General features: G+C 41.5%; 2 protein-coding genes across 5 annotated transcripts; one reads left to right on the forward strand and one right to left on the reverse strand.

Annotated features, from left to right (window-relative positions):
- Positions 1–16,068: 16,068 nt before the first annotated feature.
- LOC114061555 (histone H2B 5-like) lies at positions 16,069–35,322 on the reverse strand. 4 transcript variants are annotated; one of them, XM_027892138.1, is made up of 2 exons: positions 35,207–35,322; positions 16,069–20,969 (listed from the first exon to the last, which is right to left on the reverse strand). In XM_027892138.1, the coding sequence occupies exon 2, from the start codon at positions 20,938–20,940 to the stop codon at positions 20,560–20,562; it is 381 nt and encodes a 126-aa protein (XP_027747939.1). In that variant the 5' UTR covers positions 20,941–20,969; positions 35,207–35,322; the 3' UTR covers positions 16,069–20,559. The 4 variants fall into 4 exon arrangements, with proteins under 4 accessions (XP_027747939.1, XP_027747941.1, XP_027747940.1 ...); XM_027892140.1 differs by lacking the exon at positions 35,207–35,322 and adding an exon at positions 33,231–34,630; XM_027892139.1 differs by lacking the exon at positions 35,207–35,322 and adding an exon at positions 31,771–31,979.
- A 389-nt stretch (positions 35,323–35,711) lies between these two features.
- GRAMD4 (GRAM domain containing 4) lies at positions 35,712–110,751 on the forward strand. The gene is made up of 19 exons (XM_027892146.1): positions 35,712–35,830; positions 60,574–60,784; positions 68,646–68,766; positions 81,708–81,828; positions 88,094–88,155; positions 89,604–89,736; positions 90,201–90,226; positions 92,406–92,497; positions 94,007–94,098; positions 95,071–95,119; positions 95,917–95,988; positions 97,299–97,342; positions 97,440–97,549; positions 98,778–98,932; positions 102,713–102,860; positions 103,312–103,405; positions 104,615–104,699; positions 105,799–105,867; positions 106,839–110,751. Exons 1-19 carry the CDS (start codon positions 35,802–35,804, stop codon positions 106,938–106,940), a joined length of 1,815 nt encoding a protein of 604 aa, XP_027747947.1. The 5' UTR covers positions 35,712–35,801; the 3' UTR covers positions 106,941–110,751.
- The last annotated feature ends 33,428 nt before the right edge of the window (positions 110,752–144,179 follow it).

Consider the following 144,179-nt stretch of genomic DNA (forward strand, 5'->3'; position numbering starts at 1 on the left):
CAGTCACCAGGGGGTGCTGTTCAATCACTGAACACGCAGAGCCTGCAGTTCTCGATGCTGGTCGGCAGGGGGCGCTGTGGAATCACTGCTTGTTGCCACGTGGGGGTATGTCGTGGTTTTGCTCTGGGTCAATTTTGCCTTCCACTCCCTACATAATTACCACTAGTTGAGAGAAGGTATTTGCAGACAAAAGAGAGACAGGACTTGGGGAAAACAGTATAAACATTTATTACTAGTAAAATAAAAACTACTAATAAGTTAAAAACTAAAGAACTATATCTACAGTAATTTTCTACTTAAGTTGAAGTGTTATATATTTACAGAAATACTTCTTCCCTTTTTATACTAGTCCAAGGAGAAGAAGTAGTCTCATTCTGTATCTTTGGAGTTTCAGGTTTTTCCTTCTAATAGCAGATTCTCAGTAGCAGCACACTTTCATTGCAGTTGGAATTTCTTCTCTTTTCCTTTCGTTCTATGTTGGCTTCCAGGGCTGGGCTTACCCCCCTCCTGGGCTATGACTGAAGGATGGAGATTACTCAGGTCCCGAAGGGTTTTTCTTCCATAGGCTTGCAAGGGGACACTTGCTTACTATGGATCTTCTTCCACAGGGTTACAGGGGATAATGGTTTAAGAGTTCACCCCTGTTTCCTTATGGAGGTCCCTCCCCATGGGAGAACAGTCCTTGATAGACTTCTCGGCATGGGTCTGGCACGAATCCACACACGCACGGATTCTAGCATCTCACATGGGCCGTCTTGCTCCAGCATGAGATTTCTCAGAGTTACAAAATCTTCAACAGCAGTATAGATCCACACACGCACGGATCTTGGTGTCTCACTTGAGTCGTCACTGCTTCAGCACAGGTTTCCCTTAGGGTCACAAATCTCCACCAGGACTCTGCCTCACTTCAGTCCTCTTTATGAAGTTTCGGTTCTCTTTGGTACATCTACAGATTCTTTTATCAGTTGCATGGGGGGTCTTCTTACTCCAGCAAATTTTTACAAGTAGCAGGGTTTACTTTTCAGTCTTTTCCCTGCTAAGGAGAGAGAGCAGAAAGGCAGGGGGGAAACAAGCCTCCCCCCTTTCGCACTTTACTTTTCTTTGCTGCAGTTTCGCTGCCAGCTTCGACCTTGGAAGCTCCGTTATCTTTCGGCTGGAATTCTTCCACAGCAGTTTCTGTCCAAGCAGTCCGTCTTTTAAACTTTTTTTTTTTTCACTCTCTTACAAGAGAGAAGGGAGGACTTCAGTGCTGCACCTGCTCCCCCCACCCCGGCCCAAGCCGGGGGAGGAGGGAGTTTGGCCCTGCTTCGGGCCCGCTACTCTCCCCTACATGGCTGCTACTCTAATTCCAACTGCGCCAACAACCTTCTCTTCCGTTTTCTTGAAGATGTAATTAACAAAGGCGTTCCTGGACTTCTGATTGGCCTTTTTGTCCGGAAATTACCTGGACAAAACCATCCTCAGCCCCATGGATGGGCTGAGGGGCAAAACCACGACAGGGTAACACCCTCCGGGGTGTGTTGGAGAAAACTGAAAATGGGTTTCCCTCCCCCCCACACACACTGGGAAAGGGGAGAGAGAGAGGAGGGAGAGAAACAACAACAAAAAAGTCTTCCCCAATGGGTAAAAAGACTCACTTTTTCTGCTGGCTAAATTGTGCAGTATAGTTTTCCTTCTCCCTTTGATGTGCACAAGAACCACTGCTAAGGAAGAAACAAACAGGAACAGGGAAGAGAATAGAAAAAAAAAAGAACTCCTGAAACAGTTCCTTTCTGATGAAAAATCTAAGCAGAATCCACAGCTGGCAACCAGGCTGAGAACAAAACCCCACAGAGCTTCCGCTCTGACCTTGTTCCAGCCTGTGCAGCAAGCCTGAACTCCTCCCCGCATTTCCCAGGAGATGAGATTCTGAGACCATTAATTAGAAGGCAGCTTATTTTTGTGCTCCTTAACTGCTCACTTAACAGTCCTGCACACAGTGGGCAGGGGGAAGGGAAAAATTCCTGCTTGGTTTCTAAGAACCAGCAAAACCATGACACTAATGGGCCCAAATTCATTCTGATCCAGAAAATTCTCTTAAGTAATGGGAATAGCTGAAAGTGGAATTTGGCCTCCTGTGCGCAGGATCTACCTCAGGGACAGGACTACCAAGCCAGTGATGTGCCCTCACTGCAAAGCAAGCTCTTAGTGTCCTCCTGGGCTGCGCTAGGCAATGTATTGTCAGGAAGTGGCTGGAGGGGATCCTTCCCCTCTGTTCATCACCACAGAGCACACACCTGGAGTGCTGGGTCCAGTTCTGTATTCCCCAGTATAAGAGAGTTATGGACATGCTAAAGACAGCACAGTGAAGGGCCACGGAGATGATGAAAGGGCTGAAACATCACTCCTATGAAGAAAGGCTGAGTGAGCTGGGACTGTGCATCCTGGAGAAGAGAAGATCTGGGGGATCTCATCAGTGTATACAGATGCCTGAAGGGAGGGAGCAGAGAGGATGGAGCCAGGCTCTTCTCATGGTGCCTAGTGAAAGGACCAGAGGCAATGGGCACAAAATGAAACAGGAGGTTCCCTCTGAACATCAAAAAAAAAACCTTTTCACTGTGAGAGTGAATGAGCACTGGCACAGACTGCCCGGGGAGGTTGTGAAGTCTCCATCGCTGGAGATACTTAAAAGCTGTCTGGCCATGGGCTTTACTGTCTTTGCAAAGTCAAGCTCCCGAGAGTATGTCAGAATTAAGGTGAACTATGCATGTTATACAGACTTCTTAAGCACATATATTTGGGAGTTTGTTGCAGTTTTTCAGTGGAGCACCTATTGTACACTATGGACATAATAATGGAAAATATTTTAGCCTTCTTTCACATTTAGTTAAGGCTTTTCTGGCTAGCTGTCTCCATTCCTGTTATAGAGCCTGTAGATAAACAACTTCTCAGGTTTGAAATGTCATCTAGTGGGAGATAATATGTGCTTCAGTAAATGCCTAGTACCTTTGATGTTTTTCCTCAAATGTGGTAGGTGCTGGATATGACTGATACATAAAACCCAAGAATAGACAGAGCAAAGGGCTTCCTGACTGGTTTCCCTGTCCCTGGCGGTGGGCAGCGACAGGCCCTGCAGGCAGAGTGAAAGGAGAGGACATGCAGGTGCTGCTGCTTCATGAAAGTGCTCGCAGACTGCAACTATTTGTGGTCCAAAGACTTCCTGACCAGAAATAGCACCTTTGTTTTTCGTAGTGCTAAATGGATTTTTCTTCCGTAAATTTGGCTGATTGTTTTCTGAACTGTGTAAACTTTGGCATCCTCCCACAAACTGCTGTGAAGCTTCAGCACATGTTGTGTGAAAAACCCTCCCCTTCCCTCCCTGCAGAGTCTGCCACCTGCTTGGGATCTCAAACACCCTCAGACAATGCGCTCTGCTCCCTTTCTTCACCCTGCTCAAGACTTCATGCACAGCCATCACAGTCCCTTCTCAGTTATTTACTTTCAGGTTTAATGGCTGCAAATTTTTTTTTGTAAATGATTTTCACATTATACTTGCCTCGAAATGGGGGCTCAGAAATGTGCATCATGTTTTGATTTGCAATAGCTTATTCAGGTTTTATCTCTGCATGTTGGAAGTTAGAATTGGGCTTGCTAAGAGGTTTGACTTAAACTTCTCTATCTTTTATCTGCAAATTTCACCATTCATTTTACTGTCCAATTTCTGTGTATTCTGAAACCCTTCTGCAACTGCTGAACTAACTTTCATCCTTATTACTTTAGACAGCTGCGTACAGCTGAAGACTTTACCCGTTATCCCAGAAGGTCTATTATTCACCTTCTTTTGCAGATTTTATAGAAACTCATTGCTCAGAGCAGTTGCAGCATATGTCAGTGTAGGACTCCAGCTGGGACTCCTCTTCCCTGTGAATAATGCTGGTGTATTCCTGGTTTTTGCCAATTGCTTGCTCACATGAAGATATTCTCTCTTAATCCATGGCAGCTACTTTACAAGCTGCTGTTGAAGGATTTCTCCCATGCCTTTTGAAAATCAAATTGACTGTATCTGCTGGATTTTGCTCATCCATTGACAACAGTTTGCTGATGCTTTTGAAGAAATCATACAGATATGTGAGTCATGACTGTTGACGCTGTGATGAATATATCATATTCACATATCCACATGACCAATCTTTCCAATAGTTTCTTGACCCGACTGTGGAATGGGGAAAAAAAGTGGAGTTCCTGGGTAGGAACAGCTTAGAGTGCTTTTCATGTTTATACATATATTCTTACCCCAAAATACTGTCTGCCTCCCACCAAATTAAAACTGGGAATCATGCAATTCATCTTTCAGCCACCAGGTAGAGGCAAAAGCCATTGCAACACAGCTGCCCTGGTGATAATACAGCTATTTCCAAAATAGTGATCTGATTGACATCAGAAGAAAGCTTCTGACTAATCTGCCTTCATGGTTCTTAAAACAGGTCTGGCCAAATTCAAATATAAAAAATAACTGTGAATCTTCGTAGCTCTGTAGTCAATTAGTTAATTAGAAAGCTGTTGCAGACAATCAGTATGAAGCACACTAATTATTCCTTTCTACCTAACACATGAAAAATTAGTCATGGTAGAGTTGCTATACTTTCTAAGACAGTGGTAACCACAGGTCTCTCAAAGAGCATTCAATGAAGGTTTTTTTTGTGTTTTTGTTGTTGTTGTTGTTGTTTTGTTGTTTGTGTTTTTTTTTTATTTTGGTGTGTGTGTGTAGGAAAATGTAATAAATTTACATGTTAAGTGTTTTTTAAATTGCAGATTTTTCAAGTCTGGCCTTACAAAAAGAGTCATTAAAAAGGGGGCCAAATACTAGTGCCAGTACTCAAAGGTATTAAACATTAAATATGCACAACAGTATCTATGTTATATTCATGGTGTTTTCATGAGTTTTGATCAGTTTTACTTTCACAGAGCAGAAGCATAAACATGAACAACTGAGGACAAAATTTATATGTATCTTTTATTCTCTGTACAGGAGCAGCATCAGTCCTGATCTTTCAAAGACATAAATCTTTTCTGAACCTTATATAGCAGCTGTGACTATTACCATTCACATTGTAGCAGTTCACTGAAGCCCCTCATGTGGATCAGGACCCCATTACACCACAGGCTATGCAAGTATAACCCTGAAAGAGACATAATCCATGTCTGTCTTGGGAGAGCACGTCTGTAGATATTCAGGTCTCCCCAATAGTTATAGCATAAAGAACTGCTCATTCACCAGTCAAAAAAACCCCCAAACAAACAACAACAACAACCAGCCAACCAACCAAACAAAAACAAACAAAAACCCCCCAACCACAACCAAAAAGAAGAAAGAAAAAAAAAACCTCAAACCACAAAAAAACTCCCAAACCTAAAGGGTGTAAATGACAAGCCCAGTCCCGCGTCTGAAGGGTGATGTGGGTCATGGAGATGTGCCTACACCAGCCAGGTACTGCTGTGGGTGGTTCCAGCGTGGCTACACAGCACCCTCCCTGCCAGCCCAGCCCAGCAGGCAGCACAGGGAAATGCACAAGGCTCGATAACACGCTGGTGGCACTCAGCAGGATGACACTGCTATTGAAAAGCAGTTTCTGGGTTTCTTTTCACACCATTTCCCTGCCACCACAGATCCTTGAGAGCCAGCTGTCTGGCACTTACTGATGTCTGGTCACCTGTCCGGACCACGGTGTTCAGGTCGGAAGCCCCGGGGCTGTGCCTTTAAATGCATCTTATTCCATTTGCAGATGCTCATTCTGACCATGTCTTGTAGGGTGAGACCAGCTGGCCAGTCAGTCCTCCAGTGTCCACACTGTGGTGTATTACAATAGTGATTTACTGAGATGAAACTGTTTTTTCATCATCTGAGATCTACACAAGAAGAGCAGAAACTTCTTTTTTGTCTGATTACTTAACAGGAGCAAACCAGAGAAGGGTAGGATGATCCAGTACTTTTAGGCTTTGATCAAAGAAGATACAGGCTTAATCTGTCTTCACAGATGAAGGAGAGGGGTGAACACATGATGATGAGGAGGAGGACAAGGAGCAAGAGCTGCTGATGAGTAGAAGCCATTTTTGGGAGAGCCTGGGAGGCAGAGAAGAGTTCTCAAGGTCCTTGACAGCTCAGGAGTGAGGTGAAGTAGTAGGAGCAATGAGGTTTGTGAGGGATGGGATCCTGGAATAAGGGTGGTAGAGTAAGTGAGGTACAGAAATGGCAGCCTGGAGGAAGGACCAGAATTTTTTTTTTTTTTTAGCTTTTCTGAAACTTTGAAATCTCAGCTAAGTGATAAAAAAGATTGATTGTGCATATAATCCTTTAGATATAAATCATTGACCAAGTCTGGGACTAAGTCTGGATCCAGCCACATGAAAACTCCCCTCGAAATAGAAGCTTAGAGGACAAGAGGGTCCTTTTTGAACCTCATGACTCAACAGGAGAGTCTGACTGTTTTGTCTGACTCTGTCCTCTATGCTGCAAATAATCAAGTGTACCTTGCCATCAAATCTTACTAAACAACTGTCACATTTACTATCAAACTTTGTTAAATTGCTGATTTATATCAATAAAAATTTATATCAACAAAACTTCTTTGTTAAAAGTGAAGTGCATCACTCCATCTGCAACAAGGTGTGCCCAAGTTCCTCACTGGTACTTATAAATAGAGTGCATGTTCTCCCATTACAAGCCTCTGTTGCCTGATCCAAAAATCAGCATGGATTTTATTTCTGTGCCCACTTTGCTGTAAGAGCAGGTGGTGTTGGAGCTGTCAGAGTGATGGAGGAGGAAAGCTGGAGGAAGCTGGGCTCTTCTCCCTTGGTACACACAATTCAAGAGAACAAATATTTGTCATTAACTTGTGACTCTCCCAACCTGTTTATAAGGAAGATTTATACTTCTTGAAGAACTGTGTAATTAAGTGCTACTAATCCTCCAAACTCCTACTATATCATGTTAGGATCATGTTAGTTTTGGGGAGAGATGCAGCATGTCAGATTCTGTTCCCACAAGTACCTTATGAAATAAGTTGCAAAGTATTTCATATGACTGGCAAGAAGAATCAGAGGAACCCAGATCCCTGGAATTTAAATGCAGCCTGCTCTGCTGCCTGAGAAAAACACTGTGTTCTGCTAGCTAGATCCAAACTCCTTCAGCATCAGGAGAACTGACACAGGCTTCAAATAACTGTTCCTAATCCTCCTGTTGCCTCTGAGTGCCCAGGTCTGCCTGCCTCAGGACATCTCCACAGCATGGGTAGAGGAGAGAACCTGTGGTTCCACCTTCAAAATTATGGCACCAGGTGAAGCTAATACCCACCTCACAATGGAATTAAAACTGCTGCAGAATATGCCCCTGGGAGATATGAGCATGCTGGGTTTGACCAATGCTGCTAGGCAGAAGAGACACTGGAGGGAGAGCAGGGATGGCTGAATACAATATTCATCAGTCTGTTATGATATTTAACCACTCTCCATAAGCTTCAGGGATCTGTGCTCTTCTTAACCCTTTTCTTACTGGAGGCAGGGTGAGAGGAAGGATAATTTTCTAACCAAAAGATGAAAGGATGTGTGTAGGCCATTCCATGACCACTGACATTAGGTATGAGCCGAGTCTGTGAGAAGATGCTGGCCCAGCTTCTGTGCTGTTCCTGCCATGGCTCAGTGCAAGAGAAACCCAGCCAGGTGGCTTAGTGATTTCCTTGCAGTGCCAGCCCTATGCAGTAAGCAGGTAAAGTTCCTGAAGTCCAAGACTGTTCTCAAGCTCCTGCCCATACCCACATTCACCAGACAGCAGAGAGACAACCTCTTCCAGGACAGATGCGGGAATGGCAAAAAACTTCTGGCAGCAGTTGCAGGCACAACAGACTTGTACAACAGCAAAAGCTGTCTGCAAAAGTTGCATACTCTATTTCTTCTTCCTCCCCCACCCTGCCCCCAATGGTTTTATCTTGCTCTCTGTTGGATTCAGAAACAAGTCCTGAGTTTTTCCTTTCAGTAGAAAGGCTTCCTATGGGAAAGGCAAGGCAGCTGTGCCAGCTGAGTGAGTAAGAGCAGAGCCACAGGCATGATCTTCTCAAGAGGCTCTCCACTTGCCCAAGAGGGCATGATCCGAGTCCCTGACATCCTGTTGGCAGATAAATCCTGCTGTGAGGTGACTCAGGTAGAGTTTCTGCCTTAAAACACACAAAGATTATAAATGGAAGCCTGGAAGGGCTGTAGCTCTGGAAGGGCTGTAGCTCTGGAAGGGCTTTTGGCTGGGCTATGTACCTGTGAGTATTGGATCTGTGGAAACAACGTCTACGCCAGCCTCCAGCATGCTGAGCTGGATCAGATACTGCTCAGCATCAATCAGCCCAGCAGCTTACCATGGCAAACAGTTAATAGCGTACATATGACTGCTGGTGGGAGGGTCAGGAATGTGACATCCTGGGGGATTCACAGCCACCAGACACTGCTGGATGGGCCCTTTTTGGATCTATATTTCCCCTCTGCCACATCTTATCTACTATAGCCTTGCCTAACTTCAGATATTGGTCTTCAAGGAAGGTTTTAAGGCTCATTCCATTGTAAAATAAGGAAAGTGTGCACTCCTGGTCACCTCATTCTAGTGCAGGTCAGCTGGCTTGCAGAATGGAAATTGCTCTTAACTCCAGTGAGGACAGATGCCAGCACATCAGATACCAGTCATCAGGCAGAGCTGAGTAAAGCAAAATTATGTTACTTCAGCTGTGCTGGGTTTTTGCAGCTGCCAGCATGTGTGGGGACTACAAATCCTCCCTCAACTCCACCAAAAACACTTACCTCCTCCATTGTGGTGGCATGATGATTTGAGGCCTTTTCACCTGCACTTTGTGATGGGGGAGCTTTGAGATGGACAAAACTCTCATTTCTTCAACTTTAATCTTTTCTGGAGATAGGAGCTCAGAGGGAGAGGAAATGGTACCTCTTTGCCTGTTAGGGAAGAGCTAGCCAAAGCCATCTGCAGTGAGGAGCAGAAGAAAGATGAAACTTTTCAGAAAGGATTTTGAGCCTGACATAGACCCAAATGAGGACAGTCTTGTCTGTAGAAGCTGGAAAACTGTGGGATACAGGTAGGACCTAAGCAGATATTGGCACTGAACAGACTGCAACAAGGAATGCCATGCCCGTGTCTGGAAGCAATTATAGACATGCAGAGAACAAATTGGAGGCTGTCACCTGGGTCTTCTCTGAAAACTTCCATGGCATGATGGGATTGTCAATGTTAAATCAGAGAGGACCATCTGTAAAGGCTAAGCTAGAGATGGGCAGGCTTAGTCCCATGCTCTCTCTGGCTTTCTTGGTGGAGAGAAACAGTCATCACCTGCTGGGTCTTCCTTGCAGCCTGCTGGTGTGGAAGGCTGTGAAATATGGGAGCAAAAGTCTTGGATAACACCCTGTAGGGCTACTTTGGCCTGGAAAACTGCCATTTTCTATGCCAAGCAAGCCAAAGCATTGGGCATAAATGTCCCACTATCCAAAGTCATCTACAAATGGCTGCACACAGTGGTGTCACAGCCTCTCCCCATGAGCTCGGTGCACATGTCCAATGGTGCACTGCTGGGACCTGCTGAAGACTGAGCAGATTGCAAAGTGTTGGTGAGGAGCAGGGCAGGGCAGCAGAGCTAGGGACAGGCCCTCGCCTGCTGCTCCCCTGGTGCCTGGCAGGGTCCCTTGGCGCTCCTCCTTGCTGTTCCTTGCCATCCTGCCAGTCTGTCCTGTGCCTGTGAGCAATTTCCCTCGAATAAAATCTGTTTTCTTTGCTGTCGAGACCTACTCTCATTTGAATTATTTTAGCATTGCTGGAATAAAAATAAAATAATTGGGATGGAAGACTTAATCTTTTCAGTTTTATTTCAGCCCTGACACAAGCTGGCTGAGTTTCAGTGAACTGATTTATACCAAATACTGCTCTGTCATATCCACAGTTTATCTACAAGAATGAAAATAACTGTCAGCAGGCAGGTTTAAGATCACACAGGAGCTGCTGGAAGGAGCTCTGTCTGTGTTGCCCTTCAGGGTCAGGGCTTCGGACTGGATTGCAGGAGAGTGTGTTTGCTGTCCAAGACCTCTCTTCCTGTGGCTGTCTCAGTGACTCAGCTTGCCAGTATGTCACAGGCACTGTTTCCATTCAGGGTTCAAAACGCAGATTATATCACATCCATTTCTGCAAGGACAAGGTGGTACCATCTTCAGCTGTGTGACTCAGCACCCTGGTGGAAGTGCCTTATCTGGCTGACTCGAAGGAGAGAACTAAATCTCAGATAATGATGGAAAAGGACTTTCTCCACCTTGTTAAAAAAGAATTTAAATTCTTAACGAACTCTCAGTTAATTATAACCTGAAAATCCAAGTAGCATCTCTCACTGGAGCTTACTGAGCACAGCAACTGAGCCTCTAGCAAGGCACATAGTATATAACACATACCGTGGTTTAGACTGTGCATGTCCACATCTTAAATCTCAATTGTGAGGGCTCAGTGGCAGAGCCAGGGAGATGCCAGCACAGGAGAATAGCAGCCCTGCACAGTGAAACACAACCTGACACGTGCTGTGCCATGAAATCCCACAAGTGATCAGAGATGTCAGCTCAGCCACGTCTTCCAATAAATCTTTTATAGTACCCAGTCAAACCTCATACCTGGCTGACTCTAGGGGACTGAGAAGACTGATATGACTGCTACCTCTTTTGGGTCATCATCTGACAAGTGCAGGTACGTGACATAACCAAGAAATGGAGACAACACCATTTTTAGGGCTGGAAACTGTTTCACTGCTAAACTGCCTTCAAGGACAGGCAAAAGACCTTTTATGAAGGTTGATAACAACAACAGATGCTACTATTACTAGTGCTTGGATTGTTAGACCCAGCTCAGAAGACCTGTTTTGAAACTAGAATGAGAAACAGAGGTTGGATTTTCACCTATGTGCAGTCATTTAGCTGTGTTAAAGAGATGTGTGTGTGGGAGACTTAAAAAATAGTACTGCTGTGTCTAATTTTCAAGGAGTCCTCACCCTCAACCCTGTCCTAAGCTGACCCCTTGTCCAAAAGACCAGAAATATTCGAAAGTGAAAGTGCACTTGATGTCCAGGTGAGCCTGGAGGAGATGACATTCACTGGGGAATGGATTCCTGCTCCAACTTACCTGCACTTTCTCATTAATCATTTAGGTTATAAAAGCAAACATTTTCTAGGGTACTGATCTGTTACCCTTTGCTTCAGAAATGCTTGTTTTTTCCTTCATGTATGTTCCCTGATTTCTTTTTTCCAATAGCAGTCCAGCCTCAGCAGCAGGGGTAGAAAGGCATGCCCCAGGTTAGGAATAGGAGTAATGGCAGGGCTAGGGGTCGTGCTAGGAAGCAGTTGGCTGCAGTCAGCATTTCTTCTGCTTCTCTGAAGAGGTAAGTGTCTTGTTTAAAGTCTCCTTTCCCACTCATCCAAACAGATGGAGGAAAGAAATCAGAGTACTTTTTCTTAATTTTTTTTCCCCCTGAGCTGTAGCATTAAGTCAGCAAGCAGAGGCTCCATGCTCTTGCACTTCCTAAGACAGCTTGATAGAGACAAACTGGAAAAATATCAGGGTTAAGAATCAGTACAAAGTTTTTAAGCCCCGTATAGGCACAGATTCATTGGCATCTTTGTGCCCAGAGGCAAAACTGCCAATATTTAGGTTGCCTTCATATTTTTCCAAGTCACTTTCAGAGCTGTTGCCTGCTCACGCCTTGACGGGTCTGTAGCTGAGTGTCAAAGTTATCCATAGCCAGGTTAAGCCCTGAATAAAACCTGAATAATGTGATCCAAATGGTAAATTAGCAAAACAAAATAAATCAAACAAACAAAACCCACCACCACCAAAACCAAAATCAAATAAACAAAAGGAAGAAAAACTTCCAAAATTTGAGAATTCCTTCTGAAAAGTCTGAACTGACCATTCATGTGAATAGGGCACTGAAGGCATGATTTCTGTTCTACCTTCAACCTCAGGGAGGCTCCTTGCCTGGACCAGCAGATACAAGCTGTTTCTGAGGATGCTGCAAGCCCCACAGCAGCTGGCAGGGTAGGATAAGACTTCTTCCTGCTGTTCCTTTGTATCTGGTATAACTTTCCTATAAAGCAGAGAGCAACTGTAGCTTGCATCTATTTAGTCTTTTGTTATTAAAATTCTCCCTGCCATTTATGTACTTCTAATCCCTTTAAAATATGGCTGAGTTTTTGGTTGCTGTGATACTTACCCTTTGGCATGGATGACCTCCTTCTCATCCTCATGGCACGCAGCTGTTTGCACCGAGCTCCCTGCTGCTGCTGCTCTGTGGTGTTCAGTGTCCTGCCCTAGTAACACAGGGTGTCACAAGTGGTGATTACCTGATTAACTTATGCTAGGGAAGATGCTGGCTCTGAACGGGAGATGGTGAACGCAACATCCCGTGATTCCTAAGAGCTCTATATTTTCCATTTAAAGATACTTAAATGCCAGAAAGAGCATTACAGGCATATGTTCGGGGAATTGACAGAAGCAGGGGTTTGTAAGAACTTTTGTCCCCTTGTATTTAAAACCTGAGAAGAGGCGTGATGAGAAGAGGCGCGAGATGCCTGCTGCTGAGCTATAAAGGCTTCTTTGTGCTGAATCATCTGGCCTAAAAAGAGCTCTGGCTCTCTCCTGCTAAGTGGCCAGTGGTGCTGGTAGACCCCACGGAAACAGTTTTTGTTAGCCAAGATTAGCTGCAGGGAGAGGTGTCTCAGTCCTTTTGCTATAAAACAGGCTGCAAAAGGCACTAAGGGGTGAATTTGAATTTTCTTCTTTTGCTCTACCATGGAGTTTTCCACTTAAAGCTGCAATTGTTTGGCTCCAGACCTGGGACAGAGCGCAAGTCGGTATGGGAGCAGCATGGACTTAATGTGAGTTCATGTGGATGTGGCATTGTAGGGTGCTTGTGGAATCAAGGGGAGGATGCTGCATTTCTGAAGTCTATACTCAGATACAACTTTTTATTACCTTGATGACAGGATAAATTAGCTGTGGGATAAATGTTCATCCGAAAAAAGTAACCTCCCAACAAAAGCAGCCATCTTCCTTTCAACATGCTCAGGCAGTCCTTGCTGTCATAGGCTTCCCACTTTTCTAGAACTTAGTCATGCCTCAGAAAGCTTCATTCAAGGGCAGGTTTTATTGGAATGGACCAGTTCAATAGCATTTTTCTATCAGTGCCTGTAAGACCAGGCTTCCTGGGAGCCCTTGAATATTGCAGCACTCCAAAGAAACTAAAAGCCTAGAAAAAAAAGGTGGTAAATTGCAGTACCCTCACATTTCCTTCACTTTAGTGAAATTCATTGTGTGCACTTACATTCACTCCTTTTTTGTTTTTTCCAGGCAGTCTTAGACAAAGATTGGAGACTGAGTGCTTATCAACTGCACTCCTGGCTCTCCCATCTGGAGTTATATTTTTCAGAGGCAGGACTGGTATTCACCAGGATATGTCCTAGCTCATGGGGCAGGTTAGGTCAGAAACACCTCGTTTATTTAAAAAGTTGTGCTGGACATTTTTCTGAATCTTGGCAAATATGGATGTATTTGTATAAAGAATGTTTTCCACACCTGCTCAGAAGGAGGTTCAATGGCCCATAAATGGGAGTGGTGACCAGAAGATGAGAGACTTCTTGCCCCAAGGCTGGAGGCACCCGAAGGATTGATGAGCAGCCACAATGTAGTAAATTCAGTGAAAGTCCCTCTAGGAAGGTGACTTTGTCCCCTCATAGGCAGGCAACTTCATTTTAAACCAAGACTGATTTGACTCAGTCACGCTCATATCTACACCTATATACTCACGAGATAGATGTATCCAAGCTGTCTGACCAACGTGCACTAAGATGTATATGTCCATCTTTGCAATGACTCTGAGAATGAGAGATAGTGCCCTCATGTCCACATCAAATACCCTGTGTTGTTCTTAGATTGGTGACCTGTGCTGGCTCCGTATGGGCCGTTTGTATCCTTTAGCTTCTGGCAGATACTGCACTGTCCATCCTGCTCCACCTCTGGGAGTTACCAGGATTTACTCCCTGCCCTTCATTTGCTGTGTTCAGAGCAGCAGCATGCTCTGTGTGTGCTGGCATCTTGGTGTGCTTCTCATCAAGGTCCTATCAACACCTGTCACTCTTGTATCATCCACTTACAGTCTCCTGCCTTCTGGTGCCTCATACGCAGCCATTGCCATTCCTTCCCCACTCCTACCAGTCTTCTCATTGCTATTACTATTAAGGATGTTCTTCTCTCATTAGAAGACAGTCAAATCTGTAAGATGTTTTTTTCTGAATGAATTTCTGTAACAGTTTTTTTTTTTGAGGGGGGAATTAGCATTATGGACATTAAAATGCAGGAAATTGTGTACACTTTTTTTAAAATCAGCTGCTTCAAGGGAGAAAATGAGAAATGTTTTTGAGAACAGCTTTCCGTTATATGAGAAAGCAGAAGCTCCATTCCTCATTCTCACACCATCTGTGTTTATTAACCCTAACTATTTTAGCAACAAAACATCTCTCACATCTTTTGTGTAAGCCAGGCTAACAGCATCCACACAACCATCAATGCTAATGCAGAAGCCACATAGAAAAGCGAGGTAAAAAGGGTTTTTTTATGCTTTATTCTAAGCTCCAGAGGCCTAAGAAAACCACCTGAAACTCTTCACAGTTCATGCATAGCACAAGGTAGACTTTATGTAAGTGTATGCATACAACCTGGACCAGCCCTTCGTTGCATCGAACCCAAAATCTTATTTCTAGCAGTGGCCTTGACAGAATAGGCAAGAAAGACCATAGGAATAAGGCAAGACACATACAGTAACTTCCTCTTAGTACTCTCTCAGTCTATAATAATTTTCAGTGTAGCTTGTATGTGTTTAGCAACTCTTAAAGGATTTTTCTCCCAGTAGTTTGTCCTTGAAACAAATTTTAGCATCTCCAACATCCATTGGCAAAGGCTCAGTAGTGGACTGCTTGTCCAGGAGAAGCATGATCATAGGTTATGCTCTACCTTTTGTACTCTGGTTTGGGTCTTCCTGAGACCCAGGAGACAACTCTGTTATGAAAGTGCATTGTGGATGTCTGCAAAGGGGTATCGAAATGAAAATCAGTATTTGAGGCAGCATAATTTATTTCTTTGGAAATAAATACTTCAGATGAGTTAGTTATGTTTTTTTTTCACCAAATACTGATTTTCCCAATTATGCTAAGCCTGTGAGTCTGTTTTTAGAGAGATCACAAACATTTTTAGCTCAAATTTCTGTCATATGGCATATCTCAAGTCTTAGCTTGTTTCTCCAGCAAACAGTGTCTAGCACAGCATATTCATTTCCCACTCCACTGAGTGCATTATGATGCTGAAGTCCAGCAGGTGAGTGTTTCACTGGAGCATATTTACCAATCAGTCTTTAAAGGGAAGATATTTTTCTTCCTGTAATATTCAGATACTACATCTTATTCCACGTTTGTTGCCTATAAACTTCTCATGGTCCAAGGAAAGAGGTTTCTGGGGGAGCAATTGTTGATTAGGATGAACAGAAATTCTGAATGTGCATAAAACACTTCTCCAACCACAGTGTTCAGTCTATGCAAGTCAAAACTGTTCTCACCTGGGGGTTAAGTGATGGGTGCCATGGAGAGCACTCCCCAAGCACCCAAGCAGGAGTGTGGCAAGGACAGGTTGCAGGCTCAGCTCTGCCTGGGGGCAAGCTCACTGGAAGGGCTTGAGAAAAAAAAAAAAAAAGATGTTTATGTTGCACCCATGTTTGGGGTGAGTGATGGGGGCTCATGAGGACTCACAGTGGCAGCCTGGGACATCCCTTCAGTGCGGGGCTCTTCTGGTTTTTGAATGACCCTCTGCCAGGACCAGCTGGGCTCCATCTCTGTTGGAAGGGTGGTTGCTGTCACCCCAGGGCTGAAGGAAATACCATGGAGAAGGAGAAATGCAAGACTTGGGGGGACCTTGGTAATAAGGTAGCAAAGGTAATAAGAAAGCAAAGACACCCTGACAGCTGGGTCTCATTGATTTCCAACAGGTTGGCATTTACATTTTATTTATACATTTAACAGAAAACAGGTAATTAGCACTAAGATAGGTAATAAACCAGCAGCAACATGAATCATACTTGATGTAACATTTACTGTCAGAAAAACTGTGTACATAAGCCCACGAGATATGATGCATGAAGTAAGCATGAAAGATTGCTCCCCAGGTGCCAGTCCCAGGAAGCTCTCAAAACTCTGCCAGCAAATAATTTTTATGTTGTAGTTCACATTCTTCCTTTCCCTGTAAACAATTTGATCTGGATGTAAACCATCAGGAAATGCTACGATGGGAAAAATGCTCAGGACTGTGCAGAGGCCATGCCAAGCTCTGCTCTAGGGGTGGTCAGGACTTGGAGCTATCTGCATGGCTGCCTGTCACCAGAACAGAAGGCTGCACAGCCACACAGCTCTGCTGGGCAGTCCTCTGTAGTGTCCCTCCCTAGGACATGCAGTGGTGTTCAGGACAAGCACTTTCCTCCACACTTGTTTCTACCCTTGTTTTCACCATGCTGTCTGTCCTGAGCAGGAGCAACCCTTCATGCAGGTGGCCACTCAATTCCTCTGTAGGTTGAGCTCTGCTGTGAAGGGCAGATGGGCTTTAAGCCCTTCTAGGGAAGCAGGGTGGAAAATCAGAAGTAGATCTACATAGCAGCTTGTTTTATCTCTTTTGTACATGAAAACAAATAACTCAATGCTGTGATGTCCTTGGGGTTAATATGAGGTAAATAGGAAGGTTGTATTACATTTTTCATCTTCCTTTCCAACTTTTAATCTGTAGTTGATTTACTTTTTTAATGGACAAAACACAGGAGTGGCCCAGAGATGCTCCTGGGACTGTAGTAGGAATCAGATAGGGACAGTGGTGCTTGGTATATTATCTTCAGTTTTAAAATGTTTTATCAATTCCAGATCTGGAAATATGTATTATTTTAAAAGCACAGGTGTGCAGAACCCCTCTTCTGCAGCAAATCTCCTTATCAGGGAACTGTGAAGTATGTCACACCTCAGATTAGTGAACAATTGATCCTTGAACTTTTAGACCACCTTCTATTTCCTCTAATATTAAAGCTCAGTCCAAGCTCATCACATTCAAAATAATTCCTGTTAAACTGCTGTGAGTGTGCTCCTGTACAGCAGCAGGCAGACGTAGGAAGGGCAGGCTGCCTTTCAGATTTGCCTGAACAAGGATCCTCCAACTGCTACAGCTGGGTGGCTGCATGGGAGCGGAGTCCCCTTCCCAACCTGCTCTCTTGCACTTGTGAAACACTTGAGTCCTCTGGGATCTGCAGAAATGGGATTTACCTGATTTACAGCATCAGGACTGCCAGAGAAACTGCTTGTGGGACACTGCAAGGGTAACACCCACAGTGGCATATTTAAAAGCCCCATCTTTGCTGCTAACTGGACCCCTGTGGGAGACTCAGATTTCCTTTCCTCATTTTTTCTTGACACTGGGGCCATTAACTTCTCAACTGCTTTTTGTGTCAGTCCTAGCTTGTACCAGCCTTGCCCTTCCTGGATCATCCCTTCCTTACGCTGGCAAAAGTATCTGTACAACAGTGACAAGAACAGAGCAGCCACCAAAACTGGGTTAAAACAAAGCTTTCAAGGAAGGGGAAAAAAATGTTTCGTTTTAACACAGATCAGTTCCTCAGTCCTGTGGTTCACAATGTCAGGGGAGAGTAAAAAAAAATACAAAGGGAGACTGAAGAGCAAATGATGTGTGAAAGGACAACCTAGACTATAAATGGATGGATGTGATCAGTCTCAGTCACTTGGCTTTAGGCAATATAAAAATCCTGTTTAAGTGTTCAGGTATTTTTGTAGCCTTAAATCACTGTCTCTCTTCTCTCTGAAACAACCTCCAAAAATGGAGAGTGGCAACAGTGGCAGAAGCAAATGGGACTGGTACTCTTGAGTAGGTGTATGGGGGAGCAGCTCTTGCCCAAGTGACCAGCCTCATTCCTGAGCTGCCCAGGAGACCCTGGAGGACTGACATCTCATTTTGTTTTCCTGATTTCCTGCAGCTTGTGGAGACTGAAGTAGGACTCTGGTCTGCTCAAAAGAGTGAGGGTTTAGAGGCTGTGCCAAGTAATATTAGGAGATGTGTGTCCTGGCCTACACACACTGCTTGGACTGGAGTGGGTTTATTCTACTTTGGATTCCTACCTTCAAGATGACTTCCCAAGAGGATGAATTCTGACCTGCAGCTCAAAGGGACAGAAGAAGAAAGCTCCAGCAATGCCAACCAGCCCTTCACTCCCTATATTCCCCTTATGCATCATTCAGTGTTTGGATTTCTGATGGCTCTAGGCCCACTGCAGGTACATTTTAATCTTTGGTATCTGATTTAGACTATTTGACTGGAAAACAAATGTAAGGAGTAAGCTGTCACCTCCAAAGTGTCCTGGCCAAGTGGCCCAGGTTACCAATACTGCTAAGTACAGGTGCTGTTCCTGGGAGCAGATCCTTGTGGGTCCTGGCAGCCAACTAACCAGGTGTTGCTCTTTCTGAGAGATATCACCAGAGATTCCTGCTGGCATTAGGCTATGAAACACAGCTGTGTGTTATCACTGAGCAGAGTGGAGTAGGAAAGTCCCTTTTCAAGTGTGGGATGTTCAAACCAATGCAGGGGGCTGGGAGCAGCCCATAAACAATTTGACCTTCACTCCTGCACAGAGATCACACACCCAGCCTGCTCTTCGTTTCTGAGGTGCTCTTGGTTGAGCAGGTCTATGCAGTCCTCTCCTCAGACCAACTGGAAAATGACTGCAATGCTGTTATAAAACCAAGGAATAACTGAATCTTCTGGAGATGCAGAGTCCTACAGCTCCAAAAGCAATGTAAATTTTTTAAAGGTTCCAATCACTCTCAAAGCATAAGGAAACATGATAGAGATAAATGCAGGGGAAAGTTAGACATGTACTGCAAGGCTGCTATTTTGGAGTATGAATTTACTTTTCAATTAAAAACAAGGTCCTGGAGTTTAGGGAGAATCTGCACTTAGTTCTGGATCCTGTGCCTTTGCTGTTCCTTTTATTTACAGAATAAGTTGCAGAAAGCTGTTGTTATTTTAGACATGCACATTTTTTATCTGAGCATTACTGCCTACCAGAGACTTTGATTTTTTAAAAAATGTTGGCTAATTTTGTGTTTTGAGTAGGAAGTTTCAACTTCACACCAGTGCTACACATGCTCTTCTGCTATCCAGCAGTCTGGGCAAGATAAACCTGTAACCAAGATATTCCTCCACTAATCTCTATGGCTTTTAACAAGATCCTATTATTGCTCACCTTACTGTGGACTTTGAGAAGTTGTGGGGAGTAATCTTCAAAATATCTGGGATGCAGGCAAGTGTCCCTGTATATCCACCCAGCCCCAGTTTTTGGTTTTGCTTTCTAACTGCTGAACAAAGCAGGGAAGGCAGGGCCAGGTGAGCTGCCCGCAGCGATCTCTGCAGCGAGCCGGCCTCTTTCCCCCCAAAACACACTAGCCACCTCTGCTCCCATACAAGATGCCTTCCCAAATCCTCAGTCCCCTCCCAACACTTCTGTAATGTTTGTCCTGTACCAGCCTGGAGCTCGCAGGAGAGGGGACCCTCATGGGCCCCACCCCTTCTCACCCACACTTACAGTGGAAGGGAGTGCCCAGGCAGCGTCAAGGCAGGAAAAGTCTGTGAAAAGCAGCAGAACTAGCAAAGTCTGGCACATCAAAGCAAGTCCTAAAGCAGGCAAAGCAGTAGCTAGGAAAGGTAGTGACCCAGTCCCAACATCCCGCCTTGTCCGTCTCTCCACCTTGGCACAAGGTGGAGGCAGTGGGCAGCGCCAGCACCCTCAGCCTGCTCCACGGCTCATTCATCGGGAGCAATGAGGAGGATTAGCACTTGGTATCAACTTGAGCATCTGCCCGCCTGCCAGGCTTGCTCTTTAAAACAGGCTGTCAAGCCCAGATAGCTGTTGAATCAATATGTGCCTGGTAGCTGTTGATTCTGCCAGCACAGGGTGGGCTGAGCCACTGCACACCAGGAGGGATCCAGGCTATGAGAGAGAGGATGCCAGTGCTGACTCCTCAGTGCCCATATCAGATGACTGTGACAAAGCAGTCAAACGGGAAGACTTCAGGGATTGTGCCTCTGCCAGTCTCCCCTGCCAGTGCCAAACAGGCATGTTTGCCAAGCACAGAGGAGACTGGATACAGTAGGGTTGGTCAGTTCTTTGAATGAGATGTGAAAGCAAGAGCCTCCTCCACCAGCCTTGACAAATCCTTTCCACGTCCTGAACAGACTACGAAAATCAGCTGACATCCAGATCACTGTCTCCTCTTCCACTGGGCAGCTTTTCATGCCCATCCCAAGGCTGCAAATTGCTGTGGATAATAGCTGTGACGTTTATCCAGACCATGGCTGCTTACCCGTGCTTGCATGGAGGGCCTGGTGCTTGATGATCCCGTTGCAGAGGTGATGTCCGGCTACTTGGAGCTCGTGTACTTGGTGACAGCCTTGGTGCCCTCAGAGACAGCATGCTTGGCCAGCTCTCCTGGGAGCAGCAGGCGCACGGCTGTCTGGATCTCCCGGGAGGTGATGGTAGAGCGCTTGTTGTAATGGGCCAGGCGGGAGGCTTCTCCAGCAATGCGCTCAAAGATATCATTGACGAAAGAGTTCATGATGCCCATGGCCTTGGAGGAGATGCCAGTGTCAGGATGAACCTGCTTCAGCACCTTGTAGACATAGATGGAGTAGCTCTCCTTCCTGCTTTTGTGCCGCTTCTTATCACCCTTCTTCTGGGTCTTTGTCACAGCTTTCTTGGAGCCCTTTTTAGGGGCTGAGGTTGACTTCGCTGGCTCTGGCATCCTGAGAAATCTTTCGCTGGGTGTTGGAGCTGCTTGGAGAAAACATGAAAAAAAATCTGATTCTTTTTTGGTCTTCTACAGAGTAATTGTATTGAAAGATGAGAGAGTCTGAGTCAGAGACAAGGAATAACTCTGAATCTGAGATAAATACCCCATGACCCTGTGCAAGCATTTTTGAACTGCCAGCAAGAACTGCTCTGTTTTGTGTATGGCTTTCTGTTGTTTTCTGTTTAAATCTCTATAACACTGGACTTGTCAATATCGCTGAACACAGGCCTAGTTGGCATCTGCTTAGTAAATGTAAGATGGAGGGTGAACAGCTTTCTGAGAAAAATGTTCTAGTTCCAAAGAAAATATTGACTGCAGTATGGATTAAATGAAATCTTGCTGGAATGGGCCAAAGACTGTTGCAAAGTATCACTGAAGCCACCTTATATGAAACTGGTCAAAATAATTTTATGTGGTTATTACAATCTCCAATAAAAACTTTTTTCTTTGCATGTAGGTAGAATTTTATTTTGAGGGTACTTGCATTTCTGTGGCTATTGTTTGACACCATGTATTCCAGTGGAATACAAAAAAAATACACTTTTAAGCTAGCTAGCTGAGCTATAGAAATCTCTCAGTATTCACATTAGCTAGCAAAAAATATCAGAGAGTAAAAAAGCTTAGAGGAGGTGTCAGGAATCACCTGGAAAAGAAACAGAAATGTGAATAGGAGTCAAACATCAAAGTGATTTTGGGCTACATGTTGACGGAAAGAACTGTTTTCTGCTATTTGGTTCTTTCTGCTTTTGACGAGTAAGTCTTCACTGGACAATTTACACCAAACATGCCTGATCCTCCCTCTGAGTTTTTCTTCATTAGGCTACAACCTGCAGAGCCATGATCTGCTGACTGCTGAAAGCAGCTGACTGCTTTCATCCAGAAGTGCAGTAACAAAAAGGCAGTATGTAAACCATCAAAAAACTCTATGCCTCTGCTACACTACAAATTTACATGTGCTTTACTACATGGGTCAAGGGAATAACTGTATTGCAACCTGGTAAGTGGTTTTGTGTTTTAGAGGGCACTTGGAATGCTCTTGAAAGACAAGGCTTCTCTGGAGGATAAGCTTCCAGCATTACTCCAGAGCTTGGGTTTTACTGCTCTGTGTCTCTTTTGAAGATGACCTCAGAATTACAGTCTGCTGGACAAGAGAGACCAGTAGAGAAAAAAGAGCTTCAGAGTTGATGGCACATGGGAAAATGGATAGAAGTAAACAGGAAAGAGAAAGCTGGGACGTGACATTAGGGGCATACTCAAGAGTATCAGAGAGGGACCTAAATGGTGCCTGTGCCAAAGCAATGGCTGCATGCTCAACCCTGCCTCTCCTCCTTGGGAAGGAGCCTGGTTTCTCCACTGCTGCCTGCATTTGCATTTAAAACCAGATGCAGCAGCACTGTTGCAACCAAGTCTATGCAAAGTTCCTGGTTGCTCCATGTGAGAGCAGACATCTTTGATACCAAGGCTGGATTCACATGCCTACATCTCAGTGGATACCAGCTTCTGCTTCCAAACCATGCAACAACCCTCCAATGGCTCCAAATCAGTATGTGAGATGATGCCTCCTGCACTGCTGGCTGCTCTGTGTCATGAGGCACCAGTGCTGGGCTCTGGCAGCCTCATGGTCTGGCAGGCACTGGGCAAGGGGCAATGCTGAGCACTTGAAGTGGGGGATACACCCAGCTGCAAGGGCAGAGTGGCGTTGCTCGGGGTGCCAGGGAGCAGGGAGGCAAGGTCTTCACCGCAGCCCTCCAAAACACCCTCCAGTCTAGAAGGCAAAGTTGGCATCAGTGCCCTCAGCGCTGAGTTTCTGCTCCAGCAAAGCAGTTTCTTCTCCAAAGACATGATTTTCATGTGCTAAGTGTTTCACTCTGCCCCCTCATCCCCTTTCTTAATTTCCCCATGCATTCTTCTCAGAGGTGGCATTTGGAACGGCTAGTGCTAGACTGTCCCGAAAGTCCTGGACAGCCTTCAAAACTCTGACACCTGCCCCCTTAAATACCACATTTTCTTCCTCTAGTGAAATCACAAATTTTCTTCCTTTTTTCCTCTATTTGGGAAGCAGCACTGGGAAAAGAAATCCCCTGCTGCTCTGTTTGTAGACTCAAAAATATGTCTTTTCAATGGAAAGGCATTTTTCCAAGAGAAGGAATAACTGTGCACATGCGTCTTTTTCTCTTAAGCTCATTTCCTGACAAAACCACAACAACTGAAAAATGCAAATGACTACTTCTTAGGCTTTTTAAAAAGTATATCCCTCTAAAATATGCATTCATTCTTAAGTGCACTTGTACTGCAGCTTATAAAAAATGAATATAGTGCCCAAGACAGCAGAGTAATTTCATATGACTCCAGGAAAGGTCACACCTACAGGACACCTCTGCCCATGTGACTGGCTAACACCCACTCTTGGGCAGCACAGCCAGGATCTCGCTCTTCTCCCATATGTGGCCACAGTGATGCTGAAGTTCAGAAATTAGCACAACAGTTTCGGTGTCCTTGCTTCTCTCTACCCACTTCTTTGCAGCTGACTGTTAAACAGCTAAATAACACCTGCTTTGAAAACAGATTGTATTCCTTTTGATTTGTTTGAGCAGTGCCTACCACAAAAAGCTTGAGTGCACTTGCCAGGTAATAAATAAATAATGTTACTAATGATCAGTGGTGTCACCAACTCTTCTGTCAACACTGTATAATGCAACCCAGAGGAAGATGTTGCTCTAGTATGAAGACAGAAGTAGTGGGATTATCCCCAGAGTCTCCATGTGGAGACTCTATTGAGGGAAACACTAAGTAATCTTTAAAAAAAATGGCTTCTTTTTATGAAAATAGTTGCATCTCTTTCTTCTCCCTTAAAAAAACCCCTCAAAAACCCAAAAGAACAAAGAGAGAGAGAGAGAGAGAGAGAAAGAACCTGGGGTTATTAGGTTTTGTGGTAGGAAGTGCCACCATCATGATTGACTTCTCTACTATGAGGTTGACCCAGCACTGGCACAGGTTACTCAGAAAGGTTGCAGAATATCAGTCTTTGGAGATACTCAAAATCCAACTGGATGTGGCTCTGAGCAACTCACAGTCACTGACCCTGCTGGGAGCATGGACTGTGCAAGATGTTTGCCTGAGGCACCCTCAACCTCGTAATTTCTGTGACTTGCAGACTGGAGATGGGTAGAACACGCTTTATGGGTTGTGTTCTCTTGATGGGCATTTCCCATGGGATACTGCAGCCAGAAACTTCCACAAGGACCCTAAGGAGGGGAGGTGATGCTCATCTCCAAGTCCAAGCCACTGAAGTCCCTGGGACACAGGGTATGGCCATGTAAGAGAAGGCATTTTGAAGCGTCATGGTGACATTTGGAAGGTTTCAGGTTTTTGAGGAAAATTTTTGGGTGCATTTTTACTTTATGTCTTTGTACGCTCTGAGTCAATCAGTTATCAGTTCTGGCATTTTTTTCTTTCCTCAGAAAACCAACAACAAAACCAGTGACAGTAATTTTTCCAGCCAGTACTGCTGCAGAAACCAGAGCAGTGTGGAGTGACAGATACATCTTCCTTTGTGTTGACACTCCTTTCTTCAGCATCATTAAAAGGAAAACGAACAGAAAAACATATTTGAAGATACAAATCACCACAGTCTCAGATCTGAAATGGAAAGGAGCCCTGCTGAGAAATCCCATGCTGTCTCTGTTTTCCTCAGACCTGACATAAAGTTGGAGAGAGACAGGCAGGGAAGCTCCTGCAGAATTTTTGTTCATTTTTGCCTTGCTGCTGAGTCTGTAGGACCAATGCCAAGCTGGTCACTGTGGTGTGCGTGGGTGACTATGGGTGGACTATTAGATGGCCTTCTGGACCTGTCCTCATGCAGGGGTAGAAACGGCACTTGGATTTTTTTTTCTTTCTTTGTCCTTTTGAAAGCTGTCCTTGCTGTGATGAGCTCTGGGGCATCCACGGTAAATTCCCATGCCCAACAGGCTGTTCCCTTTCTGTAATTTCCTAATCAACCATAAAAGATACATTTCTAGAGTGAACACTTTGTTCTTACATTTTAGTGAAAAATTAAACATTTGTAGGAAAACCTCAAGCTCTTTTGGACATCCCATGTTCTGGTATTTGCTAATCTTCTGATGTTCTATTTTAATCCTTGCTAGAGTAAATGAGAGCCAGTGGGCACCTGCTGTTTATTCTGTCCCTTCAGTAGAAATGTCCTGTTATGTTCAATTATTGTCCTTTTCCTTAGTTTCTCCTATCATATAAAAGAAAGAATACTTGGCTTTATTCCTATATGCTGAGAAATGTAAAGTGAAATTGGCTGATGCTTTTTGTTTTACTCTCTGAAACACAAAGAAGGGCAATTAATTAGGAAATGTTTCCAACAAAAGGAAAAGGCTTTCCAACAGATTCATTTGCTCTGAAATGCTCGTAAGACCTGGTAAATACAGTTTACAAATTACCAGGTGTCAACAAATGACTGTTATTGGAACAGCATATTTCTGCAAACTGCAAATCCCCTCCCTTATATAAGCCATCTACCTGGAAGTTATTAAACAAGAATTTGCTCATCTGGCAGGTATAATTATGTAGTAATAGTTGAGAAAACAAGCAATATTTTGTGATTATTTGGTACCAAGCTCTGCCTTAGGTACTGAAGCAGATCAGAAGAGTGATGAGTCACCGTGAGACTTTAGGGATGTTGCCTCCTGTGCAAAACCTGATAGTCATATTTTGGACCAGAAAGAATTTTTCTCTTGGTATGTTGCCTGGCATGTGATCATGAGGTAATACTTGCTTTGAAGTAAAGAGGAGGAGAATTTCCTAAAATAAGGTAAACTGTTCTGAAATGCCCAATTCCAATGATGGAGAGGCACAGAGAACAGTTTTGGGATCCTGGGTCTCCTCCCAGGTAATCCAGTACCAATAATAAGGCCCTATCCCAACTTCCACATGCTCTGCTGCACCGCATATGATATGAATGATAAAGTTATCATTTAAATGGCTTTTAACCTGGGATACACATATGCAGTGTTCTAGCAAAGAGATTCCTGCTTCCATATAAGACTATGAAAAGAGGTTAAAACTAAAGATGTCCCTTACTCCTTTACATAGAAAGAAATGCTACAAATTCAGTCTCTGACACAGACACACTGTGTTCAAAGAGATCTTTAAATTTCTTCAGAACAAATGCAGTGGTGTCCTAACTCTTTGACTGATCCTTATCTTTCCTGTTTTAACCCATTGCCTGGGAGTTCAGTACAGAGTACTCCCTACAATAATATTTTCTCTTCTGTTCTATAATTCCCATTTATTATTTTTAGAAAACACACTTTTAATCACCAGAAAGAGCTGTCATTTCTTGTGCTACTTCTGCCCAAGTTGCAAGTACTTCTCAGGGCTGTGGGGGTATCAATCACAGATGCTTATGTACAAAGTAAGGAGCAGGACCCTAGATTCGAGCTCTCTGCAGAGAAGATATATTGAATTCTTAAGGAAAATAAAATCTTACCTATGAGTCAAGCAGAGAGACAGTGTTGCAAGAAGAATGTTTGTCAGAAGGCTAAATATTGCAGTCATTAGGCTGATTAAAAGAGTGTCTGAAGTCAATGGGGATTTAACCTGTGTCTGAAACCACAAATACAAGGTTTAGAGATGCTTATCACCAACAGCCAACATTGATTTCCATTGGAGTCCAGAAGGCTCAGTACTTTATAAAAATCAGACTTCATATTTTATCAAGGTTTTGTTACTGTTAATAAGTTCTTAAAAAAGCTTTATTATCTGCTCTTTTTAAGAGCACTCATTATCTACCTGCTTTGGGATATCTCTGATCTACACACTTGACCAACAGCATCTAATAAATGCAAAATTATGTTTTCTCTAGATCAATACCTGTTAAACGTTTATGAGAGTTCACCCAGTACAGCATCTGCTACAATTACACTCCAGGCAACTTTCACTCAGAGTGCCAGGGTTTCAGAGAAACCTGTAGGAGCTGGACTTTGATGATTCTTGTGGGTCCCTTCCAACTCAGAAGATTCTGTGATTCTGTATTACCAAAAATATCCTCAGAAAGTCTTCGGCACTAACACAGTCCAACAGAGAACACAAACAGGCTTATTCCTTCCTAGGGTTTTATCAGTAAGTCAGAACCTTATACAACACAAACTTCAGCACAAGCTTCCTCTCCAAGTTTCTGAGTCATTAGGATTTGTTGCTCCTGCCACAAATTCTTTTCTGAAGTAAAAGGCTTCTGTTCCATTCACATAGCACTTCAACTCAACGGGACCCACAGGGGATCAACCTGTCAGCAACAACTCTGTGTCTGGGTGCAGGGTTTAGCTCCTGTCCCTAGACTAACTCAGCAAAGTCACTCTGAAGGCAGGGAGAGGTCAGGGCCTGCCAACCATGTACAGGCAGCTGAGCTACAAACGACCTGGACCAATCCTGCTGGGCAGAAGCAGCAAGACATCATGGCAGCTCCACTACTCAGAAGCATCACAAGTTCTATGTAATTTCTTGGTGGTTTGCAAAGTACAGACAATTGGAGATGGGTGTGAGAACAAAAATCATAGGTGACTAACAAAAGAAAGGTGCTTTACTTATTCCATTACACCCTATGCTACTGAAAATAAAAAGTGTAGATTTTAAATAAATTGCTCTGTGCCATATAAAAAATGAAAATCATGTGATCTTTAACCACATCATTTCAATTTCTCTGGAAAAGCAGAAGAGCATAAACTCACTTAGTCTGCTATATCTAAAGAACTGCTTTTAAAATGGAACCATCGTCTCTAAACTAGTAATGATAATAAGCCTAAAGAACTACTATGGCCTTTAAGCAAACTATTTTTATGCATTTTATGGAGTAATGGAGAATTAGCAAAATTCTAGACCATTTTCATCAGTGCTGAAAAAGGTATCCATTAAAAATGTGCTAATTCAGCCATTCAGCCAAAAACATGAGAGAAGCTACAGCCCAGCACCTGTAGGCCATAAGAGGAGAGTGGGTGGGAGAGGGAGAAGAAGCCGCCCCAGATGATAGCTGCTTCCAAGTTAAAGTAGGAGTTGTGTTGGAACCAATGCAGATGTGTGGCACCTCTTCCTCCTACACAACCCATATCCAGGTTTTAGTAGGTTTCTGTGACCTTTTCCAGTGCCACAGATCATTTATATAGCAAAAAGAAACAAAAGCTGAGGTAGTTCCCCAAAATCTGTACTTTGGCCAAACTATGTTGACAGGGAATAATATGTTCAGATATAAACCCTTGCCAAAGTAGAAAGCTATGTGCCCAAATTGGACTGAAGATCAGACTAACATCATTAAGGCTTTTGAGTGATGTAGTAGGTACATCACAATGTAGGTTTTACCACCTATTCTCAATGGCATGGGTGAGACAAACCCAACAAAGCTTTTTAACAACCTTCATGGGATATATTCGGGTCTAATGCATGTCTGCTCAAAAGACAGGGGCAATATCACCAAATCTCCCCTTACATGGGGAGGAAGCACCACGTGAGGACATGATGTGTGCAGCTGTAATCAATCACGACCTCTAACATTCCCTCTAAAAGAGTCTCTCACTTCAATCATCACTTCCCAGTTACATTGCTCATATTTCAGCAAGTCCAGAAAATTATTTAAGAAAAAATAGCAGAAATCATGCAATTACCAAAAAAGTCAGGAATATGTGAAAGCTGCTTTATCATGGCTATAAAGCCTGGGTGCCTCAGAACACATACAGGTACATCCAAAAGGACTGTATGGCATGCCAAAAGCCAAAAGGCAGCAAGTGGCACAGCATCTGATTTCATTGCTACAGGATACTGAAAATATTGTAATGTGTGCATTAATAATTAATTTTGCATTGTAAAAGCAATTTTACTGTAAAACAGAGATGTGTGACTATTACTGGAGCCTGCAGGGAAACAAATATAAGTGTCCTTCCCCAGACCTCTCATCATCCAAAGACTGGATTGGGAACATGATCCAGGACTGCTGACACCTTTTTCTGCTGCTGTCACTAGATCACATTACCACAAGCAGAAAGTCCTCTGAGTGTTAGAGGTCATCTTCTGTAGAAGCAGGAAAATGGAGAGCCTGCTAGATGCAAGGAGAGGAGTGAAGCGTGGCTAGGACAGCACAGCAAAGCTTCCCTGAAAAGGCAAGCTGACTTCTCTCCAGAAATAGACACGGTGAGCACGAAGGACACAAGAGTTATTGAAGGTAAAAGTAAACTCTGGAACAAGAACTGACAATAAGCCATTTTAAAATGTTCATGAATAAATTTACACTGGCAATGAGAGGGAACATCATTTACATCCTTATTTGGAAGTGGGAGGATAAAGACAAGGGAGGAGGGGAGAAAGATGAAGAAACCCATACCTTTCATGATTCAAAGACAAAACTTAAAAAAAGAAAAATATTTCTAGGAGATGGCTCTGGCTTAGCAAATAACTGCTCTACATTAACCAGACAATGTATTTCTGTTCTATGTTGCTGTGCTGTTGAAGAATTATTATCAAAATGCAGAGATGTCCTTCACTTTCTACTTCTCTTTTCTTTATTCCTTTATTTATTGTTCCTTCCTATGTTTTCTCACACCCATTACAAGTGCCAGGAGGTTCAAAGCCCTGGCAGGTTTGCTGCCACTTGGTCCCATCTCACATGTTATTTGTACAGAGACTAATGCATTACTTGGAACAGCCATAGGCTTGAAAAGCTGGCAGTTGTTCAGAAACACCAAAAAAAAAAAGGCTTTCAGGTCCGAATCAACCCAGGCCCAAATTCCACATTGTACAAATGCTTGTGAATGGTGCTTTAATTTACCTCTAATTTGTGATAGCATCATTATCACATGGAGTTAGTGTGCTAATCACAAACGCCATCCCCCTTTCAGAGAAATCAAAACATAACTGGGTATATATCCATGTTTACATCGGTTGGGGTACAAAGAGCAATCTGCTGTAGAATTGGTTGTAACCACTAGACCAGCAGTGCAGAAAATGGGGGTTGCTGGACAAAATGACAGGCTCAAAATGCCAGTGGTCCTGGATGGTCAGTACCAATTAGAACAATTAAATTTAAGGTTTGCTTTTCAAAACTCAGATGGGTTTTCAAAGGCAGCAGGTTTAAAATACCAGTGGAGTGCCATATTATCTGTACCATACTGTTATTTTTAACCATCCATGGCTCCATCCTCCCACATTCACCTTCCTCCTGAGGCATCCATGCCTGTAGTCTCCCCACTGTAGTAATCCTAGAGTCTCCTATGATCTCCTAAGTCTGTTTTTTCTCAGATAAAGTGCTCTCTTTTTGCTCTTCTTTTGCCCTGCTGGTGCCTCTCCCAGCATGCTTCCTTCCCAGAGCTTATTAGTACCTCTGCTTTGAGAAACACATCTTTGTAGGTGACTGCTAAGTCCTCATCTGGAGTTGTGCCCCAGTCATGAAGCAGGTGCAATCAATAAGAAGGATGACTGGAGCTAGGCTGAGGACCCACAGTGCAGGAGAGGAGATAAAACGGGGTTAGTTCTGGCATGTGAGAAAGAGGAGGGGGTTACAGGAAGATTGAGCCAACTATAGCTTCTATATCTTCAAGGCACAACCACTGTTATCTGTGGTGCATTTTAAGACTTAAACATATCAAGAATAATACAAATAGGAAATAACCTATATTTATATTATACATGGTCAGACAGCTCATTCCTGACAGGATGCTCCCTGTCTCCTGTCTTGTAGCACCCCACTTGTTACTCTCAATTTCCAGGTTGCACAGAGGACCCAAAGAGGACTTCCCCATTTCTGCCAACATGGCAGCAGCTTCCTTTTATCTACCCTTCCTTAACTGACATCTGCCAATGGTTAACTTCAGTCCTTTTGGTTTTCCCCTTTCCTTCCCATTCCTTGATTCTACTTGCCTTTGTAACAGAGAAATGAGGAAACTCTTACCAAATGATTTCCCTGGCTCTCCTTCACACTAGGTGTTCTCCTGAAGTACTGAGCTCCACAGTAGTTCCTTCCTCTCCGCCCTTCCTCTAACTCATTTCAAGAATTTCTTCTGCAAAAAGTCCCATGCTTTTCTGCCTAAGCTTCCTTACACTTTGCAGGAGGAAGGGTAACTCATGTCCTCTTTGTAACTCCCAACAGCCTTTCAGGAGGTGCACTTTTTGTTCCTCCTATCCCTTCCTCCACTGCCTTCTATACATACTGTACCCATTATATTGCCATCTCTGTGTTTTTTTCTCATTCCTACCTTCCAGTCTTCTTTCACGTAATTTTTTCTGCTTGACAAATATCAGTCTACTACAGATGATCTTTCTGCCCACAAGAGACAGAGTCACACAGATTATACAAACAGGTTATAAGGAGAGATTTTATGTGCCCAAAGCATGTCTAGTTTTTCTGACTATGTCTAATATAAGCAAAACTTTACCCTCTTCATGGCTAAATCCTGATCATGGCTAAAACCCCACAGTTTGCTCCTCAACACACACCATCTGAAATGATTACCTGGGGGATAGTCCTCTACCTTCAGGCTGAGGATCTCAACTCTCCAGGTGCCACACCTCCTGTCAGAGATGTGTTCTCTGCAAATGGAAACTCTTTCCTGAGAGTGGGGGTAAAGGCTATTTTTAAACAAATAACACAGAGAACCTTACTGCAATGGACCACCTATATACTCTAGTAAATTCAGGAAAAAACTTCACCCTATGTTTTAAGGCTGGTTTGAAAGGTAAAGAATCCTGACTTCAATAGGCTGAAATAATATGACAAGGGTGGTGATTAACTCTCACCACAAAGGAAAATGTTGAGTTGATGTAGGTGGCATATAAAACTCCCCACTCTCTTTATGAGTCAGGTAAGCTGCTAGAAAGCAGAGGTGGAGTCTGTGGGATAGAGCTGTTTTCATTCCAGGCAGTCAGTAGTATGCTCTTTGAATGACAAAAAAAAAAAAGAAAAAAAGTTTAATTATTAAATGATTTATTTAAAAGGAAGACTCTTATTTAAATAGCAAAATTTAACATTTGCCCTTGATCCCCAATGATGGTGTTTGTTGTCAGTGATAGTCAAGGGTAATAATTACTAAACTACTCCACCCCCCGCCCTCTGAGGTTAATGTAGTATTTTTGGTTTATGCATCTATTCTTCCATCTCCCACCCAATGCATATGATCCTGCAGTCACAGCTCTCTCCTCTCCTCTCCCTTTGGCTCCAAAGAAAGGGGAAGCTTGACAAGCCAAGATCCCAGTCTCACCCCATACAGAGCCCTTTTCAGAGACAAAACTTAGAACTGATAAGGAGAAAGCATTTCTCTCCAATAACTGCAGAAAAGTGGCTTAACGACTGTATAAACCTAAACAATTAGGTAAAAAAAAAAAACCACATTTAGTGAGGTCTTATTTTGTGTCAGTCCAGGATCTAAGGGATAATTCAAAGAGATGGTAGTGTCCCTTATCTAATATTATAATCTTTTCATTAAAAAAAACCTGAAATTGAGAAATGTAAAGAAAATGTCATTAGGTCCTTGAATTCAAAGGACTTGTAGTCCTCCTCTGGTATTGTCAGTCAGAGCACAACAACTGCTCTGTTCACAGTGCAGCCTGAGCAAGATGCTTTCCTAAGTACACTTCTGAATTTAGGAACATTTCCCACAGACTTAATTCTTCAGTCTACTCAATATATATGTTGGTGATGGGCAGGAGCAGTGTATTTCAGGTACTGAGGACAGGATGCAACAGGATCAAACCATCAGCATGAGTAATTCCTTTGTTTCAGCTGGAGAATGGAAGACATGGAATAGAGTACAGGTATATGTGTACACATATATATGTAATATATTACTATAAATATTTATTACATTATTTTTTTACATATATATGTAAATCTAAGGGATGAAAAGGACAATAACAAAAGGAACAGCTTGGAGAGAAAAATGTCAAGAGGAAGGTAGAGTAAGAGTGGATGGAAGTGGGATGTCAGAAAGGAGACAGCAGGAGAGGATATAAAAAGAAAGACAGAAAGAGGGGGGGGGGGAAAGATGTAAGAAGGAGAAGATATACGAAAGAGGAAAAAAATGAGAGAAAAGCCAGAGTGGACAAAAGCAGAGAGAGGGGGAAGGTAAAGTAACCAGTGCAATGTTTGGCAAGGCAGAAATATTGAAGCATATAAGGCAGAGAAACTCGGAGGGTCATAAGAAGAAAAAAAAGGCTGCACAGTAGAGAAGATGTGAAATAAGCAGTAGAAAAAACATCACCTGCTGGTACAGCACTTCTGAGAGTCACGGGTGAGAAGTGCTGCTGTCCCAACAAGGGACAGAGCCAAACCCTAGGAAGTGACAGGCTAAACCCAAGGAGAACAAAGGATGAGGCTGGGAGAAGACAAATGATACCCTTGTACTAGGTTGCTGCCTTTTGTCTGAAATAGAAATCACAAAGGTCATTGAAATGGCTGCTTAAGTCTTACATCTGATACTTTTAAGACTCTTATTTTTTCCCGAATACAACAATTCTTCCCCCTTTTCTCTCGACATTGAATTAAATTAATTACTATACACTCCACAGTTACACCTCCCAGCCAGAGAAGAAAACCTCAGTCACCATCATGCTTAAAGCAGACTTGCTCTCTGGCTCCCTTTGCCTATAAAGGTTTCTGTAGAAATCTTTCAGTAGACAAAGCTAGATTTCCAGCAGCTCCAAAATCACCATGATGGAGTCGGCTATCATTAGCAAGATGAGGAAAGAAAGAGGAAGCAAACAGGGGTGTGCACTCAGGGAAAAAGCTTTTTTGTTTTTATAATTAGGAAATCTTACCAGAATAGAGGGAAACAAATTGCTGCTGGTATATAATCTGTCACTCCTTTGCACATCAAATAATAGGAACAACAGGGATTGTGTGGGAAGTACATTCATATTATCAAATTCTTTCTGATATTAACATGTTCAATGTAATGAAAAGGTAATTAGGAAAATAATATACTGTAACACAAATACTGTAGAGGCTATAAAGTAAAAAACCCATGAAAATCAGTGTTTCCAGGGCAGCTCCAGTCTGAGAAACCAGAGCTTTATTAGTAGTAACAGGAGCAACATATGGAGATGAATGAATGAAACTATGTTTGTAAATGTGATAAGCAATTGCACACTCTCACTTGGCTTTCCTTTTTCACAATCTGACTCAGCCTCCCCACTCCCCCATCTTTTGATTCATGAATTCTTGATCTCAAAAAATAAAGATTTACAAAGGCAGCACACAAAGGGCATGAGATGATGTGAAATATGAGGACACTGGTGAGCACAAAATGTCACCACCCTGCAAATAGACGAATCTGCTAGAGGTAAGCAGCAGAGTCAGGGCCACCCTCTCCAGGGGCTCACTGGAGGATGCCATGCAGCAAACCACAGCTCATCTCCATTGCGCTAGAGGAGCACGCTGAGGTAGACAAATATATTACAAAATTGTATATTGTATAATATTGCTTATGCTGCTCAGCAGCCACTCCGTGAGGCAGCCCCTCCAGCACTGAACCCAGAAGACTGGACGTGAGAGGAATGAGAAATAAAAGGGTTTCTTACGGCATATACTCCCTGTATTTCTTAAGCTATAAAAAAGAGATCAAGGGTTAATGACAAGCAGTACAAAACACAACAAACAGTGCATGAGCAGTGGTGTACAGCCCTATATGCTTACTAAATAATTAACAAGCACACGTAGTGTTGACCCAGGAGGGTCTGTACATAGGATGATCCCTTCCTTCCCTGGGGGCCAGAGCTCCTCAGCGTGTGTGCATTCAAGCCGCAGACGGCCAGCCCAGACCGTGGGCACCACTGGCTCACTGTAACCGGTGCCAGAGCGGCCCAGGGTTGGTGCCCGGGCTGGGCTGGGCTGGGCTGCAGCCCCAGCCCTGCCACCGCCGTGCCCCGGCTCGGGAACGGGCTTCGCCTTCAGACCCTGTTTCACCGGAGCGCAGCGAGCTCCGGCCATACGATTCCTAGGCTCGCAGCAAAGCAGCGGTAAGGCTGACACCTTGTCCGTGCACTTGCTAAGTGCGGAGCACGACGGAGCCCCTGACCCTGCGGTACTCAGGGTCCGGCACACGGCGGGGCAGCGCTGTCCGCACACCGCATCGCAGCACAGCAGCTCGCATGCTCGGGCAGCACAGCCCCGCTGCGGTCACTGCGGTGCCCGCTGCTGCCGCACCGCAGGCGGCCAGCGCAGTGGGGAGGGTCTTGCCTGCTGGGCGTCTGGACTCCTCCGCAGGCGAGCTCCGGGCAGGTGCGCACCGGGCGCGGCGCGGGGCTGCGGGACCGCTCGCTGCCGCTCCGCGCAGAGCCGGCGGGCGCCGCGCCGGGCGGGCCGCGGCACCGGGGACCCGCCTCCACCGCCGGTCTCCACCAGGCTGCGACCGGGTAGACGCCTCGCTCTGCGCTGCCGCTGCTGCGGGCCGGGCCGGGCCGCGCCGCACCGCCCCCTGCCCGCCCGCCCGCGGCCCCGCCCGCCCCCGCCTCTGCGGGCTCCCGCCGCGAGGCCGCCGGGGGCGGGGCGGGCGCGCGGCGCGGCCCCGGCGAGCGGCTCGGGCGCTGCGGCGTCGGCTGCGCGGGCGCTCGGAACGGCGGCGGCGGCGCGGACCGGCACCTGCTGCTGCCGCCTCCCCGCAGCGGCGCCGCGCTTTGTTCGGGCGGAGCGGAGCGGGGGCGTCCGGCTCCGGCCCCGGCCCCGGCCCCAGCCCCGGCGGTGCGCGGCCCGGCCCGGGCCGGCCCGGATCAGCGACCGGCGGCTCTCGGGGCGTCGCCTGGCTCCGGCGGCCTGGGCACGGCGGGGAGCGTGAATGAGAGTTTGCTCCGATTTCCGAGCAGGGTGAGTGCCGCACCGGCCGTCTCGGGGGAATAACAATAATTATAAAAAAATTAATAATAACGGTAATAGTAATTTTTTTTTTTTTTTGCTTGTTCGTTCCTTTCTGTACCAGCCGGGCACAGGTCCCCGGGTGGGCAGCGGGACCTGCTGGGGGGCGGACGCTCCCCCTCGCTCCGAGGCAGGGCTGCTGCGGGTCGCAGTGCCTCTGGTGGCTCCCGGACCCGGTCCCTCGGGAGGGGTTGCTGTTCGTTGGTCTTTCGTTTGCCTTTTGTTCGGCTCTCCCGGGTCCGGCGGGGAAGGGGCGGACCGGGGCGCTGCGGGGGAGCCACCAGAGGTGTCGGCCGGTGGCCCAGCTCTCCGGGCCTTTGCGGGAGACAGGAGATTGTCCCCGTGCGCACAGGGAGCGTCCGGCTGCCCCTCTCCCTGTTTCCTGGGCGGAGGAGGGGCCCTGCTCTCCTCCCCGCGCCCCTCCGGCGCGGAGCAGCTGCCCTGGGCTGCGGGGACAGGCGGTGGCATCGCCGCCACCGGCTGGGAGCCACTGGCTGTAGTAAACACAGCGCATGGGGCGGCGGAGAACCTGGTAAAGGTCACATCCCTGTGTGCACGCGCAGCCCGTCCCAGCTGGCCTCGTAGTTGTTGTCTTGGGGACCGTGTGGTGGCTGCTAGTCCCTGTCCCCGCCGTGCCTCGCCGCTGGCTCTGGGCACGGCGGTGTTTCCTATGGCTGCGTGCGGGGATCTCCCTTGGCGAGGGGGAAGCGGTGCAAGCTGTGTCGTCCCCTCCTGTACCTTCTGCCGCTCCCGGCCAGGTTGGCGCTGAGTGGCATCCTATTTGGCATCCCATTTGGCAGTAAGAGCTGGGAACGCAGGTTATGTTGTGGGGTTTGCTTCATGAGTGGTAGCTGAGCCTAGCTGAGTTAGGGGCTAGCCACATGTTAAATAGCAGCCGGGTATGTACTGATCCCTTAGAGCATGCAGTATCTGGATGCATCTTAATGTGGAGCAAATGAGGCACGGGAGTGTTGGATGAGTAGGACCAGAGAAATGCAGCTGGAGAGTTTACTTTCAAGGAGACTGAGAGGATGGCAGAGCCGTGGTAAACGGCTGTTAGACAGTTAGGTCGATAGGTGTGCACTTATTTTGTGGACCTCCTCCATGCTTCTATGGCTCGTTGCTGAGCTTAAAAGCACGTATGGGGCGAATGGGAAATGACAACTTCTTGTCACGTTTTTGTGTTGTGCTTCATTGCTGCAGCGTTTCAGATTGAATAGATGTGGTACTGTTAAGCTTGTGTGGATGTGGAATGAATGATGGACAAGTTCTTGGGTATCACATTTCCAGTGGCGGTTGAGATGTGGGTGAGGAGAGGAAATATTTAATAAAGTAGGGCTCCCAGGTCCCTGTGCTCTGGCAGCATCCTGTCAGCTTTTAACATATGATAAATAGTTTCATTCCTCAGAATTAGAAACGTTGTTTAACTTTTAATTTTTTTAATGCCATATTTAGTTATCAAATACCATATCTAGTTATTCAGAAAGGGAGGGCTTTTTTTAGTCCTAGTCTGTGTTCTGCTGAAGCTGACATTTAAGGTATTAGCTTTGAAATGGATAAAGTATAAAATTGGTTGTCTTATGACACCAAATTGTGCAAAGTTCCAAGAAAGTCCAAGTTATGTTTCACTGTTTTTCTTGTGGTGGCCACAAGAATTTTTGGTTCATCCCTCTGCCCTAATAAAGGCAATTTTGGACTGAGATGCCAGACTGAAGATGAACCATGTCATGCTTCCTGGTCTGCAGGTTAGCACTTGGAGCTGGTTTTGTCCTGTAGCTGGTTTTGTCCAGTAGTAGGTGGGACTAACCTGTGCTACAGTATCAGATTGATGGGTTTAGTTTATTTTTTTCTCGTTTAACTGTGGCACTGATGAGACCTGATCTGCTCAGCATGTCCTTGGTCAGGAGTTGGCTGTCAAGCGGCGTGGGGTAGCCTGCTGTTGTTTGGCTGTGTATGTGCCACTCCTTGGCATGGTATGGCTTCTGCTCCGGGTGAAGGCATCAGTCAGGCTTTGACCTCCTGCCTGATGCCTTGCGAGCATCATCGCTGTGGCCTGGTGACCTGACGTCAGTGCCTGCAGGGGCGGGAGGAATTAAGGGCAGCAGCTGGGAAAAGCCTGTCCTGGCTTTGCTTTTCTGTGGGACGTGGTTTCAGAGAGATTGGTAGAAGGGAGTTCACAATTGAGGAGGCAAAATCAGGGGGCTGACTGGCAGCCCTGCTGTCTTCCTGGCTGGAAACTGCTTCCTGGTGGTAGCAGATAACGGATGCAGAAGGTATTCCCTGGTCCTATGCCTTCTCTTCCTGGTATGTGATATTCAAAGCTTATAGGAACAGAAGTTCATTATTAGAGTGAATGGCTGAGGCAATATTGCATACCAAAGAAATTCAATATTGTTTGAAACTTGGGAAGAAAACCTCAACTGGATTATTTTATTTTGGTAACGGAACCTTTGCAGTTCTGTTTGCAGTGTCTGAGAAGTGATCAGTGCTGCTGTTGAAGGTGGGGTATACGTCTGGGGTATGAAACATTGTGGATACATGTGATACTGCATAGTCTTCAGCATCATTCTGATACTGGAGTATTCAATCTTTAATAAGGTGACTTCAAATCTAGGGAGAAGCATTGACTGTTTAACCCAGAAAGCAATGACAGATCTGTTGGAAGAATAACAAGGACTCCTTTTCTCCTCATTTTGTCTGCTGAAAAGTCATGTTTTGTATTTTGGCTGCATTACCACCAAATCCATAGGGATTCTTGAAGATAAGAGTCTGTGTTTTGTGTAACATATGGTCCCATTAACAGTTTTACAGGGAATTTTTTTTTTTTTATTAAAAGAGTAATAGATCACATTTCCTGATGTTTTGTTTTTTATTCACAGGTCTGGATAATAAATACTGTTCAGAAATGCTTGAGTCAAGGGCCGCATACCTCACTGAATTTTTTGGGTTGAAGCTATTTAGCTGTTCAGTGGCTGGTCACGGTCTCTTCTTCCCTCTCCTTACCCCCAGTATTTATCAGGCTTAGCAGTGATACCCTCTAATTTTGAAGTCTCCAAAGCCCTAGCTATTACCAAAATACTCCAGTATTATGTGCAGAGGATTCTGCCATCTCAAATTGAAACTCTCTTGTCCAAACCTGACTGTGTCAGGCCCAAATAAAGTACACAATTTTCTACCTTTATGCTGTACACTGTTTCTATTTCTTTCCTACATAGACTTTTCTCAGCTAAGTAATATCTGCATGGCAGCATCCATGCTGGGAGGAGAGATCACTTTCTCTAATGGGTTATTTTTATGACACAGAGTTTGATCAGAGGGAAAGCTTTTGACAGCAAGTGCTTAATCAGGGTCTTTCAAAACAGATTCTCTCTCTGCCCTCTGCCCTTAACCTGGCTGGCTAGTCCATGAATTAATGTGTGCACAGAAATATAGATGTCAGATGTAGTGGATCAGCTGTAGTGTTGGGTGCTTTGTGGTTTTATGTGTTTTGGTCTTTCAAGTTTCTGAACAAATGCAGGTTTTCTCTTTGCATCTTTTGGCCGTTTGCATTGCTATGGGGAACACACACAAAACAAAGAAGTTAGGCATTTTCCTTGGAGCTCAGGGTTTACTAAAACAGTTCATTGGTGAACTCATCTTGAAATTTAATGAATTAGTGTTGCTTTTTGTTATGACATAAGAAAATGAAGGAGTCTTTGAAGCTACTTCAGACTTCATAAATATTAACAGGCTTTGCAGTCTTCTCAGAGAGTAAGTTCTGGATGTTTTTTCTTCACCTTAGTAGTACGTTTTTGTTTGCACAGTAAATCTTCTTGCCTTGACTAAACTGAAAGAGCAGTTATCAGATGCAAACCCAGAAATACTGCATTTGTGGCTGCGAGTGCTCTTGCTGGTTTTACCCTTTTCTCTTTACCACCCAATCCTTTCTCCTGGTGAATGCACTGATAGCCATAAATTTAATTCCGTGGCTTATAAAACCAGACTGTCAGAGGTGCTTCAGTGATTGAAAATGCAGGTTTTTTGCTTCTGAGAATCATGGAAGGTAAAGATTCCCAACTTCTTCAGTTGCATTTGAAAAATCCTTTCTATTTGCTTCTTGGGTCTCCATATGTGTTTAATATTTGCCTGTGTTAATGAGGGAAAAAACCTCACTGGTAGTATTTTCTAAGGGAGCCCCCGGTGGTCTAGGGGAAATGACACTGCACTGTCACTGCAGAGACCCGGGTTCGATTCCCGGTCGGGGCCACTCCCCGGGCAGATGGAGCTCGTCAGCCCTGTAAGGCAATCCATCTACGTCCTGAGGACCTCGCTGCCACCGTCCAAGCTCGCTTGGCCCCGGCAGATGAACCTCAGGATTAAAGGGTGGGCTCAGTTCTGCGCACACTGTGTCTCACCTAAAAAATCCAATGCGCAGGCTGGAAGGTGGAAAGACCTTCCCCGGTTCTTCGTTCGTGAAGAGACTGGCCATTATCATTATACATTAGTATTTTCTAAACATGTCTTGAGAATACCTAAAGTTGTCTCTAAGTTTAAAAGCTATATCTGCATCTTTGTAGAAACTGAAATTCCATTTAGTTGCAAATCCCATGTTAATGCAGAAAGTTTTTTGTGGCAGTCCGTGAAGAACACTTGACCTGTTCTGGATACATATTAGGACAGGAAGTTTGATGCATTTTTTTTTTTTTTTAAAACTTGTTCTAGGTCTCTCATCAGTAGCTGAAGAGAACTGAAGTTTATCTCACAGAATCACAGAATGGTTGAGGTTGGAAGGGACCTTTGAAGGTACCTGTCCATGCCCCTGCTTAAGCTGGGCCACCTAAAGCAGGTTGCCTGGGGAGAAGTCCAGATGGCTTTTGAGTATCTCCAAGGATGGAGACTCCACAACCTCCCTGGGCAGCCTTTGCCAGTCTCAGTCACCTCTACAGTGAAAAAGTGTTTCCTGATGTTCATAGAGAACTTCCCGTGCTTCACTTTGTGCCTGTTACCTCTGCTACTGAAACTGGGCATCACTGAGAAGAGCCCGACTCTGTCCTTTCTGCACCCTCCCTTCAGGCATTTACATACGGTTATAAGATTCTCCCCTTTAGCCTTCTGTTCTCCAGGCTGAACTGCCCCAGTTCTCTCAGCCTCTCCTCACAGGAGAGATGCTCTGACCCCTTTGCTAGATTGTCTCCAGTATGTCCATGTATGTCTTGTAGTGGGGGCCCCAGAATTGGACACATTACTCCAGCTGTGGCATTGCATTTCTCAGTATGCTTTAAAAGTAAGAAACTTCTAAAGTAAATTGTATGTATGTTTTTTTAGGATGCAGGTCCAAGAGGTCGCTTTGGTGCTGTAAATCACCGATGCAGCTTCTCTGAGTACTTTTGCTCTTCCACAGGAGCTGATGTTCCTTGTTTAAAAGCCACAAACACTTCAGTGTTTTCCTGATCCCATCAGTACAGGCTTTGACAACTCTTTTGACCTGTGATTAAGGGATTTGTGACTAGGTTTTCTGGCTGTACATGCCTAATAAGCGTAATCATTGGATGCTGAGTCACATGGGATGTTTCTGCTGTGTGTTGACACAGACTGCTGTCTGAAACAGAGCTCCTTGCAGCTTACAATGAATGCTTGCTTACATTTGTGAGGGCACATTCTTGCTGTGGGCTGGTTTGGTTTCTCCAGCAGCCTTCCACTGGGGCCGACCATTGGATCCTGTGCACTCCATTGGGGCCGACCAGCCTGCTCCGTGGGCACTTTATGCGTTACTGTGTTTCCCTTGTGACGTCCCTGAAGGTGAGCATCTGTCTGTAGACTAAACTGAGTGACGTTTCGATGCTTCCTTGTTTTTAGCACATCTGTGTCATATGCATATATGGGTAATTCTGTAGTTAATTTACGAATTCTGTAGTAGAATTCGTAAACAGGGGTTTTACTTTTAGTTCAACATTTTCACATGCAGAATAAAGCTGTTAGTGTAATGCTGCTAACACTGGTCATGGGAGGAAGGGAGGAGAAAAAGGAGAAAAAGAAAAAGGTATAAAGCACAAAATGTCACTTTATCCTTGGGTTTTGCATCAAACTGCGTGGCAGAGGACACTCTCATTTCTTGACCTTTGAGTGTCCCCTCCTGCACATGTAGGTATGTGTAATTGATTAGGACGTTTTTTGGAGGTTCTTAATGAAAATGGCAAAATTACGTGAAAAAAGCAGTTGGCAGTTGCTTGCCTTATCTATGTCCAAATACAGTGGTTAATAGACGCTTTTCAAATTTTCACAGTACCCCACAAGAGTAACTGCATAACATGAGAGGTCTATACTTACCTTAATTAGAAAGAACAAAACCATACACTCCATGCTGGCCTGATGTATGCAATTAGTGACTGAGTGCAATTAATTTCCAGCTGCTAAAACTGTTTTATCAGACCTCTCGACAGGACTATCAGCAGTTTGTATTAGTATCTGGCATTACTAATGCTTGGCATTTTACCATGTTGTAAAAGCCACTTGTTCCTTCAATATTCATTTCAGGTATCAGGTTACTTATGTACAGAACACATCAAATTCACTGGTTTGGAAATCAACTGATTCTCAGAGACTGAAAATTAGTACCAGGTTTTTCAATGAAGGATACACAAGCATATTTAGATGCTCAAAGGGCTTAATTCATAATGTGAAGTTTATTATTAGCTTAAATTTTGAAAAGTGGCTTCTTCAAGTTAGAAATGTGTTTAAAAAAGGGGACTCCTGAAGGGAATTTAAGCTTTAGAGGTATACTCAGAAAGAAGTCCTCCAGCCTTTCACCATGTATTTTACAACGTAAGGCTCCACATTCCTTTTGCGCTTGGGAAGTGATTTGCGTGTTTTGCTTTCCTTCTCTCTGGATCTCTTCTTTGCATTCCCAGGTGTGCACAGTAACTGTGCCCTAAAATAACTTGCTGCACTTCTCAAGGTTAACGGCATGTTGTAATTCCTGGGGAAGTGTAACAGGGCTGCAGAGAAGTGTGTGGATTTTTAACCATCAGCAGTTTTTAAATAGTGTCACAACCATAGGGATGGGGAAACATGAAACATCTGGAGAAGGATCTCTTAAAAAAAGTGGTTTGAAGGCCATGCATAGTCCGTACTGCTGCCTTATAAGCCTGATGAGGTTGAGATATCCTTTTTTCCATCTTGGTTTCGGTAGAGCCAGGTGATGTCTGTAGTTGTACAGCTTCAGGGCCCTGCCTAGTTATGTTAGTACTGATAAGGGTTTCTAAACCCTGTAATTTACTGTAATTTGCTCCATATCAGAGCCCAGGGAGCTGTATAGTTGTGTGCTTTGGGTACATACTGCTTCCCTAGACTCTTTTGTAGTAGTAGGACCACTCTTAGTAGTAGCTTTTGGACACTACCATTAATTACCAGGTTTTGGTCCAGGAGTAACATGTTTCCAGAAACTGGATGAGTTTATCCTTTCTGGGTTGTCTGGAGAGAGTGGCGTGTCCAGTTCAAGTCTTGGAGATCTGAGCAGTAGAGAAGAGACCAGTCTGAAAATATCTATGACTCCATTTTGGGAGTGAAGGTACTAGTAGCCTGGGCTCTGAGCATTTTGTAAGATGCACAACTATTGCAATAAGGTAAGATATTGCAACAGGAAAAAAATAGCACATTAAGCACCCAAAGATGAAATGCTCTCTGAAGTTCCTTGCAGTTACATGACCCTCAATGAATGTGACTTTGGCTACCTGATTCAGATCAAGCTGCAAGATGGTCTATAATCCATGATCCTATCTCTGAACTCATTTTTGTGTTAGAGGCTTACTTCATCTTTCCTCTTGATCACCTTTTCCCTTGTGAGACAGGGAGTAATGCTGAAGGAGTTGCCTGAATATATTATCCTTGAAGATCCTGGCTGCTTCCTCTTGCTGCATGCAGCTGAGAGGTTTGATTCCTAGCAGCTGCCATCCATCCTGTTTGTGTGGAGCAAAGGTAGCTGTGAAGTGTGGAACCTGAGAGAGCAAAATGTCCAAAGTATCCTCATGGAACTAATATTAGGGTGACTTTGGACATTGATCATCAGATAGTGAAAACTAGCTTTGTAGAGTACTAAATCTTGCATCACCCTGCAAGGATCATGTCACTGGAAGGAGTAGGAAAAGGTAGCATCTATATAAATACACTCTTAATGTGGTCAGACTTTTCAAAGCATTAAACCACTGGTAGGTGTTATTCCAGTTAGATTAACTTTATATGGTTTTGTACTTCTGCAATGCTTTTATTCAGGATCTTTACACTCCAAAAGGTATCTGCAGGTGTCTGAGATCACTTTTTGTATGAAAATGTAGTGTGGTTTGTTTTTTGTATAAAATCCTGCATGGTCTCAGCAGTTCTGTGAGATCATGTGAGATTGTGCAGTGAGAAATGTCCTTTCCAACAAGCCGTAAAAGTGTGGCTGGATATGTTGATCTTTAAGAGAACTGCCAGCTGCTAGAGTGTGCTGTGCTTGCAAGGTTTTCTTCAGATGTAAGAGCTTCCTGGAAACTTGCAGTAATTAAAACTAACGTCAAGAGTTTGGAAAACAGAAGTGAGGACTATGGTCTGTTCCAGATTATCTGGAGCTAGCTCTGTCCTGTTTAAGAGAGATGTTCTGAATACAAAAGCTTTTGATGCTAATGAAAGGGTGTCTTGGCCTTCCCTTCTGGGAGGAGTTGCTTATGGGGTTGCATTCAACAGCTCTTCTTTTTACTTTCAGTAATGGGAATAACCAGCCAAAAGTAGGATAGTTCTGACTTCTCCAGAAAACTGTAGTAGCAAAAATTTTTACAGCAAATACACTTTTTGTAAAGATACTTCTCTGTCTTTCCTGTTTCTTCCAGTGGCAACCATTCCCCAATTTGAGGGCTCTGCCAGCAAAGATTTCCGATAACGCTGGATCACTTATCCCTTTATGACAACACACTGAAATCAAATGAAGCACAAATACCATTTCTTGGAATATTTTACAGGAGGAATGTGGAGCTCACTTTGCTTAGCAGTTTGAATTTGCCCAGTGAAGCTCTCTGGCCTTCGCAGTCCTCTGTTTAAGCAGAGCAGGGACAGTAAATGCTTTTTGAACAAAAAACAATGTCCAGCAATTTTCAGCTCAGTTTTCCTGGTGGAATGCAAGCCTGGCTGTGTCCAGTGTCTGCTTCTGATTTCTCTTGAATGCATAAGGCTATCCTGGTTTGAGACTATGGGGTGTATTCAAAACTCATTGTATGTTTTGTTATCAATACTTTGAAATTGCATAAGTATTCTTTTGTTAAGCAATAAGCTTTAAGTATTAAGCTATTGCCTGTGACTCATTAGTCTGCTGTTGGTGACAATTTACTGTCTTTGTTAAATCATGGAAAATCTTTCCATGCAGTTTGTATTCCTGATTGTCTTAAGTAAAGTACATCTGTTTATTTTACCCTGAAGAAGGCTTTCTTCTCAGCTGGCCGAAAGTTCATCATATCTGAGAGCTAATATGAAAATACAGCAGACCTCACTCATTGAGCAAAGATGTCATATGTGTATTTAACTGCTGAACAATTGTGTTTGGTGAGTTTTTTGTAACACTACACGGACTGACAGAAAAAAGTGTCTGTTTGCTTTGTTTACTTTTTCTTCTCTTTTCTAAGGCTCCTGGAGAACCAAATGTTGGTAGTTATACAGACTGGGTGTTTTCCAGGGCTTTTTTAAAATTCATTTATTTAATTGCTATAAAGCTAATACTGCATTCTTGTAAAAGAAGAAAAGGCAGTTAAAGACATACATACTTAGAGGAAACACTGTGAAGCAGTTGGACCTTGAAGATGACTGTCTGACCACAGATTGCTCATTATCGGAAATGAGAGATGAGAAACTGTGTTTAGGAAGCAGATGCATGTCTGATGTTTTTGAATTGTGGAGGAACCACCAGACATTAGCTCTTGATGTAGATTAGCTACAGGCATGTAGATTTTCTTTCTTACAAGTTAATAATACTTTGAAATAACTTTTTTCTTTTTAAATAAAGACTAACTAGTAGATTCAACTTCTAAAGTAAAAGTTCTTTTGCAAAATGCAGTCATAACTAGCAGTTTGAATATTATAAAGTATGCATCCTTGTGTAAGAATGCCAGTATGAAGTGGTCTGACTTCTTCTGTAGCCTTGTTAACTATATACCAAATCCAAACCCTTTTTTTCCCATACATATGTGAGCTCATGGTCAATTTCCTTTGTGCTGATTATACACAAATCAGATCCAGCTTTCTGATCCCACTGTGATTGTGATTCCTCGGCACTCAGAAACCTTCCCACTTACTGGAAAACAGTCTTCTAGTTCAGAAAAACATGTTTTCGTGTCTCTAGGTTGTGTGGCTGCCTCTTCTGAAGGGAGAGGTTTTAGTAGGGAGTGGTTTTTATTCTGCTTGTTGCAATACATCTGTTCAAAAGCCTGATGCCCTTGTTATGCTGTGGTGCATCAGGGCTGAGTGTGGCAATTAGAAGCCAGTACAGTCCTTGATTAACTGCTGTTTAGTTTCTGAAGCTTTTGTATTGTCCAATAAATAGAAGGGCTTGGCAGGAATATCATTAGGAGAGGAACTGTCCCTTCATTGTGTATTTACAGCTTTTCTTGTCACCCAAAAGACAGCCTGTCCCTGCTTCTTGTCAACTTCCATGACTTCGGTCTTGCTTAGAACAGACTCCCATTTACAGCCATCCAAGTCCCTGCTCAACTTTAGTCAGCCTGCCTAGATCTGCAGCTGGGTGGAGGCCCCAGATGCCTACAACAGAGAAATCCAAAGATGTCCTCTTTCTTTTTTTTTTTTTTTTCCCTTCACCAAATTCGATGCTTTGTAGTTTGCTGTTGGGCACTTTTTGCTCTTGAAATCTCTGAAATATCACGGTATAATTTTTTCCTTTTTTTTTTTTTACCTTCTACACCAATTATGTAGACAAATCACAGGTTAGTGGGAGTTCAGTGCTAGTTGGTGGTTCCATCATATTCTACTGTCTTCAGTATGCTTCTGACATTAATGCAAGAGGTCTTGGAATTCCCAGTCTCCATGACTTTGAGAGACTTTATCTGTTAAAACATTTGTGTAGTGTAAACAAAAGGCTTGATATCCCAAACCAGAATTCGAGCCTGACTGGTAATTAACTTTTAGAATCGTTCTTGAAAAGTGAAATCTATGGTTTAGGTTTTAAAATTCTGAGATTTAAATATGTGAATATTATTGAAGTAATTGGGAATAAGTTAGAGCTGGAAGAAATCCTTGTTAACAAACTGACAGAAGTGCCAAAAATGTCACGCTCTGCCTTCATTTAGGGAGTTTTCAAGAGGTCTTTTGGATGCCTGTGAGTGGTCTCTGGGCTTCAGCTCGTGACGTGGCCCTCTCAGTGTTTCCATGAGGCACCACTGCCTTCTCTCTGGCTTTGACTTGGAAAAACACACCATTTATTAGGAGTGATTGGATGAAGAAAGGTGGGGTCTCTCCAGAAATCTCCTTTATGAACTTAGGAAGCTTTGAAATGGGCACAGCTGAAGTGGTTTTATGGTGGCAGGTGGGTGTGTGCAAGGACTAATGCTCCCTTCTCCTTCCTTCCCCATCTCAACCGTAACTGCTTGGAAAGATACACTGAGTGTACGTGGCTCTCTGCCTTAAAGTACTTTGACCTTTGGACCTTTACGGTTGCCAGCTGAAGTGTCAGCATGGCATAAATAAGTCAGCTCAAGTAGTGTAATTGTGGCACTCATCCCAGCCTTAGAGGCAGACGTAAATGCCATCCTGTAGCTGGCTCTTAAGATGTTTGGTCTGATTGAAATCATGACTGATACAATTTTCTTTCTTCTCCCTTGGTTTCTTCGCTTTGTTACTAAACTCTCTCCTGATATCTTTGTGCTAATTTAAATTTTGAGTCTGAATTCTCAGCTGTGTGCCAGGTTGCTATTTGCTGTCATTGGATTTGGATCATCTTAGCAGCCTGACAGGCTTCACGGTGTATTTATGACATTTTGAGACAAGAAAATACTTTTTTTGTTGTTATACAGCAGGCAAAAAAATATGGTAAATCAGAGTGCTTGTACAGGTTTAGTTAGTAAACCAAAGAGTTGATCCATGAAGTGCAAATACCATTGGATTCAGAGGTTACCCCATGTTTGAGGTAAAAAAAATCAAACTGGTAGAGTTGTGGTTGCTTTTTTTTTTTCCAAGTGTCCAGTACATTTTGTGTTGAAACATGGTGGAAACCTTAGTAATGTGGCTCTATCAAGAGCGTTGACTTTTCTTAGGAGAAATGCCACTTAAAACATGTCTGTACTCTGGTGATGATGACAACAGCAGGCTCCCCCTTGGCAGAGGACAGGAGCTGGGTTAGTTAATACCTCCTGCTTTCTGTAAAGAGTTGCTCTAAGATAATCTTGATCCAGTTGTTTCAAGCAGCTTCAGAAATGTAGTTGTTAACTTCTGTGTATAACTTTTGGTCATCTGCAATTATGAGGCAATGGGATATAACAAGCATTATTAAAATGTTAATTTTTCACAAATATGATCAAATTAATAAGAACTGGGCAAGCTTATGGTAATAGCCTCAGCTGTCTGGTTTACTTGTTAGGAAGAGGCTTTGTATCTTCCCTACAGATTTATGTAATGCATAATTTCTGTGTTTTCTTGAAATGATGGAATTTTTTCTTTAGTTTTCCTCAACTCTGTTCGTTCTCTAAGAAGACTCAAAATTGCTCATAGAACATGGATGCAAATCTCCGTGTCTCCTTCCCATTCCTCCATCAGCCATCCGTGCAGCCACATGTACTGAGCTGCTGAAGGTGGAGAGCTGAGTTGCCCTGTGTGTGTGTGATGAGTGGGTTACAATTCCTGGCCGGAGCTCACTTGCAGCAGTGTTCAGTATCTTGAGTCATGAGTTACTTTGATTTTGTTTACAAAATAAAATAGGTTTAGTAAACTAATAAAATATGGGAGAAAATACAAGAATGCATGGGAAACTTAACTAATGTTTCTTTGTTGGTTGTGTTTTTTTTTTTTAAATTGCCCTCCAAGTGTCTGACTCACAGGCTCCATCGTTCTTTCTGTGGTTATTCTGCTTCCTGACATGCAGTTGTCCCTGACTGTATCGGCTGGTGGGGTGAGGGGATGCACTCTGCTCAGCCTCACCTTCATACTTCTCCACCAGCTGCCTATTTTAACTGTAACTACTGCAAACCATGTACCGTGACCTTCTCCTGGACTGAACTAGTGTCTGTCTTCAGTTCTCTACTTAGAGCAGTTAGCAGTGTCACCAAAAGTGGCTTTTTTTACAGCAGTTGATGTACAGAGGTTATTGGGAAAGAGTGTGGAGGAGATGCCCACACTACACATGCTTCTTGGGAGAATCAGATTTAATAGCAAAGATTTCCACTGAGTTTTGCTCCAAAACATGTTAAAATCAACATGAGAGAGGAAAGATTTGCAGTTATGGAAGAATATCCAAGCAGTTTACTGAACAAGAGTTAATTTGCAGGATTGTGATTATATTCCTGAGGGCTTCTCCAGTTTCTCACAGGATTGTATCCTGTACTGCCTAATTGTATCCTCTACTGCCTAGTGTGGCTATATCAGCTTGAGAATTTTTTTGTTTTTATCTAGGATTACTATTGTAAGCATGGTGACAAAGAGCAGATATTCTGCCTACTGTGGGAATGATGCAGTTTGAAATGTGACAGTGTAGAGGTTTGCTCCTGTAAAGGAGATTACCTTGAACAGCAGGGCCTTTCAGTCCAGAGCCTGCCATTTCACTATGTTAATTATTCAAACAAGTAATTGCAGTTCAGATATCCAAACTGTCTTTCGGGTACAGTGATTTACTTCTCTTTATAGCAAATGTACCAACAGTGCAGTTGAACTTATGCAAAGGGATGCACTCTCAAGAAATGGAGGAGGGGTCTGCGATACTTGAAGGCCAAGTTTGGTGCTTGCCTGTGTCACGCAACTTCTGCTATTTCCAAACTCTTCTACGTGGAGTAAAATATCTCATCTTTTGACAGGCTGTGTGGGTGGGATGAAGGAGGCTTTTCCAGAGTGCTGCTTTCCGGCAGAGTTGCTGTTCATGTTTCTGTCAGTCTGGTGGGAACTTGACCTTGAGTTTTTTACTCTGTGATAAGATTTCAAGGAATAGTTTACATGGCTTTTACAAGCGGCTGTGTAGAACAGACAGTGCCAGAAATTAAGCTGATGCCTGAAGCCAGACTTACTATATGGAACTCTCTGTTTCTCTGTTACTCCTTCATTTAACTTACTCATATAACTCCCTCCTTTGTGTATAGTGTAGTGTCCTTTTATGCAGTATTTATGCAAGTTTTTACACAATATTTCGTGCCCCTTCATTTAGAAGTTGACATGATGAGTAATTATAACACTGTAAAATTGCATAATCCTCAGAGTGGCTTTTTTTTTCCCCTACCCTCTCTTCTGTGCCTGTAGCACCAACTTCAGAAGTATTTTCAGGTTTTTGTTGGGAGAAAGGGAGAAGGAACACAACGAGTAGCAGCTCTGCTTCTTGGATGGAAGTGTATGTGATTTGGGGATTATACACATTCTTTGTAAGCTCAAGGCCAGCGTATAGGAATTGTAATGGTGGCTGTAATTGGCATGTGATAGCTGTAACTTTGTAGTTCTTCACAGAACAGCAATGTTCAACTTATTTACCCATGAGGGGAGAAGTTAAAAACCTTTAATTGGTTAAAGTTATTTTTATAACTGCATGATAATTGGAGAGCTACTAGTGTTTGGTGAAATACTCAGTTCCTTCCCTCAGCCATGTCTGTCTTTGATTTTTGTAGTCAGTGTATCAGAAACACGTTTTTTTTGCAATATAGATATTTCATTACAATGCATATATAGCACAGGAGTTGTAGGTCTGTGGTCTTTGTCTGTTTGTAATTCCTGCTGTATGGTCTAGCCATAAGTGCAACTGTAATGCACAGGGAGCTTGGCACTGTGGCACATGGGAAGTGTTACTCAAATGTGCAAGGTTGCCTGTGTGAGGTCCAGATGTTGGTGAGGGCTTGGACAGGCTTCTCTTCAGCACTGGGTTGCGTGCTCTCAGCTGTGCTCAGTGGAGGTGCATGCACAGCAGAGATTTGTCAGGCTGCAGTCATTAATTGTGGCCCGTGTCCTGCTTCAAATGGATACCTCTTTGTTTATAAACACAACAAAAAGGAATTCATAGTCATTCTTCAAAACTGGGCCATGCAATATACCTTTATTCTGTTTTCAAAGGTTGCTGAGTGAGGTACAATCAGAGACCCTGAGCAGATGCCTGCTTCTGGGAGTCTTCTCACTGAAACGCCTGCTAGGTCCAAGCTATTCTTTATAGACCTTAGAAGGTTGTTCTCAAAGTGACTTTTTTCTAAACCTGAATTATGGCTCATCTCCACAGTGTCACTTTATCTTAGCAGTATGTCCATTCTCTGATTTATCTGTAGTTACCATTGGAAGATGATGAACGTGCAGTTGAAGTCATGAAAAACTCAGCATCAAACAGGTCTCAATAACTTGCCCTTTTTTTACTTGAAGGGATAGAATTAAAACTCTCTTGGGCTGGCAGGGCTCACACTTTCTAAACAGTTAGTGATTATCTTCTGTAATAAACCTATTAGTCTGAATAAGATGTTCCATGCCAGTATATGTTCTTCTGACTTTAAATATTTATTTTAAAGTAGGTTGTAAAAGGCCATTTTTATTCTGAGTGCTTTGTCAAGCTAGGCTTCCTGCATTTTCTATTTGAACAGTGGAAGACAGATAAATACAACGATAGCCTAATTTTCACAGAATCAACTAGGTCGGAAAAGACCTCTGAGATCATCTCACCCTCTGTTAGTTGTGTCCTGTCCTTCTCTCCCATCTGTCACACCTTTGTCTCTGTTTTTATAGAATTGTGGTGTTTGCTTAGGGCAGCACTTCCTCTGTGCCCTGGCTTTTTACCTGTTTGAAGCCCATCCAGACCTGAGATGCCCGAACCTTTTTGCGTGTGGAGGCTCTTGCTGAGCTAGCGATGTTCATCTTCCTGTCTTCATCCTCAGCTCTACCCTGACTAGTAGACAAAGTTCAGAGCAAGGAAACAAAAAAAAAACCTTTTGTCAATGACAAACTGTGACAAACTCTTCCCCTGTCCTTCAGAGTAGGGACTGAAGTTGTGGTGTCCAGTGTCTGAAATGTCCCTTATAGTAGCTATATAAACAATGTCTTTATGGTGAGACTTTGGAGTCGTTTAACCTCATGTAAGCGCAGGTGGCTGCTGTAAAAGGATGCTTTCTCCCTCTGCCCACCACCACAAATATTTGCTGTGTGGGAGTCACAACAGCTCTAATAGTTTGTGCCACCCAAGTGAGACTGCATCGTTGTCTGCTCTGATTAGACTGACCTTGCCAGAAAACAAACACAAAAATTAGTTGCATCAGCAGTGAGCTGATAAACTGCATGAGTGGTCAAGTGACATAAAGGCTGTGGCAGAAGTGAATGGGGTTACTCCCTTTGGTGTCAGCCTGTGATGAAGTCAGTTTCAGGGTTGGCTGGGCTCCTCTGGAATCAGGAAGGGTACACAGCAGGAAGGATGAGGGCAGCAAAGGAGGACCCAGTGGGTGACTAGGAAGGGAGGAGTTCACCTCCACTGCAATAGGCTTTTATTACTATTATTACATGCTACCCCTTTTACAGAATATCTGCCATGGCTTGAACTGGTGGCTCCTCCCTCCTCTGCAGGCAGTCTTTTTCATGCAGGGTTTTTGGTGTGACTCTTCTGATGACATAGTCAATGGTTTGCTTTAATTTTCTCCCACACGTATGTCTTGAGGAAAAATTAGCTTTATCTTCCTTCTTCGGGAGTTAAAATTTCCAATTTACAGACAAATTAATTTAACAAAGCTTGCTAATTTTAGGTTTCATGATGACAGACAGATGAGAGACAAAGCTGTGTAGGGTGGCTATGAGTTTGCGGAAGAGGTGTTACCTTAAGTAGAGAGTTAAGTGTGAAGTACAACTCCCACAGCTCTGCAATGGAAACAGTTACTGCTCTTTGTTTCTGTGCTGATGTGTGACCTGAATAGGTACATGTGTGTGGTTTGGGATTTTTTTGTGAGCCCCTCCACCCACAATTTTCCAGTGGTGGTCAAGGCAAGGCCTCCAGTTTCGGCTGGGTTGGGCACTGAGCAGCAAATCCCCTTTCCTTCTCCATCCTTCTGTGGAGGGTCAGTTGTGCCACTGCCTGTGTCTGACTGGAGGGCTGGTCCTCAGGTTCTTGAAGGATTAAGGCTCATGCTTTGCACAGGTCTGCAACTTTGCAGGGACAAAACAGCTCATTTTGGGAATGTTTTCCTTGAAATGTTTGCCAAATATGTCTGAGGTGCCTTCTATCTGAGGCAGGTACCGAAGAGAGCCCTACAGCCCCATGCCACCATGTTCTGTGCCTCCCCTCTTCCCCCAACCCTCTGTTTGCAGCAGCCGAGCTGAAGGGTGTGAAGGCAAGTCACTTTTATTGTGCAACCCCGATTTGTCTCCCAGGCAGCATCATGTTGTGAGCTGAATGACACGTTAGTCTCTTTTGGGAAAAAAAATAGATTTTAGTGTAATGCATATTCATGAAGCTGTATTATGGTTGCTGTGACAACCTCACCAGTGGCAGTTGAGATCAGTATGTTGAACTTCTGTCTCCAGTCCCTGGGTTGAACCTTAGCTCATGCTACATAGCTTTCCACTTTTTTCTTCCTCCCCTCCTCCCCTGTCAGTGGACAATTTAAATTGTTTCAGAGTTGATGCTTAATTAATAGCTTCATCTAATTAGGGCTGCAACACCAAAGCACAACTTCCTGCTAGTTCCCAACCCATGTTAAATGAGTGTTGCTTCTGCCAGCAGAGGAATGCAGCAGAAGTGATTCTGGTGGGATTTTTTTTTCTTTTGTTTAACTCCCTTTAACTTTAAAGGAAAAATAAACCTGAATTACTAAGCATAATGTTTCTTTATAGGTAGCTTAACTAATAACTTCATCTCTCATGAGAAAAAACCGAATCTATCCCGTTAGTCTATCTCTTGTCTTGTCTAGCCTAAGGACTCCTGACCCTGAAAGGAGCTCTTAGTAGGTGTTCCTCAAAACGAGAAAGCAGTCTGTTTTGGGTATATTACGGCCCTGGAGCCAAAAGTGTATGTAACTGGAAGAAGACATTACCAGACTGTGACTCTGAGGTAGTGACTAGTATTTCAGGATGAACCTGTTGAGTTCAGTGTGGGGAGAGCTCAGCTCTGAAGTTTTGTTTGTGTGTCTTGTTGATGTCAGATATTGAGGGCACTTTTGCAATGCTTGTAACCTTCACAGAGTGTTTGTAAGCTGCTCTTGGCCAGTCCATCTGGATGTTTGGCCCAAAATATCTTGATTTCCAATGAGAAATGATGACATCATTCTATACAGAGGATTTAAAATATTGGATTGTCCTGAGTGATCTCAGTCTCATGTGGGTGCTGTTCGTGAATGAGCTGCGTTCAGCGAGGTTTGTGACCCATCTGGGTTAAACAACTTGTTGAGTTGAGCTTAATGTAAAGTTTTCTTGAAAGGTGCCAACTTCACCTTTATGAAACCACTTCCTGTTGTTCAAGGAGAGATACTGTGTGAAAGGTTTAGCATTCTTCACAGATGTGAGTCTTCTGGAGAGCAGTTTGGGAGAAGTGTATGCACACAGGGGAAAATAGTGTGCTTTTCTTCTTTTATCCTGTGCTCTAGGATAACCTTGCTTGAGTAGGGAGTTTGGCCCAGATGACCCACTGTGATCCCTTCCAACCTGACCCATTTTGTGATTCTCTGAAAAACTGAGCAGGCAAGGAGCTCTCAAGTGCAGTCAGTTGATCTTTCTCTGGTGAGTTTCTTAAATATTAATAGGGACAGAATGTTCAGACAGTGACTTGAAATGAGATTCTGTTCATTAAAATGAGAAATTGGGGGAAAAAATCATGTATCAAGAGGGACCTTTTTGCCCAGAGGAGTATATAGATCTGGACTGTGAATCTGTTGTAGGCTTAGATGTACTTACTGTGGCTTCCAGTTTTAGTAAGACGTCCATTAAAAAACACACCAAGCTTTGTTTTCAGTATCAGTTGATATGTGGATGGATTGGGTGTGTCTTGCTGGTTTCCGGCTCTCCTGTCAAGTGCTGGGATAATATGCAGGAGCATTTCAGTATAGAAGTAATGAATACCTAATGTAATCCTGATACTTTCCACTCCCTCGATTTGCACATCCTTCCCTCATGATAAGACAAATAACATCCCTGTGTTGACAACTATGTCTGTATTTGTTTGTCCACACACAGCCTGACTTTTCTTGAATACCAGGGATCTTACCTTGGACTTCTGCAGAAACATATTTTCACACTGAAAGGAGGATATGAAGGAGATGGGATGTACAGATGAGAACTAGGGATATGTTAGATTTGCAGCGTCATCTTCAGCTTTCTGAAAAGCTGTTTTTCTAGCAAAAAGAACATGGGTGCTTTGAAGGTTGCTGTACTGTCTTGTAGTATTGTAGGGTCTTTTTGACCTGGAATGAAATTAATCCATGATGTTTTGGTGGGTTTTTTGTTGTTTGTTTTTCCACCAGGCTTCACACTAACACTTGCTGGGGCAATGCTGTTTGACTTTGTGTAGCAGGTTTGTGTTTTGTTAACAGCTAAGGAAAACTTAACCCCGTATTGCGAAGCAGAGCGTTTTATCCAACAAACTTCACATAAAAATTTAGCTGTTCAATCTCTGCCTGGTCTACCAGACCACGTGCTCTGATTCAGTGTATTCATGTGTGAAAACTAAATGCAACAACAGAAACCCAAAACCCACAAGCCATTAGGTTTTGAGAGTAGGAGACTCTGGGATGAGTTAAGGCATATTTTAGACATTGTGGTACACTGGGTGCTGCCCTTGCCTGAGTTCCCTTTTCCCTTCTGCATCCCAACCTCTTCCATGTTCATGCAAGAGCAGAGCATGGGGGAGCAGTGGATTGAAGGGGTGGGGAGGTTGTCCATAGGAAAAAGCCTCTTAACCAAGTCCCTCCAGACTGCACAGGCAGGATGACTCTTGGTATTCCTTGGACAACCAGTAAGGTTGTCTCCTTACTGAAGCCTCTGTGTAAATGTAGGCACAAAAAGCTGTTGTAGATCTCCGTATGATTTTTAGGTGAAAGTTTGGGAAAACTTGATTTTTCTGTTTTTAGAATAAATTTGGAATGTGTTGGTTTGGGTCTTTGGGTTTCATTTCATTTAAAATGAACATCTGACAGTTATTTGGGAGTTAATTGAGGGTTCACATATTAGGTCCAAATAAAGTCATCTCTTCCTTGGCCCTCTGTAAAAGGAATAGAACTTCAGGCTTGAAGGATTTGCTTTAACAACTAGATTTAATGGCAAATAAAAAAATACCTTTAAACATTATTTTAGTTTGGGGGTTTTTAGAGTGTGGAAAATATAGACTTATAGGGCTAATCAAGCCCTGTATACATAATCTGTTTTCTAGGGGGTTTTTTATGGTTTAGGACTTTGAGATAATTTTTACAGGCTGCTGCCTAATTTTGCTGGTGTGACATCTATTAGTAAAACAAGAGAAAAGCAAGCTGCTTTCTTGAAAATCTGAGTGCCTGAATAGCCTGGTTTGTAAGCATGCTAATGTAAGATATCCTTACTATATTATGATTGAGGACCTACCACTATTATTAGATCTGAGTGAGTTGCAACAAAATTGGCTGTAAATCACTCTTGCAGGGTTAGTGCCCGCCTTACTGTGCTCTGCAGCACTTTCTGTTGTGGCATTGAGTGTGGGGAACGTCTTTTGTTGCTTGCATTAATGGTAGGGTGTTTGTATGCAGAAATAAGCTTGATTGGGGAGCGTGGATTGCATTTTATTTTGTTCAAGTTGATTTGCAGGCATGATACCAGTCTTAATTCTCATTTATAGCTTGTTTATTGTATAGTAGTGAGAACAATTATTGTCACATGTATGAAAGTGTTGGGAAGTGACAATGTTTACAACACATGGAGTTAAAATACCTGTATTTTTATTAGAATTTTGTAATATTTATTAGTGGTTAGTTTGAAAGCAGAGGGAGATGTGGGTCTGCCTTCACACTCTGAGCTCTACATGTGCAAAACTACACGGTGGTTTGGATGCTGTGGGTATGGGGGGCTACTAGAAGCAACCTGAAACAGCTGAACTGGCTGAGTCCAGAAGGGGTGTTTGCGTAGGGATGGAGAGATGGGAGAAGGTGAGGGATGAATAGCTATGATGGTGAAGCAAGTGTTTTGATATTTAGTTATTATATTTTACAATAAATCTAATTCTAGATCAGATTCTGGTCTTTCATTTTATAAAAGCTTCCTCAAGCTTATCTAAATTTGACTCAAGTTCACTTGGAATGCAGAATCCTCAAGAATCATTTTACCTAGGGAGTCTGAAACTGCTGAAATGTCGCCAGATTTATTGATCTTTATCTAAAAAAAAGTTGCAGGTTGCAAGAACAGGCTGCTGACATAAAAAGCCTGTTTTAGATCCAGCATTTGGCTGGAGGCCAGATAATGAGTTTCTATAGGAGCTTGTTGGCAAGCTTACTTTTTTGCTTAGGTTCATGTAATGTAACTGTAAGTAATTTGGGAGCCTGGTACATACAAACCAATTTTTAGACAAAATGATCGTATTATTTTTAAATTTTAACAGAGAAGATATTTTTATATAACAGCTTTGTTATATAAAATGCCTTGGAATGTGATTCTTTACTATTTCCTCTTTTAATAGTCAACCTACTGAATAATCCTTTAAAAATACTGACCCTCATGACATCTCTGTTTTGCTAGCCTCAGAATTTAGCTGACTCCATTCTGTGGAGTGATTTAAAGAAAGGTTTGCATTTTTAAAAGGCTAGGTGGTAACACACATAAGGGTAAGCACCCCAGTTTTGTGAGTAAAAAAATGCCGTAAACGTGTTCATGGGTAATCTGTTGACCAGGTTATTCTGTGACCTAGGGCTGAAATGTGTCAACTATCCTAGGATGAGACTGGAGCTTAGGATTTTAATTTCCCAAATGGTGTCCATTCCAGGCAGTTACTCGATGGGCCTTTTCACTGACCTTGTGGGTTTTTCATTCTTCATTCAAAACTTGATGGGAAGGATTGGAGATTGCTCTGTCTCAAGATGTTTTTGACATTTCTCATTTCTTTTGTGTGATAAGTGAATGTGAATCTGTGCTTAGGGGAAAGAAAACTGAATTTGGATCTTGAAACATCCATTGAAGTGCTGTATATGCCAGGCTATAAAAATATGTCCAGATCCAGCTCCTGTCTTTGGGGAGTGATAGATAAATGCGGTTTTAACAGGACAAGGCCAAGAACTCCTGATTCTGTCCAGGGCAGCAATGCTCATCTGCAGCCTTGAGTAATGGCTCCATCCTTAAGAGGGATAAAGAAGGCATGGGATGCATACTTATCCTCCATGTTGATATGGGCTGATGGGTGCCAACCAGAAAAAGAATTACACTGTACCATGCTTTATTATTTCTTTGTGTGGCTGTATCGTTAGCAGTGGCAGTGTGGATGATGAACAGGCGAGGTTTGGTTTACAGCTGCTTTGCTGTAGGTCTCTTACATGGTGTGTGAAACCGGTTGAACGTAGATGGAGATCATTGCAAAGGGAGGGAGAGCAATACAGTTGTGCCGGTGCTTATCAGAGGTTTGAACTTCCCTCATACGATTTGTTCCCTAGTTGCTATTAATAGAAGGGCCTAGAGATATTTCTGGATGTGATAGCTGACAAGTTTCTTCATCAAATAGTCAATGAATGAGCAAGAAGTGTTTCTATTCTAAACTCAGCTTTGACAAGCAAAAGAACTTCAAAGAAAAGCTGTTCATAGAAAATAACCTTGGTGTGAGTTACCACAAGTGATTCTCTTTAAGTGGTAGATTAAACGCAGGGCTGCAGCTTTAAGCATCTCTGGTAAAGGAAGAATTTTATGGGATTTTTTTTTGCCAGCTATACTGTAGAAGATTTGTATTAGTTTAAAACTTCTGTATTTAATTGAAGGATGCTATAAACCTTGACAGAGGTACAAACTCAGGTAGATTTTGAAGGGAGCGATCCAGTTTGAACTTGACGTGAATAGTCATTGCCAAAGTGTTAGGTTAAGCAGAGAATTCATAGGGAAAGTTGAAGAACTCTGTTGAGAAGAGGTTTGTGTTAGGAGGCAAGAATTGCCTCAGGTGCAAAGGCTGTGGTAGCAAAAGGCTCTTCTGTTTTGCTCTTTGTACTCCTGAAGTGAGGTGTGTCTGAATCTGCCTTTGCTTTTTCATCTCACACCAGGGCTTGGGATGATGTGCCATGAAGCTAAACATGGCTCTTAATGAAGATGATGGTAGTGTTGACCACAGAGGACAAAAGGGTAGTAACAGATGCCTCAGAATTTTTAAAAATCCATTTGTTAGAGCATTGCATCATCCTCCAAATGGAACTCTGTGAGCTGAGGAGCAGAGTTTGTAGGAGAGAAAATTGTGGCTGCTTTGTTATAAATGGCCAGAGTGGTAGATTGCTGGAGTGACAGGATAAAGGAACTAACTGTTGGGTTTTTTTTTTTTTTTCTTTTTAAAGATGGAGCTTGGGACCTTTAATACAGAGTGTGATTCATTGAATGGGACCAGTTTGGCAGGTCTGGTTTAAATTAGAAATTATACAGTGCAGTGTCTTGGAAAGCTATCATTACAATCAGTTTACGTACATAAATTAGCTTTCTTTCTTCTATTGTCTTTTAAAAAGCAAAATGCTTCCCCCAGTACTATTTATGATTTAGAATTTAAGAATTGCTCATGTCAAATACTGTCACTGGAAGTGGAATGTCCTGGGCATTTCTCATTCCTCTGGGTGTCATGGCACCTGAATGTTCGCAAAAATACTGGCTATGGTGTTTCTCTTACAGTAAAAGTTTAACCATCCTACTACTAAAAAATTGCGAAAACATCACTAATAAAGTGATTCTCATTTGCACCTCAAAGAGAATAATAAAAATCTAGCAAGGGATATACAAGATTTTCAGTTGTGGTAATTTTAAGGATTTTGGCAGTGCATTTGAATGTTCATAGTCTGTTTCAAAAATCTCTGGCTTTGCGTGGGATCTTCTGCACGGATCTGTCTAGTGGCTTTCTTCAGTAAACCCTTGATACTTTGTTTTCTTAGCCTGAAGCAGTAGGCAGATATCATAGCATCCTTACTCTTTTGCTCCACTTTGTCTGGGAATTTAAAGGTTGTTTGTGAAGCTGAGTGGATTTTCATGTCTTTGATTAGAAACATCATAAGTTGAAGAATGTGGACTTACCAGCTGAACTGTTTTTGTTTCATGTGACCTGTTAGGAACTGACTTCCTAAACTTTCTTTAGAGTGCAGGTTGTTACCTTGCGCCTATTCTGACTTGCTTAAAAAATAGCCAGGAAAAAGAGGCCATAATAGTCTGGGAATAGGGTAAATCATCAACTACTGAAAAACAAACCATGCATTTGTTACACTGTGGAAAAAATGCCTATTAAAAAGCTAAGCTGCACCACGTTTTTCATCTGGTGAAAGGAAGGCCCTTGCAAGATGGTTAGGAGTAGTTCATGATGAGAATGTCTTTATTTAGGTTTATTGCAAACTTTCTAAAATACTCATGTCTTGATCTTGCAGAGACTCCAACCGTCATGTTAAGGTAAAGCAGAAAGGTGCAGTGCTGAACATGCTAAAGAAGTTGGACAAAATAAGGTTCAGAGGTCACAAGAGAGATGAGTTACTTGATTTAGCAGAGTCTCCAAATGCTTCAGACACTGAATGTGGAGATGAAATTCCGGTGAAAATACCTCGAACGTCAGCGCGAGACAATGAAGAGCTGAGAGACCCTGTAAGTACTTGATTTAAGTATTGTTTTATATGATGATGTTTTATAGTTGTCAGGCAGAAAATAACAGAAATTAGTAATTCCTTATCCTTATATTTTGGATTTAACACTTGAGGATTTATGGACTAGGAAGCAACCTTCCAGTAATAGTCTTCCATTTTGTGGAAAGATCAATTAATTTCTTAGTATTACTGTTCTCTGTCCCTACTTTTTATTTTAGATATTGCAGCTGAGAGTTTTGTTAACCTTGGGTGTGGTTCTGAATGCTGTTTTGGTTTGGTTTGTTTTGTTTTGTTTTGTTGAATTACAAATGAACACATGAAAAGGAAAGACAACTTTTCAGTCTGAGTAGCTCAGATCTGCTTTAATGGCACGGTCCAGGACTGTAGGGATAAGGCTTCTGCTGGCTTCATTACAGGGTCACACTGCCTTGTTCTCCACTGCAATGTTGTACCTGGTAATGCTTTCATGCTGCTGAGTTGGTTTAAACCTATGCAGGAGGTGCTAAAACTTTTTGGTGCTTGTAAGTGGGAGCACCCAAACAGACCTACCTTTTTAAAAACCAATGTTTCAGAAAGAGTTAAATGTTGGTTAAAAAAGTAAAATAAATTCCTGCTTTAACTGTTAAAAAGTGGCTTTGGATCCTTGAGTTGGGAATGCTACAATCTAAATTCAGATTTGTCTATTTTAACTGTATTCTAGAATGTGACTTGGAAGTCAGAATTTATATCACCCTATTTAGAAACTTACTGTGTGGTTTCTATCTCCAAAATCGGACCAGACTGTTGTCTGAAGGCTCATTTCTAAGAGCACAGGGCTTGCTCACAGCAAATTCTAAACTAAAAGACTTCAAATCGTATATGCTTATATATCTTCTCTGAGGTTGGCAGCTTTTTCTGTGACTATTAGCTTGTTTAAATTTAAGTGGGCTTGTATGATACCACATACAATTCTGGTTATAAAGAGCCTTTTTGCCAGAATGTTTTTCCTATGGTCATGGAACAAACAGGTGGTAATGACAGAGCATGTTTTGGTCACAGAAAGTCTGTTGTATGCAAATCCTCGAGCTTCTGAGACAAGGAAGTCTGTTAAATGCCATTCCTTTGCTCTTATTCTACTGAAGACATCTGTCATTGGTTAGGATGTAAATGTTGTGTATAGTGGGAGTAATCTCTGCTACTGCCCTTCTAATGTTGTATTTTCTGAGGTTTTTATGCGTAAATACTTTTTTCATTAAACTTAAGGCATTATATTTATATGTAGGTATATATCAGATGTCCTTTTGTATCTAATCAGAAGTATCTGGATGGCAGAGCTAGAGGCTACAGAAGGATTACTTAAACTGTAGATACTATCTTCTGTATTTCTTCAGGGGAATAGTAGCTCCAGGATGGTAAGGAGGGTAGCTGAGGGAGCAGCAAGGTCAACCTACAGTTTTGAATAGTTACAAAGCCTTACAACTCCGTATCTGCAGTGATGGTCTCTGATTTCTGAAAATGTTGAGCTCTGTGTGCTGAGAAGGGAATTTGAAGAGAAACACTTTACTTTCTGGCTGATTTACGTACTGTAGTAGGCTGTTGTGATCTAAGTACTTGGGATACAGTTGAGTACAGTTCTTTAAAAAACAGGGAGAAAGGGAGAGAAGAAAGCAGCAACAGCATCAAACTTGTTTTGCCCCATTCCTGATATTTGGGAGCTCCAAATAATCAGGAGAGTAACAGCCTAAGAGCAGCAGCTGTGTTACAGATACGAGCAAAATAAGCAAATTGGTATGAGCAAAGAGGTCTGACGTTCAGGGATAAATTTCAGATGGGAAGTTCGAGGGATTAGCAGTTGGCCTCACAGACATCTGGAAACTGAGTGCTGCTGTCCATCCATAAAATGAAGGGAGAAGAAATAATCCCCTGTGCTGCAGAGTTGCCAAGTATAAAGAAAGTAATGCTTATGTATTTAAATTAGTATTGAAATACTGGTTCAGATCATGTGAAAAGGGCAATTCTGAATTATGTCTCTCTTTTATTGAGATCATGTGATTAAATTGTACCTGAATTGGTCTTAATTCAGTGTCTAAAACTCAAATCTTGCGTGTTTAGAGGGTTGTTTTCTTTTAAAGGTTCTGTTAGCAACTAAGTATTATAGTTCTATTACACTGATTATAAGAAGACTAAGTTTTATTGGTTTCTTCCTGTTTAATACCTTAGGGAAATGTTGAAAGCACACAAAAGCTAATGCAAATCTACGTAAATTGCAGTCAGATAAATGTGAGCTGTACTGTGCTTCCACTTTTGTTGCTTCATTGTTTTTGTTGAAATCTGAGTACAGAACTTGTGGTTTGAAAATTGGTGGCTTATAATTGAACATATACATGCAAAATTAAAGTCCTGGTCCCCTTATCTGCATCTTCATTGTCAGCCATTCCCTTGACAAAGGCTTTGTCTCTGTCCCTCTACTTCCCTCCCTCTGCCCCCGTCTGGTGTATTAATCGTTATGGAGTCAATAAAGAAAGATCTCCGTCTATTAGAACAGTACAGTGCAGTCATATGAATGAAGGGTCCTTCTTTGCCTCGTGGGTTTGCAGTGCACTTAGAATTGTGCACATTAGATGCCTCTTCTTTAGGTATGTATCTGAACTTGACAAGCGTATGCAGGAACTTGACCCAAATGGATGTTTCAGAGTAAAAAGCCCTGTCATAAAAGCTTATGATTGCAGGGCCCAAGAAAGGCATCATCCTCTGTTGTGGACCTCCAACAAATGAAAAGAATGTTCGATCTCAGACCACGGATATGGGAGTGGCACTTACTCCCAACGTTTCTTATCACAGTTACACATGCAAAATTTACACTGTGAAAAGACAGAAAGGATGGTCAGATGAGGTTATCTCATGTTCTTTACCTTACAACTGTGAGCTTTATCTGTTTAGTTCAATAATAAACATACTAATCTGTGTTTGGGTAAAGCACACAGATAGCTTCTGATAGGAGGGCCCTGGGTCTGAAAGGATTTATATTTTCCTTTCAATTCTCCTCAGTGGTTTCTTCTCTGCAGAAAGTGTCTTACTCCAAATTTGAACTAGTTTGGACTCAGCTTACATGCTGGCTGCTAGCGTGTGTGTGTACTTCCCCCCTCTCATTTAAGTGCGCCAACTACCAGATAATGCCTTGGATAGCAGATGCTTTCTTAGATCTCCATGAGTGTTTGGGCACTGTGATCAGATCATTGCCAAGACAGCAGTTTTGGTTAACAAATTTAACTCTTTGCTAAACATCTCTTAGTTCTTGAATGGCTTCCTGAATTTCTTCCTCCCTTCCCTCTTTACCATAGGTGGTTGTTTTTTAAAAGCAAGGACGTTCAACACTGTATGTATGTAGAAGCACCTCAAGTGCAAAATAGGTAGAGGCAGTAACTTGGTCTGTTCTTACTTCCTAAGTTTGAACATACTAGCGTTTGACTTGTTGTGACATTGGAAATTGAGGTAATGTTGCTTTCTCAGTAATTAATTCCCCTTCATTCAGTGCCACCATGTCCCATTTTTATAAAACAGGGAGAAGATTCAGTTTTACATACAGGTATATGAATGAACGTGGTGCAGAGGAGATACCATCCCATTTGCAGAGGAGTGAAAGAACAAATTGTGTCTAAACCTGTGGAGGCAGTGAGAATTATAAGTCAAATCTCTCTTGTACCTGGCATATTGTACTGAAAGCAATCTAATCTACTTATGCAAGTTCCCTGCCAGTATGCCTGGATTAAATCTGAGTTATTGTGGTACAGAAAACATTAATTTAATTGCAGTACAGCTTGGCTTTTCCTAACATGTCAGTTAAAACTAAAATGCTGCTGCATTGGTCACCCCCTGTTCAGTGATTGTAAGGTATAAAGCATGATGCTTGGGAGGTATGAAGCATGATGTAAATGTTACAGTTAAGATGTTAAAGTCTCTAAAACTGACTAGCACTAGATTTTTTAAAATTTATGTAGAATATAGCTGTGTTTTAGGAGACTTCCAATATGGGCATGATTCCAAGAATAGCTGCTAAGCATTAACTATTCATGCAGATGCCTTCACTCTTAAAAAGTGTTGTTGAGTTTTCCCTTTCCTTACAGCAGGTAAATGCAGCATTCATGAGGAACCCTTTCATAATTTGAAGTAAGAAAATGTACATGAAGTGTGAGTTGAGAAACTCAAGACAAGCTGTGAATGCAACCTAAATTTTTGTATTTCAAACTACCACTTCCCTGTGTTGTGTTGCAGCTACTTTCTGGGCCCTGAGGGGTGACTTGAGTGGATGGTTATGCCCCTGGAGTTGCCATGCCTTGTCCTCATTGTTCCCCATCCTTTGTGTTTGAGAACTGTCCCTCTCCAGATTAATTACAAACTTGGAAATGAGACCACTATTTTGTTATTCCTGGAGAAAAATCATCCACATACATACGATGTTGTGGAAGGAAATTAGGAGAGAGTTGGCCATTTATATTTCTGTGTGATCGTGAAATGTGCTGTGCTGCAGGATGGAGAGGACAGATCCACATCTGCTTGGAAGTTACTTAGACCTTTTCTGTGGCTGTACAGTGTACACAGAACAAAATCCCGGGGTTCACAGGATAAAGGGAGTTTGGAGAGGAAAGGCAGAGAACTCTTGGGCTGGGAAGTGCTGTCATGAAAAGCCTAAACTGCAGGTGGTTTGAAAAACATTGGTGGGGAGATGTGATTTTTAGACCCAGAACTGGATGTGGCTTGGAGCAGCAACCCTGAACTCTGATAATGGGTTACAGGCAGTCTGTCATCGTCAGAAATGTTCCTTTAACCCCTCTGTCTCTGACTCTACGCTCACCTCAGGCATTTCTCTGGCTTCCTGGGACTGCTAGGCCTTGTGCATGATCTTGGCTAAGTAATAGCAATTGCCAACATTTTAAGAGGTCTTCTGTGTCAAATACTGTCAAAGCCAGAGAGGTAGAAGAAAAAGCAGAAATCTGCAGAAGCCTTCAAGGCTTTTCCTGTGAATCAGTAACAAGAAAGGACATCTATACAGTACAGCGTAGTTCATTCAGCCTGAGTCCCAGTGCTGTCCTACAGAGGCAGCAGATAGGAGAAACTTTTACCCAGATAATGCTGGAACCAATACAAGGATTTTGTTAATTTGTGACTTGAGTCAGATATGCTAACTTCAGACAGAAGGACTTCTTGAATTCAAAGGTAGGCAGTAGACCTTCAGCAAAGGTAGAAACCTTATTTCTTGTCATCTTAGGTGCGTTGGTGTGGGGAAAAAAACTTCTGGGACAAAAAGGAACGTCTGCTTAAATATCTCCCATATCGCTGTCCTGGGCATGCTCAGTTTTCTGAACACTTCTAAATGGTATTCATAAAATATTGTGGTAATGCCAATTTTGGAAATTGGTGCTTTATTTACCACCAAACTTGTGTTACTTTGTATCTTACTACTCTGGTTAAACTGTATTATTGTTACATGATAATTACATGATCTTGCTCCTAGTATTCTTAGCAAGCAACCTTTTATTTTAACTTAGTGGATTTTTTTCCTCTTTTCTCCCTCTAAGTTAGAAGGTCATTCTAACCTTTTGTACTTAGTTTAAAGATCTGTACCTCCTGATTTTTAACCTATCAATGGATGTCAGGCTGCTTGAAAATCTAATGCTTAAGCAGATAAATACATTTGAAAACTTTCAGAATGAGTCATGTTAACTGGTATCACTCTCCCCAGTGCTGTTCTTTCACCTCCTGCTCTTTCCTTCCTTCTAAGAGGCAATCAGAGGTGTGCTGGGCTTTAATTAATGACTTAACATCTCTGAAGAAGGAAAAGCAGAACTGGTTCTCTGGATGGATTTCTGAAAGGTAGCACAACTCTGGGTGAAATATCTTGAGTATCTTCAATGAGGATGAAAACTTGGATATGCTGAGATACATTTTACCCCTTTCTTCTTTCTCTCCTCCCTCACTTTCCTTGTGCCTGCCTGTGGAGTGTGTTATAAGGGTGCTGCTGTTTGACCTCAACCACACCATCCTCTTTGGGGCTCTCCAAGTGTCTGGCAAGTGATAGCATTAAACCTTGCAGTGTAAATAAATACAACCCAGCTCTGTAGATAAGAAATCAATGCACAAGTTAATTGGCATCCCATGCTCATCTGAAAACAGGCTCTGTTACTCTTCAGCAGTGTCTGGAGCTGTTGCACCTCTCTGCCTAAAGGCAGGGGTGAATGGGAAATGTAGAGCATGGGGAGGAGGATGCTGTGCTGCAGCTTCCTGTGTGAGGATTGCTTGTGGTCTGCCTCTGCTATGACATGGTTGTGCTGGCTCCAAAATGGGAAGCAGCTAGGGCTGCTGCTGAGCTAACAGCTCCTGCTCCTCGTCGTGGCCAGCAGCGTTGACTGAGTGCTGTGTGGGTGGGTGCTGCTTATGGCACTCGAAATAGCATCTCTGCTATTGTATTGAGCATGCTCAAGTGGGGAGTTGATACCAGGTAAATGCTGGGCAGTAACTGCCTACAGAGTGCTAATTTGCCTGTATAGACAAATTCAGAGGCTTAAACTCAGCATCTGTTCACTCAAGCAAGAAAACAGATGTTTAATAGACATTTCCACACTGATTTACCTTAGAAGTGCAAATCATTCCCTACAGTGAAAGTACTTTGTTGTCAGTAAACTTTCTGCACATTTTTCCTAAAACACAAAAAATGTCTTTTAATTAACTCTCCTATGGATTACTTGAGTTTATATATATATATATGTAATTTAAGCTGTTGTGGTTAAATGTAAGCAAGCTGGTGTTCGAAAGCAGTACAGTTCCTATGTGTTTTCAGGATTCAAACAAGGAGTGGGGAACCGATTAGAATAGGAAAATAAATCCCTTTTTGTCTTTGTTCTGAGATGTGGGCTTCTGTAATCTATCACTTTGATTTTGAGTATAAGCAGTTGGAGAAGCTCCTGTAATTCTCATTGACAGACTTCTTGTACCTGATGGGGACTGCACTCAAGTGCTGAACAACCACGACCCAGGAGATGCCCTCACCCACTCTTTTCCCTGCTGTTTGAAGATGCCCACTTAATGAGAGAAAGATGGCATCACCTGCCCTCTGCTATGTAGGCTTGGGGTTTTTCTGTGCTCACTTCATGGAGGTGGTGGTTATCACTGCTCTTGCAAATTAATCAATTTGCTCTTTAATTCCTGCTTTTTGCAGTATTTCCAGTGCTGAGTTCACTTGAGGGGTGCTGGTAAATCTGTTGAATCACACAGTCTCCTGACTCCCGCCTCTCTTAGCCTGTCAGGATGAGCTCCTGGGCATCAGCAACATCCTTCTGCAGTAACTGGGCTGTGGGGTAGATGGGAGTGGGGAACCCCTTCCTTGCTGAGGACCTATGGTCTTCAGAATTACACATTCTATAAATGGATATTAAAATATAAAATATATATTTTCTAATAGCTCAGCAGTTATCTAGAAAAGTGTTACTTTTGATAGCTTTACAATTTTATAGGTAAAGTGTGTTGCATTGACTCTTCATTTTTTGGGAAGAGGAGAGGGATAGATACGCCTTTTAAATCAGCAGAAGAAAGGCTTAAATGATGCAGCAAAACTGGTAAGGGTGGTGGTGGGAAATTTTAGTTTTCTGTAACTCCCTGAGGTCTGCAAAAGTGTATTCTTTAAACTCACATGGGAGAGAGACCCTGCATTTGATTAGCTTTCATTCATTTGTTTTGGTAATTTAATGCTGAGAGAGGCATGCAGAGTTGATGATACATGCATGTTTCTCACACGGTTGTTTCTTTACTGCCCCAGAAATAAGTTGATGTATTTAAATTAAAAGAAAATTAAAAACGCTGCTGAGCTGTATGTTCTGGCTTTCTTATAGGCTGGTCCAGGGACCGTCATCATGGCTTCAGGAGTCCCAGATTTTAACAGAACAGAGTCTGATAGACTGAGTGAGATCAAAGGTCACCTGGAAATAGCCTTACTGGAAAAACACTTTTTACGTAAGTATAAAATGCTTTGTGGAGAGGAATGGCTTAAGCCTGCTGAAATAAGGTTTCTCTAAGCTGTAGAAGTTGGCATCAGAATTTTGAGGTGTGCTGATGTGCGGATAGCACTTGGGCTGATGTTTCCCTAAGAAGAACTTAAAAGCATTCTTCGGGTTTCTGGGTCACTTGGATATTTTTATTTCATTGCATTTCTCACAACATACCTCACTACATGACTACAGCTGCTTAGTTGAAGTCTTGATGTTGACATCTGCAGGTTGTCTTAAAACTAAGTCAACCTTATGTGCTTGGAATAGGTGGAGTTTTTTTTTTCTAGTAGTAATTCAAAAGAAGAGATTTCTGAAGGGGCAACTGGTGCATTTCCTTGGCAGCTGTTTAGACAAATAGTATATCTTAAAACACGTCTCTTAACAGTATAAGGATTACTGGTAAGTGATGTAAGAGATGCAGAGAAGAGTGTCTGTAGATTTCAGATGTTACTTGTTTGGGTTTATTTGTGTATATATATGTGTGTTTGAATACATGAGAAAATATATATGAATCATTTATGGCTAGAGGCAGCCGCGAGATTTTGGGGATTTAATCTCAAGATGTCTGAAATGCTGATTTTTAAGACAGGATAGTGAAAAACAGAAAAATGGAAGACAAGCATTTCTGTAACTTGATAAAGTAGAGTTGGAATCACAGTTGGAATATCAGGCAAAAACTGGAAGATCTCTTTTATTTGCCTCAGTAGTTTCAGTGATTTACTTGAATCTATTTAACTACAGAGTTACAATGTTCTTCTTCCATCTCCAAAGATATATTGTTTAAGCTCCTGTAATCCAGCTGTTTTTAAAGTAGTTGGAACATGTATGATTTCCTGGTGTAATTTAGTGTGTAATAGAAACAGCAGGACCTACAAGAACTGACCTCTGGTTTGAACTAGGACATGCTTTTTGATATAAAAACATAATAGGGTTCTCAGGGCACCTTCATGGCTGGTGAATGTTATTTTTATGAATGTTTGTAATCTTCATGTTCTTGCTGTAATTTGAAAACCTTCTGATAAACTATGTTACCACTTCTAGCTGAATCTTTTTTCCTTTGCACAGACCTTTGTAGCAAACTCCAAGGTAAAGGGTAACAAAGATCACCCTTTAATAAACGTTGAGCAAATGGTTGGAGGTTCAGGCTGACAGTTCAGCTGTGTAGCTTGAGTCAGCTCTGGATGTCTCCAGCCCTTCCTGTGAGGTCAGGAGTTCTTCACTGAAGTCTGAGGTTTGCTGTAGCTGAAATTGTGGAGTTCTCCTGGCAAGTTGATTGTAACTCTGTACCAAAAAACAAGAATCATAAACAGGTTGAGAAATAAGTGAGCTAAAGCCTGTCCTTTATTCCCCTACACTCCATTCAAGATTTTAAGCTGAAATAGGTCTGTGTTTGTCAGTTGGAGTGACGTAGCAGTTCACTTTTTGGGTATGACTCCTGTGTTCTTCTCCTCTCTTTTTCCTTCTCTTTGAGTTAGTGTTTTGGGCTTTTTTGATACTGGAAGTGCTTCACTATTGTTTTCTTCCCAAAAATGACCTAATGATATGCAGAAAAATATTCTTGAAATGTGCAGTTTGTTTACTTTAATTTTCCTTGGAAGAAAACCTGATCATTATTTTTTTAATGTCCTATAACTGCAGTAGGTGCTTTTTAAGAAAGCTAGTTTCTCTGCAGTAGGTGTTTTTTAAGAGGGCTAGTTGCTCTGCACTATTTCCATACTGTTTTTAATGATGGAATTCTTTAAGGACACTTTGCTGTAATTGTGTTTTCTCATAGACCATTTGCCACGGCTGCTTAACTCCATTTCCTCCAGTTGGATGTGTAAAAATCAAAGCAGCTGCTAGTAAGTGAGGGAAATACTTAAAAGTTTCATGGATTTGCTTTTTAATGTGTTGAGTTTCTAACTGTTATTAGCTTGATTCTGACTTTATTTTCACCTCTTCTGTACTCTTATTTGTATTGTTGTGCCATTAGCCAGGAGGTTTAAGGAGATTTCCTCTCAGCTAGACATTATGCATAATGTACATTACACAGCTACAAGTCAGCATGGGTCTGTAGTTGCAGGTGCCTGGCTAAAGAAGAGCAAACCATTAGTCTTCTCTAAATTCTGTTCAGCCATTAGTAGGGCACGAGTAATAGGTGTAGTTTTGCTGAGTAGTATATTCAGTGAAACACATCCCAAACCTAAGTGTAGCCTCTACAAGCTGCAGAGGAAATCTGGATCAAATAGGTACTGGAGATAAGCTGTTGTCTGTAAAGGGAAAATACCTTCATCTAAGATGCCAGAGGAAACTTTTCTTTAGCAGAGAGATAATCTAAACATGCAAAGATGTGAAGATGGAGAGGAACTGCTTAGTGTGTGCATAGCTGTAAATGCAAATAAAATGTGACTGGAAATGCAAGGAGTTTAAGCTGCAGACTGAGAGGAGGATGAGGCAGGCAGAGGAGGGGATCTTGAATAATGTCTTAAACAAGGAGGAGTGATCATGTCACCCTTCCAGCCAAAGGGGCTGAAGTTACTTTTCCTGTCTGTGTGGGAATGGTCTTAATCTCTGTGATCTAATGGCTCCTTCTGAGCCTTATTACAGGAATTGTGAGAACCGTGTTTGTTGGGTTTGAGGTATTGTTGGGGACTGTTGCAGAAAAAGGCTTGAACACCAGCTGAATGAAAACTGCAGAGAGCTTAGTCTGCTGGAGTTTTAAGTGCACGTGGATGGAAAAAGCTTTTTCTTGGAGCTGTGACAATCAGAATCATGCATTTCTAAAGGATTTTGTGTTGTTATAACCTAATAATGCACGTGATTTTTATGCACATGAGCTCTGCCTTGGGCTAGTTGAGGGTTCAGACTGGGAAGGCAACTACTGACCCAGGGCAGTTATGTTGATATGCTATGGTTCGTAGTGGTTTTAGTGTTTCCATTTCAAAACCTAGTTGTATCTAAACAAGAAATAAAATCGTGCTTGCTGCTCTTGCATTTGCAAGACAAAAATTATGCAAACCCATGATCTTTCTGGGTTTGTACCTCATAGAGGTAAACACTCTGCTTTTCTTCGTGTTGCTTCCTGTGCCTGCTTATAGAGGACAGTTTTGGAGATATCAGCACTCTGATCCTGGTGCCAAAAGGTGCTTTGTAAGCACACATGCATCCTGTGGTTTACATGAAGTATTAGCTAATTCTTATTCAAGGATGTTCAAGCCTTTTGTAGTGCCGAATTTAGCAGCTCAGAGAAGAGGAGTTGGTGGCAGCAGCAACTGAGAGTAAACAAACCAGGTGACTGTTAGAGAAGAGGGTTAGTCATTACCTGGTAAGTCAGAGAAACACTACATGAGGATGAAGAGCTCTAGGAGGAAATAAAGTCCTCTCCCAGAAGGGTTTTGCAATCCACTTTGTACAGCAGACTGTGGCAGGAGTCGTCAGGGGCTTACCAAACCACTGGTTTCAGTTATAATTTTTATACCAGCATTACAAAATAACTTGGGATTATGCTGCTTTCCCATTGAAATTCTGCTCCAGCACAGTCTTCATCCTCGTGTGCCTTTTTGAACTCTTTGTGTCACTAACTCCACAGTATTTTCTCTAGCTCGTTCTATCTGGTATAAATGACTTGATGACTCTTTGAATGAAGAATGACCTAGCAGAATACTGACTACATGGAAGTAGAGCTCTAGAAAAACATGCATGATTCTCAGGCAGATCTAGGATGTTAGAAAGTGTTAAATCTTGAAGGCAAAGTGTGTGGTGGTGGTTGTGACCAACAGAAGACCTACACTGAAAAGTCCAGTTCTGTACAGAAATGCTAATACCTCCTCAAGCAGCCGCAGTAACTGTATGCAACAAATTGACTATGAAGCTGAGTCAGAATCCAATTATCAACTGTGTTAGAATACATTTGGTGTAATTTCTCCTGACGTGAGGGTCAAACACCAGCTGCAATAGCAGAGATAGAAAAGAACAGAATAGATTCACTACATTGGTTTTGCTGTCTTCTTATGACCTGGCAACCTGTAATCTGAACCTTAGGTTCAAAAATTTTGAAGCTGAATCTAGAGCAGAAGTAGAATCTAGGGCAGGTGAAGACCCTGGCAAGAGAGTAAGCAGCTGCTGTCTATATCTGAGGCACCCAAATAGCAGCTCTGGGCCATAGTAGCCATTGCTTGCTAAATGGTCAACCCTGGCCAAGGGATCCTGATGCTGCAGCTTGGGCTCCAAGCTTGCTCGTGCTGGTGAGCACTGAGGCTGTTGTAGCTGTGGAGCTTACCCTGGGTTTCTCACATCCTTTACTTCTTCCCCTAAACTTCTTTCAGTTTAAAATCCTGTACTCTCAGGCAGTAAAAAGATCTTCATGTGTCCCTTGAGATTGCAGATCTTCTCTGATGAGGACTGTGGTTTGTGTATGGTGACTGGTGGGGAATCTTCTTAAATGTTTTGCCTGGGCACCCAGAGAAGACACAGTAGAAAGATGTGAGTTCAGGCTTTGCTATAGAGCTGTCTGTTCACCAGAGCTACTCTCACTTGATTTGTACTAACAAAATTTAAAGTTTTTGTAGGTCTGACTTCTGACTGGGAGACTTCTCAAAAACCACAGGAAGTTTCTTAAGAGGTATAGGAAAAGTATTGCTTATACCCAGAGATGCTTACATGATATGCTGTGTATATTGAGTACAGCCTTCCTGGACAAAAATACCCACAACAAAACAAGCCTCCAAAACTCTGGCTTCATTTTCCTGGAAACACTGATAGACGAGGCGGTCACAGGCAGGTTAGAGCACTTCTCTGGGGTTTAAGAGGCCTCAATACAGACTAAGGAGCATTCAGACATTCCTTTCTCATCTGCAAGGACTCTGTTCTGACTGGTGGAGGAGATGGATTGGGCTCTTGCTCTCAACTTGACTTCCAAGAGCATGATATTTCTGAGCACAGAGGAGAGGGAAAGGATGTGACTCCAGCCCAGTGCAGCAACAGGCTGGAGTCCTGGGCTGGTCCTTGTTCCAGTCCTGGCTTGTGCAATCTGCCCAAATCATTGGACAAAGCACGCACATGGAGACATAGATGATGATGCTATACATGAAGATGGCAGAAAGCTGGAGGATCTCATATTGTCACACCATCTTTGGGACTGATGAACCAAAATGCACAGCACTGTGCTGAGAGAGATGTATTGTTTGAGCTCCTCCAGAGACTTGAACAGATGCCACCTCCTCACTGTGTTATGTAGGTGGGCTGTGCTCTTGCTTCTGCCTTTTTTGCATGCCCAGCTCAGCTTCCTGAATTGCTGAGAGGGTGTGAAAATCCAGGCAGGGCAATGGTCAGCACTGTTGTGCCTCTGCCTTTTGTGGAACTGGGATGGAGATTTTTGGAGCCCCATGTGGAACTTGCCTTTCCCTGTTTGGCTTAGTAACACAAAAGCCTTGGAAGAGCCTGCTGCTATTTCTAAGCCAGACGTTATTTCAACATTTGTAGACTGTTTCACTTCTGCCAAAACCAGTGAGTGAAAACCATTCCTTCAATAATGACAATATTTTTGCAGCTCCTTTCATTTTAGATGGATTCTGCAACTCTTCTGGCACTTTTATTCCCTGAAATTTCTGGAAATTCACAGAGCGGCAGTACTTCTCATGACTTTTAAGCTGACTTTTTAAGTGTATCTAGCAATAGCAAACTTCCCACTTGGTGTTTTGAGAATGGGATCTGTCTCAGTAAGCTATATTCTTGGGAAGCATAATTTAAAATCCTTCCATAACGAAGGGGAAATGATCCTGTCTGTATCAGTTATAATGCAATAAAGCTGCACTGAAAGCACTGTATGTAAAGTTACTAATAGGTATTTAGCATAACTGTTTTGTATAAACCATAACAATGGCATCTTAGTTCTTTCTAACGTCACCCACTCCAAGTAGGGAATGGTGAGAGAGAATGGAGCAGTTTGAGCTGAGGAAAACTTTGCCAAATATGAGATGCTTTGTAAATCAGCCTCCTTCATCTCACGAAAGAGAAGAATGCTTCACATGAGACTCTGCTATGCAGGTGAGGAGAATAGTACCAGGGAATCTTAATTGCACCGAGAGGCAGGTTGTTGGTTCAGACTCGGCCTTGCCTCCATTGCCTCTGGATTGGAGTTGGCGTATTTCCTATCTGCATAGCAAGAGCCCACGCTGCTCCCTGCCCTGTAGGCGTATGCAAAGAGACTCAAAAACTGGTCCTCAAAAGCTATGCTTATTATAAGTACTGGAGCAGAAGCTCTGCCTTTGAAAGAGCAAAGAAAGGAACAAAAGAATGATGGAAACAAAACAAAGTAAAAGAGGTTGTTTAACTGCCAAATCCATGTTAAAGTTTTTTAAGTCATTGGGCATGGCAGGTCACTTCCTCATTTTGATATGTGCAGACTTAGCTGGAGAATGGTCATAGTGAAAATGTGAGATTTATATCTGATTGTTTCACTTCTCCACTGTACCAAAATGCCTATATAAAACAGGGTAGAGAGGAGGGGAGGATATGAACTCAATAAATATTCATAATCTTTAATGAGTCTGTCTGCTTTTTGGCTTTCTATGACATCAGTATTCTTATTAGAAAATCTTTTTGCCTTGTTTTCTGGATGAAAGATTCATGCCAGTTTCAAGCAAGAGGTCTGACCACAAGGGAAAACCATTAAATTGATAAAGCAAGGTGTTCACAAATGCAAAAAAACCCACCCCAAAATAAGGAAGAGTTCTTCCGGACTGCTTTTTGTCCAGCTCTGGAAGAGCTCTGAAGAATAAGAATGCTGGAACTCCTAGGGAGGTGAGCTTTGTGCTTCCCAACTGAAGCATGGGAGTCCAAGCCTGAAAGAGGACATGAACTTAAAAGGTGACTTACAGAGGAAAGGACAGCTAAAGTGGAGCTGTTAGAGAGATGACTTACACAAATACTTTTCTTTCCCAAGCATCTGGCATGCAAGGAAGTAGAATATCTTGCAGTGTCTGGAATCAAAGGCTAATGTTTTATTTGAAGCCTTTTGGGTAAATTCGTGATAATTTTTTGGCAGTCTCTGTGATTCTTAAGTCACTGGTGGAAAGACATATGCCCTGGAGAAGGAGAATTATGGATTTGAACAACAGGTAACAAATAGTACAACTAAGCTGTATCCAGTTATAGCTGCAAATTGTGAATGTGTCTTCAGAGGAGTATATATAAATTGCAAAGTAACTGTAAGCAGGAAAAAAGCAGGCTAGGGAATTTTGTTGTGGGTCCTTCCTCCATCACTGCTTGTTGGTCAGACATCGTTCTCTGTGTATCTTTGCTTTATCTCAAGTGATGGAGTTACTTTATGTCTTTTACAGCCCTGCCATTTGTTGCTGTTTTTTAAGACTAAAAGCTCTTCAGTATCCATGATGATGAAAATAGATATGTTTTTAGACCTCTAACATCTTGTTAGTAATGTCATATAGTCAGTCTACTTGGGACAAAATTAAAATATTAGCTTTCTGTAGGAATTAGGAGCCTGGTAGGGGTAGAAACTTCCTGCACTGGAGACAACTCCCAATGTCTGACTCTATCAGTGTGGCTGATGAAATCTAGATTGAAGGTGTGTGGTTTGAATTTAGTGTGTTTAGGACCAATTAAATAATGTGAACTCTGGTAATGTTCAAAGGGTTGTAAAGAGATTTGCCATGATTAACATAGATGTAGAAGGGTTATTTTTGTCTTGTTAAGTGCTGGTGTTTCCTCATGTAAATATGATGGGGAGCATGTATGCTTTTTGGCATGTCTAGTTTTCAACTTGGTCTCCTTAGATTTAACACTAAACTGATTTGGTAGCTAGAAACAGTGGGTTGGCAGTCTGTAGCTGTGCTCTGGAAGGAATTTTTCATCACTTTGTCCCAGAGAGAGGTTTTGCAGTGTACCTGTTGACCTCGGAAGGAATGTAACGTAAAACAGCTACGAGGAAACTCTCTGATCTACCTTCAGTCCTGGGATTAAGGGAAACATCTGCTTTACTGCATATGCAGTATTGGAATTAGAAATCCAACTTTCTGCCACACCTTCCCAGCCTGATGTATCATCCTTCTTATCTAAATACTACTCAGATTCTTTTTGTCTCACCAGAACTAAGTACTTTGGTATTGAAGTGCTTTTTGTCAGAACTTTTTTTGCAAACTTGTGTATTCTGAGGAGCAAACTGAAATTTTTCAGTTGCCCTAGTGGCTGATGCCAGACAACAGTGCAACACAACACTTGGTATCTCATCTTGTAGCAGTTACATTGTATAAACTAAATTTTTTTGAATGTTAATTTTTGAATTTGAATGGCTGAATACTTAGAGTTCACGTGTGACAGTTACATTAGACCTCATGGGGGATAAAATGCTGTGGGGAAAAATGAAATGGATAACTTTTTGGTAACATGTGAGATGCATGGCTGATGGAGTTCTTTGCTTTGGGGTCAGTTCCGCTAGGGTTTACAGTGCAGTAATACTTGGATTAATGTCATTGGAACACCATTGTTGGCCTTGTCTCACAGACATCTACAGCTCTTTTTTAGAAGTGCAGTAGCATTCAGATATTGTCCTGCTTTTCTACACAAGTTGACTTTTCTAGAGAGCTTTTAAAGCATTTTTTCAGGGTCACACCTGTTGTCACAACCTAAAGGGTTACCTAGTGTGTAGGTATATAAAGGTTATGACTGTAGGTTGATAGGCTTGTGTAATACTCAAAGACACGGAGGCTTTTTACTTTAAATTTCTCTACTTTATTACAGATTGCCACAAATACCACAAAAATCACCCCTAGCAACTATACCTATGATTTATAAAGTGAATATATATGTGAGTGGAATAAATATATATATATAGAGAGAGAGCTCTTATAAATTATTGGCAGCAATCAATAGTATAGCAGCAACCACGTAGGTGTATAATATTACAGGTTACTACAAAATGATCACTAATGAAGCAAACTTTTCAGTAATACAGCAGAAAATGTAATTATGATGAATTACGTACATACACATATACATATGTTTACATTAATATCAGTATCAAGCTAATTGGCCCATATTTGGCCTCTTATATGGGCCAAACCATCCCAGGTATGGGAGGACAAACCAAACCCTCTTTGGCAAAGGTCCAAGATGTTGTAGAAACTCAACTTCTTTAGGAAAGGGAAAGTGCATGCAGCATGGGAAGTTCTTGGAGAGAGAAACTTCATTTTGAATAAAAATTAAGCCATACTTACATAATAGAGAAATAAAGATGTGTAGGACACCATCACTTCAGCAGCCAATAGATGCTGCTAACTTCTACTTTTCACTCAGAATAGCCCATAGATGATGATGTTTTCTGTTCTCTTGTGCCAGGTTTTATTTTTCCAGATTGTTTTCTTGTTCTTGCAGGTAGAACAGCCAATGGCAATTACCAAGTCTTACTTTCCCAGGGTGTTTTCCGTTTTTTTCCAGACTATTTTTCACCTTTGAAGTGATAAGTTGCTGTTACAGTTCCTTATTTTTGTGCCTCTCAGTGGTATCTCAAGATATCTCTGGTTTCTGGGTACCTGGCTGTGTACTTCAGAGAGGTCAGCTGCACTTCTTGACAATGCTTCTGGTTCCCAGGCCTAGTTCCCAGCCTTGCCAGCATTTTCCCTGTCAGTATTTCAGCAGACACTTTCTTCTGCTAGTAATTTTCCATTTCTAACCAGGTCACCTTTATGGCTGCTCACTTCACCTGCAGGTCCAGCTAAGACGTACACTGAGCCTCTTGCAGTATTTTAACATTTCTTGCCCAGCAGAAGATAGGGAACTGTGATTGATATGCTTGGGAGGGACATTATGGAAGCTGATTAATCTTGAAGCTGCAGCTTGACCTTTTATGTTTTACCGTTTTGTGCGTACGCTGAGTGGGCAGGATGTTTCAATTTTGACTGTGTGAAGATGGAATCCAAGCAGCACTCCTTTCTCATCATCAAGAAAGATATTCATCTATAAAGCTCAGTAGATACCGTGGTGAACTGTTCTTAGGGATTCTTCTCAGGGGTCTGTGACCTCTGCTCTTTGTAGCCAACTTCACTCATTCTGCAAGAGGACCCCACAGGGATAGAGAAATATCCTTTGAAAGTGCAGCTCAGCTTGGCCAAATGGTAGATTATTTCAGGAGAGAGAGCAAGGAAGAACTTCCCCCCCTTCCCCTCTCTGTGGCTTCTGTTGCTTAGCAGAGTTAAGAGTATTTAACTAACCAGACACGGAGGTTTTACAGTGCCAGACCGCGCTGCTGCCAAAGTAGCGACAAATACTGCTTTAAGGACTTAAATGGGCTAGAGCAGTTGCAGTGGGGTGGATTTGAATTGCAGTCATGTATGGGAAAGTTAGGAAATGCTCTGAAATGTGAAGCTGTGACAAACCGTAATGATGGGATGTTGTATTGTTTTGTTTTGGTTTGTTTTATAGGAGTTCTGCGTCATTCATTGTGAACCCTTTAACTTTGCCTCTTTCCTTAAAGAATCTTTGGCACTGCTTGTCCTCTTAGTGGTTGAATTTCTGGGGGTTTTGTTTTGGTTTTAGTAGAACAAGATGTAGAGCAATCAGAACAACTGGAATTAGGGAAGCTGGAAGATCTGAGTAAACTTTCAAGGACATTGAAGTTAATTTATACTGCTTGTGGTTTTCCTATTTACACAAAATGCATAGTCACTTCCTCTTTAAAAAAAAATTAATGTGCTAAATGGAGAGTTTTTTTCCTTTAATGGTCTTGAGAAGATAACATCCCTGTCAAGCTTTGGAACGTTCTGTGATATCTTCATGATATTGCACAAGCTCCAGTGCATTTGACATGCAACAGATGTTTTCCCTCAGCTGTGTGCAGGCTCGTGTTCTGGAACAAGATAAGCCCTTGACAGTAGGGTAAACTAATAATAAACTTAGTTTTCTTGTTGGATTTAAAATTCCTTGTGGACACGTAATTAGGAACAGCTCCATGTGTAAGTCTACCCTTATGTCCATATCTTTCCATTTCTTTACAGGAGAGACAATATCTTTTTCCCATCTCTCCTAATTCTGTGTTCTAAACCTCTTATTGCTGCAGGAGTGCAGATAATCTCCCACCAGCTAACTTGCACAGCGGATAAAGTGATTCGACATACTGCCCCAGGGCCTCCTGCAGAGTTCCTCTGCATTATGGCTTCAGACCTTCTCAAGATGCATAATGATTGGAGTCAGAGAGGCTCAGATATCAAAACTATCTGATTATCAAAGATTTACAAGGCAATATGTGAAAAGAAACAGAAGAGGTTGCTGGTTATAACACAGCATACCAATCTTGTAAAACAACCTAAAATATGAACCCTGTGTCTGTGGTGAAGTTTTCTCTTCTGCTTTGTTGTAAGCTTGAAATACATCTGCTGTTCTACTATTTATTGTTGAGATTGAGATAAAAAAACAGCCCAGAGAACAAAATGTGGAGTAAATTTTTTGTTTAAAAGTACTTAAAGAAAAGAGAATCTCACTCTTTAGTTTTTCATGTCTCTTGTATACCTGTTTGAGAAAAGTTATCAGTAATAGTGACCAGGTTTTAGCTCTAGAGTAAAATAAGGTCTTGAACAAGGACTCTGCCAGTGACAAAAAAGCAAGGCTAATTAGACACAAAAAAGCCTTATGCAGAAAGAAGTTGTGTGTATGTGTGTATATGTTTATATATGTAATTATTACATTGAAGTTAATAGGGCACAGTGTAACCTCAGAAGAGAGTAAAAATTTAAACTTAGCTCCTTGTTTCATAACCCCTTCTTTAAAACTGTGAAATGCTCAGGGCCATTAATGGGACCATCTGACTTAGATAAAATTACGGGGGTGCCAGAAATTGACAGGCAGGGGCTTATATCATAGAATCAACCGGGTTGGAAAAGACCTCTGAGATCATCAAGTCCAACCCTTGATCCACTACCACCACAGTTACTAGACCATGGCACTAAGTGCCACATCCAGTCTCTCCTTAAAAACCTCGAGACACAGAGAATCCACCACCTCCCTGGGCAGCCCATTCCAGTGTCTGGTTACTCTCTCTGTAAAGAATTTCTTCTTAATATCTAACCTAAGCCTCCCCTGGCAGAGTTTAAGACCATGCCCTCTTGTCTTACTGATAGTTACCTGAGAGAAGAGACCAACCTTCAAATACAACCTCCTTTCAGGTAGTTGTAGAGAGTGATGCGGTCTCCCCTGAGCCTCCCCTTTTCCAGGCTAAACAGCCCCAGCTCCCTCAGCCTCTCCTCATAGGACTTGTGTTCAAGTCCCTTCACCAGCCTTGTTGCTCTTCTCTGGGAATTTTTCACAACAGCAAAATAATTAGGTTGCTCTTTTTAGCACAAAAAGAAATGGCTCAGCCCTGCAGATACTTTTCAAGTGCCTGATTTTATAAATGCTGACGGTCATATTAGTATACAGAAAATAAAGCTTGTGACAACATGTGTGGACAATCAGTCCAGTAAGGCATCATATAACTTCACATGAATTTTTTGTTTGTGTTTTCCTACCCATAGACAAGAGGGAAAAAAACAGATTTTTTTTTTTCTTGTTATGGCCACTGGATTTAGCAGTAGACAGCCTTTCCTGATGATTATTTCTTTGGGGAATGAAGAGCATGTCATGCTGTATTTAAATAAAGGTAGCTTGTACCATGGGCTTATTTTGCATCTTCAGAAGAAAACTTCAGAGTTGTTTTTTCCCTTGCTTAACAATTGTAACTAAATATTTTGTATATCATACAGCTGTGTGCTTTTTATGAAGTCTGTCTAGCCCTTGATTACTTGTTTTTTTCTGGTGAACATATTTGGTATAGCACAGATAAAAAAATCCCCCACACTTAATCTGTCATAATTAGATTTTAAACTTCTTACAGAAATACTTCAGGGTAACTAAATCTTTAACTTCTCCTTTAATTAACAGAGGAGGAGCTCAGGAAGCTGAGAGAAGAAACAAGCACTGAAACATTAAAGCAGGAGCTAGAAAAGGAACGGCAGAGGAGAATGGAACTAGAACAAAAAGTCAATGAAACACCTAAAGTAAGGTAAGAGAAATATCTTCACTGTAAAGCTGAAAGCCACTTGAGATCTCTGACTGTCAATGAGAAGTTCTGGTGAAAGCATATGTTTTCAGCCTAGGTGGTCTTAAAAGAATAGCTCACAGAGAGAGATGATGCCTGTTTTCCTGTAAAAGTACATAATTAACACCATGTACATATGAATTACTTGGCCATACATGTTTCCATAGCTACAGAAGTGCTGTGACACTTTTCCAGTTGAGGTATTTATTTCACCTTTTCTGATACCCTCCCTCTGGGATCTTACCTACCTGGAATTACTGAAAGCCAGAGGCCCTTTTTCTGCAGGCTGAACGACCCAGGTACCTCAGCTGCTCCTCATAATTACCCACAGTTACTCTATTTAAGGTATCAGAAGGTACATTGCTGCCTTTCGCTTCAGTCTCTGCAGACCTTCTGTCCATTTAACAACACTGAAAGTGCTGGAGCTATCTACCACTGGAAGCTATGGAGACAATACATTACATAAGTCCCCTTGACTCTAAAGACACAATTTTTTTACTTTCCTTTTTAACAGATTTCTTAGTGGTTTCAACAAGTGCCCCATGGTTACAGAATTGTGAGATTTGGTGAATAACTGTTCAGTGCCTGTTAATTTGCCACCCTTGATCAGTCCTTCCTTCACTTATGCTTCTGTCCAGACTGAAGAGTTCCAGCTTTTCCTTAAGAGTACTCTATCCCTTTCATCAATTCAGCTGCCATTCTTCAGCCATTTTGTCCTAAGATAAAGAGTGCGGGTTTTTTTGGGTCATATTTCACACTGATGTTTTTCCAAAATCACTGGTTCCATGCAAGGTTGGTCTATGTGTAGTCTTGACCTGTTCTGCCAAGTTGTGTACTTAGAAGGGGGTTTGGAAGGTGCTTGTGGAGGAGTCTGTTTTCCAAGGCCACGACCATGAAGTGGGAAGGTGGTCCAGAGTGCTCTGATCTGGGCTTTTTTGTAGTGACATTCTAGAGTTGCTCTTACATCTGGGATGTGAGAGTTCATTTTTATTCCCTATGCTGGCTGGTCTGGCTGTGTACCTAGGCTGATGTTGAGTGTACAGTTGGAGAAACCTGGACCTGTCCCCATGAGCTGAGAGTCTCTGTTATCTCAGTAACAGCAGTACAAAGCCATGAGTATTGTGGTAGATGGAACTGGCAACTAAGGATACCTTCTTGTCTGTGACTTGCTGCCTTGAAGAAGTTGCTTGAGATGCAAATTCCACATGCTTGTATTTAGTACTGGGCCTTTGGCTTTCTCCTGAAAACAGATATGCCTGGGCTGTAGATCGTGCAATAGAAGGGGGAGAGTGATCTCCTCATTGCTGGGAGTCCTGGAGGAGGATGAGGAGCCATCGTCCCCTACGTTATCCTGTCCTGTTTCAGAGTAATGAGGGTGGCCCAGAGTCTGATCTGGCCCACTACAGTTTGTGAGTACACGTTTTACAGAGAAGAGAGATGGAAGGTCTTTATTTATCAATGTTAATGTCAACATCTGTGCTTCGTTGGATTGTGGACAATAGTAAATCTCTAGCAGGCATGTCATTGCTAAATTAAGGTAGGATGATGCTACTTCCTGAGTGTTGTGTTCCCATTTAGATATCCTAAGGATTACACTAGTCCTGTTAGCTTGCGTATTGCACTTGGGGATTACATTCAGCCAATTATCCCTCTTACCTGAGTCTTAAAATAGTCTTACTAGTATTTCAACCTTTTTGGGACAGGCAGGATATGTAAGGTACAACAAAATAAGACTTGGAAAATTTTTCAGTTCCTACCCAGGAGGAGAAAAATTGGGTTGTCTGTGATTTTTCCTTAACTTGTGCTTCATTGTGTGAAATTCTTCTTCACTGCTTACTTTTTGCACTTCACTGTGGACATTTTAAAATACTTTTATTAGGACTACAGATGAAATGTTGGCATAGTCAAATAAGTAATAGGCCAAATTTATGTCTTATGGAAACTTAATTTTATTAGACAAAGTAATGGCAGAAAGTTCTCTCTGCTTATGTCCACAAAACCAAATTCATCCTGCTTCTCAGGTAATTCTTTACACAGTTTTAAAGTCTTATATCCCCTGGCAGGGGGAGTGAGAAGTTGTATGGTACTTAGTTGAAGAATGGGGTTAAACCACGATAGTATATAAACATATTTGCATGTGCTTTTCTTTTTGCTTGCAGAAGTGAAATGAAAACAAAACCATGCTGTGGTGTAAGAAGAAAGAAATAATTTTAAAAGCTGCAGTTTTAGAAGTATTTGTGAAGCAGATCAATACATGTAGCAATATAAAACATGATGCAAAATGTTTGCTAAGAGAAAACAACAAGCTCACAGTCTAGATTTTTTTTTTTTTTGCTAGTGAAGAACATGGGCCTCCTTCATTGAGTTGTGCACAGAGAGGAGTGGAAGAAGAGGATTTTTAATGGTTTTGTTTATCATGGTGTTAATTGTCTGTGTGTGTTAGTATTCAGAAACTTTATGGCCTCAGTTAAAGTTTTCTATAGATGCACTTCAGGACATCCCATTTGGTATGGCAGCTGAAGCTCATGACATTTTGCTGGTAGAAAAGTGCATAAATTATCTGAAATGTGTGAGCTATTGCTGCCACATATTACCAATTGTGAGCTAGAATCACAGAGGAAGAAAAAATAACAAGAAGTTTTGCAACAACGCCTACCAGCAGGCTGTAACTCATGCAAACCTTTTTATTAGTATCTTTGTGAATTATTTTTACAAGGACCAAATAGACAGTGCTTCTACATAAGACACTCTTCCTTCATTGTGGATGAGAATGGCAAAGGCTTCTGAAGTGCTTGGTGTATTTAATGAGAAAGAGATGCAAAACATGAAAATTATTTAACTTGGGTTTTAAGAGCTCTTCCAGTTAAGAAGCCATTCATACCTGAATGATGTCTTTAAACTAGGCTGTGAAAATACCTAATTTATGCTTATTATTTGCATGTATGAGGTTGGAATGTGCTTTTGATGGATGTGCACACACATTCAGATTGGTTTGAACAGTAGGAAACATATAATAGCCTTGACTGGCTTCCACAAGAGCTTTTGAAAGATTAATAGTGGGTTGTGTGTGAGTTTGGATTTAGCCTGTAGCAAAATTGCTGTGAATATGTCTGAGAACATCCTGGCAGTGACTGGACCTGTTGTGTACTGCAATTCTAGTCTTCACCCAGTTGTTGGAGGGAGTCTGTTGTTTCGCATAGATCTCAACTCGCAGCTGTTCGGGGCCTAATATGCACAAACCAAAAATATTTATTGAAGATAAATGGTCTTCAGTGTCAAGACTCGCTTAACTTTTGTGTCATACTTGCAGCTACAAAAATAGTGCTTTAGTGATGTTCTGTGGAGAAGCAGTAAGTGGATACTGCATCAGTTTTGAGTGGTATGTGTGGACTGGTCATGAACAGCTCTGAAATTATTAATATTCATGTTTCCCTGACTTCAGTATATTGAAGGAAAAAAAAAAAGGAAATAAGAAAAAGGCACATTTGTGTTTGTTTCCCCCAGGGATTGAGACTCCTCTTACCTGTTTTAATCCGCTTGTGCTTTAAATGGATACAATCTCTGGTTACCTAAACGTGACCTCGCCTCAGGTTGGGATGTGTTGGTCTTACCAGTTAAAACCTTTTTCTGTGTGAAAAGTGTGCTCCAAGAGGAAGTCATGCAGCTTGTTTTCTTTGGTGCAGGCTGTGGTTAGGAAGGCCCACACGTGAACACAGCATTGTTGTGGGTACTCTTTATGTTTTTAAGCCTTTAAACTGGTGTCTGGCATGAAGAGTGGCACAGAAACTGTAGCAAAAATAATTCCTCTCCTCTGTCAGTGGTCTTGATGAACTTGTGGTTTGATGTGACCTGGTTTTGGGATTGAGCTTCCCAGTAGGTGTGCAAGCCTAAACAATGAATTCTGAGGTTCCTGGCCTAGATCTGTCTTAAGTGGCTAATTATAACCTGATTCACAGGTGCAGTAATGAGCTGTCATTAACCTGATGATTCGTAAAGGTCAGGTTCTTCATAGGGAAGGAGTAACAGGCAGATGGCAAGTAAGACATTGCCAAAAAAAAGAAACAAAAGCACCAAGAAGGGCCAAAGCCAACTGTCATGTGCTCCTGATGGAGCCCAGTAGGGCTGCTATCCAGAACTGCTTCTTGATGAGATTTTTTTGCCCAAGAAGCATGGGGAGTAATGACACTGTGCTGCTTCTAAAAATACATCCCAGCATGTCAAAGGAACACCCAGTTTGAAGAGTCTGACAGCTGACAGCGGTGGGATCCCATCTTGGCTCTGTCACAGGAGTTGTTCAGGTGTGACACCACCCTGGTGCCTTCACATGACTGCAGTGGGTTGAGTTACTGGCTGCTGCTTCTGAGTGACTGCCTCCTTTCCACCTAAATGTGTCTTCAGCTTCAGTGAAGCACAGTGACAGATTGCAGATGAAAATGCCCAGCTATATGGCGTAACCATCTAATGTACTGATAAAGGAAAACAAGACATTCCTGTAAAATAGTTGGTGCAAATTTGACCATGTTTATTGCTATTTTTTGAGAGCTTGAAATGGAGGAGATGCGAGGGTGTGGGAGAAGCAGCAGGAAGAAGAGGAGTTTTTAGGTGAGGAACCCAAGATTTGTATAGAAACTGAGGGAAAATGGCATAGAAACCAAAGTTAATGTTTAGCTAGAAAAAACTGATGGAATTTCAAGTGGCTTTTGAAAAGAAGAGTTGCTGCAAACACTCTGGGGAGTATGCTGGGGAGAAGTCCTGAAGAGTCATGAAAACAAGTGTCTTTGAAAGCAGAAACCATTGAATTCAGCTCATCTATGCAGTTAAATGTCCTGTAATAATTCATAAATTAGTAAATTATTTCTAAGTGTTCTTTTTAGAAATGAACAAGGATGTTGTAATCTCATTAAATCTGAGGAATGGTTAAGAAGGAAGGGAGGTAATTAATTCTGAGGTTTCTCCATCATACCCATTGATGTATGGTGATGTTGAGACAGCACATATTCGTAATGGCCTTTTCCATGTGCAGACAGTACAGTGAGACGTTTTCCTAATGTTCTTTCCAGAGGAACAGCAGGAGAGAGAACTGTATGTCTATATTTCTGCAATCTGCCCAATGCAGTGGGATCTCTCTTCCCACTCTTCGTTTTTTTTTGACCATGTTTCACTTGATTCTCTTCCTGAGGAGCAGAAGATGAAGGGAACATTTGAAATTACTTATATTATCTGATAAATGAGTAATAATGAAATTGCAAAACTGACACTTTCCTGTTTCAAGCAGTAATGTTTTCAATCATACAACTCCCTGTCAAGTGAAGCTTGCTGTGGCTGGTGTTATGTTGTCAAAGCTGCTGCTTCATTAGAAAAATCTTTCTGTAGGATGCCTGTACATGGATGGCTGAAGACTTTGGGACTGAAGCCTGAAGTATTCTCGAGACAGGTTGGCAGTTGAAGGCTGTGGATAGTGCAAATATAATTTGAAGGCTTGCACATGTGCAGAATGGCAGAAACATTTGTGTTTTCAAAAATCTGTTCACTTTTAATGGATGAGAATATTATTCTTGACTCATTTTGAAAGGTGAGACCAATGATGCCTGCTACTTGACATATTTTTTTAGAACATTTTTGTCTCAGTTTTTCAAGCTGTTATTTCAATTTTGCAAGTTTTTCAGGACATTGTTACAATTGGTTAGTATCTGTGCATTTTGAGAGCTTATAACATTTTAAATCATTCTTGACACTTATTCCTCTTGTGAGGTTGAGTGGTGTTTGACTTTAGTAACGATAGCAGAATTCAAGATTCACGCATTAAACTGTGGTTTTGCTCTACTGCTGTGGCTATAACTTGTGATACGGAATCCCTTTTGATTTATTACTGTGAGAAAAGTCGTGGCTGTGAAGGTTTTCTGGCAGGCATTGCAATGAATATACCACACAAACTAATGCAATGAATTTGATACTAAATTGTTTAGTAGCTGTAAGATGAAATTGAGCTGTTGGTGACATGAAATGGCTAAACCCCACCTCTCCTTCCAGTGGATGGTATTTCCCTGGATCCTAAGTGCAGTGAATGTTTTGAACCTTGTGAAGGGGCGTACCTTTTTTTTTTATTGTTTTTTTGTCGTGATTTTATAATCTCAGCTCTGGAAATCGTAGAGGTTCTGGTGCTTCCTTTACCTTAAAGGGAATAAGTTCTTCTTTAACATTTCACACTGTTTCTGTTTTTTCTTTGTAGGACGGAAGAGGTGCCTGCAGCTCAGCAACCTGCAAAGCCACCAGTGCAAACCAATGGAACAGGTAAGCTTGGACAGAGCATTTGTGGATACCTGCACTGTCATCTACATTCCTCAAGCTGATGCTTAGTATGAATTCAAGAATGTAGTGATTTTTGAAAGAACTAAGGCAACAGTCAGATTCTCAGTCTTTCAGTACCCTTAAGCTTTCATCCCCACACCTCCTGATTGAGACTTAAGGCTTTTAAATCTGTGTCCTAAATTTGAAATTGCTCCTCTTGTACTCCCATAATGTCAGTGCTTTCTGTTATGTGAACTACAGTGTAAAAAACCTGCTGTTTTTTAGTCTCATACACTCAACATTTCTTTCTCGGTACTTTCTCAAGTATTAGCATGTGGGAAGCTACTTCATATTTTTATTTTTCAGTGGAAGTATTCCAATGAAAGTATTATTCCAAATGGACAACAGCTGTAAACTGTCACTAGATGCCTTGTTTTTCTAGATATTGTCATTCATTAATAAATAATTTGATTCTATTTTCTGAGCACCAGTTGCTTTTTCTCATGAGCTTAAAAGCATCATTTTGGCTGTTGTAGTTGGCTGGTTAATCTTTCATGCGTCTTAATTTTATGGAGTTCTGTACTAAATTTGGTCCTGGAATAATTATGACCAGTGTCCTTTTTGCAACTTTGTATTGATCTACATTTCCAAAGAATAGTCTGTCTGGTCCTTCTAGACAACAATTTTGTGATTTACAGGTAACTTTGTTCTCACTTGTGTTGCCCTAAGGCTTTTACCCTTATATTATTTCCATATACCCAAATATTATGTTATATTTTTCCACTAAACCAACATACAGAAAGTGTGCATTGCTTCATTATTTGGCTGTATAAGACTTTTCAGGTAATATCATGCATATATATTCCATATATAGAAAGTAGGATATGCAGCATAATTTCTGAAACCTGACTTTAGAAAAAAGAAACTGCATGTTTTGTTTGTATAGATACCTAGAGACACACACACACAATTTTTGCAGACTGTAAGTGGTCAGAAAGTGGTAGTAAAAATGCCTCTTGCAGAATCTTGCTTCAGTTTCCCTTTCCTGTGAAATTCACGTGGCTGCAAGGTGATTGTCCAGCTCTCTGCTCTGAGTGCTCTCTGCTCTGGAGTGCTTTGCTTTGCACTTGCTTTTCTCAAGGTCACCCCTCAGCACAACAGGAGCACTGAGATTTACACCAGTCTTTTGCTTACAAAAGCCTCTTAACTAGAAAATGTTTTTACGGTGTTTGCTAAAAAATTATTGTTTGTTAGGATGTTTTACTCTCTGTACTTCTGGTAATAAGACTCTTCCATGTACTGCCCTGAGAGCAATACAGGAATCAGCTCTAGTGAAGGAAATCTGTACAAAATCTGTTTCCCAGTGAAGCATCATGTATGGGAACAGGAGCAGGCGTTGGATAAAGATGTCTTTTAGCATTATCCTAATATTTGAAATTTATTTTTTATAGATAAACAATGTCACACAGTCTCTTCAAGACTCCAGAAGTGGCTTGGTGACAAATTTGGGGAGTATGTTGAGGACTTCAGATTTCAGCCAGAAGAGAGTACAGTGGAAACAGAAGAACCGCTCAGTGCTAGAAGGTAAATCCCCAACGTGATTTCGAGATATTATTGGCTTCTTTACAAGTTGCTTTTCTTCGTCACTTTTATTTTACAACCTCTTACATGGTCTGAGCAAGTGCTTGTATGACAAGTAATAAAACTGAAAGCACAGAACCATCGCAAAAGTTTTGTGAATGACAATACATGAAATTAAGTTTTTCTGCTGTCTGAAGTGAAATAAGATTTATAATATTTACCAGGTTCCTTCATATGCCTCCCGCAAACTGTGCACCAAGTTGTAGGCTGGAGTGCTTTTGCACTTCAGTTTTTGGTCTGATGCAAGATGGACTGTATTAGTTTCTAGAAACCAAATTTGTAACGAGCAAGAGTGAAGCTTTATGCACATATAATTTATAACTGTAAGCAGTATTTCAGAGACTAAATGTACACAAATGTGCACTGGTTACCTGTTTAACACATAGCTTTTATCTGTTATTTTTCAGGTTGACTGAAAATTTGAGAAGATTAAGTAAGTACTTAGCACTGTTTTATTGTCTAGAAATAACAGTAGTTCTTAGTAACCCTATTGGCAGGATTGCTGCTTTTTAAAATACAGCATTTGAAATTCTTCTGCTAGTTCATAAGCATAAAAGGTTCTGGAACCCTGAACTAGTGTTTGGAGTGCAAAGTAACTTAGAGGAGTAGGGATAGAAACTGTGATTCTGTTTAATACTGAATTACATAGGGTATCTATCTCTGAATCAAACGTATAATGTTAATTAAAATGTGTGAACATGCAATGAATGAGAATAGGGTATCTGTTCACTGGCAGAAGTAAGAGTGTTCATTTGCTCATGTCCTAGCTGCTTGTAGTTTACTTACTGGTCTATCGCTTTTGCTTTCGAAGAAGGGGGTCTCGGACGGTGCATACCCTGAGTGTGTCTTGCATTTCTTTCTCTTGGATAGCTGAAACATTTTTTTTTTTTTGGAAGGTGGAGGATGCAAGATGTCAGGTTAAGCAAAGCAGTTAAGCCCTCCAAAAGTTTGTCTGTCAAAGAATTGCTAGCTTGAAAAAACAAAAAGTTGATACGTTTTCCAAGTTGGTAAATTATTGTAGGGAGATGAAATAAGGGTCTGTAATCTCCAGATAAGGTCAGGGTTTTTTCTCATTAATTCTGGTATTGGTTCCAGTTTCATTTGGGAGAATACTTGTGACTTGTTCTCAGTGGTATACGTGCATTGCCTTTAGAATACCTTTTAAAAAACAGTGTTAAACCTAAGTTTGAGTGGTTATTAGCTTCCAGTAGGTGAGCCATAAAATCTAGATCCCTGTTGTCCGAGGTGCCTGACGATCACTCAGAGCTCTCCAGAACCTTGTAGTCACCAGAGGTTTCCACTGTGGGTTTGGTTTAGTGTGCTGGAGCAGAGCAGATGGAAGCAGTGCTTAAGTCCATGACCTCCTCCAGTGCTTTGGGCATGCCATTTGACTCAGTTCGGCTACTGCTTTGGTCGTGACACTGATGCTGAAGAAATCTAGTCCTAGTTGTTTAATTGCTTCCCATAGAAAGTGTGCTCAGAATAGCTGAATTTCAAGCCAAACAAACTAAGATAGCAAGTTGCAGGCTGTCTTGAAGAAAGACTAAAAGTTGTGAGTTTTACTGCAAATGAGGGTGAGAGCTTTTGGGGCTCCCTGTGCAAGAGGAGTCATCACTCTTCTCGGCAGGGAAGGCAAAACCGGTGTATTCCAACGGAGAAAGCAGAGGTGGCCTTGCAGCAGCCCTCTTCTGTTTCCTTGTTTCCCTAGCTAGTTTGTCTAAGTGGTAAAAGAGCTTAGAGGAAGAGAGTAAGGGACTAGTGGGTTTTAGGGAGCTGAGAAAGAGCCCCTCTTGCTGTTGCTGGCTGTGTGCATCTGTGCATGTGCCTCTCCCAGCATAGGTCAGTCTCCCGTACAGTGACAGCAAGAGGAAAGGTCTGCAGAGGTGGGAGACAGGCTTCTTCAGAGGCAGTGATGTGCTGTGCTGCTTGGCTTGGAAAGAGTAAGCAGCAAAGTGCTACTAAAGGATAGAGTCCTGCACAAACATAGCTAAGACAGATCTAGCATTGTTTTAAGATAACTGAATCAGCAGGATGGGAGGGAAGGGCTGTGGGTGTTGTCTACCTAAACTGTGAGCCTTCCTGCCCACAATCGTTTAGAGATATGGCTTAGTGGTGGGCTTGGCAGTGCTGGGTTAATGGTTGGATGCAATGATGATCCTAAAGGTCTTTTCCTACCTAAATGGTTCTGTGATTTTAAGTTGTTCCTTGGTGGCTTGCAGTGCAGTGAGGCTGATGTACATTGTTTTACAGTGGGACGAAATGCCCTGTGTGGAGGTCTTCAGGGTAGTATGGACGGGGCTCGGAACAGACTGCTTTTAGCATCCAGGGTACCCTTGTAAAGGATGTTGGTTTTTTTCCCTTTGTCTATAGAACATCGTAAAAGTTTAGACATAACCTTTGTCTTGGATAATACTTTAGTTTTTGGAAAGCATTCCTTAACTATTTTTTCAGTTGCATTGATGGATTTAATTTTTCTTTATTTGGATAAGCCTTTTGTCATTACATCTTGAATATTCTTAATAATTTTCTAATTTGGTTGTTTGTCATTTACAAGTGATTTAACTACTGCCAGCTAATTTTAACAGTTCTGTTTTTTCTCCACTTCTCTTTAGAGAGAGGTGCCAAACCTGTTACTAATTTTGTGAAGAATCTTTCTGCCTTATCAGACTGGTATTCTATCTACACTTCTGCTATTGCCTTTATTGTAAGTTATCCTTTTCTTCTGGGAGTACTAAGAACTTTAAAAAATCTATTATTTGCTGAAATTCATTGAAATTGCCGTATCTGAGTAGGGGTTGTGCTACAGTTCAAGTCAAATCAAATAGTGTAATTTCATTTAACGCAAAATACCACTAGTTGTCACTTTAGTTATATTTCAAAACCATTTAAATTGTGTATCCTGTGTTTCTTGTAGCATAGTTTTGTCACTATTAAAATAACTTAAACGATTTGGGTATTGTTCTCTTGTTTCTTGTCTCCCAGTCCTGGTAATTTGATGGTGACTTCAGCTTCTGCAAGGTCTCTTGTTGCCTAGGGCTGAAATGCTGATAGTGGTTGTTTGATGAGAAACTATCATTCCCCATCAGTGCTCTTTTGCCACTTGTTAGGATCATAGTGAGGAGAGGAAAAATGCCTTGATTTCAGTATCATTTAATGTGCAAATATCAGGTCTGTGAGCTAAATTCAAGCATTCCTGTACTATCTAAGGAGGTTTGGATGTCGCAGAGAGACATAAGTATTTAGTGGAGTTTTGATTTCTTTTCCTTCTAATTGTTAGTTAAATGATGTAAATTCTTTTGGTCACAAGTGTATAGAAATATTGTTCTATCAAAGGAATTACTAATAGGCATAGCTGAACGAGCCTGTCTGGTGAAAATGTCACACACCTTTTCATTAAATGATTCCTTCCTGTAAGTTACAGAGCCTGTGCTATTTTACATGGCACAACTGAAGGATTATTGAGGAGGAGACTTCCGTTTCCCAGTGCCCTATGTCTGTCCCTTCTCCTAATCTACTGATTTTCCTCTTGCCTCTCCTGGTAAACACATTTTTCAGATAAAAACCGAAAGAAGAAAGTTCAGCTGATTTTGTTGGAAAACTCTGGACCTGGGAGCTAGAGCAATGTTTCATTTTGGGGCTATCAGTAAAAACCGTATCGTGTCTCACAGAGAGACTGTAGTCTCTGTTTTCAGAAACTGGGAAGGGAACGGGATACCTTTTGAAGCTCTTTGTGTTTGTACTTGGTATGTAAAATAAAACCTGTTTTCCTGCAATCTTTTTAGCCTTGGTAAAAATCTGGGATTTAATTACTTGAAATATTAGAGCAAGAGTTTATCCTGTTGCCCAGTATGGGGCTAATAATTATTACTCTTCTGCTATACCATTAGTGGCCTTATCACGGTCATGTAGCAGATTCACAGACTTTAGAGTTTACTTCCCTTTTTCCCCCTACCCCTTCATGTAATTGTAGTGTTGGAGCTGAAAACTAGTTAAGTGTAATCTCAAGAGATTTGATTCATTTTCAGTTTTGACTTTACGTTGATAAGGCCTGTTGTCAGTCATGGGGGCTAAAATTTATTAATTTTTTTAAAATGAATTGCAGGATTCTGAGCCCAACAGCACAGTGGGAAACAGTATTTCATGCAACTCACTGTACCCCAGTTTGTAATCCATATTTTTCTTTGTTTGTTTGTTTTTTCTTCTTAATCTGCAGATTTACATGAATGCTGTATGGCATGGCTGGGCCATTCCCATGTTCTTATTTTTAGCAATTTTGAGGTTATCCCTAAATTACCTCATAGCCAGGTATTTACTTAAATACTAGCTTATTCTCTTGTAATGCTTTGCTTGAAAGATCTTATTATTCTTGCATTGAGTTGTAAACTGTTACCTTTTCTAATGTTGTGAGTTATGTCTAACAAAGAGAAATTCAAACTCCAATATCCTTAGTGTCATTGGTCAGTTTCTAAAAATCTTTTACTATTACAGGGAATTATCTTTGTATCCTGTGACTTGTGTCATCATAAATAATGTTGCATGCTCTCAAAAAAATTCTAGTATGCCCTCAGCACACTAAAATTCTAAAATAAAATTCTGCAGCATTTAGAGTACTTGGAGAACATCACCTTAAATGTTTAAGTCAGCTGCTTTTTCCCTGGAGAGAACTTTCACCTAAAATTGCAGTTTTGCCTTTTTCCATAGCTCTTGGCCTGCTTTATCCAAAGTGTCTTCCATTTGTAAATTCAATCTCTTTTAAAAATGAAAACTTTTTTTTTTTAATGTATGTTTTCTGTATTAAGAAATCTTTTTAAAATGCTATTTTAGGCTGATGGTGTTTTCCCCCTTAAAATGGTGCAGAGTACCTTAACCTGAATATGTTAAAATAAGTTTCTGACTTCTTAATTGATACTTACCATTTCCCTGAAAATTTGTGGTAGGAAATAGGCTCCTGAATAAGTTGATGTAATTTTGTTCACATGAAAAAACAAGAGAAAATATTTCTAATCATTTATTCTGTGTACACCATTAACTTTTGTTGTAAAACCCACAAACAGTGTTTCTGTGTAGTATCTACTTAGCTAATATTTTTCAAGCTGGCTGTTGTTGGCCACTTGTGCTTTTCTCATGTTGTGGGTTCTTTGTTAAATTTGGGATTATATATTAACTTTTAAGCTGTAAATGCTTATTGTAGAAAACTACTTTTTAACCCTTTACAAGTAATCCATGTTGTCCGGTGAAGAAGTTTTTGCTTTCTTTAACTGTTTCCATAATTTCTAGGGGTTGGAGAATACAGTGGAGCATTGTGCCTGACGTTTCTGAACCCATGGTAGGTCTTTGATCAGTTTGGCCTGTACACCTATGAAAAAAATTGCACGTTTAAACCTTCCTTTGCATCTCTGTGGGTATTTGTGAAACGAAGAGTGAGGTGCAAGTAAAGACATGACTTTTTCTTTTTGTAATTTAGAAATCTTTACTAACAGCACTCTTAGATTCAGGTGCTTCACCTTAAAATACTCAAAATCTGAAATACGTTCCTGAAATTAATCTTAATATGGTAGTTTGGGACAAGTTAGGTCCTGTGGGATCTTCAAGAAGCCTTGCATTCTGTTTTCTTTAGGATCATCAAGTCCAGCTGTTAACCTGGAGTTGCCAGGTCCATCAATGAGTCCTGGTCCATGTCCCTGAATGACACATAAAATACCTTTAGGGGTGGTGACTCCACTTCCCTGGGCCGACTGTTTCAAGGCTTGACAACCCTTTTTGTGAACAAATTTTTCTGAATATCCAGTCTAAACCTCCCCTGACACAAGTTAAGGCCGTTTCCTCTAGACCTGTCACTTGTTACCTGGGAGATGAGACTCACCTCCACGTCGCTGCTACCTCCTTTTGGGTAGTTGTAGAGAGCAATAAGGTCTCCCCTGAGCCCCTCAAAGCATTGAAAACTAAAGATAACCAGCAATGGAAGACACATAGAAAGTAGATCTGAAACAAGGGAAGATGTTGATTAATTTAGAGACTATGTCTGTTGCCAAGAATGTTGAGGGATCACCTTATTCTGAGGAGTTTTGTAAAATATGTTTCATCTGAACTGAAAATTAATGGGTTGTCTCTTTCTTGCCTAAGGAACATGCAAAAGAGGACCTGACTGTGTCTGAAAAGTTTCAGCTTGTTCTGGACGTGGCTCAGAAGGCACAGGTACTGTGCTGCTCTCAGACCTCTCTGGCTGCTCCCTTAGAAACAAGGAAGTTCATAGTCCAAGTGGTCAAAGGATGTTGTTTTGCAACATGTGAAAACAAATACTCAAAAATACTTTCCTTGCATAGGGATCTTTTCTACCTATGAGCAATGGAGATCTTGTTATGATTCCTGGGGCTTCTGAAGTAGCGTGGTGCTTCAGAGAATTGGTTGAGGTTCTCTGGTCACATCCCTGAGTGAGCTCTGGAGTTTTCACAGTTTTCTCCCTAATATATTCATATAAGCTTCTGATAATGTAGATTGGATGGTGAGTCTTACCAATGTACTGGAGGGTGGGTCCTTATATTAAATCTGCTAGTCACAAAACTGATGTAGGAGGCTCTATTCCTTCAAGATTTAGCTGAAGGCTACTGTCTGTTTAGGTGTTAATTCAACAGTTTGCACTGCATCTCTAAAATAGCATGTTTTAAAAAACTCCACCCCCTTCAAGCCCTGAAATCTGCTTGTGTGGGAGAGGCTGAAGGAAGGTTTTCTCCCAGCTTCATCACTTTGATGAGGTAGCAGCTGAGTGACTGCACCACTCAGTTATCTGCAGCCTTGTGCCATGTCAAATGATGTGCTGCTGCTGAACGGCATTTACCTTTCCCTTGCCAGCTGCATATGCTCAGCTTATGCCTTCTGCTGGTGGCAATGCATATATTTATGGAAATCTATTGGGAAGGTGAAATTTTCAGGTGCTATGACAGCAAGGATCTATCAGAGAAGGTGGCTCTTAGTCCTAAGCAGGGGTCAATTTACATCAACACTTGTTGGAATTACATGAAATCAAGTCACTCCATGGGTTTATTATAAAAACCTGATAGTGGCTGGCTTCTAGGAAGCTAATAGCCCGTTTCATGAACTCAGTAACCACTTCCTGAAATTTCAGTGCTCAAAATGTGCAAAGAAATTTCCCATTTTGTTACCTACTGACAGAAGCTCTGAGCTCCTAGATTGACAGCTATATTTGCAGTAATGTAGTTACATTTCAATCGTGACGGTGGGGTCACATAGTTTCTTCACTTTTAATAATCAATTGCAAGTTCCAGAACAAGGTGTTAAATGAGATGGAAGTCATTGAGTATTGCTATTCTGTTCTTCATTTCCTCAGTTGTGAAGTATATAATGGCTAAAAATTAGTTAAAAAAAAAAACAACCACTTCTGGAAATTGCTTACCAACAGAGTAAGATAAATGTTGGTTTTCATTATGTGGACAAAAAAACCCAAAACAATGCAGGACTTTGTTTTAACTCTCTTGCTTCTTGTGCAGAACCTTTTTGGCAAGATGGCAGACATACTGGAAAAATTTAAAAAGTAAGTTATCTAACATGAGTATTTTTTCCCTTTAAAACAAGACTTGACTGGTATTTGGAACACTAGTAATAAAATTTTGTTTCTTTTTTTTGTGCAGCTTGTTTATGTGGGTCCAGCCAGAAATAACACAGAAGCTCTATGTTGCTCTGTGGGCAGCTTTTATTGCATCCTGCTTTTTGCCCTACAGGATTCTTGGCCTTGGACTGGGTAAACACAATAAATAATTGACCTGTTACAGTCTAGATTTAATGTGTTAAAATTTACGTGATCTTTAGAGGGAGAATTTTAGAGTTTAAGAAGGAAAACCTTCATTAATAAATAACGCAGTGTTTTAAAGTATTTTCATTGTACTTGGCATCATTTGTCTTGAGAGTTTCAAAAACCACCTCTGTATATAACAGAAAAAGACTGGCTAATGCTTTTGCTTCTTGAAGAGAAGTTTATGATGAGCTATTAGCAGAGCTCTTCAGACTGTCAGATATAAGGCTTCTGGAAGGTCCTACATTATGAGATTTTTTTGCTCATACATCCTTGTAAATATGTGGCAAGACATAGAGAAAGCATGAAGATGACAGGGTAAGAAAAAATGGAAAAGTTAATGGGTATACTTGTAAAACTTGGAGGAGAGGCTGGACAAAATGACCTGTGAGTGAAGCTGCAGGTAATTAGTCTCAACTGGAAGTTGGGAAAAGAGGCTTCTCACTATAGCATGAGACCATCATTTTTCTAAGGTATGAAACCCTATACTGTGAACCAAGAACCTCTCTTTTTTTTTTTTTCTTCATTAAAGTAATGATATAATAAAATGAGTATTACTTTTAGTGGCACTGAACTTGAAATTGTGTTAGCTTGAACATAAATGTAGGTTTGCTTAATGCAGCTGTTGAATTAGATATGTGAGGAATTATCTTTTTACTCTGACTCTCAGGAGATCTGAATTGCACTCAGTAAAGTTTTGAGAGAGTATTTTAAGCCCTTTTTAATCTGGCAGAATGCAAGGAAATAACTTGGATAGGATAAGAGGAGGGACTGGAAGATAGGCTTTTATGTAGTACGTGAGAGCCCTCTGTTGCCATTTAAATTCTTGCAGGAGCTGCAGAGTTGAATGCTCTGGTCTGTTTTCTGTTTTGGAAGTATATCACATTTCCAGAATGGTTCTGGAGCATATGTTTGGGTTATTTTAATATTCTTCTGCATAAGGGCAGCTATGGTTTAAAAGAACTGAGGATGGGGAGGAAGTAATCTGGGCAGGGAGGAAAAGAAAAATAATTTTCTGTCATTAGAAGAAGAATCAAAATATAAAACCAAGGGAATGGTTTAACACCATGATTTAAGATGTAGAATTTGTTTTCGTTCATTAACTTGTTAAAACATTATTAAAACAGTGATGTTCTTAGTGCCTTTCAGCATGCATACTGAAGTGAATTTTTTTCAGGACTCTACGTTGGAACAAAGTTTTTCCTTGTTGATTTTATCTTCAAACGATGTCCCAGACTAAGAGCTAAGTATGATACTCCTTATATCATCTGGATAAGTCTCCTGACAGATCCTCAGCTCAAAGAAAGATCTAATGCTACAGTGTCGAGACGGGTAAGGGTATTAAATCTTTTTGTCCCTCTCTTCCCAGCATCTGAAAATCAGATCCCTTTCTCCCCTTCCCTTTTCTCCAGTGACTAGAGCACATTAAAGATAAGGTTAATTAAATCCTAACAATCAACGTTAGTTGAATTTTTTTATTATTTTCAAGATTCACAGTTTTCCTATGGGTTCTGTTGTAGGAAAAGAATCAATTGTCAAAAATGTGTATGCATATATATATGTGTATATATATATATACTGTGAATCGTATGAAGCTAAACACAGAAATATAACACCTTCCATATTCATATCAATTTCTCTAACATACATTCTGTGTGATTTTATTGTCAAAATCTAGTATTTATGCATCCACTTCTATACTTAGACATTCCTTTTCAGTGGAAATTTAGATGCTTAGGTAAATTGAAGAACAGTTAGTTAAAAAAATTATATAAAGGCTTGATTGTAATATGTGCCTTACTAACGGGATAAGCATTAGCAGAGGTAATAAAGTAGTTTACAGATTTAGGCGTTATGTCTTAGTTATTTTTATGAGGCGACCTTTTAGCATAGTGGTGATAAATGACGTCTCACCACGTTGGTACTCCAGAAGTACCTTTTCTTTTTGTTAAAATGTGATAGTTAAATCTCAAGTGTTGTCTTTTGTGCATCTTGATAAATTGTTTTGGAGCCTGTCATAACTGAAAAGCTGGTTATGCTTTTCCTTGTCCCTGAATTTGTCAATGTTTATTAGTTTAAAAATTAAAGTAGTTGTAATGGATCTTCAGTCTAATCCCCATTTTAGCATTTGCTTAATGCCTCTCAGCACAATATCTGATTACAGTCATGGAATATGAGAATATTGTCTGAAATGCTCAGCACTGAGCAATAATTCAGCCTGGATACAACAACTGGAGAGCAAAAGGGATAAGCATGTGAACCCTCAGTTGTTAAGTTGTGAAGAAGAGATCATGGATTCTGGGAGTGATGGAGCAGTTGGTGGTGGAAGAACTGCAGCATAATCCAAGTATTTCAGAAGGAAGTGGAAGATAAGGACAGTCTATGACAGAGAGTGAATCTTTTGGTCCTATTTTTCAAGGGATGAGAGGAATAAATGAACACTTAGGTGAAGCTGTCCATGGCCTGTATTTCTCTTGCTTGCAGAAGATGGCCTTCTTGAGCTTACAAGTTGTTTTTCACTTACTGTGGTGGTTGTGACAACTTCTTGCTGGGTCTCTTTAATCTGCCTTAGAGGGGGAAGAGTTCTGAATTGCTAAGCTGGAATCCATAAAGTTAGAGAATAATTATTACCTCTGAATTTTCTTCATGGTTTAAGTTTTGACAAGTAGACCAGGGATTTTGTACTGTCATGTCTGGCTTGGTGGCCTTGGCTTCTCTGCCTGGAAAGACTTCAGTAGGTGCTTCCAAGTATCTTTGAAAACATTAACTTGATCTCAGTAATTGTACACCCCTTCAGAGATTTCTGCATTTCTCATAGTATGAGAAATAAATGTTTGTACAAAAAGGTAAAAATCAGATGGGCTTCTCATTTCCTTCACAGAACAGACAGAGCCCAAATGCATGTAGTGCCAGCATGTATGCATTGGCTTTGCTTCTTATCATTAAACAGCATACAAGACACCGTAAACTTAGACACAATGCATTATTCATTGCCTGTACCACCACTCTGACCCCATGTCCTTAGAGAACAGTCCTGACAACAGTATCTGATTGGTAAAGGTTGTGTGTCAAAAGCTGATGACACATCAAGTGAAATGGAATACCTCCAGGTATTTCTACCTCCGGGTTGTTGGTGACATTTTTAGACAATCAGGACTCTTCAGCATTACATATCCAATCACTTCCACTTAGATTTAAGGCTTATCAAAATTGGATGCAGTGCTTTTTGCTTGGTAATTGACCACAGGTCGTCTCAAGCCTGAGTGGTTAGGGGAAAAATTTGCATGTGTTAGGCAGGTCTAGAAATGAGGGACTTTCTCACATTTTTAACCGCCAGATGGGATGTAGTGCTGAAGTTTTAAACTCCTTTTTTAAATCTCTTTATATAACAGGTAGGTATAAAGCAGGGTAGCAAAGAGCAGAAATAGTCCTTATTCCAGCACAAAAAAAACTTAGACCTGTTGCCCTGATCTTTTTTTATGTTTTGGGCCATGGAGTTTCATCTGGTTATGTGCATGTGCAGACAAATAACTTGTCTAAGAAGGATTTCAAAAAGTTCTTCTCATCTTTACTTGTACACAGATTGTTGGAGAAGCTGTTATTTTCCTTGGTTTCAGGGACTTGATCACTGCTAAGAGCGCTGCAGAAGGCCAGTACCTGAGGCAATATTGCAGTTACCATCAACCATTTGCTTTCCATGCCAACTTACTTTATTTTTTTTGTGTCATTGTGCCCTAAAAGGTGGATGACAAAAACCCTCTTCTGTGACTGTTTTGTCAGTCTGGTTTCTAGTTAGCAATTGCAGCAGACATTTTTTCATTTGCTTCAGATTTCTTTTGTTAGCTCTAAATCCTGCAAAGTGTCAAGTGCTGCCAACTTAGTGCCAAAAAAAAAAAGCAGCCAGAGGCTGGTTGGCCTTCAACAGCATTGGGCCTTTAGAGAGGAAAAGCTTAATCCTGAGCTTCCATGTTGTCAGTTTTCCAGTTGTTTAACTGCATGTGTATGCTAGGGCTAAGAACGGAGGTGCTAATGCATCAATGACAAAAGGCAGCTTTTGGAATCATGTGGTGCCCCAACAAGATGAAAAACCAAATGCAGGCAAGCTTTCCGAAAGAAACTGCCTGTTGTCCTTCCAGAAGCAAGGCTTGTTGCTCCAGTGCTTCAGGGGCTCTGTTTAGAAGTAGATTTTACTCAAGTACTTTAGTTTTGGGAACTCCGTGCTGCCTGTTTTCCCCACAAGGATGCTGACAGCCATTCAGATTTTATTTCATGTGTCAACACTCTAAAAATTCAGTGTAACTTCAAAGCAAAGGAAAGATCAATGGCTCTAATGCAACCTGAATAAATTGAACTGGTGTGCTCTAACCACGGATAACTCTTTTTTTAATTGCATTCATTGTGTGTAGTCTCTTGGTTTGTGAGCAAGATCTTGCAGTGTCACTCAGTTCATGTTTTATTCTGTGTATTATACTGTTAAATAGATTTTACTTTTTTTCTTTTGTCACTGTCACATTTGTGTTGTTTGTTTCTTTTCCTGCTAGCTGTCAGGGCATGAAAAGGTATGGATCGTAGCGTGGAAAACTTGCTTTCAATTTCAGCATTTGTATTTGTAATGAGCTTATGCAGTTTTGCGTGGCTTTTTCTTTGCTCTTTTTTTCTTTCTAAACTTCTTTTGTGCAGTAATATTTTGTCTAACTCTTGAAGAAAAGCCAAGTGCTGATACCTATTGTCTGTTAGTAGTCCCACTAGTTACAGTCGTTGGAGCTGTGTGCAGTGACTTAGCTGTATCTAATTGGATATAGCCTTTACTGTAGATAAATGCTATCTTAAGGTAGGTGCAATTAGCACCATGTGCTTCACCCCTGCAAAGGGTGTCCATTAAAGGGCAGCACTTTGACAGGTTGTGTTGAGGTGCCGTATTAGAGATTGGTGTTATAGCAACAGTGTAGTGCAGTAGTCCAAAGTTAACTTTATTGAAGTAATTAATGAAAATTGTTGCATTATAGATTTTTAATTTTTTTAGAAAGAGTAGTTCGCCAAATTATTTTTTAAGAGCGTAGCTTAAATGTTGCTGCTCAGATTTTGGAATTGTGTTTTTTTTTTTTTCTGCAGATTCAAACAGTGGGATCCAGAATCTACGTGGGCTCAAGCGCCCCAGCCGGAATAAGCAAAGATGAAGACACAAGTCGTTTGCATACCACCAAGAAGGGGAATTTCCATGAAGTTTTTAACCTGTCAGAGAATGAACGTCCTTTGACAGGTATGATGCCATCAGCAGAGTATTTTGTAAAAAGCCAAGGACAGTTTAAAGTTGAATTCTCTTTCTGTTCATTGCATAGGTGTAAGCTTTTGATTAAAAAGTCTTGCTTTAAATTAGGATGAATGGAGACAGCCACTTTCATTCCACATCCTTGCTCTTTGAAAAAGTGCACAGCTTGATGTGCCTTTTGTGGTTATGCAAATCCAATAGTTGAGTTAAAGGGAATAATTGTGTGGGTGGTTTTTGTTTTGGGTTTTTTAAAACCAGTGTTAAAACAGATGTTATGATGGCTAAAACACCTTATTTAGGCTTTTCTTTCTAAGCACTTTTAGTTTTAAGTATCTAAAGTTTAATATTTATTGCTTTCTGTTTTATAAGGAAACTGTTGGGTGAGTGCCTGTCTCTCTCTTTCTTTTTCTTAAACTAAGAATTCTTGTTATGATTTTTTCAGCATCTGAAAATGGCTGGCGCTGTTGCTTGATTAACAGAGATAAGAAGATGCCTACAGACTACATCAGGCATGGAATTCTTTATGTCACAGAAAAGTGAGTCATTGCACTCCACACATTTTTTAGGAGGGAAATGCAAGACATTAAAGAATTTGAATCTAAAAGTGATCGTTTAACAATGTTTTGAAACAAAAATGCCATTTCAAGGTGCTTTAAAGCCTCAAAAAAGCATCATAGGGAGAGCTGAGTTTGGCGTATGGCAACACTTAACAAAAGTGATTTTGCCTTGGAAGGCTTGCACAGGAATGCAGAGTAGCTCTGTGTAGGCAGTTGTTAGTAGCTGGAGTTCTTGATGTGGATAATGTGCTAACTGTATATATACTAGAAAAGAAACCTAAAAGCTAAGTGTACTTTGAAAGTTCTGATCAACAGCTATTTGGCAAATAGTTTTTTTGGGTTTTAAAACAAGCTGAATATATAGCTTCCTTGAAATGACATGCAACAGAAAGAAAACTGAAAATCAACCCTTGGTTTCAGATCCAGTACTTGATTTTTATGAGTGTTTTTTTAGGTTTTTTTTGGGTTTTTTTTGTTTGTTTTTGTTTGTTTGTTTTTTTGAAGTTGGTTGGTTGGTTTGATTTTTGTTTTCATTTTTTGGTTTTTTTTTTTTGGTGGGGTTCTTTTTGTTTGTTTTTAGGGTTTTTTTTTTAATCCTTACTACCTCCCAGCCTCCCAGGGCTGCATAGCTATGGTCATTACTGTTTGGGTCTTGCACTGAAGTTCCTTTGGAGTGTAATGAAAAGAAGTAAAGCTCATCTGTATGCGATGTCACCTAGTGATGGAGACCACTCTCCAGCATTTATAAATCTGAGCTTTTGTCTGCATCACAATACCATGAAACTAACACAGTGTTTTTCATTAATCTTCTCTTAGAATGGAAAAAGATTTAAAAGCTTTTTGAGATTTGGTATTTCGGTTGTTTAAGGATATATGTCCCTCGTGTGTCTTTAAAATGCTTGTGAGGTTTAACCATTAAATGTAGTAATATAAATACAAGAATTCTTGGGTGTTTGTATGCATACCATATGTTCTGGGCTTTCAGACACATCAGTCAGTGGCTAGAATTTATAAATGTTTGCTCTAAATTACAAGCCATAACTGAACTGCAATTTGTGTGCCTCTTTCTTTGGTTTTGAAGCTGATTTAAACCTGTGAGATTTCAAACTTCAGAAGAGACGAGGAATATTTGAGAGATTTGTTTTAGAATATCTTATCAAAATTAACATTTTCTTTTCTCTTTTTCAGTTACTTGTGCTTTGAAAGCTCAAAATCTGGCTCATCTAAAAAAAATAAGGTTATAAAGCTAACGGATATAACAGATATCCAGAAGGTATGTCTGATTAATGTTGCAAATAGGGGAGAAAAATTATTTTCTCTTCAGCTAGTCATGTTTTGCATTTTTCCTTATTATTTTGAAAAAGCATGCTATTGATAATTTTTATTATCAAGTAAAATTATCAAGTAAATTTTTATTATCAAGTAAAATGTAATCCTTCCTGGAACTGGTTGTTTAGCCATTCAGACTCACCATGAGCAAACTCACTATGAGCATGAAGACTAAGTAATTTATTAAACCCTTATACTCCTGCATTATTTTAAAGATTAAAGTCATGTTGTTTATTAACTCCAATGTTGATAGAGATGCTGCATACTCTTTAATAAAATTTATTGGAAGCAGGAATGATGTAATACTAACTTTATTTTTGGTGTGGATATTGTTAGATGCACCATCTTAAAAGTAAGTGCCTCAAAGTGAGGAAAGATTGTTGTCAGTGAAGAAATGCAGGTCATTAGAATAGCCAGACTGGGTTGGGCTGAAGTTTTATCTAGTTGGGACCCGTCAGTAATGGGCACCAAGTGCATGGTTGGAAGCGCAGCAAGTACAATGTCATCCTTCTTCACTTGTCTTCATCTTAAGCACACCTGCTTTCTGCTGCATCTTGTGGCCATCAGTGCCACAGATTAAATCATGCTGAGCAAAGAAACAAAGCCTGGTGTCTGCTACTGTGTAGGTACCTCCAGATTTCCAAATTAATTCCTTCTATTTATAACACATGTCTATAAAGCAGACAACTTACACTCAAATTTAACATTCCTATTGGAATTAATAATCCATATTAATGGATTTCAAACATCACAGTTAAAGTAATGCTGGCACGTTTGTTGGTTAGTCTTTACTGCCATAAAAATCCTTTTGCATCTGTTTAGGGTTTTTTTTAACAAAGGTGAGACAGGGATTGTGCAGCCAAGCGTGAACATGTGCTGTGCCTGCTTTTATTTGGAGGTGGGAAACAAAGGTCTGACTTGGGGGTCTCTTCCTCTGTGTGAATATTGGGAGGACATACCAGTGATAAGCTGTGTCACCTCGACAACATCTTTTGCAGTTGTTCAGTACATAAGATATCTTTTGTGGTTTTTTTTCTTTTTAGTATAAAGTGCTCTCTGTTCTCCCGGGATCAGGGATGGGTATTGCTGTATCGACACCATCTACACAAAAAGTAAGTAGCTGGCTGTACTGGTTGTGTGTTTGACTTCATACCCTTCTTTTCTTCCTTCTCTGGTTAGCACCAGCATAAAGGTTTTTTGTCCACTGACAGCAGTTTTTGGCTTTTTTGTTTGTTTGTTTTAAATTCACTTGTCTATTATTCAGTGTGTTTGTCTTCAGAATTTTAATGAATTAAACATTCAGCTTGTTCTGCTGCATCTGGACTATCTTACTATAACACTTCAGAAAGATTTTCCACGGCATCCCTCTTGAGGAGTATGGGGGCTGCTCTGCTGCACAGTCTGAAACAAAAAGGTTATGGCTTGAGAGTATCTGTGGATGAGGAGGCTTTGGAGTGGAAGGGCCTGACTCTCAGATAAAGTTTTTCTGTTTCAGTCTTTAGTACAATAAGATTGAAGATTCTGTAAGCCTCAGATGCCTTTTGGGCAACTGAAGCATTTCTTAGCATATTTCTGAACCATGTTTCAAAATAATCACTTACAAATAACTTTTCACTAAGTTGCATGACTGTTGTATGAGTTTTTCAGCTTGTTGTTTGATATTGAGAAGTACTTCACAATTAGGAGGTTGAAAATGTTAATCTACCTAAATACATATTCTGTGAACCAAAATGTAGGGGCACTGATAAAGAGTTTTAGAACTTTAATGAAGGCAGAGGTCAATCAGGAAAACATCATGCTCCAAGAAGATGGAGACAGAAGTGGGTTACGGTGTTCTCCAATCCTCATATTCAGTCCAGATGCATTTTATGCCATGATTAGTTGAGGAAGAAGATAAAAAAGTGGCAAATATTAGAAACTCTGCCATATAAACAAGGATTTAGTAGAGAAAAGTAATCTTATGACTTTATTAATGCACTTCTAGTACAATTGATCTGTTCCTATTGACCTGGCCAAAAAAATATACCTGAAGGAATATTTTTCTTCCTGGACTAACATGATGTGTTTTTTTTCTGTTGTTTAGCCTTTGATTTTTGGTGCCATGGTACACAGAGATGAAGCTTTTGAGACAATTCTCAGCCAATATGTGAAAATAACATCTGCAACATCCAGCAATGAGAGCTAGTACCTTATCCTAGAAGAACTAAAGGAAACTTTCTTATTTTACAACTTGGTAGTGAAAAAAAAAAAAAAAAAAGAACATCCTCATCTATTTTGCAATAATTTTTCTTGTCTGGTGGTTTATATTCTGTCTGTTACATAAACCAAGTGTATTTTATATATGCCTTCATGTTTGTTTTTAAGGTTTTTGTAAAAAAAAAAAAAAAAAACCAAAATGAAACAAAACAGTGAAAGTGCTATCATCACTATTAGCCTTGCACATTAAGCACTTTTAATGTTTATTTACTGACATTAAAAGCTGGGAGGATACTTGGAGACCTGACTACATAAGGAAGTGAAACAGAATGATCCCTTTAACTCCACTGAGATCACTAGTTTGTCCCTTTGTCTTAGTTGTTTTTCCCTGGGATGTGAGAATAATGGATGCAGCAGCCTGAAGTCTCCTTCAGCTCAGTTTTGAATTGGGTTCTTTATTAAAACTGATAGCAACACCAAGGAAGTATTAGCATCTTAGTATTTCCATATTTACAACTGCATATAAAATAACTCCTCCTTGCTAATTTTTGTGTCACAGAAAGATATTTTATTGGTTTGGTTAGGTTCAATTTTTCATGCACACAGATGTTTCAATTACTTGTACAGTGAATTGGAGGAGAAAGTTTGTAACTACATCTTCCTTTGCTAATAAACTGAAGTAAGAGGAAGGAAGGCAGGCAGATACTTTTTATAAAAGAGGGCACAAAAATGTTGTTCCTAAAATGTTAGGTATCCTATATTTGTATTTCTGTAGATACTTGTCATAGAAGGGCTCAGCTGTTGTACATGTTGTATGTACAAGGCGTTTGTATGTTAATGCATTAAAGACTTGCAGGCTTTTTGTGTTGGGGGAGGTGGGAATAATTAAACTAAACTGAGACATGACTTTTTTAAATTTGGCTTTTCTCTTGAGTTACCTTGTAATGAGAAGAAACACTGTAATATAGCAACTGAAAGCACTAGTTCCTCTCAAAGGATAATTTGAGGAGCATTGATATGCTGCTGTCTTCCCCCTTGCAGAATTAAATTTTAGTAACAATTAAACCCAACTGCCAGGTAAAACAGGGAGGCTGTGCTCCTCTGAACTCTCTCAGGCCTGTCTAGCAGCAAAGCACATATTGACCTTTGTCTTAAATATTAGAAAGCTTTTATACTCTATATAATGGCACCCATCTGAGAGGTTTAGAATTTTATTTGCATTTTCATGAAAGCACAGTAGGAGTTATGCCAAGCCTTCCAGTGTGTCTTTTGCTTTGCTGTGTCTTTTGAGTTGAGCAGTATGGATTCTCCAGACATTATATGAATGGCTGTAAAGAAAAAAAAAAAAAAAGGCAATGCAGATGGAAATTCTTGTGTAAAAATGGGACTTAATTTAGTGGATTTTTTTCCTGGTTTTTTTTTTTAAACAAGAATTTTCTTTCTTTATAAGGAAAGGAGTAAAATGAATGGGGGGAGAGAGGTAACAAACACCAATGGGTGTTTAACTCTTAGCACAGTTTTAAATTAAAGTGTGTCAACAAATGCAGCAGCAATAAAGAAAGTGACAGTCAACATGTACAAACCTTTTTTTAGTCTGACCGTGAAGAGGTATGATATGAGAACTTAATATAAACTTAATATGAAGAAATATTGTTAAATACCATGATTTGATTGAGTATTGTAAAGTGAAACACCGATGGGGTAACACTCTGTGCCCTGGGTGGAAATGTAAGCAGGAATGGGGGGGAGGGGGAAACCACTGTAATGGCAAAAATGTAATTTCTGAATTCTCCCTTTCGAGTAGCACTTGAACATGTCTTTACATGACCTGAAAAAGGGGTGTGTTTCCAACACCACCTTGGGTATACTGTAACTCAGGGCCTGGAAACTTAAAATGTAAGTGCAGCTGGTGGGAAATCCGTTTTGCCACTGTATAAAGTGGATGTGGCTTGACAGTTTATGCTTTCATCACTTCACACATTCAGGTTATATGTTTAGGTAAATATTCTTGATCTTAAATTTTTCTCTTCAAACCTACTTTAAATTCTGTTAGTCTCTTTTTTGTAATTTCTGTATATTATAATTTGGCTTTCCTTTCTAGAATCTTCCTTGAATAGTAAGTTTGGCTAACAAATAGGCATTAAAATGGCTTAATGTTTTATAAATCTTAATCAGATCCATTCATTTTGTCTTAAGAAAAAATCCCTTGGATGTGTTTTAAGATTATCCTTTTTTTTTTTTTTTGAACAAACAGAAAACTATATTTTTTACAGAGAGCATGCTCTTTTTCTTATTTTTGTATCATTTTTCAAGTGTAATTTATACCTTCACTCTGATCATAACAGCAGTTTCAGTAGTAAATCAGTTGACTTGGACTTATTACCTCCTCCCTCTCCCACCCTCCTCCTCCCCACTGACTGACCATTGTAAACAAGTTTGTCCTAGATTCTGGTTCCTGAAGGAGCTGTAGGATCTATACTGATGGTGCCAGGACAATTAACCATACCTAGGCTTCAGAGAAAGGATATCATTATCTTGTTCCCAGACTGAAATGCCTCATGTGTACAATATGCTCTTAAAATTTATTTTCTGATGTTTGAAATGAGTCCACACATTTAACAGTGTGAACTTAAAAGTTAGTGATTCTTAAAGCAGTAAACCCAGTGCAAACTGCAATGCAACATTGATTCACTCTAATGTACAGGAAACAGACTGGATTTCTTTTTTTTTTTTTTTTTTAATAGAGTTGTAATATAATTGACAGACATCTGTGTACATATTTTGCAAATTTGGCTTTACATTATCTGGGTTCCTGCTGCATAACTGTGGTGTATGTGACTTCAGAGATGCCAGGAGGTACCCTTAATGTGTTTACTCATGCTTTTCCTGCTGCTACACCCTCCCAGGTTTGGAGGGCAGGAGGGGACTGGCAGCGAGTAAATAATGTACTTGACTTGTACAGTTACACTGAAGTTCTCACCTTAAATTCCAATCTTCCTGTCTAGTTTTGCAGTACAGCCTGGTGCGCTACAGTAACAGGCTGGGTTGGAACACTTAATGTAAAGTGCTTCTAAATAGCAGAAAGTGATGTTCTTGTCATTCTGTCTGATTGCTGTTTATATTTGCAGTTCTGTTGATGTCTGTAGATGTCTGGATCATTTAAGCGTAATTGGATTTAACTTCTAAAGAAGTTCACAGGTTAGTTTGAGTCCCTTTTAAAGACTAATAAAAAAAGGGAGATGAAAACTGACTGCTTTAATTATCAGCGACCACTTAAATTCAAAAGGCTAAACAAGCTGAAATATGAAATCATGCCTTTCTGTGCACTGTAGCTTTTGTGAGGCAAGATTGAATGAAACAAGCTATTTATTAGTAGCAACATCACACAGGATGCCAGCAGCAAAACCCTACCCTTGTTCTGCAGACAGAGAGAAAAGGGATTTTATCCAACCACGAAGAGATGAAAGGATGTACCTTTTTTTTGGCTACTTAAACCTGTTTAAAAACATTGTTAGTTTTTATTGAACTCTGTACATTTTGGCAGATGTTTAATTTCTACTAATCATTGAAATATAATGGATGTTAAAATTTTTATGTCTGAGGTTTGAGTCTATATTTTGAAATTGTAAATAATTCATTATCAGTGTAACTTTTGTTTGACAGAAGACTTATACTGTATGAATAATTGAAATAATGAAATTATTTGCCCTGTACATTTTTTAAGAAAATCTTGTTTGTTTAAAAAGTCTTGTATAAATTATAATTTTTATTTAAATAAACCTAAAAATGCTTTGTGCTAATGTTCTTGCAAACTTTTATTACTTACCTTTTAAAACTACACCTGATTTCTTGGAATGAGGTGAGTTCGTGCTTTTTGGCAGATTCATAGCCACAGGTCCATCACTGGTGGGGGAAGCAGGTGGGTTTGATTTCTCACTGCTGTTGAAACCCAAGGAACAAGGGTTCTATTTCAAATAATTCTGTAACTGTATTTTAGAGTGATTCTTGATATTTGATAATATTTTTGATTAGATCTTTTTTGTAAGTCTGTCACTTTATAGTTATATGGTTAATTTAAAAAGAAAAAAAAAAGAAGTGAGTTCTAAGATGCTACCACTGCAGGAGGGCATGAATGACACAAGACTATTCAGAGGAGTACAGACTGGTATCTACCAGAGCTCCACAACGAAACAGGTAACTGCACACTGTGCTACAGGTGGGCACTGGAGGTAAGGAAAGCCCTTTTCCACTCCAGAGGTTGGCAGGTGTGCTCAGCAGAAGGGTTCCATAACCACAAATGGCTGTTCTGCAGCAGCCACAGTCCCTTCAGCTCTTCGGTCACACCAGTCCACATGGCACTGCTGGGCCTGTGGCTGTGCTTTGGTGTAACCTGCCATCCTGCTGGGGATACACAGCCAGGCTCCCTGATCCACGGTGTGTGCCAGGGAGGCTCCCTGATCCACGGTGTATGCCAGGGAGGCTCCCTGATCCACGGTGTGTGCCAGGGAGGCTCCCTGCCCAGCACTGGCTTTCACTGTGTTCTCAGCACTTTGTCAGCAGTTAGGAAGGTAATACCAGGAGTGAGCTGCCTGGTCATCTAATCCAGACCTGTTTGTTTGTCTCTTCAATACTCCTTTCTGTGTTTTGCTGGGCCAAAATAGATCAACCTGGGACAGATCCTCCACTTGTGAGTGTGTGCTGCTCCATTTATTTCAATATTTAGTTTTCTTATGCTGGCAGCAATGCAGCTGGTGATATAATGGTGCTTGTTCTGACAATACTTAACTTGTTCAGAGAATACCTAACTTCCCTCTTATATTGCTTTAAAGCACTTTTCATTAAATATTTGTACAAGATGAGTTGCCTCTGCAGCAGTACTCGCAAAGATTGGATTCAATCCTGCCTGCCTGAAGCCTCGTAGAAGGAGAATGTGGAGCCTGGAAGTCTGGTTTTGGCTGTAGACTACATGGCACTTATGGGGGGACAGAGTCTACCTAAAAATAGTGCTTGTTTTTTCAAGGTTGCTTCAGCAGCCCATGAAAACCACAGAATTGAGTTGAACGAGCTGTTTACCTGCTTTCTCTGGGACTCTAATGCCTGTAAACCTCTAATGCCCAGCAAGCTCCTTTCTGGTGGTTTGCAGTGCCACCCACACACGATGGCTTAATGCTCATGAGCGAGGCATGGCCTTGTGTAGTACCTGGATTAATGGTAAAGAAGTTACAGCATTCAGCTTGGAGAAGCTGAGGGGTTTTTTGCTGTTGCTTTCAAGTAATTTTTGAATTGAGTCTGAGTTCCTCTGCTGAATCCCTGGATTCCCTAAATTCATCTCTTTAGATGGTTTTAATATAAGTGACATGTCTTATATATTAATTATTTGCTCACCTTAGACTTTTAAATATTTGTATTTAAAAAGTACTAAAAATGTGAGAAGTTAATTTTCTGCCTCAGAGAAGGTGGGACATTTCAAAGGGATCAGTCCCTTGCAGCAAGAATGTCCTCACTGAGCTGTGGATGCTCTAGAAGTTAGGTGAGCTTCATGCAGTGCTTGAAGGATGTAGTTGTTGTGAACATGTCTCTGATACAATATTTAGCCTGAACTGATGCTGTCAGGTTGGATTTGGTTGGGAGGTAGAGAGAGAGGAGGGGATGATAAATACCTTTTTCTGTGTTTAAATACAGAAATTTTTCTGTAGCTTGTGAGCTTCACAGTCTAGTTGAGATAAGCATTAGGCAAAATTGCTGCTTTTGCATCCTCTACTGAAGTTCTTTCTTCACTGATTTCCATGAAAAATAGTTGCATGTGGATAACAATCTCCTTCAGTCTTCCCTTTTCACTATTCTTTTCTATAAAACAACAAATTTGTTTATAGCTTCTGCCTCATGTTTCACACTCTGCTAGTTCTCTATATATGAGGTTTTTGTCTTCTTTGCTTCTCCTCATGTACAGATACAAAACCTTTCTCAAAAACCACTTGGCTTGTTTGGCCTACTGCATCCTTTTTTTATGCCCTACCCTTTATTTCATCTCTGGATGGTCTCATGTGAATGGGTATACTAGCACATGCATTCCTAAACCTCTCTTCATCCTCACTTGGCGTAGTAATTTGTGGCTGGCTTTAACCTTACAGTCTAACTGAAAGTTCAAGCTGAATTATGTCTGGAGGGAAGTTGCTCCTTTTTTTTCATTCCCAAATTGCCCAAATTTCTGCTTTGCTGTCTCTGACTACTGAAGTTTTGAATTGAGAACTTTTCCACTGTTTACTCTTACCTGTGGTTTTCTGCTTCAGCATTGTTCCAGTTTTCTTCCTCTGACAAAAATAATGTCATATACTTTCAGTCCTGATTATTTAGAAATACTGACTGACCATGTCCTGATGAACATGTCACAAGTTCACTAAAGCTGCCTCTGCCTATTATATCTTCCATTTTGTATAAATTGGAGCTAAATTGCTATCTGCTGGTCTGGATTACTCAGTGGCTTCCATTTTCTCAAGTTAATTTGTCATGTCTTTGCTTCTGATGATCTGCGTGATCGAGGGAGAAGATGCTTCTGTTGAGTGAGCTCTTTAAAGCAGACAATTTCTTCTTGGCAAAGCCAGTTTTACTGGTGCAAGCCTTTGTAGAGCAAAATATGTATTTTCAGAGGAGTAAATGTAGATGTGGCTGCCCGCTGCAAAATGGTGTTTAGGAAAGAATGTTTGAGCCTTAGCTGGTACTTGCTCAGGCATCTCCATGCTAGTCTCTTGAGCACAGGGCATACGGTGTTAGCCTCTCATGGCTAAGTCAGTAAGAACTTCTGAAAATCCTCTCCCTAGTTTTTTTAGGTCAGATAAACATTTGGGAAGGACTGTTCCTAGTATAAAGCCTGTAAACAAAGCAACTGTATTCAGCGTTGGTTTTGCTTTTCCTCTGACCCAAAATGTCCTTAACCAGCCACACAACAGGAATGAGAGTCACAAGTTTTTTGTAAACCTAACAGTCCTTAGAAATATCATGGGAAAAACTCAGGATGGGTCCTGGAGTGTAAGCTAACAGCAACCTCCATTAGATATTTCTTGTGGAGTGTGTGTATATATATGTGAATATATATATAATATATAATGGTAGCATTTACCTTTCTTTACTTTCTTATTGCAATGCTTTCCTGTGTTTCAGATGGGTTTTTCTTACAATACCTTGTGCTTTGAATGCTTGCAGGAAGTGTGTCAGTGGTGTTGGTTAGTGGACATGCTATAGGAAAGTTTCCAAAGCTACACAGGATGTTGTCATTACTCACAGCACTCACCTGGCAGGGGAGATGCCTTAGAAAGCCATCTTGCTGCTTATAGGTGGAGCTTCCCATTGTTCTCATGGTGTGTTGATCCCTATGACTTACCAAAATAAGGACCTCTGACTGCATAGCTTGTAGAGTGGTGGCAGCTGTGTCTGCACTCAAACCCTACTGCAAGATGAGTGGCACTGGGCACTTTCCAAGGAAAGCAAAGCACAGCAGAGGGGAGTTAAGCCCTGAACTTCATCTAGGTGGTGCAGGACTGAAATGGTAAAGGGAAGACAGATGGAATGTGGGAGACAGGCAGCTTTGAGTCCAAAACTGGACTTGTGATAGCTGTGGGTGCTCCTCACACCATCTGTGGCTGAGCAGGGATCAGAAGGGCTTTTGGAAAAGGAGGGGAGATGCTGTCTTCAAAGACATGTAAATACATTGAGGCTCTGCTTTTAAATATGCCAAAAAGTATATAAAGAATGTCTGTATGAAGATGTGGATTTATTGTATTGCCCTAATACAGCCATTTTCAAATATGACCTCTATGGTCATCATACAAGGTCACTGTGTGGCAAATACCAGTTGTATTTTGTGACTTCTAGGGAAAATAAAAAAATATCATCTACAGCCTCAGCAAACAGCTTGGACTTGCTACTCTGCTAACACATGCTCAAGATTTATTTCAACTATTTGAGTAGTTTTATTGGTTTATATTCCTGACAAAGTGAACGGCTTAGTGAAGACTTACTGTGCATCTCCTAACTTGGAGATGACAGGAACCTGTTAGCACCCACTTGTACAGGTGTGCTGTCTCCAGGTCCAACAGGATGAACATCTTGAAAAACTTGAACTCTGGCCTCTGATCAAGCAAACATTTTAGGGTGACTGTGGTTTTATACCAAACTAAGAGCTCCCTGCCACCTACCTTATGGAGATGCTGGGGCTCACCATACATTCCTAAAATGGCAGGAACCCAGCAGAGAGCATGAGAACAATGAGAAGAGCAATGCACGTCCCCCTTTCCAGAAAGCACAGGAAACTGTTACAGGCTGTCTTGCCTGCCCCTGGATCTGCAGCCCAAGTATGGTTTTGTTAGCCATAAAGGAGCTGACAGATACAGTTGCCTCTGTGTTCCTATTTTCAGTTTTGCAATGTGTATCAGATTTCAGAGGTAACTTTTGAATATAACTTGGATAAACATTAAAAGCTGGTCCTGAGTATGTAATAATGCATCTCCAAGAGGTATTAAATCCCAAACATAGGTGCTCTAAAGAGCTTATGGAGGGTACTGAGCCCTGCAGTTGTCCAAGTGGACAGAGTGCTGAAACTTTTTGGCCAGGAGGATGTTCACATTGACCATCAGCTTAATGCCCCCTCCAAGCCCAGTCTGTGCTGCTCTGCTGGCCTTGGTAACTGCTCAGAAGTGCCTGCCCTGAGGTCCTGGCTCCCACACAGCTGCAGGAGGAGGTGGAATGCAGCAGCTCCCATACTCTCCCAGGACAGAGAGCAATCAGAGCAAGGCACTGTCCTGCTGCAGCTCCTGGCTGGGTACAAGTCACTGCTCTGTTCTCTTGGCCAGGAGGGTCATCACCCCTCACGACAGAAATGCCTGGGCTTTGTGCCTCTGGCAGTGGATGTGCTGGCACTGATGGGTGGGCAAAGGTGGAAGAGGTCCTGCTCTCCTCTCCTGCATCTATAGCCTGAAAGATTTCAGGCAAAGCATGAACTTTTTTTTTTTTTTTAGCAAAACAACTTTCTTGTTTAGGCTGTTACCCTCATTGTTCCACATTTTATGGTGTCCATTATGTTTTAATCAGCAAGCTCTGTGTGGGAGGACTGTACTGCTTATACTATTGCCTTGTGTCAAGATGATGAGAGCAGCCATAGTAAGGAGAAAGGGACACCATTACAAGAGGAGGGTCTTGCCTGTCCCACATAATTTACCTTCTCTTAGGAGGTTAACTTTCTCTCTGGTTTTATACTGTTTTGTGTAGTTCCTGAAGTGCAGGAACTACCTAGGATCCTTTTGGATCCTAAGTCTGCAAACCAGAACCACTGCTGGCAGAGCCAGGGGAACTGTGCTGTGCTGGGCCAGACAGGGCTCAGGGCACTCTTGGTCTCCGTTTCCTCTTGCTTTTGGTGTGGCTGAGGTGACCTAGAAGCCCTTTCCCTTTCTTAATTCTTTTGCTGAAATACAGCTGCTGAATGAGACTTCTAACCAATTTATAGGGAAGCCCTTGCAGGGGATGAAGTGTGTTTATCAGATGTTGGTCTCTTTAGGAAAAGCAACACTGTAGTCTGTTTATATGGTGGTTTCAGTAAGCAGCAGGCACTGCTGGCTGCTGCAGTGGGTAACAATGCAGGAGCCTGTTGAGCTGTGAGGGGGATGTGCTCTGTGCAAAGGATGGGTAAGAGCTGCTGATCCCCATGGGGTATAAGCACTGCTGTGCTCTGCCGAAGCTCATGATCTCTGTCCCCCAGAGCATTGCTCAGCTGGGCACCTTGGAGATCTCTGGGGTGGGTATTTTAATCAATGTGTTTTCCTGTGAGCTCTCTCCTGGTGGGTCCTGCTACATTCAGCTCACGGTTGAAGACAACCTGCATCCTTCCTGAGCTTGGAGCACGGCTGGGGAAAATCTGCAACCGGTTCCATCTGCTGGTATTTAATAATGAAGGGACTTGGAGTAATGTACTGTTTTGGGTCTCATCAGCAATGAGGTGAAAATAGCATCTGGCTACAGACCAGCGCACAGGTCTTGGAAAAGGTCCCCATACCTAATGATGGGGAGAGATTGCGATCTCTCTGCATTGAGATCCAAGTTTTTGGCACAAACCTAAGCCTTTTATAAAAAGAAAATTATATTTGCACGATCCAGGAAGAGAAGCAATGTGGTTAATCCAAGTGCTCTGTAATAATGGAATGATTTTGTACAAAGTGGAGGTTAAAGGCCAAAGTAATGTACTTTGTCACACCTCCTGATGCAGCAGTCTGGCAGCTATGGGTGGGCAGGGTGGGGAGGGATGGAGAGGCCTTAGCTCCAGCAGGATGTGTACAGCTTCCTCAGGCTCCAACAAGTCAAACAGACAGGAAAAATCTTGGAAAAGGTCTTTGCTTTCAAGATTGCAATATCTGTTGTCTTTAATGGGTAATTTGATGAGTCTAGGGCTAGTCAGCATGGCTGGGGGTAACTGGCTATTTCTCCCCAGCCATCCTCCACCCACAGCTCTCTCCTGGGCTCCAAACCCCATAGGGTACTCCTGCCATGTGCTTTGGCTGTCAGGGGACAAAAAAATTAAATTGCATCTCTAATGTAATTAACTGTGGCTACCAGTATCCAAGGAACAACTAAAATAACCATGTTAGACTGTGTTGTATACCATGACAAGTAATTTTAGGGATCTGTGAGTGTTTAACAATGGAAGGTGGAGGCAGAAGCAGGAAAAATTATTATTAAAAAAATCCCTGAAGCCTGAGGTACAGCAAAATACTGTGGTCTTCTTGCAGACCTCACTTACTTGCTTTCCCAGGTTCAACATTCCCTTTTTGCTACTGGAATGCGTTTTTTACCCCAATGCATATTTAAATGCTTCCTGATGAAACTAATTCCTACTTGCTTCTCTATTTATTCCCCTTTAATTTTGCATCAGTAAATAAGAAGTGTAGATTTGGGGATATTCAGAGCTTTTATGAGAATGTTGATATTTTCTTCCTGGTTATTTCAGATCTCTTGTCTGGTTCAAAAAAAAAAAAATTCATTGAAAAGATGTAAAAAACCCACATTCCCTTTTAAGGCACCAAATTCTCTTGATAATAGTCCTCCTGACTGCTTCTTTGTTGCTATGGTGATTGTTAGTCCATTTAAGCCACTTTAAAATGGTAATGATGAACAAGAAAATCAGATTCATAGCAATGTCATTAGTATAGCTATTTTGGTGTGTTCCATGAGATTAGGAAATGACCGAAGTCTGGGGAATAGTAGCCTGATTTATTTCCAAATTTTATGGACTGCTACTGAGTTAATGGCAAACAGATCTGATGCAAGCTGCTATCAAAAGCATCAGCCCAGAGCTCTGTGATGATAAAGCTACTGGGCTTTTGTGATCCCCTATGGTAGAATAAGCCAGCCTGAACTAATTAAAATGCCTTCAGGGACACCCTCCACCACTGGTGCAACATCAGACTTGTGCTCTGTGAGGAATCTGGTGCTTCTGCAGCGGTACCAGGGAAGGGAAACCTCTGAAGATGTTAACCTAGTTCTCAAACTTTTTGGGCCCTCAAGTCCTCACAGCCATAAAAGCTGGGTGTTGAGATTCCATGAGCCACCACTCTCACCACTTCAACTGCAGAGGTGATGCCGTGCCTGTGGGGCAATAGCTTTGAATTAGGAAGTTACTTGGTGGCTCTGAAGAGGGCTGAAGGAGACCTCAGCTGCCATGCTGAAGGGGAACAGGCAGGAAGAAACCCCAGCACTCACAATAGGGCATCTCTCTGCCTGTCAGGACACATGCTTTAGCCAGAGGACTTTAGCTGGATGAAAGGCATCGCTAATGCTGGCATGTGAAGTGCCTGGTGAGCTCCACAGGGTATGGAGGAGGGCACGGAGGGTGACCCACTGGGCAGGTAGCTGGGACTGAAGCAGGAAAGAAACTTTCAAGCTGCACCAGTGGGGGACGCTGGGGCTGTCCAGGCACACTTGCATTTCTTGTAGTCTTTTGGAGATTGTTTCAAAACATGATTACGTGTTTAACCCTTTGGTGAATAAAATAAATTTGTTTCTTATCCGTAAGTATCATTGCACAGGGAAGTTTTGGTTATAGATGCCGGCAGGAGTTGTGATGCCCTCCAGCATTTGGAAGGATGCCCCCACCCTGCTGATTGGCCTTGTATGAGGACAAAGGATACTGGATGCCATACCAGAGAGAAACAGTGGGCGCAGGCAGGCAATGTCAGCCCTTGGCTAGTGGCAAGGTCAGATCCAGGGATGGGGGCACCCTGCAGTGCCATTTCCCTGCAAACTGGGTCCATTAAAAATCCATCCTCAATAGGGTCATACAACAATGATATGGCTCCAAAATATCTTGTTTAATGAAATGTGTATTGCATAAAAGATATTTTAGTGACCAAAAATCTTAAAAGTATTGACCAACTGGAGGGAGAGAGAAGGGAAAAAATTAAGGTAAAAAAGTAAAATAGGTGAAGTGACAGACTCTATGCTGCTGGTGCCACTGGCGTTACTCTGGCTTGAGAAGTATGAGGTGAGAGGAGTCCAAAATACCAGGTATGACAGACAGGAATTACTAAAGTGACTATGAGTATTTTTATGAGGCTCCTGGAAAATTAAAAGCTCCTCTCATTTCCTTGAAAAGAAAAAAAATAGAGCTAAAATACAAAAATAATGCCTGCTGTTCAAGGCCAAATTCTTTTTCACTTCTGAAAATATGGATCTTGTTATATCCTGAGTCACCTAACAAGTGAGGAAACAAGTGAGGCTAACAAGTGAGGAAACTCTAGTTTCAGAGGCAAGAGACTGCTGCTTACAGCAGCCTTTGCAGAGCAGGAGGCAAATCTGAAAATAATCTTGTCCCAGCACCTGGCTTTAGTATCTGTTTGCCACTGATTCCAACCATAATAAATAGTAAAAATACAATTAAAAAAAAAAAAAAGGTAGATACTGGTTTTATGATATTTTTGCCTGACTTCTTCCCTTTACCTAGGGGTAAATATGTTAGTTGTTCATATGCATGCAGTGCTGACAGCCTGGTTGGCAGCATGTGATGTGTAGTGAGAAGTCCCACTCCAGAAAACTGGCTTTGAAAAGCTGGGAGTGGGCAGCATGTTCCTTAAAAACCCTCCTGGTGTAATCGTGGCCCAGCATTGCCTTGTTAATGCGAGACTTGCTCCTGGGTCCACCTTCTGAAGTAAACCCAAAATGTTAGTAAATCCAAAATTGAGACTGCCACCCTTTCCTTATTTTGTATCAGAATATATATATATATGTGTGTGTGATATACTTTGCCATATATTAAATGAATGGATCTTGTCAAAAAGACCACCACGGATTTCAGGTTTGCTTCCCACAACCCTAAGAGCATGAGTGTCCCCAGTGTCTCAGAAGTTCGTGTCTTTGCAAGCCTTGCAGACTGGTTTGAAGAAAGGAAGTCAAGATACACTAAAAATGCTGAACCTAATAAATGCTTATAATTTAATACCAATATCTGCCTACATCAGCAGAGTGCTGATGAACTAGGGTGCTGTTTTCTGCGCTGGCTGCAGGTGCTGGGTCAGCCTAGAGACACACACCAGTGTTTTGGCTCCCACTTGTCAGTGTCATGGAGATGCCCATTGCTGTGGCTTGTGCAGCACAGAGGATCTGGAGCTGCCATTTGGAAATCACCATTACCAGGGACACGGTGGTAGGCGTGCGGGGAGGAGGTGTATTTGGATGAGAAGGTTTTTTTTCTAGACAACAAGATACACTAAAATTATCCCACCTGTTCCACTCTGAAATTGTTGCTGCTCTCACTGGCAAAGATAAAATGACCGAGTAATTCCTCTTGGAAAAGTGAACGAAATGCAGAATCTGTTACATGTTTTGCTACACGGTGCAAGGACTTTATTTTAATTCAAGGCCTGTGCAACGTGACATTTTCCTATATCTCCTCCATCCATATGTGGCTTCTATGTGAGTAGAAATGTAAGAAAAAACAACATCCAAATTAAAAAGAAACCCATTATATTTTTGGCCTGCAGAAATTTCATCAAACACTTCATCACAGGAGGGACTGAGTGAAGACAGACTCAGATTGTCATTCTCTTTGCAAGCAAATGGAAGGTAAATGAAAGGTGAAAAATGAAGGTGTTGGGTCACTATCTGTAATAACACATCTAATTCTGTTGTTGTTCCATCTCCAGGTTGATCTGGGGAATTTGTTGAACTGTGAATTTCTGTACACATATAAGGTTCATGCTTCAGTGCACAGTGCTGATTGCTCATCAGAGGCCTGTGAGCAAAGGCAGCTACTGCAGAAATTCAGTTTTCCTTCTGTAATGAGCTTGTCCAAAAGAAAGAAGAAAAAGGATTAAAGGTGGTTATAAATTGTGTGTGTTTTATTTTCCATTATGATGTTTCTTTGCAAACACCTTAAGTTTCCCCCATTTGACTTCAGTACAAATGACAATATATACATTTTTCTTCATTTAAACATAACACCAGATGAATTCTCTGTCCTAGACATGGAATAATCTGGAGAACAAACTGAAAGGTTATTTATTGTCTGTGATGTTTCAATGAGGAAAGCTTTCCTGTTACCAAATTAACCAGCTTCCCTCTCTCTTTATTTGACTAACAGATGAACAAGCCTGCAAGACTGAAAGAATTTGCTATTGCATCTTCTCCCTAGTAATGAATCAGTGTGGAATGAACTTCATGGCAAGCCAGAATGCAGCAGCAAGAAGCTCTGTGCTTGCAGGGGGTCTCTAGCTGCAGCACTACTATTAATGTGAACTGTGGCTCTCTGTCTAGGATGGAGATTCAGCAGAGCACAAATGGACTTTTAAACAAATGGGCTATTTAGAACCCATTCACACAAGTGGGATGAGTGCTAGAGTGTGTTTTAGAGCAGCAGAGTTTCACAGGAACTGTTTTCTGTTCATCTGCTATCCTGTTTTCTATTCATCTACTATGTTCAAGGCTATTAATTACTTCTTCTCATTGGAATGTGTATTGAGGACAGCAGAATCCTATTCAGCTCTGCAGTCATGGCTTCCATTTCACTTGTGAGCCAGCAAGGGCCTTTCTTAGAAGGTTCACAATAAATGTTCCTTAAAAAAAGTAAAAATTAAACTCTGCAGGTTTTAGTGTAATTTCTTTAAAATCCTGCCTTTGTGACCTCTGCTGAGTGTTACTGTATTTCCCACAAGGTGCCCAGCTGACTCATTGCACAGCAGCTCCCAGTCTGCACAGTAATTGCTGAAGAACTGTCTCAGATCCCTTTGCCATTTCACCAGTTGTGGCAATAAATTTTGTTCCCACCACCTCAAAAGCACTTCTATTTCTGTTTTTTCATGAGACCTTAGTTTCAACCTGGTAGTAAAAGCACACAGGTGTATAAAATACGTCTTGTTAAGGTAACTTTTTCTATCCTGTGCATCACTTAAGTGCTTGTCTAAGTCTTAGGGTACCATCAGCAAAGGTCATGTTCTCAAAACCTGACTGCTCTTCAGAATTGCTTTTCTCTTTACACTGCAAAGTCAAGTAGATTTGGGGATTGTTTTGTTTTGTTTTGTTTTGTTTTTTTAATTGCTCACAGAACGCTTTAAAAAGTCGATGTTTGCCAGCTTTTACCACAGGTATAGTTGTCTTTTAATTAAGCCTCTAAGCTACTGCAGATTGTTTATTTTCTACAACCAAGTAGAAATTAGGTTTTTCATCCCAGGGGAAAAATGAGTTCTTCGACGTTCGTTGTTTTGTCCTGATGCAAGCTGGAATATTCACATGAGTGCACATAAAAATCTGAACAAATTGTTCAAAACCACTATCTAATTTGGAAACATCTAGATATTTTTGCTTCAAGCTGCAATCTATCATACATACTTGTTCCTGAAGCTGTAGTCCATGGGACTGTGAGTTTATGTTCCCTTTGTTCCCATTTTCCCCTCAGTCGTCAAGACAAAAATCCTGGAGAAGGAATGCCAATTTGACAGCAACCTACTCTGCTTTCTCTCAGCCTAACGTCTTGTGGGTTCTCGTCAAACCTCCTGAGAGCACACGAAGGTCTGAGGGCCTGAGGATCCTCTCTTTGGTGGAACTACATCTCCCATCCCACAGCAATGCTGAATCAAACCATTCTTTTGATAGAAAGCTCCTGATAGATTATAAATCTATTTGGTAATGGCACCAAGTTCCCATCTTGAAAAAGGAGACTCATACAACCCATCATATTTCTATGTGGTGAAAATACCTGTGCTATTTTACCTTCAGAAGCGGTTGACTCCTAGATTACTCTCTCATTAGACAGGGCCCAATTGATATCTTTAGGTTTGGTAAGATTTACGCCAAATCAGACACCATGAAATGACTAAAGAGATTTCTGGGTACAATCACAGAGGAAGCAAGCAAATGGCTCAACTTGAAGCAAGTTTCCTTATCCTTTCCTTTGCTTGTTTTAATGCCCTGGTCTGCCAAGGCTGTGGAGCATCCATCACATGTTTACCTGCCAATGCTCATTTCAGATCCAGAAAATAAATTAAAAATGCAGGGAGAGGGATTGAAATGATTCACAGAGTTTCTAAAAGCATAAGGAAAGCATAAACCAAAGAGAATTTAAAATCTGGGTAACATGATGAATTGCTCCTGAAGAAACTTGGTGTGAAAGGACATTGATGGAATAGCCTCATAGCCCCTAAGTATTTTCATGTCAGCAGATATATAAGGTCAAGAGTTCTTCAGAGATGTTAGGAGAAGAAACTAAGCATGAAAACAGGTAGGTTGCATACAAACCTTAGAATATGAATAACAGACTAAGCCATGGTGAAATAGGGAGGTGAGACACTGATAGTGCAGACGTCTAGGAACAGGTTAGATGAAACTCCAAAGAAATGTCTTATGAAATGATCTTGTAAAGTCAACACTGACCAGAAAGGCAAAGGAGTCTTTCTTCTCCCAATTTTACAGACATCTGTGGGAAAAAACAAACCCATTCTTTTGACATGTCAAAAGCAAACATATTTTTTTTGTGGTTCACTGTGATTTCAGCATTCAGTGTGTTACAGATTCTTTTCAGTATTTTTAAATAAGCTTAAAAATGGTCAGTTTTCCATTTAGAGCTGTGGGTAGCGCAGTATCAAAGCTTATTTGGGTCGCATTACTTCCATTTGGGACAAACAGTGATTTTGGTCTTTGGCTTTAGACGAAGATAGAAGTCTTTTGGATGGGCTTATTTTTGTTATTAGAATAGATCTGCATTTCCATGCCATCACTGTTTGAGGCATTTGAAGGGTATAAAACCATCTGGATTTGGAATAAATTATAAAACGAAGTAAATCACATTAAACCTCTTTGAATCACAACTACATAAGAAACGTAAAATTAGAAACAATGATAAAGAGGGAAATAATTTTTTTAGAGATTCAGTTGAAATTCTCTAAGTCATAGAGATAAACTGAGGCAAAGATTTTTAATTAACATTATTTTAAAATAAAATACAACACTGCAGCACAAAATCTAATACTGAAAGATTGCATTTAGCAGTTCCTTGTAGCCTCCTGCTTCTGGGGGACAGCAACTAAACAAAGGGCAGTGCAATACCACTGCTCAGGTGCTTGCAGTGATTGTGAGTGTTTTACATGGAGAATTAATGGTTATATCACAAAGTGTTTTCTGGGCCAGGTTTTCTTTCTTTTGGGTTCTCGGTTTCCCAGTTCACTTCTATCTCAAGTGGACACACATTGACTTCTGGTATCCATATAACTTTCCTTTTGACCTGTACTAGCCAGGTCTATACCAAAGCAATGAATGTGTTAAAAGAGGTAGAGTTTATGTGTTCATCCAATGAATGCTTGGTATAAATCTCAGTATCAGTCACAGTAGGGTTATTCTGATACTTTAAGCATGTGCTTGAATATTTTAATATATTGGAAATAAAATTATGTTGTATTCTTAAATGTTACTATGAGTTGTTGTGTCATTAGAGGTTCTTTATCTCAATAGAAAAAATGGTTAGCTCATGACCATAATTAAACTGTTTGTTTATGATTTTATTTTTGGTGTACAATATTTTCCTGTGTCTACATAACTTTTTGTTTCAGGACAAAACTATATATTGTACCACATGACCACAAATTGCTGAAGCTGAAAGCTCCTCAGAAGACTGTCTAGTCCATCCCCTTCTCAGAGCAGGGTCAGTCACAGTAGATTGCTCAGAACCATGTCCAGTTAGCCAAGGGTGAAGACCCTACAGCCTCTCTGGGCAGTCTTTCCTGTGTTTAATCTCCCACAAAATAAAAATAGTGGTTAAGTGCTACAAGTTCTGTCTTCCTTAAACCACCATACAAAGCAATATAGAAATCACAATAAGTACACAAACACGCATTTCTCCTTAACTAAATTTTTACAACAACAAGGAAAATTCCACTTACTGGTACAAATAATATATCTGTGTACATTTAGGTATTTCATACCCAACCAAAGCAAGGAATGTGTACAGAGCTTCCAAAACATGATCTGAATGACTTGGATCAGGGTTGAGCCTGACTCCCTAGCTCACAGCCCTAAACTTCTCATTTTACTTGGTCCATCTTCTCTCCGTCTCCTCATGAGATCTGAAGTAATAGTTCTGGCCTTTCTGGAACCTTAGACATTTTATTCCTTGCAATACTAAGACATTCTGTCTTATTAAAATGAGCATAATACTGAAATAGCATTGGTATTTTTGCTACATGGACTGTTCGTTATGAACTTCACTCGACATTTCATGAAAATATGAAAAACTTGGATATTGTAGAATTAAAATCTTTACTATTTTAACTTTATTATACATTGCATAAGTAGATCTTTTGTCCAAAAAATCAAAATGAAAAAAAATTTAAATAATCCTTGCAGTAAGATGGATGTTTTTCAGGTATGGAGCTTTATCTTTCAGGCAAGTAGAAGCAGCATACACTCTGAACACTTGCAGGCTACAAAATGCAAAAGCAAATTGTGTGCAGTGAATTAAAAAATAAATCACAAAAAAACCAACAAAATATTAACATCTTAAAACCGAAGCTAACCACTATTTAAATTTCTTGTCATGAAACATCTTTTCTTTGATACCTGTGAGACAGCAGCTCAAATCAGTCCCTTCTAATGCTGGGCAGAGTCTTGCCCACAGGGCTTGAAAACCAGAGTCCTATCAGGATGAAGTGTCAGCACGGTCAGGTACCACAACATTGCAAAACACAGCTGCAGCAGAGCGATGTGCTGGCTTGTTGCTGTAACATACCTGTAGCACTTTTCCAAATGAGGCCAGCAAGTTCGTTAAGAGCCAAATACTCTTTCTTTGTGTTAGCTTTTAATAGTGGATGGTGGAGTAATATCTCAGAGAAGCACTGGATGGCAGTAGATGCCCAGCAAATCCCAGTCAGACAAAGGCAATTAAATAAAGCAAGGCAGAGAGAAGCTGAAGACTTCAACTGCTTCAATGATCAGTTCCTTACAAATGGCTATTATATAATATAATAAGTAACTGTAGTTTTACTTATTCATTAGAGAGTTTTGTGCATGACTACAATCCATCTGCTTTAAATGGCTTGAAAGTGAAATTGGCTGTCTCAGACTTTATGGGAGTTGCTGAATATCAGGAAGGAGTAAAAACCTTTCTGTTTTCAGGAATATCACAAAGTGGATGAACAAAAGATTTCTCTTTGAAAATTTAAATAACTGAATATATTTTTTTATTTGTTGAGGTTTTGCAGATTGATTGTTTTTTGTATGTATAAGCAAATGAACACAGAGCAGAATTTCTGTTGAACTTGATATTGCTTTTTCTTTGAAATGCATTTTGACTGATAAAACTAACAGCATTGCCAAACTCAACACTGTAAGGCATTTCATTTGATAATGGATGAAATTCTGCTGAAAAAAATAACCATTTCTGTACACAAGGCAATACAAACCCCTATCAAAAGGCTCAGAAATCAGCTGATGGACAGACCTCAGAAAGTAATTATATCCAAGAAACCCAGTCTCCCAGTGGAGTGTGCCTACTGGGATTTCACAAGGTGTGTGCTCATGGTCCTGCTCTCATCAACATTCCCTGCAGCAAAGGTGCAAATACACCCCAGTGGACCTGACTGCAAAAAGTTTGTGTGTGGGAGGGAGATAAAGGACAGCCCTTCAAAGCTATCTAGTGGCACAGCAGCTTGGGCTCCCTTGAGTAATGTGCCTTTTAATGGTGGGCTGAATTGCTGGAGATGGAACTGCATAGCTGGAATATTTTTATGCAGGTACCAGTGACAGGACTCGGGACTGTATTTCAGCAAGAAATGACCAAGAAATGGTTTCACGGTGGATAGCTGGCTGCTGATGGGATCCCAGACTACTCAAGTGGCTAAAGTGCTAAAGTAATCCATGGCTGCATGGGAAGAAAATACTGATGAGAGGCAGGAAGGGAAATTATCACTCTGTGAGGAATTAGCAAGAGCTTTACTGGAACAAACTGACCACTTCTTGGATCCCCAATTTAGAGAGTATGCTGATAAATTGGAAGGGATACAGAGAAGTAATGCAAGAATGATTTGAAGTCTGGAAAAACTTAGAGTATACCAAGAGCTCAGTATAATTTATCCAGATGAAGCTTAAGTGCCTTGGTCATGGCCTGTAAGCCCCTCTCCAGGGAAGAGGTTTCTGAAGATTCTGAGTCTCTAATACAGTAGAAAAAGGCAGGAGCCAGGGTCAGAGCAAGGCTGAAAATCCAGGCTGGAGGAAAGCGACTTTTTCAAAATCTTTGTACATGATCCATCAGGACCCTGGGCTCAGCCATGCAGAGACAGTCGTGATGGAAAAAAATGAGCATTCTGTGGATGAGTTTCTCCTCTGGTATAGCAGTGGGTATCTAGATGAGCAGCTTAAGTCAACAGTTGTTTTAGATTTATTCAAGCATAAATAAGAGCAGATTTTTGTCTGCCCTTCACCAGACAAACTGTAACGTTCCTAATTTTTCACAGCAATATTAAAACAGAGAACTATGTTGCCATGAAATAGATTGTATAGTGCTCAGAAGCAACATACTGTAGACAAAAAGGTCCTTAGGATAAACAGATATTTTTTTTACAAATACCACAGAGTTCTTTTTATATAAGGAGGACCAGAGATATGTCAGATAAAAGCCTTGATACATAGCTAGATAACAGACCATATTCAATGAGTTTTCTAAACATCTTGTTCTGTCTGTCAGATCTAATGATGACTGGTGACTAGACACTTCAGCAAAATGCTGCTTTGCTATTTATTTCTCATTTATTCTCCCGAGAAATCTCAAAACATTTCCAATTTGATTTAAGGAAGTTTCCCAAAGTCAATTGAACATGCTACAGAAAGCAGTTCAGTTTCATGGTCAATATGCAGTCTATAAAGAACAATAAGGAGAAGGTAATTTCATTTTGATGATGTTAACCTTGTATGTTTATGCTCTGCTTGGATTTTAATACTCCTGTCACTTGCTCTGAAACCTGTGTTATGTTGAATCCTTTTGTCACATCCAAATCTTCACTGAGATAGAGTATCTCTCAGTGGTGCACCTAAACTTTGCTCACATGAAGGCCAAGCTAGTCAGCGGCCTGGGAGGCATAAAATGGGAGAGCCCACAGCCGTGAGTGGTGGTAGGGAGCTCAGTGGTGAAACCTGTGCTTTCAGCCCATCCTGCCCCACAGTCACAAAGGTGGTTGTCCTTTTTAAGCATTCCCTTTGCTGTGTTTGTCACCAGGGAACTTTAATATTTTTGCCAAAAAAGAATGGGACGATAAATCACTGTCTGCCTCAAGCATCAAAGTCCCTCAAGCCCCTGGCAGCACTGACCTCCCAGATCACCTTCAAATTCATACCCATCCTATGGACAGCAAACATATAGGTCTGATCACCAGTGCTCAGATAAGATGCCTGTAAACCCCAGTTTTTATTACAGGTGCCTGTGGAAAGGAAAAGCTGCCATTCAAGAAGGTAGCAAAGGGTCTGTGTTTTAGCCTGATGAAACACGGAAGGAGAAGGGATATGCTCATGGCAAACACAATGTTCAGAGAGTGGTCCTCAGGAATATTTGATCTAAAAGGCAACTTAAGTGTGGAACAAAAACTGATCTAAACATAGGCTGGAAATTAGCAGAAGGATCCCAGCCTACTAGAAGAATAAGAATAAAAACTGTAAGAATAGTGTCCCAGTGTCCTAGCAGAGGAAATGTATTTATTTTAACAAGTTTAAGGTGGATCTAGATCAGTTTGTGAAGGTCATGCTACATGTCTGCTGAGATGGCAAAGGCTGACTCCATGAGCAGGGAGTTCCCCCCAGCCTTGTGCCTCTTGCTGGCACAAACTGCTTGTCCGACTTGATCCCAGCTCTTCCAAAAGTCTCCTGCCAAATGACAGCCTGGTGCTTTTCTGTCCTCTCCCTCCCACACACTCTGTTTTTTTACAACAATGATAAGAAATTTTCAGTCTGTGGTTTCCAGACATTGTGGCTAGAGTGAAAAAACCCCAACCCAGTAATAAAGCAACAGTTTTACAGTGAATTTCAGGCCTGCACTACTTTTGTGAAGGTTTGTTGCCATGACCAACTTTTTTTCTAATATCACTAAGTGTTAAAATTCCATGATTTAATTCTGAGAAATTTGTATGTGTGGACAAGCCAGCTCTGTGTTTTAATGATTCTTGTGTATATGGAATTTTAATGAATATTGCCTTCAGTGGACCATTTGTCTAATCAAGAATACGTAAAATGCTTCTTTTTCTCTGGTGTCTGAAGAGCATTGAAAGATCAGCATTTGTCCTGCCACCATACAATTAATGGTGTGACATATTACAGCTGCAACCAGACAGGGGAAACAGGGACAAACCTATGCAGCTGGGCATCCCAGAGAGCAGGAGGCAGTGCCTTGGGAAAGCTGATGTGATCTGAGGGTCAGGAAAGCCGGTAGTGCTTCAGACATGACTCTCTGAGAGGACCAAAGGATGCTGAGCCCCAAAAATTGCTGGGCTAGACTTCCTTTACTTATCATATACGGAAATGCAGCACATGGGGTTATGCTGCTAATTCCCCCTTCCAGCCCATTCAACTCTAGTCCTAAAGAAAAGAATTTCATTATGATATTCACAAGGCATTTAGTTCTTTGCAAATAAATTAAAGACTCTGTAGTCTTTCCTGGTGTTGGTGCTCATGGCAGTGCCAGTTTCTTGGTGGATCCCTGGGCTTGGGGACCCTGTCTGGAGTGACAGGTGGAGCTGTGGGGCTGGAGTGCACTGGCAGCAGAGGATCCTTTCCCCAGCCAGACTTCCAGGTAAGCAGAAAGCCTGCTTTCCCTGGGCAGGGAGCAGAGACTCCTCCCTGCCTCCCACCATGCTAAATTTCTTGTGACAGGTTTAGCAAACACATCAGCTCCCTGCTGAAACAGAAACCCTCACTGACTTTTTGCAGGGACTACTCTGTCTTATTTCTGTAGAGATGACCATCTTCTCTGCCTCCACATCCCTCTCCCAGGCATCACACCCACGTGCTTTCCTGGTAACTGCTCTGCTCCCATTCAAGGGCTTTTGCAAGGCTGCCTGCACCTCCACAGTGGTACACCAAGATTTTTTCTGCAGGGGTAAAATACACCTTGTTTAAATATTTCTGAGGCTGCCGACTCACAAAAGATCTTAAAAGACCTTTATGTGAGGAGAGAGCTCCTTCAGCTAGAAGTAACTGAAACCACCTGCCAAGTCAACCCTCCTCGATCTTTCTGCTTCCCCCTGCTTTCAAGTACAGTTTAAGTGTCAAGTTGCAGACAGGAGATGTAAAAGGAGAAAGTGTTGGCCTCAAGTACTTATTTGGCTTGAATAACATGTTTTCCTTGCATTTTCTGGAAGTTAATGGAAGGCTGGCACATATATATTTTAATAAAAATACACATTTTTTTTTGTTAACTCCTCATGTTAAATTCTTCTGCAAAGCCAAAATCTGATGGTTTTATCCTTCTGGATGCTGAGCTTCTACTCTCACTCCTTGGGGGTACTGAAGCTTCCTAAGAGCTTGCAGGTGGAGCACTTTCTGCCACATTGGCACGAAAATGATTTATCATGGAAAAACTGGGGTTGAGTGGTCAGACAGAAAACTACCTTGCTATTTCTGAATAGATTTTAAGCTATGGCAGGCTGTTCACTGTTGTAGTGCTTATTGGGTTTGGAACTGAAGGAGTTAAGAGTGGGAGCCCTCCATAGGCATGGCAGAGGGCTGGAAAACACACTTTTTAACATAACAGTGCCTTGCCTCCTGAGCAGCAGTTGGAGATCAATCATATTTCTGTTTTAAATTCACATCCTTACCTCAACAATATGCAATGTCTCCATCTCCATGGAAATGCTGGTGTTGTTCAGCGTTCGCAGTGCACGAGGACAGAACGCAGAAGATGCATTTTTGCTCTGTAAAGAACACATTCTCCTGCAGGTGCCAGGGGCTCCCTGCTGCTCTTTGCTCATTCAGTAGGACAGCTCACCTTAAAATGTTTTTGAGCCTCAGCTCTCCAGCCTTTCACTGTCTTGAAACACCTTTAAAGGACTCTGTCTGTGTGAAAGACCTGCAGGTAGGTACAAAACACACTGCAGTGTGACTGCCCCTCTCCAGGCAGTGTTTAAACACATCACAAGGTATGTGGTTGCTGAAGAGATGAATGCAAGAGGTCTCAGAGTATCCCTCGTTCCCCACATAGAAGAAAAAGGCTGGTTTATTCTTTCCCCTATGCCTTTCTTTTATGTATGCATACTGTGCATTTATTAAAAAAAAAAAAAAAAAGCAAACAAACTTGAAGGTGTGCTTTATTAGCTCTGCATTAATTGACTGTTTCCTTTTTTAACAGCAGGAGACAGAGAAACAGCTCTTCAGGCTGCCCACCTTGAGAAGCTGGGATGATGCCCTTGCCTGGAGAGAACCCTTTCCCTGCACCACCCAGCATGGGATCCCTGGCAGCAGCTCCCACACAGAGGCTGTTCCCATCTGCTTAGTGCTGGCCCCTTCCTGAGGAAGGGGGGTGGTGATAAGAAACCCAGTACAGGTCAAGCACACCAGGACCAGTGGTGGGGAGGACAGTATGAGAGCTGGCAGTCGTGGGAGGCTGGTGGGACATGTTGATGAACTTGGTTGTGCCCCTTCTTTCAAAAAGAACACTAAAAGCAACAGTAATGTCCTTTTGTCGCAGTGCTTTGAAATCTGCAGATGAAAAGCTAATGCACAAAGGCTAACTACTGTTACTGCTACTTCTATTCCCACAGTATATGCTTATGCTTGAAGCACTCCACTGCTTCTGCTCTCATTTTTAACACAAATAGGAAGCAAAAAAAAATGCATCTAAGAGGATTGCCAGCCTATGGTGAGCTATCTTCTATGAAACAATGGTGGTTTGAACGAGGTGTTGTTTTCTTGGGACCTGCTCAGTCTCCCACTGGCAGCAGCCACTGTCTGTCCCCATCTGACGATTCCTCACTTGCAGTGGCTGCATAGCTGAGGGTGATGGGCACCTACCTCCTTCTCCCTGGACTGTGGGGGAGAGAGCACTTTTCCCTTCCATTAAGCTTTTGGTTTGAGAGGTGATTTCTATTAAAATGTAGTTTGTGACAGATAAGACTGGATAAGAAGTTGGACAAGCCATAGAAGTTAGTTATATCAAAGTAAAACTAAATTAAAGAGTTTGGAGTTTAAAGAGGTTGTAGTGTGTAACCAACACATAAAACAGGCAAGAAGTCCCTGATGTTGGGGTTTGTTGCAGTGTTGTCACTGCTAATAGCAACATAGATTTTTAGGTAAATTTGTATACTTCTAAGTCAAGACCCTGAACTGCACATTTGAGGCCTGCCCCAGGGCTGCTTCTGGACTAACATCACACACTATGAGCAACAACTGTATAGATTCCTTTTTCCCCACAGAAGGAAACTTTTTTAAAAAAACTTCTTTGTGCTGTTCTGCTTCATGGAATGATGACAGTTCCCAGAAAAGGCTAGGCCTGCAGAATAAGCAGGGAGAAAATCCAAGGCAGAGCAGGATAATCAGCAGAAATGAGCTAGAAGGATGCTTGCTTTGTATTTACCTGACTGTCCAGCAAACACTGCAGAGGAAAAGGCTTTAAAGGCTGCTAGATGGAGAGAAACCAGGCTTCCCAGAATTGGTACACAAATACAAGCTAATGCTTAGTGAGAAAAGCTGCTTATATGAGGATGAATATAGTAGCACGTATAACAAGGAATTATTGGGTTTATTTTAAGCTGATTTATTTTAAAATTATTTCTGAGCTCCTGAGGAACTACATAAACATTTTTTCGTAGTATTTTACAGCAATAGCAAAAGATCTGGGTTTTTAATAGAACTTCAAAGTTGTCCCTACATCACACTGGTTTTGTATATCTGCTGGGCAGCTAATACATCAGCTTTTCCACAATCTCAGCCCAAAAGGGAGCCGCTAATAACAAAGCTACTCTTAAAATGAATGACTGTGGAATATTTTAACTGTGTTTAATTAATTTCACCCTGTAACACTGGCAGCCTTGGTTCTCCCCACCAGGAGGGGAGAGAGACAAGAACAGCTTCCTTCTACCCTACTGAGGTTGTCTGCAATGGCAAGTGGCTGTATGTGAGCCAGCCCCAGTGGTGCCCGCAGTTGCAGGGGATATAAACGGAGTCATGCCAGCTGACAGAAGACACTGAGGGTGGTTCAGATGCCTGACATGCCTTGAAGAGTCTCCCACAGGTGGCACTGCCATGATTAGGGGAAAGAAGGACTTTGTGACACTGCGAAGAGCATCTCCAGGTGGTGAACATGGCTCATCCTGCTAAGTGAGACAATCCTGCTGGGAGAGAGTCATGTGCTGAGCCTCATAGGAGGGGATGAGTTCCAAGAGGTGGCCAAGAATGTCTCTTGGTCTTCCAAACTGGTTCTCTGGCTGTGAAGTAGAAAATGTCACACTGACACTGTGCTGCAAAGCCTGTGGGCTAATTACAGATTTTGAAAAGTTTAGGGCAACCAATTCCCAAAAAGTGGCTACTCTGGTGACTTTTACCAGTGGCAGCCCCAAGGTTATTACAAATGTAGAAATTAGCACCTTTGTCGTCTTAGTCTGTGAAAACCTGATGGAGTTATTTTTATAAATGAGTTACATATTTTTATGGGCTTAAACTTTTATCCTGATTTCTCTCGTAACTGTTTTATTAATGCTCAAGAGATCTGAAGCACAGATTTCTCAGCCTAAATAGTGTAGGAAATTTAAATTACAGTTAAGACTTGGCAGGAAATTTAACCTGAACCACAGTTGCAAATTGGAATGAGAGGCTGGTAGGTTAGGTGCCTTCCACTGACCAACTTAGATTTTGTACATTCAGGTATAAATGAGGGTTGATGCTGCAGAGGGTGAAAGACCTGAACTTCTGGGACAAAGATGCATTTAGGTCCCCCCTGTCACCATTGCTACTTTGGGGACAGAGTGCCTGGGGACACAGGGGAGTGCAGGAACCCTGAATCCTTCCTGGGTTTTCCCATGTGCCATGTCCCCAGGTCCTCAACACGGGCACTGTGGAAGTCCCCATTCCAATGGAGCTGAGAAGGACACAGCGACCCAGCTCTGCACCAGGCTGAATTTTAACAGAAGTGGGAGCTGATTTTGCTCTGAAGGTGAAACTCTTCCTCCTTTAAAAGGTGCAGCATCAAGAGAGCAAATTAAATCAGAGACATTCCAATCTTACTTGATTATTACATTAGAGTTGACTTCTAACTTCCAAATTTTTTGCCTGGTTATTCAAATGCCACATTAATGCTATAATTGTTATTTGTTTTTACAAAACCATGAAGGTTCTCATTACTCTTAAGAAAAGAAGGTGATGCCTTTGGGAAAAAAATTAAAGCCTTGATCTTCTCAAAAAGGATAGGCACAAGGGTAAAGCCAGTAGTATACAGTTTTGTATCTTGAGTGAGAGAGCTGAAGCTGAGAGCAGCAGTGTGTCTTAGAGGAAAGACAGCACATCCCTGTCAAAGGACAGGGAACCATCACGCTCAAGGCTGGACAGAGTAGAATGATCAGTGCTACTCTGCGAGCAGTGAAAAAGATATGGTAGATGGACTGAGCCCAGGAGGAAAGCTTGAACACAGCCAGTCAGAAGACCTCTGTATGCCAGAAGCATACAGGTAAGGACTTCAGAAAACTTCAGAAAGAAAGTAAATGAAAATGTTATAACATGAAAGCAAAAAAGGGCTTATCTTTCTTTTGTGTTGTGAATATAGAAATTTACTGAGCATCTTTTAGGGACCACAGAATTCAAATGTCAGCCTGGGGAAATACTAGGAAAAACTACAGGCCTGGTCCAGACAGGACTCAACAAGGCTTGCATTGGCACTATGGTCAGGTATCATAGAATCACAGAATCACAGAACTGTTTGGGTTTGAAGTGACTGTGAAGATCATCCAGTCCCAACCACCCTGCCATGGGCAGGGACACCCTCCACTAGACCAGATTGCTCAAAGTCCCATCCAACCTGGCCTTGAACACTTCCAGGAATGGGGCAGGTAGATAAAGGGCTGAATAGTTTGATTCCTTGGCTGCTATTACAAACCCAGGTTGGAGGTTTGTGCCAGGTAAACATAAACAGGAGTTTATGTGCAGGCTCACAGAGTTAAGGCTGGTAGGGTTGTCTGGGGGCATCTGTCTCAACCGTACTATCAAAGCAGGGGCAATTATGAAATTACTACATCACATTGCTCAAGGTCATATCCTGAGGTACATGTCATATATCACATAGTTCTACATGGTTCAGTGAGGCATGGGAAACTGAGTGTTAAGAAATTAGGGATTCTTTCTGCCACCAGTCTCTGAGGAGGACTGGTGTCAACGGACTGTATGTTACAGTTCATTGAACTAGAGGTGATGCTGCTGCTGGGTTAGGATTTCATCAGGTTCTGGGAAATTCAGTGCTGTATAATCAGGATTAGAAGGAGTCCTGCAAAGTCTGTAGGCTTTGGTTGGGTTTGATGTCACTAACATAATTCACATTAGAGTGAATAATGTAACAAATATGGGACTCCTGTGAGTGAAATGCTTATGCTATTACTGTGTCCTGCAAGGCCTGTTTGCTGAGGTGAGGAGCAGTACTGACTGGGATGACTGATTCCTTTAGGGCTGGATGCACCATACTGTTTGTTAGAGGATGAGATAGAGAGATATGGGATAAGGTTTAGAAATCAGGGACTTAAAACTAATTTTTTTTTTTTTGATAGCCACTCAACATGTAATACCAAACTTAGAAATAGCTCTGATCTAATAGACTCATTTCATACTGGCCTTCATTCCTGCCTGCAGTCACTGTAGGTTTTCAGTCAGGCTAAGGGAACTGCTTCTCCTTTATCCTTAAACAGAAGCCATCTGTCCCACCACTGTTAGCTCTCACATCAACCTGACCTGTTTAGCTGTTTCCTTCTGCCTGCAGCAGAGATTTTTCCCTCTGTTGAAGATCTAACATAAAGTTTAACCATTTGGTGTGGTTAGGGCCATAAGTACATAAAACACTGAGCCTCTCTCAGCCCAAATACAGCATCACAGATTATTCTCAGTTAGAAGGATCACTGGGTCCAACTTTTAAGTGAATGGCCCATTCAGGGGATTGAACCTGTAACCTTGGTGTTATTACCACCAAGTTTTAACCAACTGAGCTAATCTCAGGGTCAGTAAATGTTGTTGAAGGCAGGAGAGAAAACTTAAATTCATCAGCTCCTAAGGTCCCCATGCATAGCCTGAACTGAAAGCTGAGCCTTAATACTAGTTTACTGACTAATGCTTAACCATAGCCAGCCAACACAGAGTTGCATAATCCCAAATCCTTATTCTGTGTTACAGTGTTGCATTGTTTTCTCAAAAAAAACATCCAGTATATCTTAATTCCAAAGCAGAGCAACCCTAACTTTTCTATGAGTCTGTGATTCTAAGACTGGTGCTTAAGGGTTGAATGACTTGTATTTTATCTAGAAAAGTTGTTCTTTATGGCACTGAAGTTAAGATGGAGATGTGATGGGATAAAGAATGTGCTTTCTGCTCTTGTGGCCTGCACAGTTATATTTATTACCATATGTCTGGCTGTATCTATACCAGTAAACTAAACAGTGCTAGGATGTGGGATGGGCCATGTTGTTTACTTGTTAGCACAATCCCTGGCGGGGTAGAGGATGAAGTTGGCTGTCTCAGACATGGCCTCTACATGGTTGGGGACACAGCACCAAAGAGCTTGCACTGACATCTAGAGATCTTCACAGGTCAAAATGAGGGCTGGTTTCCTAGTGATGCATTTTCTCATGGGTTATGTGTCTATGTTACAGCTGAGGTAATATTAAAAGCCAGGAATTAAGGAATCTGAGGAGGGTTGTGGGTTGTGCACTGGAATCTCTATGAGGCTCCTCTGGGCTTGCAAAGGCCCTTGCATATCTATTTATTAGGTGATGCGAAGCAGGAAACCAGCACTCCTGTGGCCACAGGTCTCTACCTCAGCCCTCGAAGGTATGAAGCATAAATCTAGCTCTTCAGTCCCTTCCTTATGTTCACATATTAATTATGACCAACCCCCAAAATCTTTAGAATTAAAGATGTGGTTTGGGTTAACATTAGGGTTATGCTATGCTTATTCCTGAATCTTGTAAAAGTTATCATGCTGGGAACAAGGTCAATGCCAGTACGAAGGAATCCTTCATGTTTGATTCTAAGGGCACAGAGCTATTGCTGGGCTGGGTTTAAATTCTAGAGCTGGGACTCAGGGCTAGAGGTAGTGAAGTACAGACTTGACATGTTATTTACAGGATCCTGCAAGAGCCATAAATTTAGAGTGAAGTTTGATTCTCACATGGGCACATGGAGTATAGTCAGGTGATAGTGAATCATTGTTCCCACAAGTTTAGGGTTAGTGCTGGGCTTGGGGATTGTGAGAGCAAGAGTGATGTACCTGCTGTTGGATCCTGGCAGACCCCAAGAAGGAAAATGGGGCTGGCATAGGTATGGAACAATGAATGGTTGTGCCTCTTCCTGGGGTGGGTGAGGCTTTGGGTTTAGTACAGCAGATCAGAGATGTTACAGCATTATTGGACTTTACAAGATGAACATAGATAAAAGCAACAATAGATAAATAAGCAAACTGTGGACTTGCACAGGACTGTGTGCTTCAGAATAGAAAGTGGACAGAAGAGTGAGGCATGGTATGCAAAGAACAGAGTGGAGGGGAGCCTGTTCGGGTGCTCTGAATCCAGAGAGTCTTCCTTAGGTCTGTCTGCTGCCAGAATATAAAATGCATTTAGGAAGGTGATGTCCTTCCCTAGCTGAAATTTCCAGTTCCAAAAGAAATGGTATGTTTTTGAAAAGGAGCCAGATATAAAGTGACTGACCTTTTTGCTCTGAATGTTGGGCAGTATATTTGTGTCTTGGCGAAGTGTCCGTATACAGCCTCGATAAAAGGATGAAATGGAAGCCTTCATATATCACCCACTGTAAGTTTCCTGACCACAGAGGGCAATGTTTAATATTCTTGCTTTGGATGTATTAAAAGATAAAATATGAATCAAATAGCATGACTTGAAGCAGATTTGTTTCAGAAGAAAGTAGAAGTTAAAACTTTCATGCATCTGCACATCAAAGTGTTATTACTAGCTAAGTTTTTTTTTATAATTTAAGCCCATATCTGAATTGAATTCCAATGGGCTGGTTGCGTGGTGCACTCCAATCTTCATATCAGTCAAGTTTGATGAACAGCCCAAAGCTCAACAGCTGAGAAAGAAAGAAGAAAAGCCTGCCTAGGAACATCAAATAGGAGCGCAGGCCTGATATCTTTTGTCAGTAGAAAGATTGTTTTAATACCCTGTCGGTCACAGTAATAACCTTAAACAAATAGATCACTTGTATTTACTTTGTAATATCAGTGCTTTTACAAGATTGACTACCTAGTGGGATTGTCTGTACAAATTCCACAGTTGTCCCCAGGCACCTCTGTGAAGAGGACACTTTAACTCCATATGCCGTAGAAAGATGCCTTCAGTGATGCTCCATGAATAAATCATATCCCCGAGGGCTGTGGGAGGATAATGGCAGAAAAACCCTGCCGGAGTGACTTGGAGAACTCCAACGAGCTGTCACAGCACCTGGCCACTTTGTGCAGTGGGGAGCAGTTATATCAAACAGGCTGCTACCTGTGCAGGCAGATAGCGCTGAACCTCTCTGAGCTACCGGCAGGAGAGGGACAAGCACCATTTACATTACCTATCAGAAGGGGCTCCCCACTGCCTGGGGCCATAGGGGTTACTGGAGAGAAAAAGAAGTAAACATTTATCTAGTGGATTACTCCTTCTTTTCCTAATCCCTGCTCTTGAGTTACAGAGGCACTGTAAAGACGAGGTGTGTGTATTCTTTTTGCTGATAAAATTGCCTAGGAGTGAGATGAAGATTTTATGCACAAGCGTTTTTTTTTTTTTTTTCTTCTTTATTGTTTATCCATTGCTTCTTCCCAGCTCCTAGGATCCTAGCCTCAAACCCATGACCATACACAGCCATTCTGTGTATGCAGCATGTGTATCTCAGGGAAGGTAGGGGTAACGGCTTGTAAAGAAAAAGTAAAATTATCACCAAGATCACATTGTGTTCTCTATTCTTGCTATTTTCAGCAGTCTGTGTCAGATCTAGTTCAATTTTTTTTCGTGTTTTCTGGGCAACAGAAGTTTTCCCTTTCTATGAACATAAATAAACCCCTTTCAGAGTAATGATGTTTGCATAGAGGGTATGTTTACCTACAGGAGTTTGAAGTAGGTTTACATTCAGAGAACAACATGTGTGTCAGGATTATTTCTTCTCCATTCCCCCTGTGTGAGACCTTTTCCTCTTTTGTTTCCATTTGAGCCAGGTGCCAGTTCATTACTCTCAGACATTTAAAATACGTCAAGTGCAAGTAATATATTGGGTTTTTTTCCTAAATGTTTCTCAGTTGGTTTGTTTCTACTATATTTTAAACCTGTTTTTCCCTGTCAGGACAAATCTTACCTAGATAAACATGAGCACAACTCTGGTTTTGTATTTCCTTACACATTCCTCTGTCACAAGATCCTAGCTACAGGGTCTGAGTAACACCTCGGACTGTGCCAAGTGACTCCCAGAAGCCTGTCGCAGAAACTCCTGATTTATAGCTGTAGGAAAAAGCAGGAAATCAAATCACTGTTTAAAGCTTTGTACATGCCAGGCACGAATGATCTGACTACAAAGACACTTGAATTGCCAGACATGTAGGGCAGATCTAGAAAGATCCAAATGCCACTCTGTCCTAAATATGTCTCTTTCTCCCAGTCAATATGAAGGGATCCTCAGTTAGACTAGTTTGAATACAGCCCTTTACCCTTCAGGCATTTCCACAGCCATGAATGAGCATCCTATCTTCCCTTTTCCCTGGTTGTTACTCTTGCCAATTGCCTTCATGCAGGAAATTGTCTTTTAAAGACCTCAAGGCTGAAAACTAGACTCCATCATGTCCAAAGTGTAGCACCATAGCAAGAACTTCCTCAAATGGTGTTGGCTGCTCATCTAGTTGATAGCTCTAGCCAAAATATTCTGGATTGAGAAGGCAATAAAGACTTTCTTATCTCCCCATGTCAAGCTCCCTGGATCAGGGGAAGAGGCCAAGGAAGGAGTTAGACCTGCTCAGAGATTTAAGAGAAGATTACAGAAACAATTACTGCCAGTTGACCTCATACTTCTCTTTTTGTAACTTCTAGGCACAGCTGACAGCAGGGCCCGATCCATCCAATAAGGTGTTGAAGTGGTCTACATCCTATCTGAAGCTATTCTGCATTTTCCACATGCTCTGGCAGAAGAACTGGGGAAATCTTTTCTCCGGGTTGCACTGTAAGGATCTATGTTCCACGGAATTTTGCAGCAGCTTTGGTGCCCTAAAGTTTTGATGGGTCTGACCACTTACCTCTCATGCCCTTTATGAGATTTCTGTCTCCTTTTCTTTTTGCATAGGACTATAGTTCGGCATTTCTATTGAACTGGAGTGGGCTTTGGACTGGTCAGATACACAACCCATTATACTTCTATTGTGAGTAAAACTACATGTTTAGTAAAGACATGTCTTCTCCAGAGAAACACCTCATTGCCTGGCTGTTTCATTTTGAAGCCTTGTAGCCATGAAATTTGTTGGGAGAATACAAACAGCTGTGATTACCTGACAGCTTTAGGAAATGGCACAGAGACAAGATATGTCTCAGATTAAAGTGCTGATTGCAGGTGGAGGCTGCAGGCAGAGCTTTAAAAATTCTCTGTAACTTTTGGGCTCTGGTGAGCACCAGAAGGGGAATGCCCTGACAGTCTGTGTCAATGAGCAACAGTGATCTGACACTGCTCTTCTGCCCAACTGGGAGTCATTACTTTTGCTAAAATTGGATTGAGTGTGTCTGTAAGTGTGATGCCATTATTCTTCCTTAATTTAACTACACTTTACACAGAGGATCCTAATAATAACGAGAGCCCTTGGCACTGTACATGCTGCACATGTCCCTTCCAAGAAGCAGGTCCTGACCTGCAGTCCACATAATCTACAGGGGGAGCATGGAAAGCTGCCCATGGGGAATTTTGCACCATGGTGAACAGAAAGTCTGTCTGAAGGAGTCAGATTTTGGAGTGCTAAATCACAAATTCTTCCTCGTAGCTATGGCTGGGACAAGCTGCATTTGTGCCTGGTTATCTTGCAACAGAGCTTACCGGAACTACAGGAGGCAATTTCAGATGCCGTTTTAGCAGTGGGAGATGCAGGGAAGTGTTAATTCCTGGGGGTCTACTCCCTGTCTCATCAAGCTCTCCTTAGATTATGTTTGGAAGATAAAATTTATAAAATCCAGTGTTTCCTTCTTTCTCTCTCATATCTGTCTCTTGCTTATGAATATATTAGTCCACGTTGCAAGGACTTTCACAGGCACCAAGCCAGGACAGGATGGGTTTCTCAGCCACAGATTACAACCAGATCTGTTCATTTTCCTTTTCCCTTGCGGTCTTTCCCTTTCTTTTACTTATGCTTTTCTACACCCTGGTCTTCCCTTTCCAATTATTTTTTCCCAAGACATTTTACTCATCACAGTCTCCAAGCCATTTTTTACTGTACTGCAAAAGATCTTATGCGTTCTCCCTTTCCCTTTTCCTTTTTTCTCTCTCTCCCTTTTTCTTCTTCTTTTCTCCCCAAAATAACATTCCCCGTTAGAGCCAATACACATTACCAGCTACAGATCCTGTGTGTGTGATGGTACCCCAGCACTCTCTGTGCCACAGGTGGCTGGGAGAGACGATTCAGTCCTGCAGGACAATCCCACACTTCAAGCTCTGCACAAATATAAGCAAATGCCAGTGCCTTGTTCCTGCCGTGTACTGTTGGTGAATCCAGGGATGGGATAACTTAACATACTGAAATACCTGATGGTGCTGCTTTTGTTGATTTTGCTTTTGAAGAATGCCATAGTGGAGCTGCAGTGACACTCAAACAGCAAGCTGAGGCCAGAGGTGGATGACTGTCAGGCAGCTTGGCCAAAGCAGTCACAGTCACCAGGCTCTCTGTGCCGTCCTGCCACTGCAGAGCAAGGGTGGCCAGTGTGCTGCTTTTTACCAATTGTGTATAATCACGGTGAGGCAGTGGAGCTTTGAAAAATCAGAACTGAACAAAGGACACCAACTTCTGAACTGCCCCTTTCCCACCACGTGTGACCAGGGAAGCACTTGCAGCTGTTTTGAGTTCACTTGTGCCTAAATCTCCTGATAGCACAGCACCAAGCAGTGACACTAGAGAGGGGAGCACTGCTCTCTTGCAGTAGCCCAAGTCATTATTAAGAAGGAGAGGAAAAAAAAAAATTATGTGGACTCACTTGGATTTGAGAACTAACCTAGGCAGTGTTCAGTTTTAAGTTCAGCTGTCCTGGAAAATATCCTCATGAGATTTTTGAACAGGAAAGTCAGAGATAATACAAAAAGAATGGCTTGCTTGAGATTTCTACCAATTCTGGGCAAAATCCCATGAGAATAGTTGTTCTTGGGAATTTTTTTCTGCATCTAAAAAAAGAAAGAAAATGTGTTCTTAAACCATTACACCTCTCACCACAGTGGAGTGGTGTATCTGGAAATTCAAATCTGACACTTCCCAAAGACTGAAAAATGAGTTTGGTTGAGCTGTGTGAGACTATTTTTACTCTGTGTCACATTCACATTGTCTCCTATGTGTGGAATAGGCAGTGCTCAGCTCTTCTGCCAGGCACAAGGAAACACGTCAGCCCAGAGATGGCACGGTGGGACATGATTTTCATGTGAGATGAGAGATCCTTTGCTGCCCCACATCCCTCTCCTTGCCTCTTTGTGTGCTCCAGTGCCCCAAAACCAAGCAAGAGACTAGACCAAGCAGCTGGTTACTGGCAAGGAGATAGCAGAGGTGGCAACAGCCCAACATACTGTGAAAATTGGAGGGCAGTAAACAGTATTTTAATATGGTTTTGTAGAAAGAAGAGGGGTAAAAAGTGCTCTCTTGTAGCTGCTTGTGAAGTGTTCAAGTACATGGGGCTCTGAGGATCTCTGGGGAGAGAAAGTGTTGCTCTGTGAGGGGTTGAGCAGTGAGGAACCGTGGTGTGGGCCATGCTATCACATCTGGGCACTGACCCACAGCACTTTAACAGGCAAGAGGAGCTGGGAGGTGGCACTAACAGATCCTATCCAGGAGCCATGGACAGGGATGGAGCCAGACACCCCTACAGGATGAGCTGAAGTGGCTTGAGATGGTGCAAGAATCTTCCTGAGAAACAAACTAAGACAATGTGCAAGACCTCCTTTGTGGCAACAGGAGAGGAAATTCTGACACCTGAAGATCCCGCCTGGGTTTTTCTGACTGCAAAGAGTGCTCGTGTTGTGTGGAAGATCTCAGGCTGAAGGTAGAAGCACAGCATTACATTGTGGCATCCAAGTGGTGTCCTCTCCTCCTACCCCATGCCTCTGCACCCTCTGCCTCTGTCTCCTGGCTGTGGATGTGGCTTGGCAGATTGTTTATGCACATTTGTGCTCCCTGGGCAGCTCATTGAAGCTGCACCTTTCTCCAAATCCATTGCTAAGGTGTGGTCAGACCAAATCAAGGATTTCTAGTAACATTTCACTACCTGTGAAGCTCAAACACATGATTTTGGTATAGAATAAGATGCAGGCAGCCTTGATGTGGCCAGGA

The sequence above is a fragment of the Empidonax traillii genome, unplaced genomic scaffold, assembly GCF_003031625.1.
Source record: "Empidonax traillii isolate 1590-97213 ecotype Southwest subspecies unplaced genomic scaffold, ASM303162v1 scaffold339:size995844, whole genome shotgun sequence".
Taxonomy (NCBI): Eukaryota; Metazoa; Chordata; class Aves; order Passeriformes; family Tyrannidae; genus Empidonax; species Empidonax traillii.

What these genes read in the sequence shown, in the direction of transcription:
- LOC114061555 (XM_027892138.1), bottom strand. Translation starts at nt 20,940, where the DNA reads ATGCCAGAGCCAGCGAAGTCAACCTCAGCCCCTAAAAAGGGCTCCAAG.
- GRAMD4 (XM_027892146.1), top strand. Translation starts at nt 35,802, where the DNA reads ATGAGAGTTTGCTCCGATTTCCGAGCAGG. An exon ending in CTTCTGCTATTGCCTTTATT is followed by an intron (nt 92,498 to 94,006) that starts GTAAGTTATCCT and finishes CTTAATCTGCAG; the next exon opens with ATTTACATGAATGCTGTATG. An exon ending in GAATGAACGTCCTTTGACAG is followed by an intron (nt 102,861 to 103,311) that starts GTATGATGCCAT and finishes TGATTTTTTCAG; the next exon opens with CATCTGAAAATGGCTGGCGC.